At 38.0% G+C, this 103,952-nt stretch overlaps 2 protein-coding genes across 2 annotated transcripts; both read right to left on the minus strand.

The window, feature by feature from the left end:
* Positions 1-9,917: 9,917 nt before the first annotated feature.
* Positions 9,918-68,352, minus strand: MYBPC3 (myosin binding protein C3). The gene is made up of 33 exons (XM_033063925.1): positions 68,203-68,352; positions 59,173-59,439; positions 57,113-57,208; positions 56,797-56,883; positions 56,503-56,651; positions 55,471-55,588; positions 54,099-54,147; positions 52,852-52,896; positions 50,532-50,588; positions 49,906-49,908; positions 46,003-46,026; positions 45,135-45,301; positions 44,217-44,349; positions 43,980-43,982; positions 43,438-43,562; positions 42,738-42,843; positions 38,686-38,852; positions 38,145-38,310; positions 37,146-37,252; positions 36,797-36,826; positions 36,520-36,656; positions 34,943-35,020; positions 33,691-33,850; positions 31,613-31,717; positions 28,422-28,610; positions 26,354-26,488; positions 24,995-25,162; positions 23,644-23,732; positions 18,739-18,934; positions 14,183-14,322; positions 13,278-13,437; positions 12,588-12,724; positions 9,918-10,554 (listed from the first exon to the last, which is right to left on the minus strand). The coding sequence occupies exons 1-33, from the start codon at positions 68,225-68,227 to the stop codon at positions 10,315-10,317; spliced, it is 3,858 nt and encodes a 1,285-aa protein (XP_032919816.1). The 5' UTR covers positions 68,228-68,352; the 3' UTR covers positions 9,918-10,314.
* Positions 68,353-75,280: 6,928 nt separating this feature from the next.
* SPI1 (Spi-1 proto-oncogene) lies at positions 75,281-96,191 on the minus strand. The gene is made up of 5 exons (XM_033063882.2): positions 95,767-96,191; positions 89,675-89,768; positions 82,229-82,416; positions 78,328-78,475; positions 75,281-77,648 (listed from the first exon to the last, which is right to left on the minus strand). The coding sequence occupies exons 1-5, from the start codon at positions 95,809-95,811 to the stop codon at positions 77,332-77,334; spliced, it is 792 nt and encodes a 263-aa protein (XP_032919773.1). The 5' UTR covers positions 95,812-96,191; the 3' UTR covers positions 75,281-77,331.
* Between the last annotated feature and the right edge of the window lie 7,761 nt (positions 96,192-103,952).

Below are 103,952 nucleotides of genomic sequence, written 5' to 3' on the forward strand. Positions count from 1 at the left end.
GGGGAAGATTATTAAATGCATAACATAATTTACTATATACAGCTCCTTTTAAAATTACATAAGCTGCTGTCTGCTTTAGGCTGATGAGAAATGTCAGTGCAGAATGAGACTTTTAAAGGACCTGATAATAAAAATGACCCTTTGTCCATTTTGACAGAATTTGTTTTGAAGAGCAAGTGTGGCTAAATATAGTCCTTGCTGTTCTGTGGTTGGTATGAATCAGTAACAAGCACAGCAATTGCACTGACACTGGGCTCCTGCTCTTTAGGTGAGACTTGGCTTCAAAATTGAGACATTTTTGCAATATTTAAAATCTTTCACATACTTGATCCTGGGGTAGGAGCATATTCATCTGAGCCAAAGAGGTGCTGAGCATAGTTTCCACCACTAAATCCCAGTGCTGTTCTCTGGACACCAAATACAAATACAAGTTGGATTTTAAATGGGTACAAAACCATAAATCTTTTGGAATACAGTCGTCCATTCTTTCCACTACATCACTCCAAAGCACTAAGAGGTAAATAAACTTTATTTTGGTGGAAAAAAATAATTACAGTGTTTTGCAAATGTTGTTAGTTATGTCCCAATCATTTTGATATTTAGGTAACGATTCCTTGGCAATAGGAAACAATTAAGAGGCTTCTAAACCTTCCAGAACCAAAAGGAAGGCTAAATGACTAATTGGTAACTATAAATTATGCCAGAGATTTCTCAACACAAAAAGAATAATTCCTACGTTTTTACCACTAGGAGGAGCCTGTGTCTTAGTTAAGATTTCAAAATTACAACCTTTTTATTTTAACACTTATGTTATTTCCAAGGCACTTACACAAATGTGACAAAAAACATTAAACTTGCCTTAAAACTTTCTTATGGCTGAACAGGTTTCTTTATCTGCTGCAATTTCTTGTTTGTGAAAGTTGGTTTTTCAAAGTGATGGTCATTTAGTGTTCTCTTCAAGCACTGGAATTTGTCTTCCTGGTAATTTTCAAAGTGGAACCTAAGTTACTAATTTATCTGTACTCTGGTTATCAGATCTTCATTTTGATGTTCCAAAAATGTTCTTGTTTTATTTGTGAATGCAGTATCCACTTCTAATATGTGTGGGTCCACATTTTAGAGGTCAAAATTTTAACCATTAGTGGGTGTCACAACACTAGTACTTATTAAGTGATATTTGTTAAAGATATATCTGGAAAAATGGGTTTGAAGGTCTATTGAAGGAAAGAGCTCATTACTTTAAGAAACCTGTTGTAAAAATTTCCTATACCCTGATCCCTGACTTCGGATAATCCCTACCATCCTACTCGACCACTTTCAGGGTAGTGGGGTAAGATGAAACGTTCATCTGGGTATTAAAAAACTTAATTGCTAGTAAATATAAATCGTTAAGAATTGCAATTCCCACTAAAGTTCTAGCTTAGTAATCAAAGTGGATGGGAAAATTTGCTATGATTGTAAGCCTTAGGAACCTTTATGTTACAAAAATATTGAAAATATTTCTAGAATAATGCTGCTTATGCCAGAAGAGGGCTTTTGGCTCACAGAATGTGTTTCCAATAGGGACACAGTTGCCTGCCATGGTAACAAATCAGCTGCTTGCCCCAGTGTCAGACATGGGCTCCTGTTATCACTGAATTCAGAACTAGGCAGAAAATAGAAGCTAAGCTTCTCATAAAGAGCAGTATTTACATCCCAGTTCCCCTTGATTGCCAAAGTCAGATGATGTTGCCTCTGAGGCAAAATCTTCCTTCTGGGAAAAAAATGGTTTCTGCTTAACTCTGTCTCCAGTGGTATTTACAAACTCAAAGTCTGCTCTTAGATAAGCCAGGTGTGTTGAAACAAAACTTCTCAGAGCTCCAGAAGAAGTGGGAATTGGGACCAGGAAGCAGCAGCTTTGTGCAAAGGACCTTGTCATACAAAAGGCAGTGCCAAAGAGCTTCTTGCTGCTCCAGAAGTCACAATTTAGCCAGAGGCTTCTGCTTGTCATGGGTAGGACGGTCCCAGGCAGCTGAGTGGTGACTTTGCCTGTGCTGGTGGTAAAGGCTTCACACAGAGCCCTACCCTATGACACCTTGGAAGGTGTTCACTGTGAACAACAGCTTTGAGATCTTACAGCCATTCCCAGTGAGGTCATTTCACTAAAATGGTAGAAATATGATGAAGCTTTGAATAATAGTAGGTATGGGACCCTTCTCCAGCGCTGTGAAGGTTTAAAAGCTTGATGTTGGTGACAAGGGAGATTAGAGTGCAGTTGAGTACAGGCTTAGAGAGGACCTCTTTCAGGCAGGTACTGTACTCAGATAGGATAAAAATGATCTCTTTGATACCAAGGTTACTAAAATTGTAAGTTAACTTTCTGTTTACAGGTGTACATTGTTTTGAAACTTCTTCAGCATAGTAGTTCTAGCACTGATTGATTTTGTTTTAAAGCATCAGTCCAACAAAGAAGCACATGTATGTCAGCCAAGGGCAAACAGTCCTGCTTCTATTTGCAACAGTTACTATAGTGATAAACGTGGTTTAGGAACCTACATAGAAATAGAAATCCCCATCTCCCAAAATAGCTCTATATAAAAAGGAACAAATGGTGTCAGGAAAAACACCAGTAAAACTCTAAATAGTTGCTTCCTTCAAGTATGTGAAAATTCTGATTCTGTATTCTCATTCTTTCCACTCGTTTTTGCCTTTTCAGTTTCTCATGTTAACTCTAGTGAGTACAGGTCTATCCACAGTGCTCTGGGTATCAAAGAACTCTCCTTCTTCTCTCTTTACATGTCACCCTGCTTGAATTCCTTGCTGTTTCCTCACACATCCTTGGCCTACACTCTTCTCAGCCAGTCAGGCTCAGCTATGCCCCTCAGTTTCCCATCAGATGATCTCCATCTGTTTTCCTTTGTAGCCTTTTCATACATTGTTCTTGCCTCTGGCCATCATCATCTCCCAGCCTCTTTGCCCAGGCACTTCAGACTTCTGCTCTTCCCAGCCACCTGCTCAAACCGTCCCTGCCCCTTTCCAGCTTCCTGTCATAGTCTCTCATCCCTCTCTCCTGTTCTTACCAAGTGCTCTGTCATCTTTCATTCTCAGCCTTATTCCATGCTTACTCCTCTTGCATTTAAATCAAGTTATTTTTGGTGGAGTGCTGAAGAGTGCTATAGAGGGAAGGGAAAAGGTTTCCCATCTTAGTGCTGCTGTTCTGCAGCTCTTCCCTACACCGCTTGTTAGAAATGGCTCAACCATTTAATCTGACATTAAAATAAATAAATTTATCTAAACCAGATTTGTAGCCTCAACATTTTAATAAATTATTAATGTTTTTCAGTACTGTCGGAAACAAGAATCATAAAAACAAATACTATGCTTGGTAAATACACAGTCCAGTTATCCCCCTTATACCAGTGAGGAAGAACAAGTCCCATTTTCAGGTAGAAATTTTTGAGGACTTTCCTATGATCAAGATCTACTATACTTGGGGGTTTCTTTTCAAGCATCACATGCAATGAGCTAACCTACAAAGCAGAAGAGAAGCTTGGATTTTTTGGCCATTTTTTCCCTGGGTATATGAAAACTAAGTAAATAACAAAAGTGTATTTGAGAGTTATATTGATACTTAGTCCTTTTGTGATCATAATTTCCTGGAATATGTCTGGATTTCTGGGACAGTTATTAGCATTATGACAGACACCAAGGAAATGCAACCTTATTAAAGGTTAAATTGTATTCATCTGTAATTTGGGTTCATGTACTGGGTCCCACAATTTATACTTCCAAGCAAAACAATGGAAATTGTGTATTATATTGTTTATGTTTGCTAAATACATTGTATAGAACACAAAATCACATTCAGACTATTATCCATGGTTAAGAAGAAAAAGGGTGCACACGTAACACTTATTTTTGTTTTACATTTGCAATATCCACTGATGTTTTTTATATTTCAGACTAATTGTCTTTGGTACAGCTGTCCTAATGCACAGTTATTGACTGAAATGTGTTCATAACTATGACATCTGTGCTTTCAGGGCTGGTTATTGTCGTTGTTTCTGTCTGGCACAGAAAGCAGATGCTTGACTATTTTTTCCGTATCCGGATTTAATAAGTGAGGCTGTTCTTATCTGTTTCTTTTAAACTTTCACCAGTTCATGCTGTTTAGGATGAGTTGCTTGTGCAGTCTGCTGTGGGGACCTTGCCCAATGACAAGTAAAGGATATCTCTATGACAGCTTTTGTTTCCCTAAAATAGAGTTCTCTTCTTGGGAAGCACTTGAAAGGTATCAGTGGGGCTATTTTTAATGTCAGCAGACTGTTCTTATAAAATTCATTTGTAAGGAGACAGGAACAGCTTGTAGCTCTAAATCTGCTCTGAGACGACATGTTAGTGACAAACTTCTCTCCTAAATACATACGAGGATTTTGTTTCAAAGGAATTCTATGATCAAAGCAACATAAATGATTTTTCTGACTTCCAGAAAAGTCTTTTCTCTTGCTATTATCCTTTGAACGTCCATTGTATCATTCAATTAAGGAAAAAGTTCTACCAAATATTTTCTTGTGTTTTGATTCATGCTACTCAATTAAAGATCTCTCATGAAATAGCTAGAACAATAATCCTTTTTTGTAAGGAATGAAACCTGCAGGTGGGATGTACTGAGGTTATCTTTAAATGTCTGGCATGTCCTTCATTGAAAAATTTGTTAAAATAATATATAGGAATCTCTTGATCTCTCACTGTAATTTTCAACAAGTCGAACTGAATTTTTATATATAATTTGATATAGTAAGCCTAGAAAATCTGAAAAAGTTGGTAAAGATAACTGTTCCTTCTTACAGAGAGGAAAAGGAAGATAATCTCAAAACAGGTGAGGCACTTTTCATAAACATTCTCCTGGGACAATTTGAACTCAATCAATTTAATTTGCTTTTTACCTCACTATATCATATAAATGTTGTAACTTGGACAGCAAAGCTGCTTAAGAATAACAGAATAATAGAACAGTTTGGGTTGAAAGGGACCTCTGAAGGTCATCTAGATGACCTAGGTCATCATCTGTATCATCAGCTTGTGCTAAAATCAGGTCATGCATTGGCTGAAGCGGTCATCTAAACTGAAACTATCCATCAAAGACAAGGTTCAGAATTTAGAAGCAACTAAGGAAAGTGAGATTTTTCCAAACATGACACTGAGTGCAACTAGTTATCTCTGTTTTACACTGATTTCTGCCTAACAGTAGAATGATCATCCAAGCAATGGTTTATTAGCAAATATGTGAATGTATGGAAATTTAGGACTCCTTCATTTTAGAATATTTCTGTCTGCCTAGCTGCTAGTGCACTGTGAGATACAAAAAGCAACAGTCACTTTTATTCTGCAGCTGTTACCACAGATAAGCCTGCTTGTTTTAAATAATAGTCATGGACCTATGATAGCAGAATACAGAACAGGCTGCAACCTGAGAAGCTCTGCCAAACACTCACTGTCATGAATTGTGTGTGGACATAACTGTAATTTCCTTCTTTAGCTTCAACTGATCCACTTCTTATTTGTTAATAGGAAAAAAATCATTATCTCCATGGGGGACCATTCATTAACTCCCACACAGCCTTTGACAGCTTCTGTGTAAGCCTGCTGAAGAGGAAAAGGAGGAAACCCAGCAGCTTTACCTTAATCCACTATGCTCACAGCACAATTTGAAGAGATTTTCTTCAGGCCTTGCAGCCCTGAGCAATAATCTCTCAGAGCAAGAGCTGACGAGTGGGTGGGGGAGCTCCTGGCGCTGAAGCGGGGAGCTGGTGCTGCAGCATGGGAGCTCTTTGGCCCTTTTCTTTGTTATTTTAAGAAGTAATGGTCAACCATTAACTCATTTTGCTATTATTATTTGCTCACAGAATAATAGTGAGGATTTGAGGTCTGAGGCAATCTCCAGGAAATAAGGTGCTCAGATAAGGTTTGTTTGCATTTGACAGTTTAATTCCAGCTGGTGGCTTTTATAGAGACTATTACATTAAGCTTCCCATTGCCAGGAGCAAGTAAATATTGTTTACTTAGAGCATTTACACAGCAGTGCTGAAAACATGAATTTTCAAAATGAAACAAAATAATTGATACTGTGGTGTGAAACTTTGCTGTTCTACGCTAAAGTGTCACAGGGTTTGTTTGGCAGGTAATGGAGAGAGCTGGGCTAGTAGGAGTACTGGAAGTGCTTTTTCTTGTCATAATATTTTAGAGTTGATGTTTCTTACCTGAAGTGAAGCACTGGGCTTTAGTAATGCTCTGCAACACCCCTGTACTTCAAATGAGTCTTACATGTGTTAATTTAAAGCATCCAAGTGTCTCCATCAGGTTTATAGTTCATAGTCTGAAGTAAGGGCACGTACACTGAACAGGCAGCCAGCAGCCTGAATTGATAGGATTTAAATGGAAATTGTGGAAGCACCAAAACTTACATTCAGGTTCACATCCAACTGGATAGAAATAATCAGCCTGAAGGGGTTATGTTTGTCTAAGTTACATATACTTTTCACATGGAAAGGTCTTTTTACTAGAGCAGTAACAGATGTTTTCGTCTTAGTGGGGAAAATGACTGGAAGGACTTCAGTGGGACTGCTGTTTTTGAAAGCAACTACTGTCAGCTATGAAAGGCACTTAGTGTGCTGTAAGAGAATGCTGCTAGGTAGGAATTTTTAACTTTGTGATCTATGTTAATTTTTTCTTTTACTATTGAACTTACCTTGCACCCTTTTAACAGTACTAAACAACTAAAAGGTAGGAATATTTCCTGTGATGTTTAGAGATTAAGGCCATCCAATTTTATATCAGAGGAGATCTCACCCAGGAAATGAGAGTGGAAACTGTCTTTTATCAAGTAGTCTCTCAGGTGTGATGAGAGGAAAATTGGGAGATACTTTGTTGTTCTTAACCAGGTAGGTTTGGGAGAAGTTTCTCAGTATATATGGTTTTAATCAGTTTGGGATGAAGGTTATTTACTTAATAATTTATTCATTAACAGCATGGAATTAATGGGCAATTAGTGACTCTACTTTTAGGATCTCTGTCAGCCACTAAACAGATGCATGACAATAATACATGCTGGCAAAAGATCACTAAACACCTACCATTTTCTGAAGACCTTTCCAGAAATAATTACAGGAAATTGAGACTTTGTAGGTGCAGCTTCCCCCTTTTCCTCTTTGCACTGTGAGAAGGGGTTAGCTTTTGGAACTCAGAATTCTCATTTTTATGAAGACTTTTTAGAAACCTGACTGGAGTTAGTGCTTCTTTTTTTTGTAATGCTTTGGATTTGCATGTGACTCATTGTCATTGAAAGTTTCAGAAATTAAAACTAATTGTGTTTTTCAAGTGCAGTATTCTTAAAGGCCCCATGAAGGCAATTCAGTCACTGCTTTGCAATATGCATTGTCCCACACATGCTGGGATGGTCCTCTAAGTCCACAGCATTCTGGCCACAGGTTCTTTAGAATATGGATCATTTCTGTCTTTTATTTGTGGTATGAGCCTTATTTTTAAAATAATGACATTGCTCAGAAAATGTAAGCACAAAACAATGTAAACTGGCTGCATATTTTCCTTTTTGAATTTTATTAATTTGTTGAATAACAGCAGTGCACGACAGGCAAGTGTTAAGCTGGAATAAGTTTGCTTTGGTTTTAGAAGGTACCTTTTTTTGTTCTGATATCATAATTAAATAATTAAAATACACATCTCATGACCATCAGTGCTTTTATTACGAAGATACATTTGCTTATTTAATACAACTAACACACTGTGTCAGACAGGATTTGCTATCCCAAGTGGCATGTTGGAGGCAGGGGAGGAATATTACTTCAGTTCCTTTGTATAGATTCTTCCAAAAGGCAGTGCTGCCTGGATTAATATAATCTTCCTGCTGTCTCCTGTGCTGTGATCATTAAAAATTACTTCCCATCCAGAAACTACCAACTACCACAGATCTGGAAAAAACCTACCCCAAATAGTCTTCAGACTTGTAGGTGAGAAGCTAGAAATGCTGTTGTGACATTTGCTTAGACAAAATCACCTGCAAAAATGATTACATATCACTCACAGCCTTTCACAAACCTTCAGGAGGAGTTATGACAGTGACTTTATTACGTTCATTCCAAGATTCTGCTTTAAAGTTTTTTATTTGTGTGCAAATAGTCCTCCTTGCTAGAATTTTCACTGTTTCATCTGACGTGCAAAATTATCCTTGTAGATTCCTGTGGTGTCTCTGATTGGTAGCAAAAACCATCTAATAACTGGAATTCTATGCTGAGTGTCTTTTTAAAAGCTAGAAGACAAGTAGTGACTAATTATCAAAGGAATTATTTTCTGTAAAAAGCAGAACTGTAGCTCTAGCCATTGCTTCCCAAATGGTGTGTTTTGTACACAGTTCTGCTTGAGAACACAGCAGTGGATATTTCGAGCACTCACTGACAGTAAAAACAGTAGGAATGAAAGTTACATTCTGTTGTACAGAGATGAGAATAATGATTGTATACTGTAAAGATATCTTACTGCTTCATTATTCTGAGCTACTTGTTTCTCATGAAGGATGTCAGTTCTGCAAAGACAAAATGAAGTGAACTGTAGAATTGGAGGATTTATTCTTATTTCAGACATTAGAAAATGGTTTTCTCATTTTTACATAATTTTCCTATTTTTAATGCATATTTTATGTAATGGGGGAAAAATTTATCTTGATATCTTTCAATTTCTTCATGTGGAGACAAGGGCAATCTAACTATGACAGGTATGAAAAGATGAAATATTGTCTAAAAACACATTGAGTAAGCAGGACATTACAAGACACTGCTGTCTTCTTGTACATGTGTATTAAGTGACTTCTAAGATGAGCAGGACTCCTAAATGAGCAGAAATTGTGTTTCAATAATCTCTTCACTTTTCTTCTTTTCAAGTTCCCTTCTGATGCTGAGATAGAGAATGGGGAGAAGGATTTATTGTCAAATACACTACCTGATTGCTATTATATACTTCATTCTTTTAAAGTCTAAAGTGCACATTATACTTCTAAATGCATTTAAATGTTAACTGTGTTTCTTTGTTAAAGCAAAATTATTGATATTAGTTAGCCCTACTTTAATAAATGACAATCTCTTAGGAAGAGTGCTTGTAGTGAATTAAGATGACAAGCAAGTATTCTGTTATTCCTACAGATTTTTTCACTGGCACAGTGTATTAAATGTGGGGAGCCATGAAATACTGACTATTAAAAAACCAAACAGAAATCAAATAAATGCACATACCCCCCCCAGCATTATAAACATTCTAAAAAGTCTCTACCATGAATATATAATGATTGTTTATTCATATATCTGACCAAACAGCCATTGCTCCTTTAACCAGCTCAATTATTTTTATTCTTACCTTGGCTTGCAGATCAACTGAGAGTCAGAGTTTTACTGAGGTGCTGGAGAATGAAAAAAGTTTAAGATATTATCAGACATTAAAGGATGCTAATTTTAAATTGGGACTTGGTACTGAGGGTGAAATATGGATGCTCTCTAGTAGTTGCTTTTATCTGATAATTCTAAGAAGATTTAATGTTCCTAAAGCAAGTTTCTGATGATGATAAAATTAATCTTTGAGCCCTGAGGGTATTGGCACCCAGCACTGCAAGGTGTACTGTATGCACATTCCTGATTTAGCACTGAGTCAAATATTCAGCTCGGTTCTGTGTAGAAATACCTTCAGGCTTGCTGTGCTGAAAATGGATTTCCATCCATTACTGTTATGTAGGTCACTTTTGCAGCTTTTGCTGGGTTTGAGAACTTAAAGTAATGCTACATACATTTGACTTGATAAATACATGCTTTACTGGCAGCTTTGCAAAAAATATTTGTTTTTTTTTATTGTGTTATAAACATGGGACTTTTGTTCCTGGTCCTTATGACAAACAAAATAATTTGTTCATGTTCTAAAAATGTTTGTGATGTAGCATGCACTACCTTTTACATAGGTCTAATAGCCAATGACTTGATTTAAAACTTTCAGTTACGGAATAAGCACAAAGTCTAATGAAGTTATCCTCAATCCAGTGGTTGTAGATAGACCTCCCTTCCACTAATGAGTATCTGCTCTAGAAATAGAAAGTCAGGAATGCAATAATTGTACACCACCAGACCTGTATTACCTAGCAAGCAACCTAATTCTATCATAACGCTTCAGGATGAAAAACAATCTTGCTGGTGCATGTAATCATCAAACTTTTTATATACCACTCAAAAAGTCAGGGTTAACTAAAGGGGAACTATGATTTTACTTTCTTTTAACTACCCATTACTCTCTTCTCATTGCAGTGTTAGGGTTATCCATAGGATTCAGCTGCTTACCTCTGACATCCAGTCTGCACTCTATTTCAGCTTCACCACACTCATTCACAGCTTTACAGGTGTAAATGCCACCATCAAAGGGAGAGGGTTTTCGGATCTCCAGGGTCAGCACCCCCTGCTTACTGAACATGCGGTACTTGGCATCCCCAGAGAGATCCATCTTGTTTTTGAACCAGAATATCTTTGGCTGAAGAACAATAAAGAACATTTTTAAAATAAAAGGTAGAGAATGAAAGATTTACACCTGATCTTGCAGCCTCAGTGTAGCCATCAAAGGCTAAATAGTATTATGATGGCTATTTACAAAGCAGTGTTAATAATTTTTCAAGGAACATCTCATTCAGTAAAAATTCATGAAAGCAGTAATTCAAAAGTTCAGGAGTTATTTAGTTGTGCTTATTAAAATGTATTTGAATGCTACAAGTATCTTACAGAAGGGGAAATAAACATAACAGATTAGAATATAAGTGCCATAAAAGTCCACAGATGCTGGGTGGCCAAATCAGGATGCCAAAGTTTGGTCCAGGAAAGGATTTTCCAAACCCTCTAGCATATCTTTAGAAACTTCAGGAATTTAAAAAGGAGGCTCCTGTTGGCTGTTGCTATGGAATGAAGTAGCTGCTTCTATTCCAGTTCAAGCTTTTACTTTTGTTTCCAGTACCTGAAAATGTGCCTTTAATTTTTATGTGACATTTTGAAAATGAAAAATCTGATATTATTTCAAGCTCATTTGTACATACAGTGAAGAAACAGTCTTTAAAGAATATAACCAAGCTTTACATTTATCTGTTTTTCTTTCAGAATTAATGTCTTCTGTTTCTTCATCCATAAACCCCAAAATTACTGCACCGTTTTTACACAGTGCATTCAAATCTACTGAATCACTTTTGCAGAGTACTGCTGGTATTGCTGCAGGTACTGAAACATTTTATCAAGGTTAATTTGGGCAGTTGGATTACAAAAATGTATCTGGAAATGCTGCTTTAGGAGTATTAGGTGAAGGCTGAGGACTACTTGGATCGTTCAGGCTAATGTGAAGGAGGAGCTACCATCCCTGCATTCCAAAGCCTGCCATTACGGTACAGTAACAGCTGTAAAATTGAGTAGTTTTTAAAAGAATCTTCTTAAAACCATGGAAACAGCATGAAGTGGATGCAGATGCACAAAAATGTCAGCTAATCAAGAGGGAATACTGTCAGTAACACTGTCATTTATAAACTGAGGCAACTACTGGAAGGTGGATTTTGTCTATAGTTGCTGGTGTTTATTCTGTAATATTCTTTTTCTTTTGAAGCTATTTACATGGGTATGCTTCCTTTTTGAGTTTTGTCTGGAGCTCCTTCTTCATTCAATAAACTGCAGCAAATGATTTTTTAAAATTTGGGTTCTCAGTAATTGTTACATGTTTTGCTCTGTAGCAATCATGTCCTTGCCCAGGTATGAGGTAGTGAAAGAAGCTGAAAATAAGCAGCCAGACATGTAGGGATTGTACTAATTGAAATTTATGACAAGATTATGTCATAATATGGTAAATTCCTTCCCTGCAGACAAAAATCTTATTTCCCTTTTCTGTGAAGTCTAAATTTAGCTCCTAGCTGATACAGTTTTTACTGCTTGTTCCTGATAAACAAAATAGTACATCTTTATGTACTCTTTGATATGACTTTAATGAATATATTTAGAATGAGAAAATATTCTTGCAAGATTAAAAAACAAAACCAACAAAATCCCCACAAAAAAAAACTTCACATGAGATCAGGCCTTATTCTTAGTTTTGCAAAACAGCTCAGACTGTCAAAGCCTTCTGTGGATGCATTGATGTAACAAAAAGCTGCTGTTCCTCTGTATCACTTGGTTAATGGAACAGTAGATGATGTTTAGCTGCTGTTTTCTTCTAAGTGAAGAGAGCAAGGAAGACATTGTGAGCAGATAATTTTGTTGCTGTTTAGCTTCTCCAGTGAGTAGGTTTTGTGCAGATGTGTTCATTTCCAGTGGTGCGGTGTGACCACAAGCAGTGAGTGTCCTTCCCTGTGCTGCCCCCCGGTTCTGCACAGACCCACCCAAACGCTCCCTGTCTGCCGCAGCCCGGGGTGTAAGTGAGGTGGGGCATGAGCAGGGGGTGCCCTCTGCTTCTCCTTTGTGCAGCCACGCTCAGCCTCCCTGAACTGACCACAATTCTGGGCTTGCTGCAACAACCTCAGTGCCAGGGGTGATGGGTACCTTGGGGATGCCTCTGACAGCACAGCTGAGGGTGGTGTTGTACCCCGCAATCACAGAGCGGTTCACCAAAGGGTGGGTGAATTTAGGAGCTTCGGAGAAGTCGTGCTCTTTGTAACACGGGGGTTTGTAAGTGGTGCCTGTGATTCAAAGAGACAAAATAGTGAGAACCACGCTGTCGGTTCTGCTGAGTTGTGTACAAGCTATCTGTCATTTATCTGTTTGATTTGAAGAGGCTTCAAACCTTTTGGCATTTGTGATATAAAAGGTCTTTAAATACATTTCATTCTAAACTGCATCTCATGTTTGATGTGTTAGTTACGGTAAAAGGTCCTGGCACTCATGGGTTTTCAGCTTCTGTTGAAAATATGATAGCCATATGTGTGCAGGGAAAATCTTCACCACAGACATCTTCAACTTTTGACCCCAAAATAGAAATATAATGCCCCGGTTTATTATTTACTTAATATAATTTAGGAATGCATGATTAAATGTTTTTAAACTGATATTTGTATTAGTCCAGGAGATCTGCCTAGATAAGGGCTTTGATGCTAACATTCTTTATAAGTGCCAGTTACTGAATAATGAAATATCTTTACAGGTGCAGCAAGTAAAACTGCATTTTCCATTTGCCAGTGTATTACTTCTGGTACTTAGTGGCTTTTGTGATCTTTGCTTTGAAGAATATGTTACCTGTTTTTTGGATATAGGCAGGATTTTTGGTGGTTGCAGCAGTTTCACTCAATCCACACAAATTTTCACTGAAGACTCGAAAAAAATACTCATTTCCCATGATCAGGTCTGACACTATGCAGTTTGTGCGACGATAGTGATCAAACACAGTGTACCATTCCTGTAACAAGAATGTACTGTTTAGAAAGATGTTATGACAGGTCAGACATGGTGCTACTTTTGGCATGGAGAGAATTTTTTGGCTACAAGGAAAAGACAGGCAGACAGGTATTTAACACTAACTTGTGAAATGAATATTATGTTGCTTCCTGTGAAGATCAGCTGATCTATTTTCTTACTTTTATATTCTGGCAGTGTGATAGACGTATGAATACTTCCATTTTGAGACAAAAATCCCACAACTCTCTACCATATTTTAGCCATCCTCATATCTGGGGAATCTGGTACAAGATGTGCACTCAGAATGTGATACTTAATGGGGTTGTCCATGAGGAAGATATTTTCCAGTTTGACTGGCATACATTCCTCTCTCAGTATATACCCTGACATGCCTAGCATCTCACTTCAAGTCTAACTCTTCCTCACTCCCCTTCAATTTGCATTTATGAAAAATATAATTCCTCAAAAAAAAATATATTCCCACCTTCTAAGGAGAGCTGTCTATGCAGTCACCACCAGGGACTGCACAGGCTTGGTCTCTCTTCCATTTTCTAATGAGCATTTAATCTAGTCTTTCACCTTTTGAGGGTTTTTAGATTCTATTTTTCAATGTGTACTTGCCTCTGAGGTGCCATAAGACACCTTGAACACACAAATGAGTGTCATGAATTCAGTCATTTCAAGTCTCTGTGTTTCCAGAGCAGGCACTGGTTTAACAAAGCCACGGACACAGCTCAGGTTCTTACCATTGTTTTTTTGTCAGCTTTCTGAACCGTGTAACCCAAGATCTGAGCATTGCCATCGTCTTGGGGAGGTGTCCATTCCAGGGCTGCATTAAATCCCCAAACATCTACAAGCTTTATATTCTGAGGAGGACCAGGCTTGTCTGCAGAGGAGACATAAGAAAACACCTTAGCTTTTAGTTCAAGTTCCAAGAGCTTTGTCATTTTCCCATGCAGGGAAAAAAATTAGAACCTGATAGCAATTGGTAACATTCCATAACAACACACTTCATTTATGTGAAGTTAAAACTGTAAACAAGAAAGGTGGGAAATTTTCAAATACTCTCTTAATACTCTTCTGAGAGGCCTGAATTCTACTGAGAAATAACACATAAGAATTAGTAACATGGGAACCAGACAAACTCTTCTTTAAAATGTGGTAAGAAGTTTGTGGTGTTTGGATGGATGTGATTAACTCTTTAACTGCTGTTTTATTACTTGCTTTGTTACCTCAGTGCAATTTCTTGGCCATTTATCTACATTGCTATGACAGCCAGGGCAATGAGGAAGGCCAGCCATTTGGGAATACACCTTTTCCCTCTTGGCTCAGTGCTTGTTAGCTTGCCCACTAGGTGATTTCTCTGTAATAACAAGAAAAAGAGACAGAGAAATCTGTGTCCTTTTTAAGGTACATGGAAACATAGGGAAAAAAACACAGTATGAAATTATAATAATTTTCTTTTTTTCTTTTTGAGGATCATTTGTATTTATACTACATTGTTCCATATAATGCTGTAAGATTTAGATTAGATTTATTAAATAATATTTCTGTCTTTTATAATTTGAGGACATCAGTTCACCTTTTTGATGTTAGATTGTTTCTAACATGGGGACAGCTGGGTAGTTGATCTTGTTATTGAGTGAAAAATAGTTCAAGATCATTCTAGACAGCTGAAGGGAAACTGTCTCCCCATTTTGTAACTAAGCTGGAAAAATTAAGAAAATGGTAAGAATCTGATGGATGTATTTATGAGATGAGCAAAGGACAGATGAATGTAATTATAGGTGGCTTGTAATTTAATTCCATAAAGAAGGATATGCAATATCCAGCAATAAATCAGTCTTTGTTATTAGGGGAAGTGTGACTTTCTACATCAAAGCATAATGTGCTAATTCTCTTTTCACTGACAAACTTTGGAATTGAAAACTGCTTTATAATTAGGTTTGACCCCTACTGTCCTCCTTCAAAGTGGTGCCAACTAGAACACTGCATGATGTCTGATAAGGGATATGGAATGCATGGCTCTCGTTCCATTTATCATCCTCTTTCTGCCTATCTAACATTTCAGAGAAAAATGAAATTAAACTTGCTATCTTCTGTTTTTCTCAACAGCCACCAACCAGGTAAAACCTTCTTACATTTTATTCTCTGTTTCTAGAGTAGGGAATGGCAATATGTTGTCAAATGAACAACATTGCTTATGGGGATGTGGAAATGCATTTGTTGTTAGCTGGAATCACAACTTAAAAGAAAAAAAACCCTAGTTGTTTTCTTAGATGTATATCTTCATTACACAGAAATCAATTGATCTATTTTGATTTCAGAGAAGAATTCTTCATACTACATAACAGTCTGGATATCTGTGAAGAACAACCTTAAAAAAGGCAGAGATGAATAAATCTGCCCCATGGGTTTTTATATTCCTGATCTTTGTGGTTCAGTGGGATAATGGAATCTGCAAGAACATCTATTCAAAATTGCTTTTTAGAATGGTAGAATATTTCTTTCCCACTAATAACCAGTACATCTCTAGCTTGTGAAGAGAGGATGGGAAAAGCTGAACTTAGTGATGCTTTTGACCCACTGTGTCAGAGTGGGGATGTATATTCTGAGGAAGTATTCTGTGTTACTCTCAGCACAACCTCACCTAAGGAGGTTTGCAAACTAATAAAATTTATACAATGGGAAGAGATAAAGCGTGAATTATCTTTCAAAGGTAAATTATAATTTATATTTTCAAATAATGCATAATGAGAAAAATAGATAATTGCATTTAAAAAAATAAAGAACTGAGGTTTGCTTTGGTCAGTAGAAGTCATGATGAAAGATAATTTATCGATTCATGTAAAGGGTGAAAGAAGTTGAGGGAACTGTATTCTCCAGAGGTTGGAGATATTTCCATTATCTAAGAACTTTCTAAAAGTCTTTCATAAACACTGTATTCCCATAGAAAAAGTGCATATTTTTTTGATCTATAGAGTAAATGGCAGCAACTGTTTTGGCAACAAGGGAAAGTGATGGCAGTAACAGAGCTGTTTCCTTTTGTTTGGAGCTGATGTGACTCATCAGAGTCAGCAGAGTCATCAGAGCAGCAGAGCTTTTGGCCACCTGTACTCTTGCCTTACTCCGAAAAAAGATAAGGGGCTGAGGCCACAAACATTGGTTCTTCATCAAGGGGACTTTTGCCAAAGGAAATTAGCTGATGAAAATACACCCCAAAGGATCACTGACTGACTTGTGTTCTGAAAACCAGGCTGAGTTTTCAGCCTGCTGTTCTACAGCACCTAAATCCCCACCAGGAGTGTAGAAAGAATGCCAGAATCATCCATATTTCTGTCCTGCCAAGAGAATATAAAATCTGGGGGAATAAAAGCGTAGTTGACAGAATTGAGGACAGGTAGTCCTGATGACAGAGTAACAGAATCAATAATCAGAGTAGATGCCCTGATTGCAGAAGTATCTGCATATGTTACAAGTGCTTTCTCTTCTTGGTCATGAATTAAATGAAATATAAAAACTCCTCATTGTTTGACCAAACTGCCCAGGAAGTACAAAGTTAATGACTGCCCTCCAACTCTTACCTGTGTGATGACTTCTTTTTTGCAGTCACTGATTTTCTGTATGATATAACTCTCTGACAATGGTAGATGGCGGTGGTTTTCTGACTTTCTACAGTATCAAAACTGTAGAAATAGGCAGAAGATACTGGTGCTATGGCCAGAATCCAGAGTCACTAACCAGTTGTAGAAAGATAATTTGGAGTGTAGTGTGCACCATTCCCCTTTACTTGAGCCAGAGAATAGCTTGGGTTGGAAGGGACCTCTAAGATCTTTCAGTTCCAGCCCCCTGCCATGGGCAGGGAATGGGCAGGGACACCTTCCAGCAGACCAGGTTGCTCAGAGCCCCATCCAGCCTGGCTTTGAACCGCCAGGGATGGGACATCCACACCTTCTCTGGGCACTCCTGGGATTATTTTGTTTTAGCTGCCATTTACTTATTTTTCTCTTGCAGAACTGCAGCCATCCTCTTGAGCAGAAGCAGCTGCTGGTATTAAGACATATTTGCTCCAATTTTTCAAACTGCTCTTGTTTGCTGTTGGCACCATTGCATACACATTCTGCCAACATAATTAATAAAACTTTAAGCAGAGCAAAGTCAGCATTTTTAATTCCAAAACATTAGGAGTTGAGCCAAAACACATGTTCTAAAAATGTATTGATACACTGGAAGAAATTTGGGATAACAGTGTGAGAGTGTGGGGAAAGAGAAATAAAAACAGTTATTAAGAATGTTATAAAGACCGGTAATGAGAAATAGAAAAGCTCTGGCTGAACATTAATGAAATCTGAATAGGCAAGATCTCAGAATATCTCTCACATAATCCCAAGAGAAGTCATGGAAACTTTGGCAATGCATTCATTTTAAATGACATTAGAAAATAGACTGGAAATTGTATAATAGTGAATAAGCCTCAGACTAACTAGACAGTCTTAACAGAGTAAAGCATTAAATGTGAGTTTTCCAAATTCACAGGGTTGTTCCTTCTAATTTTTGGAACTGTACAGGTGTATTAAGGCAAGGATTTAATCTTCCCTATCCTTATCTAATGAAAAAAACCCCCCATGTAGGAGTACATCCATTCCAAGATTCATATTTCCTTCCTTGAGTACAATATGGCTATGCCTAAGAACACCAGAACTCTCAAATTCTCTCTCAAAGTAATAGAAGGGAGATTGATTGATAAGGGTAACCAAAAATATGGAACGGCATGTGTTTAAAAATAATCAAAATTAAGAGAGTAAAAACTTGAGAAAATTAACTGAGGTGAGTGTGACTGAAAGTCACAAGTGACATGGAAAAGCTGAATGATTATTCGTGTTTTTTTCTGATAGAAAACTGTATGGACGTCAAATGAGATTGTCAGGAGACAGACTCAAATCAACACAAATAGGTACATGTGATTAAAAGGAAATTCCTTATAAAAGGATGTTTGGATTCTCAAACTAGACCTGGATTAAAATACAGACTGGATAAAATTAGAAAAAAAGAAAGAACTATGGAACACAAAGAATATTCCTCACTCTCTGAAGGTCTCTAGGACACAGATAATTTCAAGGTGAGAAAATGTAGTAGGAAAATAAGGTCACATGCTAGCCCTGCTCTGCGCTTTGTCCTACCATCTGCAACCAACCATTGAAAGAGAAGGGATTCTGAGGCAGTTGGATCTTTGGGTTGCCTCAGTCTGGCCACTGTTTTGTTTTGCATGATCTGCTTAATTCTAATGTTGTCAGGGTCTTACCTATGATTTGTATTGTTATTGCAACTTTATCAGACATGTTTTCTATCTGAAGAGTGACTTCATATGCTCCTGAGTGATGAAGCTCTGCCTTTCTGATGAAAAGGATTGTGTCCGTGCTGCTGTTCCGAATTCCCACATCTTTGGAGTCTAGGGTTTGACCGTCTTTCAGCCAAGTGATTTTGGGTCTTGGTTTGCCCTAAAGAGGGAGGGAAAAAATAATTTTAAGGCTTTAGTATTCCCATTTTTCTCTCAGGGATCTATAAATCTAGAAAGCTTAATATAATACATGGAGTTGAGATAGTAAACTCTATAAATACTTTACACTTTCTGTTTTCTTCCAGACAAATATTTGCTACCATCTGTGTGGCAACCATGCTCTGAAGATGCCATTTAGTTAGAGACTGCAATTACAGTGAGAACAAATCCAGAAATACTATACTTGTGCTGGTCTGGTACTCTTTCCCAGGCATCAGTTGAGCCACCAGGTGATCTGATTTGTTCTGATTGTTATCAGCAGAACCCTTATACACCTGAGGGCTTTATTAGCTCTGCTCTTCTTGTTCTCCCTTTCTTGAAACGTTTAATGCTCTGTCCCCAGACCTTTACAAGATCTTTTGGAAAATCATTGTTATCTTGAAGTCTCAGGATGTGAAATTTACTGTATAATTCTTTCTGCACTGCAAGAGTGTTTTGATGCCTGTCGACTTAAGCAATCAGTGTTGCTACACCCATGGAAGATTGCGTTGTGGAATCAGTGGTGTGCTCACTCTCATCCAGCCATTTCCAGGAAAAATGGTAAGCACTATTTAGTTCTTCAAAAGTTATTGGAGTGCTACTTCCACAGTACAACTCCAAATAAGGAATCCCAAGGAAACAGAAAATGCCAGTAACATATTTATTAAGTGTATTAGTAGTTAATCCTACAGAAAATAACTCAGTGGGGGTTTGCAAAGCCAGCACCCAGCGCTGCTCAGGCTGCCCTGGAACTGGAGCCTAAGGCACTGAAACTGGAACGCTGCCTCCAGTAAACAGCAGAGAAAGCAGCTCTGGAAGCTTCCTCAATCCACTGGGTGTCTGGAACACACTCTGAAAGACTATATCTCTTCCCTTAGCCTACCGAGGGAGATTAAGATGCTCAGACTCTTGGTTTGTTGCCTAAAGGTACACAGAATAATAATGCATCATTGTGCATTGCTACACCTTTATTTTGGGTTTGTCTGGTATTTGCTCAGAAGGTCTGTGTACCATCTTTTTTTAAAGTGGTATTAGGAAAAAAAAAAATCTTTTATAAGAGTCAGGCCAAGAGCTGTCCAGAATTATACTTAAAGGATGTCTAAAGCACCTAGAAATTGCTATTTGCTCATTGATGCTCTTTTCTCTAACTCCTCAGATGTATTGTAGTTTATTTTACATCAGGGCTGATATACACCTTGAATGAGCAATGGTTTTGCATCTTCAGTTTTCTCTCTCTGGTAAATTATTTTCTTACAGCTTTTTGCCAAGGAGCATAGTTAAGAGCACCTCAGGTCTGCAGCTCTGAAATAATAGGTACAAGATAGTTTTGTCCTGATCTAATGTACCTATACCCTGGTCTCATTTCATAGAACCCTCACGAAAACCTATTAGAGCAAGAAATGGCTTCCTCTCTTCAGCTGGAATGTATGGTAGAAATTCTGAAACTAATGAAAGAGCTTGGGTTGTTTTGTGTTTTATTTTCCATATCTGTGTCTTATTATTGGTGAGCGTGCCAAGAAGTGACTCTATTTTATTTCCCACATATACATGTATTTTAAAGTGACATGAAGATCCTCCTTGAAAAATTTGGATAGGGAATGCTTTCAAAATAAAAATTATCTGCATAGATAGTATAGTTCTATGGGCATTTATTTAAAATTCTACTTTGTCAAGACAAATACTTGGCAGGTTTTCAGCCTGATTACAAGATTGCTGCTGCTGGTGTTCTAGTGTGGTTGATCAGATATGTTTGCTCACAGCTCCTCCTTTTTTGAGGTGCTGTGAGTGCCAGTGAAAGATTGCAAGTGTTCAAAGTGTTGGTTTTCATATACTCTTATATTTATAGACTGTGAAAAGCATAAACAGATAGGAAGCATGTTCCTAATACATATGTCAGAGGATTGGATTTCTGCAATGTGTAATAGATAATCTGAGAGAGAACAGTGAGTGACAGAGTGGCTAAATAGCACCAGAGAAGCTTCAGGGAGTTCACAGCCAGCAAAGAATGAATTTAAATGCTCTTAGATATTTATATTCACACATATACGATGGACAAAAAGACTGCTCAGTACTACTGTGAATTTTATCCACAGATAGCACATAATACCCCTCTAATCATGTGCCACATCATTAATATTGAAGCAAGAATGTGTTGATTCTCTTTCTTTCACCAGAACATTCAATCTCTTTAATGCACTCAACAGAAAAAAAAAGATTAGTAACAATGTTTTACTTTCTTTTTGGGACATTTTGATCTAAAGATTTAAATAGATCTACCAGTAGCATTAAACCCAGGATACCTTGACAGTATGTTTCACAGAATCAGGGACTGTAAATTGTAGAAGACACTGACTTCGACTTTCATTAGATACTAGATATTCTATCTACTTAATCTTTTTCTGCAATAGAAATTACCAGTGACTTAAAATTTTTCAAAATGTAAAGGGAAAAGTTCTTTTTGATTTGATTTTTTTGGAAAGGTCATCAGTCCTACATAGTCTAAACAACTGTAGCACCAACTCTTACACTCAAAAAAGTACTCCTTGAATTAAAGTCTCCTGGCTTTGTTCTCAGAGTAAAATCTGGTATTGATGGATAGATTTTAGCATTTTTTGTTAGCCTTACACTTTAGGAGACAAGATTTTATGCCAGCATGTGATTTGTCAGTCAGCTACTCAAATAGCTTTTCAATCAGTTGGTTTAATTTGGCCAAATTTGACAGAGTACTCGAAATCTCTAAGGTGAACTTAGTACAGTTCTGTGAAAAATTGATGACAGGGTGAAATGCCAAAACCTCAGTTAGTGTCTCCACCAAGGAAAAGTCAGGGAAAGCTCAGTCTTTTGATTATTTTGATGGGCAGCAGCTGAATGATGAGACAGGATTAAGTGAAGCTCTGGATGTGTTGCTACATGCACTTACCCTGGCCAGGGAACTGAGGATGTGTCAGGGGAGCAGGGCAAAGAACTGGCAATCTCTGGGAATATTGCAGTGAGGCTGCTCTCGGCAGAGGAGGTGGCTGGATGTGCTGGATGGAAGGTGCTGATATGGGGCTGTCATGGTTTAGCACCTCCCTTTTCCTGACAGAGTCTTGTGGGAAGCAGAAAAGTCCTTGACTCTGTTCCTGCACTGCTCTCAGCAACAGCTAAACCACCCCAAAATTATCAATGCTCTTTCCAGCACTAGTTCAAAACATGACCCCCTAGTAGCTTCCATGAAGAAAATTAACTCTGCCCAGTCAAAACCAGCACAAGGGGACATAAGACACAAACCTATAAACTTCTGAGCTTTATTCCCCTGCTTATGGGAGAGTTTGTCAATTTTGTGCAATTTTCCTTCAAATTGGACATCAAAGCAGGAAAAGTATCTATTTATTTTAGTGGGGTTTTTTTAAATTTAATGATTACATAACTCAGAAATAGCAGATGTATACAAATCTTGAATTTTGTGTGTGGCTAGACACCAGTGAAATAGTCACTTTAGCAATTTTGGAGGTAAGAAATGTGAAAGAAAAAAATATCATTGTGATGATGCTGAAATAATTCAAACATTAAATTCAAGAAAGTTACTCTATTCAAGGGCTTGCAATTGTGTACTAATCAGATATCTTTGTGAAAAAATCCTTGTTAAAATTTTACTTTTCATGTAACTCAGTAACCACTGAGTTACAGGACAAAAAGACTTATACCTTTAAGATTTTGCTCTAATAATTTTTATTTTCTTGCTGGTGCTGCTCAAACAAAAGAATACAGGTGATGTGTGCATATATGTCTCCCTTGTGGAAAAAATATTTTGCATATCTCCAGCATCTTTTATAGGAGAATTTCAAAGCTCTTCACTAATAACAGGATTCCATTTCTGTAGATGTCAATCCTGGACTGTAGAGAACTTTCAGCATGTTGAAATTTTAACTGAGGACTTGGCTAAGTGATATATCTGTTATTACTGAGGATATCTCTGTCAGAGCCAGAGTCTGTAATTCACAATTTCTTTTGCTGTTTCTCTCTTAGAAAACCGTTTCCATATACACACTAATTATTGCACTGTATTGATACTATAGTCTTGTATCTGACAAAAACCATGTGGGGTTTTAGAAATGGTCAGATAGTTGTCTGGAAAATACCAGGATGAGGTAATTAGTAAGGTTAGTCTTTGTGTATATTTTTGCAATTTTATGCATGCCTTACTGAAGTGTAGTTACATACAAGCACACACACGCCGGTTCTGCAGCCCAGGGCCAACTGGGGTCTTCTCTTTATGTGCAAACTCTGATTTTTGCAGTCAGAAATTAACATACACACTTTTGCCAAAGAAGTTGCCCAGTGACATCCTATACCTTGGTTCCAGAAGAATAATCAGTTGGGTTCTTACATTTTTGTCTACTTCTCTCTGTGGTGCCTCCTTTACTCAGTAAGCAAGAATGGGCTTGCATTTACTTACACCACTTTTTTCTTCTTCCCCAAAGGGTGGGATTAAGGAAGAAACTTTAAAAAACAATGTGACTGAAAAAAGTGATTCTCTCCCCTTCTCAAATGTATGAGAGGTTTTAATGAATCATCAGCCATACTTAGGTAATTTTGCTTAAGCAGTGAAGCAATGGGAACTTGCATTAGAGAAATTACTTTAGGTAAGCAGTCGTAAATAACCATGACAAAATAAAAGCCGATACATACCTGGAAAGGGATCACAATATTGACTGTCTCACCCACTTTCTTCACCAGAGTCTGTCTGAGGTGGCGTGGCAGCCAGAATTTGGGACGCTCTGCAGTTAAGCATTAGTACACTAAATACAAAACTTCTGATAATATGCAACATTACTTACAGCAAAAATAAGGCAATGGACAATTGTAAGCATAAGAAAATTGTGGAAATACTGTTTATACTTTTAGGGAGTAGCTCAGTCTCTCAGTAGTTTCAAATGTATTTGTCTACTGGATCAAAAGTTAATATTAAGTCTCAGTTATATATTTACATCTGAGCAGGTTTTCAGTGACAGCGGCATTTGTGAAAATGTGTTGAATCTGAAATGGCAAATTTGGGTGACTACTCTCGGATGTGAATCTTCTATATGGATTTTGTTTCTTTGGAGAAAGAGTTCAGTTCAGTAGAAAGGATGGACAAGGGATGTATTGGAGTAAAAGAGGGATTATAGATGATGATTATCTATTGGTATATTAATACTACAGCTCCTGTAAATTGCCACTTGGAGGTATTTATGGACATACTCAGAAAGAACAGCAACAGATTCCTTTATCTTGCTACAGTCATTCAGTTACAGTTCTTTTGGAGATGTAGTGAAATCTCTTTGTAGCATCTTACTTTTCACTAACAAAAAAGGACCTTACTTCATGTTTTTTTCATCTACTCTGTGCCTTCCTCTACCTCACTTGAAAGCTTTCTAGGCTCTCCTTTTATCCTTATTTTTTCCCTGTCATTTACAGAAGGAATTTCCTAACATACACTTGGAGTATCTGTCTTCATGACCATTTGGTATTGAGATGCATTAAAACTTTGTTTTATTTACATTGGCTCAATGTACTGGCAGACACTGTGTGAGCCAAGGTTGAGGAATCCACTATTAGCAGCTCTTGATGTCTTTTGGACTTCAGTCAAATAAATTTTAATCTACTGCAGTTGGGTGATACACAGGGTGGTAATTATTAATCTGTGAGAATGAAGTAAATAGATCTCTTGCCATAGCCAGCACAGTCATTTTGCAGTAATATAAACTGCTATATTTTTTCTCTATATATTTACAGAAAGGTAAATATTAAATAAATGTTTCTTAAATGCTGACAGTGCCATTGCAAGAGGCGAAATGTCCGTATTTTGAAAGTAAGAAGTAGAATTTTATTTTAAGAGCTATGCTTTGCAAATATGAGACTTGGGTGCTGTAGAGATGTTCTCAGAGTCGGAAGACACTGTGCACCTAATGGAAGTGGAAGAGCAGTTTGTGTGTTATTCTCAGATAAAGGCAGAATTTTGGCCAGGGGAAATAAATGAATTAGATTTATGGTTACTCACGCAGGATCTCTTGAACAGTGACAGGCTCTTTTATTGTTGCTGCTCCACTCTCCCCAGCCAGGTTTACAGCCTTGATGCGGAAATAAAGTTTGTCCCCCGTGACCAGGTCTTTAATCAGCGCAGAGGTGCGCTCAGTTAGGCCAGGAAGTGCAGGAATCCATTCTGTAGCTACAAGTACAGTATTTGCATATTGCAATAATACATTATTTTTCCAAACTGATGCCTTGTTTGCAATTGAAAGTAAATTTCTATTAAGATAAAATGAACTCAAGTTACAACACCACACTTAAAAGAGAATAAAATAAGTTGGAAGAAGACCTCTGGATTAAGGAGATGTGTTTACACATGGAGTTAAGCAATTTTATTACTCAAAATAGCTAAGGGTAAGGGAGTCGTCTTTTGGTAGTTTGTTTGGCATTTTGTTTTATAGAGCTTAGAGCTGTGGCGCTTCTTGACATTTATTTTTACTGATGGGAAGGGGGAGAATTTTGGAAGTAGCTTTAGCAAAAAAGTGAAGCTTTAATTAATTTTTTTTCTCTAAGTGAATATACCTTCTGTGGCTCTCCAAACAGATCAGTAAGAGCCACATATAACAATAACAGAGCACATAGATGTTGGAATTTATTGTTTAATTCTCAGTTGACACAGTATAACAGAATTCTTAGTGCTCCCTTATTATAAAGCACAGAAATATGACTGATAAAATCATTCTGCTATGACAATGACATAGAGATTCTGGTAATTCTATAGTAATGTCTCATTAAAGACTGTAATTATTTCTGCATAAATTATCTAAAAATTATAAATTATCTAGAATCTAAACCTCCTAGTTTAGATTATTTGGTAATCAAGCTTAGTGTCAGGGAAAATGCCAATATTAAAGTGATTATAAATTTGTTGTATGACTTTTATGACATAAATATTTCATTGTAGCATCACAGAACACTGAATTTTGTAGATATGGTGCTGTTATACCCTTTATTACCAGTACAAGTATTAAATGAGGCAAGGTTGCTTTAAAGTTTGATGTTGTAACAGTCATGTTATTTTATTTGCTTTAAGGAATATGCCATTCGTGAATGATACAGAGGTATAGTAGTGACTGTAGAACAGCAATGCTATTTTTGTATCATAAAATAATTATGCTTATTAAAGCTTATGATGACTCTGAAGAGGACATTATGAATGTGACCTCCATGGTTTTACAATCACATCTTAGTGAGTATGGTGATGGTTGGCAAGGATGGTAGACATAGATTAGAGTTAAAATTTGCTGGCAGTGTATTGAAGTGAACTTATTGCAGTTGTAGTACTTTTTAAATGCTCTGTTGCTTCTGCCTAGTACTCATGATTACTTACATCCATCTTTGCAGTATTCCAGCATGTAGCCATCTAATCCCCCAGCTCCAATCCGCTCAGGGGGCCTCCACTTCAAGGAAACAGTGCTGTCAGAAACATCTTCCACTGTGAAGTGGGTTGGTTCACTTGGAGGAGCTGTAAGGAAATATAGACAAGTAGATTCTGAGAAATAGCAATATAACTATGAGAATTCAAAGGCTAAACAAGGAGTGTTTAACCACTGATTTATGTACCACTGTCTATATCAATAAAATAAATCTACCTGGAGCTCAGTTGTAAAGTGTAGCACCTGTTAGATCATTTAATAAAAGCGCAGCATAAGGTTCCTATAACAGCAAGGGGAACAAGAGGTTAAGACAGTAGTTCCTATTCACAGATGCTGTCTTATGAGAAAAGCCACTGAAAAAAGATGACTTGTAGAAGGAAGTCAAATTGTCATCATAAGTCTGCAGAGAAGTTTAGAAATGAAAATATGTACCTTTTATATTCTGTACTTGCACTTCTTGTAACTGGAAAAAATTCACATGGTCAGAAGACCAAACTGACAGAAGATAAATTTCACTTCACTCACATAGTAATGAAAATGATCAAAAGTTATGACTGCATGCTTACAGAAACACTATTTCTGATTTGTGCATTTGTAACAGAGACATACTTGAGAAAAATATTTTGGGGATGAAAATTTTTGATTTAGATACAACTTTTTCATATCTCTTCTTAACAGGTGTGTTATGGCTATTTATAAACCAACAGTTCAGAAAGACCCCTAACTAAATTCAGTTTTCTGCAGCATGACTGTTATCTACTAATTTAAAAAGTATCAGGAAAAGAAACCAACTTTTTCAAAATAACATTTAGGGTGAAGGACAATAAAATTTAGTATACATACCATAAGAGCAATCATGTTAACGAAATGTATGTTTGGCATAATCAGTGTATATGTGTATTATAAACTGAACATCTTCTGAATATACATAACAGATTTTACAAGGTAAGTTAAATACAGGTTCACGAGTTATGGAACTAATTGAAATCAGTCTTAGTTCCCAAAGTTATTGTAAAAAAACCCCCAAAAATATCAACTAATTTCATTTCTGTAACTCAAAAAATTTCATATTCACTTGGTAGCAAGCACACAGGAGGCAAATGCAATTGGGAGCATACACAACCACACAGTACACGATCAAAACCCCAAACCTCTTCTCTGAAGAAGTAAGTGTGAACTTTATCCTTAATCAAGTAAAACTCTGCCTATCCCATGAAAACTTTGGACCTTTTTTTTCAGTAGCTCCACTTGATGGTTCTTGTTTGACCTCTTTTGTTGCAGACCAGTCGTTTTGTGTTTGAAATCCAGAATTAAGAGACCCTTCTTGCAGTTCAGCCTTCCCTTCTGACTCTTTCACTGCATCATCTGCTTTTACATTATCTCCGTCAGCAGGCTGTCCCCCTTCGCCGTTATTTGTAGATTTAGAAACTCTAGTCATTTTAATCTCCAGCTACTTGTATTTTTGTGTGTCTTCTCCCTAAAAGTCTTAGCAGGCAGGTTTCCTGGGGACCCCTTTAGTTTGCTCCTTGCTCAGGGACTGCAGGAGACACTGTGCTGCTGTGCTGGGAAGGATTATTTATAGAAAATCATTCCTCAAATATTTTCTTAATCATCTATCCTTTTAGCTGTGGAGAGGGCCGGGATTAAGGGAGCACTGGACGGGATACTGTGATATTTGCACCCATAAGGGAATGGGAGAAGCTGAGAGGGACAGGAAAATCTCTGTCAATTAGTTCTCCTCCTTTCCAGATCCAGCTTGGCTCTCACACTTCTAATTATAACAACTAAAAATTCATCAGCAATTTCATGAAACTGGAACCTCTGTGCTCTTCAGGAAGAGGAATGAGAGATAGAGAAGAGGAACATTACAAAGGAAAAGATTGATTAAATACAGAATATAGAGATGGGTGATAGCCTCTTCCTGACACCTTGTTTTAAGCTGTAAGAGCAGTTGAAGAGAAGAGATCAGAATTGTCCTGTCTTGGTTTTATCCTAGAAATACCACGGGGTTTCAAAACTCACCAATTGGCATGAAGGGCTGTGAGGCAGGGCTTGGCCGGGACATGCCAATAGAATTCACAGCATAAATCCGCATCTCATAAACCACTCCTTCAATCATCCGCTTGGCTTCGTAGGTTAGCTCTTTTAAAAGGTCAAAGTTCAGTCTCATCCATCGATAGCTCTTCTTCTTCTTTCTCTCTAAAATATAGCCTGGAAAGGACAGCTTTATGATGTGAAAGAACTGGAAATTGTTATCTCACATGCAGGAAAAAAGAAAATCCTTTTACGCGAAGGGGAAATTTCCTTGAAATATCTAAGTTGTCGTATAGAGTTAAAAAATTAATTTCTTCTATTCTGCTTCAATTCACTAATCTTGACTAACAGCCTAAATCCCCCACAAAGAATTAATTGAATGAACAGTTTGACAATTACTTTTTTTGTAAATGCTTTATCAAAGAATAGATGCTAGATCTCGGTGTTCTTTGCAAAGTGGTGGAAATGCAGAATGCTTCCCAGACAAGGCAGATCTTAGCTTCCTTCAGCCTACAGTGAGTGAGATATGGCCACCCAGCATTTTTCTTGCTCTGATTTCCTTGGGAGGGAAAGTAAGCCTGTATGATAACAGAGAACAAAGACAGCTGGGTGCACTGCAGAGCAAATCTGTAGTTCAGCTTAAGGTGTCATCTGTATGCCTGGAATTTATGTCTTAGCACTTCTCCACCCAGAACATCCATAGCCTTTCCAAAATACCATGCTGTTTTCCAGAATGACTAAGTGAGGCTGGATTATCAGTATAAAAGATAAACTTCTTATTTCCCTAAATTGGGGATGGAATCTGTGATTCCTGATGCTTGATATGGAGGATGGTTTTATATCACATTGGAAACACACGTCAGATATTTTCCAGTTGACCTGCTACAAAGGACTACTGAACTGTTTCTTTCCATTTAGCTATATTAAATTTCTGCTGCGTCTCTGTGTTGCAGATAATGTGACTGGATGTGATCCACACAGGCTTCTTTTAAAGAAACTTTGCTATGAAAGCTATTAATCTTTTAACTACAGAATGAATAATCAGAGAATACACTGAATAGTCATTTACACATGCCATATATTGAGTGTATTGTGTAGGGATGCTCCTACTCCCAGACTGCAGAGGTCTGTACAGAGTGTGTACCAGGGGTCAGCTACAATAGTGTAAGACCACAGCAAGGACTTATAATTGAGCCATGCAGGAGAGTGATTCAGACCCTGCTGCTCACCAAGGTCATGGCTGTCAAACTTGGAAAGGTCCCTTTGATGTACCTGGGAAGTATGATTCACACTTAAGGTGTCTCCAGGGATGAGGAGAATGACAGGCACATTTGACTTGCTGGCATGCTGTAGGCACAGGCATCATGCAGCCTTTCCTGTCAATGCTGTAATGCAAGAAGAGCATGGGAGTCTAGAGAATGTTCTGGGAGAAGAACAGTGGAGGTATCTTTAAGCTGACAGGTTGTATCATCACTTAAAATGCACTAAGATGTACTCCTGGCATGCTTGTTTGCAGTAGCTTTCAGAATTAAATGAGTTAAAGAGTAAGCAAAGAATCTATGGTTCCTTTGGTATGTCCCTGTTTTTCCTTCTCTTCAGAATCTATGAGACCGAGAGAAGTTTCATCAGCTCACTTTCTGGAGTTTTTTGCCATTATAGACAAGCAGTGTTAAGCACATAAATGTCAAAATGAAGACATTTGCAATTTAAAAAAAACAGGCAGAAAGGAGATAAAATGACAATACTGGTTACGTTGGTGACATTTGGTAAAGCAGATTATTTCCCCAAATGTGTGAGAGTTAAAGATACTGTTTTAGTAATACAAAAAGCACACAAAACCCCAGGAAAGGTGAAGATGGGGTGTGAATTTCTTTTTTATATCTATATGTATAGCTAATAAAGACTGGATCTGACTGCCTACAATGCCATCTGTAACAATATGAAGACATAAGAATGAATATGCCTTTCCCCCCACCTTTCTCACTTGCTTCTAAAGCTCTGTTTGAATGGGTAGTGCTGCACCTTGGCTTTTCCTCTCCCCCTGCTGCAGGTGTTTTATGGGAGCTTCACCAGCAGTGCAGCCCTGTGCTCACTGAAGAAACCTCCTCAGGTGGTGCTAAGCGTTCTTACTGGAAAATCAACAAAACCCTTCCTTTGACAGGGAAAACAAAGCAAAGAACTTTTCAAAATATGCACCCTGAAAACACTCCAAAACAAAATTATGGGCCCAGCAGTACCTTGTTTACTCCTGCACAGGTAAATTCTTTGATTTAAAGGAGAGAGATTGTGTGGAAATGAATGAAGTCCAACCAAAAGCATATACAAGCTCCTCTCTTCCAGATACTGTTCAGGAGATTAAAAGAATTTTAGACATTTCTAGCTCTGACATCCCTGTGGGAGTCCATATATTTTTCAACGTATTTATTTTTTTTAAGAAACTCAAGCTCCAGAGATCTTTATTAAATACACTGCTAGATATGGCCTCCAGAGTAATTTTTTTCCCCCTAAAATTGGTCAAGACCCTGCATTATTTTCTTTTTCTTTTGAGGATCACAGATATTTCTACCAAAAACTCATTATGCTCTGTGCAGAACTTAAAGTGGTGTCAGTGACTGTCTTGGGTGTTCCTGCTTATTTCCTGCATCATATAACTTTGCACTGTAGTTTTTAGTACCGATTTTAAGGTCACTACAATGATTGAAACTGTTTTATGACCCGTTGTTTTATATGAGATAAAATAATGAAGTAGTTTTCTGCTATAAGACATACATTGCATGAGTGCCTGAGATTGCAGATGTCTGGAGTTGATGACTGAGGTGGCCACAGATCTGTTTTGATATTCCTAGATAAGCACAAAGGCCTGAACACTAACTTAAAATTTCAGTCTTGAATGAGAGCAGTCAGCTTTGGGTATTTTTCATATCACCTTGTTGTGCTTTGGTAGCTTGTGTGCGGAAACACTTGTGTACTCAAATCAACTCGCACAGGCAGGGGGCACTCTCTCCTCAAAATTGGAGGCCAGAACCCAGGCTGGTTTGGAGATTCGGTGCCTCAGAGTAGCTCCTATCTGAGGGTCAGCCTTCCTCATGGCTAAACAGAGAATCCTTCTGTGCCATTTCAAAGGAGCAGCAAGAAATCTATGCAAAGCTGCAGGGGATTTTGCGTTTTTGGACTCTTACCAAGTACTGGCTGCCCGCCGTCGTATTTAGGGGGCTGCCAGTGCACAGTGCAGTAATCTTCTCCAATGTTGCTGATTGTGGGAGCTTCTGGAGGGTCAGGAACATCTGAAGAAAGTGTGAGATGAAAGAGAGTTGTCATTGTTTCAATTTCTTTATGCAAGTAAATTAAGTATTTTTAACACTTATTTTTCTGTGTGGTATTGATGTAGTGGTGTCCCCCAGGAATCAGTGTTGGGCCCAATCCTGTTCAATAGCCTCATCCAGATCATCAATTAGGATATTAAATCTATCATTAGTAAATTCAGGATGACATCAAGCTGGGCCAGGGTGTTGATTTGCTGGAGGGCAGGAGGGCTCTGCAGAGGGACCAGGACAGGCTGGGTCATGGGCCCAGGCCAGTGGTGTAAGGTTCAAGAAGATCAAGTGCTGATGCTGCACTTTGGCCACCACAAGCTCCTCCAGCACTACAGGCTGCAGGAAGAGTGGCTGGACAGTGGTCCAGTGGAAAAGGATGTGGGGGTGCTGGTCAACAGCAACTGAACATGATCCAGTGTGTGTCCAGGTGTGCAAGAAGGCCAATGGCATCCTGGCCTGTATTGGCAGTAGTGTGGTGAGCAGGACCAGGGCAGTGATCATCTGTACTCAGCACTGGTGAAGCCATGCCTTGAACACCATGCCCACTTTTGGGGCCCTCACTGCAAGAAAGGACACTGAGGGGCTGGAGCATGTCCAGAGAAGGGCAATGATGCTGGTGAAGGCTCTGGAGCACAAGTCATAAGAAGAGCAGCTGAGGGAGCTGGGGTTATCTAGCCTGGAGAAAAGCAGGCTCAGGGGAGACTTTATTGCTCTCCCCAACTCCCTGAAAGGAGGGTGGAGCCAGGTGGGTTTTGGCCTCTTCTCCCAGACAGCCAGCAACAAGATGAAAGGACACAGGCTTAAGCCGGGGTAGGTTTAGGTTAGGTATTAGGAAGAAATTCTTCACAGAAAGGGTGATTAGATTTTGGAGTGAGCCGCCCAGGGAGTCACCATCCCTGGAGGTGTTGATGTAAAGACTACATGTGGCAGTCAGTGCCTGACCTGACTGACATCGTGGGGTTGGACTTGATGAGATCATAAGTCTTTTCCAACCAAATTTATTATGTGATTCTGTGATACTGCTTTGTCAGATAACAACAGTAGGTACAACCAGAATGTATTAACTTAGCCTAAAGTGAATCCTGTTCTTTGTTAGTTTGGTTTCCTTCAAATACCACTGATTATTCAGCTCCCTTTTTCTTCCCAAACATAATAAAATTTTTGCACAAATGTAAGGCAATTCTGTTCTGTAAGATGAGGTTTGCTCCAGGGTTTCCTGTTTTCTCTAGAATAAATTTTATAAAATTCAACTGCATGTCTCACATATTATGCCACTTTGGAGATATTAATAGTGAATATCCTGATTTCATATTTATAAAAAATGAAAGAAAACTTAGTAATTACCAAGCAATTCTAAATTTTAATACTGTAGGTGAAATTAATTTTCTTTTATAATTTCTGATTTGCTTATAACTTCTCCTTTTGTTATGTGTGCCAGGGTATCAGCAAATTAAATATTATGAAAAATTTATAAAACTTACTGACTCAAAATCTTATCCCTCCCAGGTCTTTTGTGACTCATTGAAGAGTCTGTCAATCTGTTCATCTTCTATCAGTCACATTGTGTTTCTTTCTTCTGTTAACCATTTACTGCTTATAGAATGAAGTTAATCTCTGCTTGAAAACATAACCCACAACAAAATGACTAGAAACTTCTTATCTCTGACAAGCATGAAGCATGTACTTCAGAACTGAATGCCATACACAGAATAAATAGAATCACTTGGAATAGGAAATACATGGATTGCTACTGGGAGTTGTTCTCTTAACTTTTCACCTCTGAAAAATTACTTCTACCAAATTTATGATTGATAATGTTCCTCTCATTTTTCTAAACCTAAAGTCAGAAGTTGTATCAGAGAGACTTTCAGACATTTATTAGAGAAGGGTGAGTTTCAGCAGACTCGTGATTCTTGCTCTGGTTGTTTCTTTCTTTCACTTACCAATAACTTTGACTGTGATATCAGCCTTATCTTCTCCAACTGGATTCTTAAGTATAACTCTGTAAACTCCCTCATCCTCTTTTTCTGCCCCTTCAATGATGAAGACACAATGGTCTTCATGCATTTCCACACGGACTCTGCCTTCAGATTCAAACAGGAGCTGTGGGCAGTGAAAGTGCAAGATAAAATCATTGCAAGTTGTGCCAGGGACAGCCTGATGAGTGTAAGCTAGTGAAAAACTACAAATCATTGAATATTACAATAATTATTGAAAAGTTGCAAAATTTTGCGAATTCTATTTGTATGTGGAAGAGAGAAAATACAGACTGGTTGACTCACATAAATACCATTTGGGAAAATTTGTTCTGAAAGTCTGCAGGTTACACTAGTTACACAAACCCAGTTATATTTCGAAGAAGTTACTAAGTACTTCAGAAATTCCTACTTGGGACAGTAGCTAGCATCACTGTGAAGAGTTTCATGGATAGCAGTTGGTCAGTGTAAAAATTTATAAATTAAGATTCTCATAACTGTTAGTGTTACGATTTTTGCCACTCAATAATGTCATATGGGGAATCTTTCTACTTTTGGCTAAATCTAAGCAAAAGGACCACAATTTAGTTGTACATACGTAATATACTCCTTTCTTCCTTATGTGCCTATGTATCCTTAGATTTAGAACAGGAACCATTAGAAAGAATGCATGTCCAAATAGTGATTAGTGCAGCACGATCCTAACCCTGAGAATGGTTTATTGCTGTATAATTGTAAAATTTTTCTACTCTATCAAGAGAGAAGTTATTTATGTGAAAAATGAAGTTGCTGCAAAGTGAGTCCTGTTTCACTGGCTTTATAGTCCATCCACTCTCTTGACCCATTGTTATGTTTCCATGTATCCTATAGGATTTTGTCCTAGTTGTTATTGAAGCTTACAGGTTACTGAGGGGAAAAACAACCCCCACAAATAAATCTAAAAGAGTTTTGAAATAACTGCTTTGATTCCTTGTAACTCAGTCACCATGTGCTGGTGATTAGAAAGATTTTCTCAATCAGCTTCTTACTCTAAAATTGCTCACCAGATCTCTTGTGCCCAGCAGGTGCCTGGTAATTACCATTGTGGGGCAGGCTAGTGGGCCTGATGTGCTGCTCGAGTCACCATTTTTACTATCTACTGACTTAAATTTTATTTCCTTTTGAGTATGCTCTTTTACATGGAAAACACTAAGAACACTTTTGTGATAGCATAACTTACCTTATTATCAGTATTCACATCACTGCTGTTTTCGGAGGGAGTCATGGAATCATCATGGTTTCGAAGTAGTTCGTTTCTCTAGATAAGCAAAGAAACCACAGAAAGTCAGCTAAGGCTGAGCAGAGCAGTAAAGCTGTTTCTGCAAGACAGAGAAGAGTTTGTTAGGGGATTGAATATGGAAATGTGAGAAAAGTAAAGTGAGGTAGCAAGCAGACCTGGGAAGGAAATCTGCCAAAGTAAAAAGCAGAAATGGAAAAAAAAGAGTATCAGAACGTGGTGAATTAAGGGAAGGATAAGTCAGCAAACTCAGATTTGCAGCTTAGCAAAGGAAGAGGCATGGCATTCCTGCAGTATTGTTGTAACTAGTTGTGAACCTGGTTACTCTGGTACTAGTTACTCTATATGTATAAGTACAAAAATAAGGGTTGCTTCTCTTTGTAACAACGGGATAGTAAACTGATGTAAATGTTTTAACACTCAGAAATACAGTCAGCTCTGTAACACTCATTGAACAACATCCTTTGAGGCTGTGCTACTCTTTGCTTAGAATTTCTTTAGTGAATATATTTTACACAACCTTCAATCAAGACTGGGTGCTTTTCCTCATATGTTGAGACCTCACACCTCAGAAGTAACACTGTACAGTGATTGTCTGATACCCAATCGACATTTTATCAGAGAAACTTCTGTATAGAAGAGTCAATTTCTTGGCTTTTTAAAAATTTGGTCCCATACTAATTCTGCATTGCAGAAAAAAAGTTCTGAGTGCTATTGGATATGCTAACCTGAACAAGAATGTGGCATAATCAGGAAGAAAGAGAAGATGGGGGAATTAACATAATTGGCAATATTATTTTTTTCTTATATCTACACATATGGAAGTGTAATGATGCTATAGAATGTTATGCAAAATATTTCTGTTTTGTGCTAGTTATAGCTCAAGAGCCCACAGATGGTGAGGGGTGGGGATATTTTGAGACACTCAGAAAGGAAGCTCACTTAACATTTTAAGTCTAGCCTCCAATTCTTTCTCTGATGTTTTATAATTGCTTTGATCAGGTAAATGGCAAGGTTCCTCTATTTTTATTATACCAAATTGAGTTTTATGCCTCTAGTCTGCAAAGATGACATTTTTTTCACAAATGGTATATTCTTGATAAAGACTAAAAAAGGAAGCTGCCATCTCCAGAAAATGTTCATTCTATCAGGTGAAAGTGATGGGCATGACTCATAATTTATTTATTTTTCTCTGAGGTAGGAAAAGAATAAATGAATATAGTATCCTTCTATCTGCATATACATATGTCTACTCATATATAGTCAGCCCCTTCTTTTGGACAAAAAACCAGGGAACAGTTCATAAAAAGGAACAGTTCAGGATGAATCACAAAACCAGCTATGTCCCAAGCAGCTGCAGTGCAGGTATTTAATTTTTTTCCCCTTGAGGTTTAAAAGCATAAAATTGAAAGGAAGATGGAAATACTTGTAAATTACTGTAAATCAAAGTACTATTTGAGAAGGAAAAATAAATTTGCTGTTGTGACTTGCCTCAGGTGCTGTTTCAGGTTGCACATTACCTTGTTTACTTTCTGCCAGATGACAGTGGGTGTTGGATCTCCTGATACAGGAACATCCAATCTTAGTTTGTTCCCAGCCACCACGACAATAGTGTCAGGGGATTGGCCCAGACAATCAAGGTGGATTTTTGGGGGTTCTATAGTAAAGGTAGAGAAAATAAGTTTTAAATAGAGTTTGAGTAATCTGGATGGAAAAAAGCCCCCATGCATTAAATTAAAAATGAAAAAAACCAAACTGCTTATTTTCTTGCATATAAATAATGACTGCTGTTCTTACCTTCTCTTGGTACAAAATCTATCTTGACCTCTGTGGTGGCGGGGGGAAAGAAAAGAGGAGACAGAGAAGGAGAAACAGATCAGAAAACAGAATTTACATAGCATCTGCACTCACCATGTAATTTTGAAACTGGTTGAAATTTCATAAGGCATGTTAATCAGCAGATTTATACAATAAATTAAAAAAAAACCAGGCTCCGTAAACCAACGTGATAATAGTAACACAAAATAACAGGGAAAAGCATTGAGGTATCAGAAAAGAAATCTGCATTCTCTTTCCTGGTGTAACTATGATTATTGTCACCCTTTGTCCCTGTGGGATTCCCATTACATGTTCTAAGATATCTTACCCAAAAACTGAAGCTTGGCAGAAAGGTTGTAGGCAAATCCTTGTGGAATGAAGGAATAATCAGCCTCATCCTCTGGTGTTACATCCTCAATAGTGAGCTTATGGATTCTGGAAAGATGAACAGATATATTCCACTGCCTTGCCTTACCTCCCCAGGAGAAACAGGACTATCTTGAGAGACAAGGTGCAGGCTACAGGATAATAGCAGAAATTATTTCTTCTTCCCTTTCCATGAGACAAGTCAACAACCACCAGGGCTGTAGGCTGCTCTGCTTTCAGTGTTAAAGCCAATCCATATCAGCACATTGTCTATGAATGGATTTTTTCTGTCAAGGTAGATTGTTTGAAGAGAGAAAGCAGTTTCCTTGATCTTGTCCAATCCTTTACCATTACAAGGGCAATTGTTTCATTTGATTTCATTGTGAAGCTCTGTAACTCTGACTAAACAAACTAAAAAGTGATTCTCCATGCCTTATTATTTTAAATTTGAAACAGAATACAGAAAAGAGTACCAGGAAAGACTTCACCTAGTATTTAATGCTGAATCTTCTTCAACTCCATTTCCATTATTAGCTAGACTGCTATTTGAAAGGAAACTTGAGCACAGAATTAGTCAGCTGTATATGTTAATATAAACACTAATTTTTCTGTAGGGTTTACTCACCTGTACTAACTGTACTGTTAATTTTAAAGTTATCAACAATGTGTTTTCTGGATTGTTTGAATGCCAAAACACCACGTAATCCTAATGAAAACTAAGGTTTACTTTTGCTGATATACTTCTGAAGCCCATATAAAATGCACCAACTCAGAAAGACTGCACACATACTAAAACAAGTCTGTCACTAAATGTTGGTTCCATATGAAAAGCATTTAAACTTTTTACCTTTTAGCTGGAGCCAGGACACAATGCTTTATATTCTTATCCCCTGAGATGACAATTTTTATGAATTGCACTGTAATACCCAAACGTGTACCTGCTTTCTGAAAAAAGACTGACCTGCCTATATGGGAGATCTTTATCCTTTCGTCTGGGATCACCTCCTTTCCATTTTTCAGCCAGATTCCTTTCACGTTTTCATCAGAAACCTCGCACTTGAAGACTGCCTGGTCACGTGCCTTCACTGTCAGGTCTGCGATGCTCTGATACACTTCCAGCTTTTTCTCTGATATTGTGAGAATAATCAATACACACACCAAAAATCAGAATAGCTCTATAAGTCGATGGTGTGGGTTTACTAAACAGAAAAGGCAAGGGCTGAGCAAGTTGAAGGAGGAAATATGAAGGGAAACACACAGCATGCAGGGCTTTAACAGGGCTGATAGCTAAGCACCTGCTGTTATCAGAGCAGCTGTTATATCCGGCACACAGGTGTGAGTTCTCCATGGAGTCTTTACTATCAAACCCTGTGCCCCTTATTGCATCTTCTTTTTCCCTGTCAGGAGGATTATGCTACCACTCTGCATTATCTGGAGAAGGTTACCTTCACCCTGTTCTCGTTATTCAGCTTCTCTGGTTCTGGGGTATTCCCCGTGCCTACCTTGCACAATCAGTTCAGCGACTGATACCCCACCATTGGTTTTCACAGTGTAGTGTCCACTATCCTCCTTGGTTGACTCATTAATAATGAGATACTGTTTTTTTCCATCTTTCTTGAATCGGTATTTAAATGTTTCTTCTCGTGTCAATTCAATTCCATCCTTTTCCCTGAAATACCAAAGAGTGTTGAGTCATTTTTGTTGTGGTTGGAAGATGAGAGTAAGGGTCAGCTCAATGTTACTAGGGATTGGAAGACACAAGGTGAATCCAATCTTTGTGTCATTTCAAGTTAGCAAAAAGGGATTGTTGCACAAATGGACAAGTTGCACAAGTGGAACCAGAATGCCTCTATCCTGAACATTAATTTTCCCTAGGCATTTGACTTCTGGTTCAAGAGAATTCACCACAAGTAATAACTTGATTTTTTTCTATTGATATGCTATAGATAAACATGAAAGTATGTTAAATGCTGTAGAAGGTAAAGGGTTGAAAACACACTTCACCAGCAGGGAGTTTACTGTTTTAAAAACGACCATAAAATAAATGGGACCTGGGATATTATTTAAAAGTCTTAATTTTCCTGATGTGAAATATAACTGTTATAAATTCATGATTTGTGGGCACCAGCAAAAGGAGAAAATTTTAGGATGGATTCAAATGTATATTTTGTATTTGTATTTGTAGCTCTTTCCATCCAAGGATGCCACAGTATACTTAAGACTTTACTAAATTAAGCTTCACCATCCAGCCCAGGAGGAAATTTAATTATTGTAATTTCCAGTCATCATGAAGGGAAATGCACAGGGAGGACTCATGCTGTTTAATCAAGGTCATGCAAAAATACATAAGGTGTTTTAAGGGTTTCCTGTTCCTAATCCTAAATAACATAAACAGGCTACAAGAAAATACTTGTAATTTCTTCAATTTACTGATTTTGTAGCATTACATTTTTCATTATTACTTGAATATATTTCTATTGCATTACTTGAATACTGCTGCAGTAAATGAAAAAGGTTTTCTCTTTGATAGTTAGTCACATGGATAAACAAATAGAGAATATGTGTGATTTTAATAGAGTAAAAATATTCTTTCTACTTTTTTTGTCATTTCCCTTATTTGTGACTTACGATGAGTGACTCATTGACTACTCACCTTAACAAATGAGCTTACAGAATAGCAAACTGAAATGCTACTTGGGACTAATTTAAATACTATAGCTCTAATTTCTAAGTAGATGTATGCAAGAAAACCTTTTACCTCTGTCAGTTGGCTAAGGCAAATCACAAGATCAAAACTTTAAGCAGAAATAAGGACCCTACAACTTGTGACTTAGATGTCCCTGATGCATTTCAGAATACATACAGGTTACTCGCTCATAATTTTGTTACAGCAGAGCTCACTGGAACTTAAGAGCTGGTTTAGTGAAGGACTGGCCTCCGTTCCAGGTCACAGGGCAGGTGAGCAAGGGAGGAAACAGAGGATGCCTTTAGCAACCACTTGGAACACAACACTCAGTATTATTGTCAGGATAATGTTTCCTTTTCTTTCCTCTTCAGACAAGAGTCTAAGACAACATGTCAGATGATCTCCTAAGGCTGGTGTTGTGATTCATGCAAATTAGCTGTGGAACAAGTGCTACAGTGAGATACAGAAACCTTTGCTGACTTGCAGAGAGTGAACTGTAATCCCAAAATTCAGCATGCTGCTGCCACTAAATGCAAAGCCAACCATGCATACTGTGGCCAGACTTTTAATTTATTTTATTTTTCCATGGTCGGTTTTGATGGCGCATGAAAAACATTTGAACATTCTACTCACCCATTGGTAAGAAAGAGTTCTCCTGAAAGCTTGACTAAATAATGAAAATAGTCTTTTGGTAATGATTGGTGTCTTAAACCCCTCGGAGGGGAATACTGTCTTTAACTTGTGTTTGTTTTACTGACTAGCACATTGCTAATCCTGTGGATGACTAGAGAATTTGCAGAGGGGTATAATGACAAATAGAGACTGTAAACCTTGGAAAAGAACTAGTTTGGCTTAAAATAATACACTGCTGCTGTGAAAAGCAGAAAACCTCTTTAAGGTACTATTCCAGACCTTCCATTGGCAATTAGAACTATAAAATAGAGGAATCTGTTGATATTAAAGTGTAAGTGAAGCATTATATAGAATCATAGAAATGCTGGTTTACAGAACACCATAGGTCATTGGCCCAGCCTCATATTTGAAGCAGAACTAGTGCAGTAATAGGTAGGTCAGCTGTGGTTTAGTCTTTCCAAGTCCTGAACATCTGCAAGATTAAGTATCTGTTCTCAGCTTTACCACTCAATGCCTCTTTGTCAGGAAATGCTTTCCTATTTCCTGTTTGGATTCTGAGGATTAATTGGTTAATGTCTTCTGAGATATCACTGATGTAGGTACTATGTGATAATTGGGACACACAGCTTTATTGCTATAAATACTCATTACCATGGTTTGTTTTGATTTGGAGATAAGACGGTACATCCGGCATTCAGAGATGGAAAAATTAGATCAAAACCATGCACTTTATTAATCTTTTTCTATAAGTATTATCTTATTTCCAAGACCATCTGAAGTTTAGAAAAAACCTGTTCTATTGTACTGCAAGAGTTGTAATAGTGTGAAAGCTTTCTTGGTGATCAAGAGAACATTCTTTTCTGATTGCTCTGAAGAGACCCACATAATAAATTCTCCAAGCCCCAGTGTGATGGTCATGCCTTACCCTTATTTCTGTCTCATGCAAGTCACATAATTGCCTTTGTTCATGTGCTTGTGGTTTTATATCCTGGATTTGAAGATTTAAGAACTGTAATAGGTGCCCTGAGTTAGTGCCTGTTACTTGGCTTAAACTGTTGAACGTTCCCTAATGAGCCATGAAACTGGAACTCTTTCTCCACACTGTGTTTCAAGTTTTCCCTAGACACTTCTCTCTGCTGTCCAAAATGTTCCCTTTTTTTGCCAAAGAGCATTGACAGAGTTTTCCACTGCAGTGATTTGATGAGTTTCTCTGACCACTTGCTGCATTTCAAGCTGAGACAGCTGCTGGTTTGCCCTTGCCACATCAGATGCTCATCCCACAGATAACAGCTCTGAGAGATGTATGGGAGTTGTTCAAAGGCACAGGATCAAAGCGTGGCAGCTGCACTGTGTTCTGAGAGGGACAGATCTGGTTGTGCCCATCTCTTGTGACCAGGCATCTGCAGGCAGTTCCTGAACAACAGAATGCGTGTCCCTGTGCTTGTGGCTTTGTAGTGCAATGCACAGCCTGTACTAGCTCTTGGACTCCATTTAAATTCTCAGCTCCTTCCTTTGGGACAGCAGATCATTAGTTGGCACTTTCCAGGAATGTAATGGGCATTGAAGGAATGCTTGATAACCGTGTGCCTGAAGCTGTTAACAAGCACAAGGGAATTTCATCTGGTAGAGAAATGAAGTGAGAATAGTGCGCGTGCGGCACGGCACATGAGCCCTGCTTGTCATGCCTGCCCTGCAGCATGCACCTTCCAGCTTCCAGCTCAGCTGGAATGCCCAAGAAAACACGATCCATGGTCTAAATGTTTGTCATCTTAATCCCTCTTGCTGCATAAGCATAATGAGCAGCTTGGCAGGATCACCACAGCAGATGTTCCCTCTGTGTCTCAAGAGACACTCACTTTTTTACCTAAGAAAAAATACTTTAAAATCCAAATGCCTCAGTGCAGTTGAGAAGACCAGAAGATTTCAAAAAGTAGAGCAAACTCACCACAATATGGGTCTGATTAATCTGGGAAATACTTAGACATTACTGAAGTGTGTAAACACTGAGCAAGAAATTCTAGACATTGTAAAATATCTATACTTAATCTAAATTTTTGTGTCATATCTTTTCTCTCTCCTCCATGTTTACATATAGGAGGAGGAACAATCTTTTTCTGTAAACAATTATGTAGGACGCCTTCTCTCTTTTAATTCCCCACCTCCTCTATTTTCCATGGAGGATGATGGCTTCATGTTGGTTTGGTTTGCTTTGGTTTTTTTCTTCCATTCCCTTACCATTTCACAGTAGCTCCTTCCTCAGACACTTCACACTCAAACTCCACTCTCTCTCCAACCATCACCATCTGGTCCTCCAGTGGGTGAGTGATCAGGATTGGAGGTTCTGGAAATAAAGAGAATTTAATTAAAACAGTATTCTGAAAGGCTGGAGACCAGAGGTAGATTTCACCACTCTACTCCCCAGGAACTGTCCCTGGGCAAAAAAATGGTGATGATCTCTGCTGTAGAACTTAAAATTTACTGTGCCAGATCACCTTAACAGAATTTTCAAATTACTTTTTTCATGAGTAGGAATAAAAATACAGGATTAAATAATTTCATCTATGTTCTGAAATTCTAAACAGGAGGCATTGCTTTTCTGTACTATTTGTTCTGCTTGTAGAGATTGGGGCACATGTTTATCTTGACTGGAATTGAATCTTTAAAGTATGTAAGTTTCTAGTCCCATTGTTGAGATGTAAATAACTTTCTAAATGAGAATTAATTATAATATCACTGTGCTGCTTTTCTGGTTGCTGTTATGCAAAATTTTTCTCTATTTAACTGTAGAAAAATACCTACTTCAATAGATCTCAGAATGTGTTAGTATGTTTAAGAATTTCCTTTCCTGCAAGATAAATCTGAGAATAGAGAAGATTACAGTAATTCAATGTTAAATGTTAGGGGAGATCTCTTTCCTTTTGCTACCATTGCTCACCTTTTACAAATAATTCTGTGAAGCTCTTCTCATCCCCTACCACACATTCATACGCTGCATCGTCGGCCAGCGAGCAGTGGTTTATGGTCAGTATTCTCTTATTCCCAACAGACTCAAAAATATACCTGAAAAAATAATTTAAATGTAATTATCAGGGGAAAACCCTTCTGGACCCAGTTGCTGTCTTCTCCTGCCTGGAAGAGAAACAGATTCTTTCTTTATTTCTGACATCAATGGCAGGATTTGTAAGGACTCAAGCCCAATAGGCCTGTCCTGGTGCAGTGAACAGCAGCAGTGTCTGAAAAACTAGCACAAGAAATTATGGGGAATCTTCCCCAGGTGTGAGATGTACAAACTCCTGTGAAAGGTGTTGGATGCTGTTCTAAGATCTAGCATGACTACCATTAAAAATGGCTTCAGCACAAAATCACTGAAAATTGGTTTTACAAACAATTTATGCTGAAGTATGTCCTAGATCAGGAGAAAGTAAGGTTGAACCCTGGATATGCACACAAAGAGCAGAATATAATCTCAGGACTTACTTGCTAAATTGGTAGATGGAAGCATCCAGTCCAACATGCAGATATTTGGAGCAGAGGGAAGAAAAAAGAAAAAAGTTATGACAACAGCAAACTGGCCCTGAGCCATAGCACTAAGTAAATTATTTCTCAGCTCCTATTTATCTCTCTTTATTCCTGTCCCTCTAAGAAAAGCTAGGTTTTTCACTTTGTCCAAGCTGTTGCTCATTCCTTTTTGGATTTCTCACATTTCTAGTTTACCTGCCGCTCACTTGGATCTCCTGTCCATTCTTCAGCCATTTCACATCAGCATCTGGATTGGCAACTTCAACCATTAATTTAATCTTTTGCCCCTTGTCTACCTGGTAAGCTGGATCCAGTTTCTTGAGGAATGCTATGATGAAGAATGATATAAAAAAAAATCTTTATATTTTTAAACTTTTTTTTTCTTTTTTTTTCATTCTGGATCATGAAACAGACATTTATTCCCTTTCATGTAGTTTACCATCATCTTAAACCTTCCCCAGTTTCTGCATCCCTGTTTGAATTTTAACTCTTTCTGTCTGTTCTTCATCCTGTGCCACATTTTCTTAATGTAGGATGACAAGCATGTGTTACAAACCAAAACAAGCAAAGTAGAATATTCTAAATAAGATGTGAATATGTACTTCAACACATCCTGAATAGAGTTACATCTGCCCACGTAGGAAAATTATACTTGTTCTTCTCAGTACTGATGAATGGCTGTTTGCCTTCTCTGTTTCAGATTTTTTAAAAAGTCAGTTACAATTAGGCAATTAATACTTCACAGGACTAGAACAGGCTCAAGAATTCAAAATGTATCATACCAATGAAAATTAAATTGTTTAAATATATCACTGTTGCCTGACATACTGACTAACTGGGGCAGGGGGGCAAGTAGAGGATGTTGTTTGATGTTCAGGGAAATATAAGGGGCCAGGCCTGTGGAACTGGTGAAGTGAATGTTCAGTACATCCAGAGTTTCAGAGCAAGGAATGTCAGAGTATTGGGCATAGCTGCAATCTTTGGTAATCAGTATTTCATATGTGAAGGCTGGGCAATAACTGGAACAGGAAATTACTATTTCTCATGGTGTTGTATCTCACTGCTGTAAAGAAGATCTGAATGCTATATTTGGAAGAAATGCATCTCACCAACCTGTGCTTTTTTTCTCTTCCTTCTTTATGCGTTTGAGGCGTTTCAGCATCCCACGCAAATCTGTGATACCATACTGGAAAGCAATTTTCTCGTATTCCGTAGGAGGAGCTTTCCTCAGGATATCCCAGACATCAACATCAGATTGTGATTCAGATTTTCCTTCACCTCTGCAGAAAGGGATTAGAATCTGAGTGCTACTATAGGAGTATTTAAAAAAATCTATAGCATTGGCATCTTGCCTTGAAGAAACCATTTCTTAAAAAAATAATTAGCGGTCTAAGCTTTTACTATATTATTATGTAAAATAACGAAATAAAACAGGTTGCTGGTTTAAATTTTATTTATATATTTAGTGATTAAAATTGAATTCTGTCCTGAAGGGTTTTTCTAACAACCAAAATGAATAAATCTTAACTTCCTTTAATGATGGATAATGGAAACATAAGCAAACGTATTTTGTTGTTGTGGTCAACGCACAAAACATGGAATGTGGCAAAGCAAGGAACTGAATTCATATGCTTGCAACAACCTTAGAAAAAAGGCACTTGTTTTATGTAAATGAGAGACATATCCTTTTCTACTCAGATTATTAAGACTTCTATCATCTGTTGTGAAGAAAATTGTCTGTAGTAATCTATAAAACATAAAGAGACTGCTGAGTAGTGGCAAACAAGACAGAATTTACAATGAAATACCTATTTTATATTTTAACCAAAGAACCGGTGATTATGAAAGAACTAATGTTTGGTTTAGTAAAACCAAGGGAAAACTTGGCTCTCTGGCTTTGGGAGAGGTGTTCTTTTCTATCTGCCATCATATTTTTTGTTTGCAAAATCATAAACAGGAAAAGAAATGGGCATGGCCTTACCGGTTTGAAGGGCGCAGGAAGCTGCTGTACTCCAGAACGGTGCAGAGAAGTGTTTGGAAAAATGTGCAGCATCCCAATGGGCAAGAAAAAGGGCATCATGTATTAGTACAAAAGAGCCATGAATGTCATTGTCAGCCTTAGCAGAACATGCCTGTGCTTCAGTGGCAGGGGGATGAAGGAATTCCTGCAAATGCTCTGAACTGGGCTGAAGGGAAATGCTGATGCATATTGAAGTCAAACTCACTCCCACATTGCACAAAAACACTTTGTTTTTGCCTGCCATAGTTTGCATTTTGGTGAATAGAGACATGGTGGAAGAAGTAACATTTTACTAAAAAATTCTTAGGAGAAAGAACTTTCTGTGGCTGTTGTTTCTGATTTTCACCAGGACCAGGCAGATTCCAGCAGCAGAACACACCCTTATAATGAAGTAATGTTCAGTGGTAAACCCCAACAGGAAGACAAACTATGCAACAGATGATGTAGAGAAAAGTGGAATGTTATTGGATCTATTTCCATTTTTTGCCGGAAAATAACAGTCCAGTTAGTGTGTGAGAAATATTACTACTTAACAGTACTACTATAGTCAGTTCAGACAGCTGATATAACCAAACATTTCTGGTACTCCTTTCATTGCCAAGAAAGCGCTTGCTTGTAATAGGAGCACTGTGTTTATGAAAGTGCTGCAGTCCAAGCTTGGAATTACCAGCACCTTGTAGCTCTTTAACAGAAAGGAAGCAAGAGAAGAGGATTTCAGCTCAGTGAGACTGAGCTGAACTAGGGCATGCAATATCTCATATCTTTGAAGTGGTTTAGCACTCACTAAGCCCAAAGCCCTCACTAGCACTCACTCACTTGATAGGAGGAGCTGAATTTTGGAGTGCCTATGATAAGAGCAGCATACTGGGTATTTGCTTTGCCATAACACTGCACCAACATCACCCACAAATTTTACCAGGACTCCTCTTCTATATACCTATTGTTTTGTTTGAGGCTGCTACAAATAGTTTTTAGTTTTGCATAGCAGGAAACAGGAAAACTGAACTGATTTGCCACATAGATCAAGATTTTTTTGACATAAGCAGTTCTTGGGCTTGTTGCCCTGATCATATCAAAGAGTGACCTTCAAATATTTCTAAATACGTATAAATTAAAATAGATATATAAATACTAAGTACTGTATAAAACTAAGGGCATATAATGTTTTACATATGTATCTTAAAAATATAAAATCATAGGAAATAAAGATTTGAGAGATTCAAATATTATCATCTTCTTTAAGACATTAAATAAATATTGGTAATTTCTCTATCTGTCTACTTACAGGTTTGTCTGTATATACACTCTATATCTGAAAATGTGCAGATAGGACTATTCATGGAGATTTAAAAAATGTTTTATGTGAGTTATTTTTAAGTAGGTAATGAGAAAAGTTTTCCAATTTCAAAGGAGTTCCAAAGGAGTCTAATATCTCTCACTATTGAGAAGACTTCCCTAGTTTTTCCTTTAGCTTTTCCATTACTCAGTGTCATCCCATTGTTTTATCTTGCAACACTATTTGGGGTATGCAATATAAGAAATTTGAACATAAGAAAGAATATAGTCTCTTCCTTGGAAATACTAATTTTTAAAAAATTAAAATAGAAGGAGTTTGAGTTTCATGCAATATGGGACTAAAAGTTAGAGGCTGAAATTTCTGTTTAACTGAGTTCTGAAAAGAAAAAGATGTTTGCCTTCGAGCAAAGTTTTCCCCATCCTAGTACTCTTTTTCACTATTTTGCATTTGTTAAAACATTCTCTTTGATCCCAGAAAGACTCAGAGTTTGCACAGAGAAGCTGTACTCCTCCACTACCAACAGAACTAAACAGTGTATGAAAAGTAATAAAGCACTGGGACTCATGAGATTTCTCCCACTCCTCTGTTCTTCTCCCTGATGCTGGGGATCCTTATTCACAGAGATCACCTCATAGGTTAGCTATGCACTTGGGGGAATCAAGATGCAGCTCAGCAAACCTGCTGTAAATGGAATATGCAGCTGATATATTTTAAACATATGTGGAGGGGTTAAAAATAGTTTTGTACATCCCAGAAATGGTTCCTTCCTATCCAGTTACTGTCAACTGATTGGGCCCTGTCAGCTGTCGCCTCCTTCAAGGTCTCTGCTCCCTATCCCATTTAATAGTCCTGTGACAGCTGTTCCCTTCCTCTTCCCAATGACCTCTCCTTGGCCCATGACATCTGTATGTCAACACCAGTTAATTAAATTACAGTGATAGGAGATACAGTGTCAAATTAAGTTCTTTATTATAGTGAAGCTATTTATTATAGAATGATCATTACCTATGGATTGAGGGACACTTGTAAAATGGTGTAACAAAGCAGAAATGGTAAAAGAATAATTCTGGGTTCTGTTTGAATCTGCACAGCTCTTGAGAGTTCCCTAGCATGAGATCCCATTTTCTGTTCTATTCTAATGAAGAATTCCTTCATTCCATTATGAGATTTTATGCCTATCTGTTCTCATTAATGTAAGTGGTCTTCAACCTGAGGTGTGCAAAGCCTGAAGAGTCCAAAAATTACTCCTGAAGGGCCGTGAAAAACAACCAGGAGTGGTGAATTTATGTTCTTAAGTTCACTAGGCAGAGATTTGTAAATCAAGAAATGGCACAAAAATGCAGTGAAATTTATAAACTTCTTTTAATAAATTACATTTCTAGCCTAACAAATAATGAATAGTTAAATAAATTTAACATTTCTGTAAATACTGAAGATTTTTACTGCTTTTTTGAGTTTGATCATTCCTCAAATCTAATTATGAGAGCAAAAGGGAAAGGTGTGAGAAGAGGGGCTCATAGTACTCAGCACCTCATTCCAGCTGGAGAGTCTGTATGAAATTGTGCAAATATTTTCATGCTGGTTTTCATTAATTTAAAATTTTGTAAAGAACATAAGCAATTGCTCTATGCATTACATTTTCTAAGGAAACTAGAGTCTGTTTACAACAATTTGGGTTCATGTTGAAACAAGAAACTTAGATATCAATGTCAGCTCTAGAAAGTTTGATAGGTGTCTTTTCTGTCTCATCTGCGTGTCCCCCTGAAGTGTTCTGCTTTTGGTGGGACTGCAAAGCCAGGAGTCACCTGTAGGCAGGTGCCCTGCATGGAGTGTAGCACACGGTTTTGTGCAGCATGTGGCCTTGCTTGCCCCACTGAAGTTTGGGTGGGTTAACCTGAGGCTCTTGTGGCTTTGTTGCCTTCTGTAGAAAGTTACTTCATATGTCTGCATGATCCTGTACTCTTTGTGAGGATAAAACACTTTTTATAAATAGTGATACTGCTACCTGATTCACAACAACACTCATCCAAGTAGTTGATTGTGAAAACTTAAACTGAGAAAGTTTAGATTTGCAAAACACAACTCTAAGTGGCAAGTTTTTATAGTAGTTTCAGGTGCTGGAAAGACAGAGTGAGTGGCCAGGGTCAGTGAAAAGAAAGAAGCAAGCAAAACATCATCACCTATTTGATAGGCAACAATAGTATGCAAGTGATTTTTCTGATTCTAAATACTATGACAACAGGAATGCAAAGCAGTAGGTTATTGAGAAAATCTGGACATTCAAGGAAATTTTAGAACTGGTTATATGAAAGAAAGTGGTGGCAAAAGCCAAAGCACATTCAGAGAAATACATTGATCGCATCAAGTTGTCTTAACTTTAACCTTAAAACTGTTAAAAAGAATTTCTGTCTCAGAAATTAGCAGTCTATAATTTTCTTTCACACTATGTAATTTTTCTCATGTTTTACATGTAAAGAAGACAAAGATGCATGCACTATTTCAAACCAAGTGGATCTTACATTCAGTCTGACCCATGCATTTATAATACAATTAAATAGAAATCTTACTCTCTGTTGTCAACAGTGGAATCCAAAACATCCAGAATAAAAGTTTGGTAAAAAGAGAAGATAAGTAAATAGGTTATGAAAACAGATACATCAAGGAAAGATGAGAATTAAAGAAGAAATTACAGAAAAAAAAAAAAAGTGAAAGTAAAAGTAACAAATAAATAAGAATAACAATTGGAAGAGTAAAAAAAATCACCATATTTATGCAACAGAGAATATCTATGTAATGGATAATATAAAGTTGAACAGTATTTGGGTATCCAATAAAAAAGCTTGTCCTCTCAGCTGTCTGGTTCTTACTAAGGCAGCATTATAAGTAGGTATTTTAATTCCCTCCCTCACCCCCATGAAAAGGGCTGCTGGAAACATGTAATTACCTGAGGCCAGGCCTTTTCTATCTTGGGAAAAATAAATTTTTTTTCCATTTTTTTCCTCTGTATAATCCTAGCAGAAATGCAGCAAATGCTATGTATTTCAGGAAATAGCCATAATAACCTGTCATGTTTTCCCATTTAGAACTGCTTTAGGGAAACAACAAGAATTCTGAGTTTATGAAACTTTCGCTTATTCCAGTCCTGGTATTTCAGAGTTGCCTTTTATCTCTAAGCCTATGGATTTTTACTCACCTTTTTTTCAGTAGGGAGCTGAAATTAAACTCTGCCCCATCATCATGTCCCTCGGTACTGTGTAGTAATAGAAAGCCATAATTAGTTTCAGAAGGAAATGGGAATAGCTTGTGAGACTATAATATTATATAGATGACATTTTTGTAGGGGAGTAGTAGATGGGTTTATAATGAATTAGAATGTGTATTGACATGGAAGGTTACTCAAGTAGGTTCTGTGTTCATATTCATTTGTGTATTGGTTTAAAAATATATGTAACAAAATTTTATTTTTTCTGTGTTGATTGTGCATGAAGTTGTACAGGGTATTAATTTGGTAATCGTATTTATTTGGAATGTATTCATTATCATAGAGGTGTTGCAGAAGCTTCCCTCTTTCCTCTATCTTTCAGGAGTGAGAATATTGTTTACAGTTGGGGCAGTATTTAACCAAGCTTTTTGTGGAATGCCTCACCATCCAAAATCACTGTTTTTACCCCTAGTATTCTCCCAGCTGTAATTGTTTCTTGAGGCTCTCTGTGATACCAGAATTCATTACCCTGAAAAAAAAGTGTCACATCATTGGTTCTTGGGACAGTTGAAGTAGGAATTCTGCGATCTGGCTTTCAGCCTGAGATGAGGTTCAATATGCAAAATTCAATATTTGTTCAACAAGCATCATGACAAGCAATGTTGTGCTGAGATGGTCCGTGAAAACAAGAAGCACCAGACAGGAGTTTTTTTGATGTGTGGTTCTGCCTGTTACATATGGTGAACTCAGATGGAATGCACAATGTTATTTTTGGTATTCTGGATCCAGTGGGTTTTAGCTGTGCTTCTGAACAATTTTTAATACTGACTTACTCTGAAAACAGCATAAAGTCACTAGAATCCCTTCTTTAAATTTAATTCCTAAAAAAGGGTCATCTTTACATTGAGACAGGATTTAAAAAGCCCAAATGTATTTTCTTCATCTCAGTCAGTCTAGTGTCATCAGTGGCCAGCTGCTCTTTAACATCTCTGTTGTCTTGAGTACAAGAATCTGGTGCTTCCATCTCTCAGCATTCATATTCTTCCAGAATCAACACCTTACATTTAATTATGGTTTCATGAGCAGAATATTTTCTTTCCGCTTGTACCACCATTAGACCATAATGCTGCTTCTGTCAACACACAGTCCTAGTCGCTTCAGAAAAAAGTAGTCTGTGTATAGAATGTAAATCATAGTGTTGGAAAAACTCAATATTGCGGGAATAAGAATTTTCAGAAGTAAGAAAATAACCTCAACAGAAAAATGATTTTAACAGTAGTATTAAAAAATTGAAACACAAACAAATACCAAGCTTCTTGTGCTGCCGGACAATATAAGGTTAAATACAAATTTGGAGTCTGTGTAATTTGAAATATGTTGTGAGAAGAGATCTTTTCTTTAAGAAAATACTGATTTTACATCTTTGATTACTTTCAGAATAGTACAGTACTGGAAAGGACAATTTACTGGGTAAAAAGCTCAAACAGAGAAGCGTGATTTTGGCCCTACTTTCACAAGAATTTACATGTTTGCAGGCATAAAATGTACATAAAAATAACTATAATAATCCTAAATCTGGAAAGGATTTCCTGTGATCAGATAGCCAGTAAATCAGGTTTACAGCTGTGAGAATAACTATTCACCTTATTGCTTCACAAGAGGTAGTTAAAGTTTCAGGAAAGACCAGCAATCAAGGTTTAGCTTTTTTGAAGAATAAGACTCTAATAATTTCTGTAACATGCACATAGTTAAATCTAATCTCAGAACTCCTGTTTTTGCTATAGTAGAAAACATTAGGAGCAAAAGGCATAGAGTGAAAAATTTAATGATAATATGATAAGAAGTGTGCCAGGAAACAACAGATTTTCATTTGTGCTGGTACATTTCTGTGAGCAACAGCAATTTTAGTCAAAATGTGCTCAGTAGAGAGGAAAATGTAAAACAGAGAGGGCAGACATGCACATAATTTAAAGTTACTTTTTTCTTCTGACAAGGGTGAGAAGATGTCACTTGCCAAACACATGCGTTTTCTGTAGATGAATCTGCCTCTCACTGAACTACCAAGCTACTCTTTTCTTTATCTGTTTTTATCTATCCTTTTGTATTCTTATGTTTTATCTTTTTAATTTTTCTTTATTTGTCTTACATTACTTATTCATATGTATTAATCTCAAATAAATACTACACATTGTAACAGTGATTTATTTGGAATTTAAGCTGCAGCTTAATTCTGAGGGCTTGTTCTTTTCCTAAGCAGAGAGAGACAGTTCATTGTAAGATTTAAATTTGTCTGCTGACAGTCAGTGACTACCTGAGAAAGGCTGAAGTCATCCGTCTCCCCCCTCCTGCTAGGCTCCTGAGTGAGGGTACCAAAGACAAAGCTTCAGATTTAAACAGTTCGCTTCAAAATCTGGCTTCACTCTCACAGGAGAAGCTGACAATCTGAACAGACTGCAACTGCTCACACTGCACTCCCTCTGAACTGATTTTAATTGTGCTAGGAAGAAATGGAACTCTTGAAGCCTCCTTTCACTGCTGTGACATTACACAATGCAGTTATGCACTGAGTGTCCACTGTTTTACAGTGAGGCAGGTCAGCTACCTACAGATGGACTTAACTGTAGACAAGTTCTGCTTGCCTTGTTTAATTCTTTGTGACAAATGTTAGAAAAATGCTCATAAAGAAATAGGACTTATAGAGAAGTACTCAAAGAGTTGCCATAGATGATTTGTGCCCTATAGAGGAATAGATGTTGGAATGTTCTTGGTCTAGCTGCTTCTCAAAAATATGTAAAAAAACTAAAATAGAAACCTATTTATTATTGCATGAAGGAAAAAGAGAGCATATATTAATAATGTATAAAATTTTTAAAAATCCAACTGATTTTGTGAATCTTACTATTGGAAGGGAACATTATTCCATTAAGAGATACACCAGTTAAGAAAGCATTAAAGACTTGAAGAATTGGAGATTGGCCCTTTCAACACGACTCTTTAATATGTAAATCTTTAATATCTACATATACCTGAGGTTTCACACAAACACAGTATCGTTGTCTTCATTCAACTAATATAGGTATAGAACATGAAAACAGATACAATCAAAATGCTGGCAGGAATGTTATCAGTCATGCTGCTTATAGAGCTCACAACAAACCCCACTCTCCTTGTTTAGCAAATGTTTGTACTGAGGTACATGTAATTCCTCAAGCCAGACAAAATCAAGACCAGCACCCCACAGCACGTTTTCCATCTCTGTTGCTCTGTATCTGGAGTGCTCTTTACAGGCCTGAAGTTCTTGTTCCAGTTATACACATTATTGATTGCTTAATTGAAGCCAAACGTTATTATTACACTAGCACAAAGTCTAAACTCTCTTAGGTGATTTCCAGGAGTTGTATAGTATTTCAATAGTGTAAATATTTTCTTAATAGACATCTGTAGTCTTTGTATTTGTTTATACAACAGCTTTACTTTTAGCTAGTTTTATCTGGGAAAGCAGTGAATTCCACAGGGATGTGGACCTGATCTAGACAGGTTTCTGCTGTGCATACTCACGTGCGGCGGAAGGCAGCTCGAATATCCAAATCTCCACTCACAGGTGCTTCTGATATGACAAAAAGTAATGAAGAAAAATGAGAGAGCGAGTCACCAAAATGCAAAAATACACTGCTATTTCTTTCCTTTGCGGACATTTTTAGAAATAAATTCTTATCTTTTAAAGAGTGATTAATTACATACTGAATGATTAACACATCATCTTTAAACATGAAGCCTTCACTAATTAGCTCTCAACATCCAGTGGTTTTTTTGGGTAACTTATTTCTGTCTCATATTTCATAATAACCTGGAGCCTGATGGACTGTCTTATCTCTTGCTTGTCAATTCTCCTGCTGCAAAATTTTAATTTCAGTTGTGTCTTCACAGAGTATTTAAGCCCTAATGAGAATATGACTGGACATGAACTGAATACTATTATTAATAATAAATTATAATATATCCTCTGACAGCAGAGGTAAATTCCTGGAACTCTGTAGAGAGGTACAGAAACTTAATTGAGAGAATTTTATGACACTATTGGTGTGCTGCTGCTGTTGGGGGCAAAACTGTTCTCAGTTACTGCTCCTAAGTTGAGTGAGTCCAAGTCCTAGCTAGTGAAACTCCAAAAATTAACACTGCTGATCAAGTAACTTAATAAACTTTTGTCTCTACATTAGGTTCAGTGGTATCTGGACACAAGTTCATGTTGCAGCCCCTTCAACAGAATTGCTGAAATAAGAAATGGTCCAAAATTCAGCTCTTTCAGACAGTCCAAACTTACACTGTTTTACTTAAAATTTTCCACACTCCAGGCAAATTGATGTTAAAAATATACTTCCTTTTCCATTTTTATAAACTTTTTAGTACAGCACTTGTGAGGGTGGCACCATGCATTAGGTAAAATGAGTCATCTGCTCTTAGAGCAATTATATCTCATAAGGTCCTTCTGTATGAGTTGAATTTATTTATACAGGAAGGAAAAAGGAATTGACAATGTCAATTGACATGTCTAGATCTTTTTGTTTTCAAATATCCATTTGATTATTTGCCAAAATAAGAATGAACTTATCTTCTATTCTGGTGGAATTAAACATCATGACAGAATGAATCTGAAACCAGAATAAAGCCAGAGAAAAGGTGGGCAGTTTTGCATCTTTGTGTGTGCTTTCTTTAAAAGCATCACAGTTCTGACTAGAGTGACGACCAAGTGGTTCTTCTAATGATCTCAATCCCATTCTCCTCTGCGGGCCTCTCTGGGTGTACCTCTAGATCTTCAGGTCTGTGCTTGTCTAGTAACCATTATGTACCAGAAAGAATTGCTGGTAGACAGGAAAAAAAATACAGGGGCAGGAAAATGAAAAAAAAAATAGATGGGAGGAATCCACCTTACCATTGACTGTCAGGTTGAAACTAGAGCTATCAAATTTGTCCTTGGTAGACACCTCACATCTGTACCCTCCTGCAAAAGTCATATTTGCTTCTATGATTTCCATTTCAAAGGTGTACACCTAGAACAGAACCAATGATACAATAATTAAGTTAGAAAATGAAATGGTGAAGCACAGAGAGAGGGAATACATGGGGAAAAACAGACAAGGGATGAACTATGTCTTTGTGTCCTTTCAGAACTAAGAACCTCCTGAGTGTCCAACTCATTCCTGTAACAAAAAATTTGCTCTAATCCTCAATTCAGTAGAAACAGCTGAAGAGTGTGTCAGTATAGGTATTCCTGAGGATACAGTATTATATTAGCAAACTGTGCTGGGACATACACTAATTGCCTGTGCATTGGGAATAAAGCTTTCACTGAGTAGTTTTAGCCTCTCCCTAGAAGGTACAGAGCGTGCCAAAGCTCAGCAAAAGGAGTGGCTAATGTGAGTGAGTCTGTCCAGTTCCATCCAGGAGAGGGTGGTAGTGGTTCATATACCACAGATAATGCAACGTTGTGGCACAGACTCCTGTGCTCCTGCTCAGGTACCTTTGGTAAAAAATGGGTCTTACTCAGCTAGTTAAAGCAGTCTAGACAGTCCAAGAGAGCAATAAATTCCAGCACGAATAGCAGAATGATTGATCTATTAAGGCCAAGACAGACTATGCTTAAATACCTGTCTGATTATTGTTTTCTCTTAAATATACCCAGTTCCTTGAGAGGAAGATGAAGGGAATCCTGCAGTAGAAAGTGAAAAACTACTGCCCCGGTCCTCCAGATGTTTTCTCATTTCACCATAGATAAAGTATGCTAGAGTCCATATGCAGAGCTTGTCTCTTCTCTGTGTGGTCGAAATACAGACTTACTTCTATGGATAAATATAGCCTTGTGTGTTGCTTTGGTACCTTAACATCAAACCATTCCTATTTTAGTTTATATTTTCCTTAAAGGTTATTACTTAGGAGACTGAGAACCCTATTCTGCCAATGGTACCTTGGTGTTTCGATCATAACTGTCATGTAGCTGGAGATGTTGCCCCACTTTGCTTGCCAGGTCCATCCACTTTCCTTTGAACCATTTCACTGATGGCTTCTTCAGCAGGCTCTCACCTGCAACTTTGGCAGTGAATGTGATGTTTCCACCTTGTAGGAGAAGTAGATTAACGTAAGATTATGAACAATGTTTATATCACTGTTGTATCACTGCTGTCACCCCCTACTTGGAGAGCTAATAGTCAAGCAACAGGTACAGTTTACAAACTTCACTTGACTAACATTTTGCACTCACCAACAGTAACTTCTCCATCTTGTGGTCGTGCCACAAAGAGCCCAATGGGGTCCAGAGGTGGTTCTGGTTGTGTCTCAGCAGATGAAACTGAAATAAACATTATAGTTACTATTTAGAATTTTTTGCATCAAACTAGAAAGTGAATTAGTCAATTAATTTTAATATACCTCAGTAGATTTCTGCATCTGAGATTCCTTATTCCTTATGATCTGCTTTCATCTACTGTCTCTATCTCACCTTCTCTAAGGAGACCCTGTATATGTTCTTCCCTTCTCCTAATAAACCAGATTTTATGATAATGTTAATTCTATATTACCTTCTGTGTTTTGGGTGCTTTCTGCTGGTGGAGCAGGTGACTCTGAGGCAGCTGGGGCTGGAACAGCTTCTGCAGGAGTGACTGTTTCACTCTTTTCTAGGAATGAATGTAAGCCAAGATTAGAGAAAGTCATATTTCCTCTTTCTTTCTGAAGAAATTTTGCTAAAGAAGAGCCTTTAATATAGTTAGGAAATGCAAAGAAATTAGCTGTTGTTTCCTAGAGCTTAGAGGATGTACTGGAAGCAGAAGGGGCCCACTGAAGCTGGATGATGAGGCTTTTTCTTTTGCTGAGCTCAGAAAGAACTGATGCCTGGTTTTTAAAATTCTGTAGTATTGATGAGTAGAAACTTGTCAGCTGATGAATAATGCTATTATTTGTTGCAAACGTCAGTAGTCTAAGCAGAAAAAGTAATGAAAAATGACGTAATTATTATCTTTGTAAACAGTTTGCTTATTCATGAGATTTTGTTTAATGATGCTGCTGAAATGTAATGTTACAAAGGCTGTTGTTGTGTGCAGCTTGGAAAAAGCTCTAGACACTGCTAGTAAACAATATGGATAAATTATTTTATAAATCCATCTGTAATTTCTTCCCCTGGCTTATGGAAGTTTGTATCCTCTCAATTAAACCATGACCTCAGAGACAAATTCAGGCAAATGGACTTGGCACAATGAAGAAGACAGAATTGTCTGAAAATGGAGTAGGAGTGAGCAACTGGAGCAGATGGAGGGAGGTAGAATTTCTTGAAATAGATCAGTTGCAGGAAGATATTTTTTCCCTGTAGGTAGTGGAGTCACTTCCAAATAATAATGGGCAATCCAATTACTCTTTAACATTACAAATTTTACTCCACTATGCTCCATAGCATTATCTGTGAGCTATCTGCCCATAGCAGGCTCTACATGGAACTAACCTGAAAGACAATAAGGAAAATAAAATTAGTACAGTATGGATCAGTTTGCTTTCAGGATGAGACAGCAGGACCTGCTGCATATATTTCTGCATGTTCTGACAGCTGTCAGCGTTGTCCTAATCCATAGGACAAGACTTCCTCTTACACATAATCTGTCATGCCCTGTCTTTGCATATGGAAAAGGACATCTTGAATCATGTTAAACATTCCTCAGTTTCTTTCCAGTTGACCAGAAGGTCTCACAAGGTCTCATCAGGTTGCTAGAACAAGCAGTGATAGCAAAGAAAAGGAAGTGATAAGAACAACCTGAGTTTGAGGCTTTTCACCAAGTTAAAAAGCAAAAAGTCAAATACCAGAAGTGGTAAATGGATACAATTTTGGAGGGGAAAAAGGGATCTGGAAGGTCAAAATGTTTCAATAAATGAGTGATTTCATCTATCCTCCTAAGCATCTTCAATTAGTTTTTAATGAGAAAATTCCAGGGAATTTGCCTCTTTAGATTTATTCCCAGGAAAAGTTTTTGGAGATTTATTCCCTGGGGAAAGTTTTTGAACTTCCTATGTCACGGTCTCTCAATGTGTACAAAGGTAGTAATAATGGGAGGTACACAAATAATACAAAGGTTACTCTTCATATTCAAGCCCCCTCTTGATATACACATTTTTGGTAGCAGGAGATTTTGAGAGAATTTCGAGGAATGTATGAACATCTAGAAACATTAGTGTATAACTTGTAAATATTTTGTCAGTTGTTACAATTTTGTATTTGAATTAATTAATTTAAAGAAGATATGAGTCCTGAAATCAGGCATCTTAGTTTAGGTCAGGGTGAGGTTAGCTTTGGTTTGCTTTTCAATAGCTAAGTGTAAAAGCTTGGCAGAATTCTAAAGATGCATATTGACATTTCCCCTAAGATCTCCTCTCTGTGGACTTCTGACACCTGGGAAGAGGTGTCTCAGCCACAGGAAATGTATTCCTCAGCTTAATATGAATTAGTAGCTTTGAATAATTGGGCAAAACAGATGTATTTCTGGTATAGAAATTTTACACTGTTATAATAGGCTAATTTCCATGGACTTTATCCTTGAAGGTGGCATGTGGGACTGGAAATAATGATGAAACCTGAATTGCTCAGAAAATGCTGTACCTGGTTCTTTGACCTTGAGCTCAAATTTGACCTTGGAGCTTCCAGCTATTACAGCATATGTCACATCATCTTCTTTTCCTACGTTATTGATTGTCAGTGAATGCTTGTTTCCTTCTGTCTTGATGACATATTTTTCACTTTCAGTAATTTCTGTGCCAGCTCGCTGCCATTTCACCTTGATGCCAGATTTTTCTGTCTCTGCTTCAAACACAGCTGTGTTTCCGGCTGTCACCTCTGTTGTCTTTGGCTTCTTGGTAAATGCAGAAACTAAAAAAAGAGAGAGGGCTCAATAAAATCTGTTTTGCAATTGTGGCATATCTGGTGTAGTCAGCTGTTGTGGCTGCAGCAGCTGTCTCCTTTCTCTCCCATCTGCCCATGCAAGATATAAATTACAACCCTTTCCACAGAGAAGTTGTGGAATTGTCTTTGAGTTTATCAAGTTCTGTGCCTCAGTGAGATGTCATATCTCCTCCACACTGTCATGAAATCAAGTGGAATGGATAACAAAATCACCTCACTTTCTGTCTTCCTCCTTCTTTTCCCCCATACAGAGCTCTGATTTTTCATAAGTGAATGTTCTGGTCTTTGACAAGATGGCATGGTATATATTCTTACATATCTAGCTCTCTACATTAATTTGCCATGCACTTTTATCTAGAATTAATAATTTTGTCCTAACAGCTGCTTAATGCCCTGTTGCAGAGGATCAGGGTCTGGTCCTCAACAACACTGAAGTCTGTGCAGTAACCTGAGTCCTAATACACCACAATGAATTAATTGTTCATCTTTAGTCCTTCTATTTTGACAGATCAAGGCTTTAGTGGAAAAGGATTCACATTCCTATGATGACCCTTGTAATTTCATTCCAGCTAAAATGATATCAATTGTTGTTTGTATTCACAAGTTTACTTCAGCATTAAAAGTTGAAGTACTAGCCTGCATGACACTCTACAACAATTTTAGTTGTTATATTGCTGTTTAATTAGAATTTTCTAACTACTTACAAGATAGATTTAAGTATTTCCTCAATGTGTCAAGAAATGCTTAGGAAGCTTATAATGAGAATCCATGAAATTATTAATATATAGGGAGAACAAGTGTAATGATATTTTAATAAATATGCAATCAAAGTAGCACAGCAGATAGGAAATAAGCAATGTATCATGATTTTGTTCCATGACTATCCTAATCTCCCTCGATTTAGGTTTTGGTAAAACAGCTTATTTTACTAATTTCTTTAACCTGATTTATTTATATTTCTTCATCTTTCTTTTGAATCAAGTTTTTCATTTCATGCTCGTGTTTTTGTCTTAATAAAATCTGTTTTCATTTGCTAATTGCCATGAGCTATGCTCATGTGTAAAAATACCAGCGATTAGCATTCTGATTCATACATTGCAAGATTTTTTTGTGCATCATTCTGTCATCTTTCTATTGACTCACCCCTGTGTAACTACATTTTTATAAAATACTAGTAATTTCATCACATCTAATTTTATCAGTCACCTCTGTGGCAAACTGTCTGTGGCTCTACTCCTTTGGCAGCCACAATAACTCTTCCAAACAACACGACAATGGTTATAATTAGCTTTGAACTTTTAGTTCTTCTTTATAATAATGAAAGGAACATGGCATGAAAATGCTTTAAAAGAAAAAGTTTATATTCATGTTCAAACGGGTGCTTTAGTTCATGTCAATGGTATATTATTAATAATACCATCTATTCTTTTTGTAAAATTTCTATTCCTGTAGCATGTCTTCAGACTGTATAATATAGTTGACCTTAGTGGAGTTACATCTGCAAAGGTTTCATCTGATGGCGTTTGGTCTTAAGTCATAATACAATTCATGCTTATTGCATTGTTTTGCAAAGGATTTGAACCTTTTTAAGCATTAGTTAAAATATGAACTACAAACACTTTAGAATTTAGTTAATATTGAATTTTTCTTTTGTTCATTATATAAAACCCAAAATTGTATTTTTTCAACTTCTTTTTCTTCCCCCCGCCCTTTTATATTTCTGATGTAAACACAGTTTTAGTTTTCAATGAGCCTAGAAAAGCCTTGACTGACCTCCTGTTTTATTCTTCTGCATGCTTTCCTTCCCTTTTTTAAGTATAGGAAATTTCCTCTGGGAGTGAAATGTTCCTATACGCTTATAACTGAGGATTTTTTTCTGATCTGGTGCAATAGTTCATTAAAATAATAAGTGCTTTGTAGAATATAGGACCATGTGCTGTAGTGTCCTGCAGCACGCTGCCTGTCACCAGCTGTACACCTTTGGATTCCGTATTGCCCTTCCATAAATAACACAGCAGGGTGAACACTGATGCAGTGTATCCTGGATAATTGCAGGAGAGTTAGTGTGCACAGCAGGCTGGACATGCAGGATTCAAAAGACATGGAAAAGTGGCCAGGGTCCTGCACAGGGACAGGTCAGCTCTGCAGCCCACCCCACTACTGACTGGCTGGCTCCTTGCCCTACCATTCTACAGACAAAGCAAAAAAAAGGCATGGTTTTAGTCTTTGAGTGCTATTATCATCACTCTTCTATTTAAGCACAAAAGAATCTATAAATATATTAATTACCTAACAGCAAAGTGATTTGTAAAGGTTCCAGCCCACAGTGTCAGGGTTTCATGACACACATACTTGGAAGTAACTCTGTGATCTGCTGCACACCCTATAATGTGATTAGGTTTCTTACATTTGCTTTGTAGGTGACTCAACAAGAACAAAATTGTTGGCAAGAACACAGTGAGAAATCTCCACCACTACATAGCATTTCTGGCTTTAGAAAATCTAAACACATATGCAAAAGTTTATTAAGTAAGACTCCTTGTATTCCCTCCCCTCCTCCCTTTCCTGCCAAAAGACTCACTTAATTCCAACTTAAAATGATTATGAATATTTCTGGTAAGTACAGAATTGGAAAAGCCCCAGATCTCCCAGGAGAACAAAGGTCTGCAAGAACAGTTGTTTTGTGCCCACTTTTTCACTGCTAAAGGAGGATTGGGTTTTAATTGAGTCTTTTCCCTGTACTTGAGATTCAGTCAGTGCAGGGCAGTGTCCAGAGTGGCTTTTCTCTATCCAGCTGTATTCTCTTTCATCTTTCACTGCTCTTTTTGCAAAGATCTGAGGCTGGAGATTTTACAGGAAGTTACTTTGCTGCAGAAGAGAGACTTCTGAACAAGCATGTCAAGAGAATACCATAATTTTTCCTCTTGGGGGAAAAAAAAGGGGCTGCTGTTCAGTTATTCCCCACCCCTTCATTGTGGCCGCTACTTTAAGCAACATGTAAATCCCAGTGGACCAGAAGTTTTCTTTTTCTCATGCAGTTATACCAATCTAATTCAGGTACTTCCTCATTAGGAATACTCCTAAACACCGCCATCCCAAACTTCTGGTCTGTGTTGAGAACCACATTTTGCCTGCTTTTATCAGAAACACATTCCCCATCTGACAATCCCTCTCAACCTCAGTTTGACTTCTACCCAGATATACCTCTCTGAGTTCTATATATCCATCCCCTACTCTAAACACTCTTGAATATGAGGCTGTGGAATACCCAATGACTGTGACACCTCTTGTGTGATGTTGTGGAATGTGTCTGTCAGCCACTGACAGATCAGACACTGTCCTGTGTTTGTCCAGACTCCAGGTGCCCTTGCAGTCAGGAGCTGTAGGGCTGGGGCACCTGCTGCCCACCATGCTAACTCTGATTCCTGATGTGCTCCCACCCAGCCAGCACAAGGGGACAGAAAAGTGATATTAGTACTAACACACCAGGGCAGCTCTGGAGAGAGAGCAGAGACCCATGTGAGTTAGCAGTGCTGATGAAGACACAAAGTATTGAAGGTGCTCTGTGTGTGTGTTTATTGGGGGTGGGATTGGGGTTGCTGTGGGGATTTAATGGAGGGACAGAAGAGGGATGTGAAGCAAATAAAAGAAAATGACCCCAGGGCTACTTTGTACTAATCCATTTTTCAACACTTCACCTCTCATAGCCCAGGCCTTCCTAATCCCTTCAGCTTCCATAATGCGAACACATAATTTCTGAGTAATGTAAACCAGCACATTTTACCTCAGGCAAAAGAGGAAACAGCTGTTTGTGGTCTGCAGTTATCTTGCAGAAACTTTTTGGTGGTTAAGGCTGCAGCTACCAGAACTTGCGTCCTCTAAAACTCTTGAAACACCTGAAGATGTACACATCAGCATAACACTGCATATATTACATGAGTTACAGCTTAATTGGTCAGTAATAAAAACCTCTGTTTGCATCAGATAGCATTTTGAACATTTATTAGTAGGTCTTTCAATCAGGAGGATGAAAAAAAATTTAAAAAACATTTGCTTTGGGCCAAATTAAATTAGAATGAAATAATTTCAGTTCCAAAACTAATTTTCTGTAATAGTCACCTAAATAATATAATAAAACTAGTATTCTGCCTTCATTCTGCTGCCATTTATTAAATCTTCATACTAGCACCTTCATGCTTTCTTCTTTGCTTTCTGACCTGCTTTGAAGCAATGTCCTTCTAATATCCATCATCAAAAAATTTACTACTATGCTTCAAGCCTTTTTTATACTCTCCAATGCAAAACCCAAGAAATGGCTAAGCTACTACCAGGGCTGCTATCTATTGTATTAATAATTGTTTCCTTTACTCTCCTGTTGAACTATCTATTTACTGAGCTTTTATTTTATGAGTGTTTTGAGGCAGAGAGACTGTTTTCCTGCTGTCTTTGTACAGCATTAAATTGTTAGTAGGTAGCTGCTAAGTACTGCTGTATCTCTAATAAGAATAAAAACTAGTATTAGAAGCTATAAGAGCAATACTTATTTCATTATTGCTAGAAAAAGTGGAGGTAAAATCTACATTAAAATAATGTTCAAATTATCAAAATAATTTAATTTGCTAGCAACGTTCCCTAAATAATCTGGCTTAGAGTCACAAGCACCAGCTGAAACCCTATTCCTGAAATACTGGAATTTCAAAGTATGTGTGAATTATGTGAAATGAAAGTGAGCAAGAAATGTGGATTCTACAAGAATGATTTTAACTACATAGAGTGGTAGAGAAGAATGTGTGTTAGATGATATTTTCAGATGACATTTCTGCCTTTCTGAAGTAAAACCTGTTAAAGGTATAAATTCTTGAGGAGAATCTAATGTATCTGCTTGAATGCAGATGCTAGAAACTACAGCAGAAATTTGTGATGATTGAAATTAGACAAAATAATCATGGGTTTCTCCCACAAAGCTGAGTTATCTTACTGCACATTCTGTATTTGGTATTAAAATATGTGTTGGTCAATAAATTTAATTAATATTACAAAAGTACTATTAGATTTTGGAATTAATTTGTTAAGACTTCATGTTGAAAATTGGTCTTTGCTTACACTTGGCATCTAGTTTTGCTTCTGTATCCATTTGCTCTTCCATTGAGTTAAAAGCCAAACTGAGGATAAGCAGACTTCAGTAATGCAGCTTGTAAATTCCTTTCTGAGGAACTATATAAAGATGTTGCACATTCCTCAGTCAGGACCTAAGTGGCTTCTTGCAATTACAAGCTTAATCATTCCATGATCCAAAAGCTATTGAAAGACTCAATCTTATCATTCCTTGCCTACTTCAGCAGCTGAGATTGTAAATTCCTGCAACATGAGCAACAGGCGAGGAATAGTTTCACTAATCAGTCACCTCTCTCTGTGCATCCATCACACTTTCTGTAAAAGGGGGGTAGTAATGTTCAGCTTGCTTTGAATCTTTACTTACAAAAGAGGAAACGATGTCTGTATGAATTTAGGTTTTTTTCTGCATTCCTGTTGTGCACAGAAGTTTGTTGCCGTACTTTATTGTGCTAGGTGCTTGCAAATGTGAAAGAATAATCTCATATTCAAACTAAAATTCTGCAGTTTACTCTTCAATACAAAACTGTTATTATTATTAAGTCTCTGTGTACTTATAAGTTATTTGTAAATTCTTGACAAAATTTCCTAATCAGAATTGCAAAATCTAGACTCCTCAATCTATAAAATATGTGAGTAAAAGCTGACTGATTTTCAGAGAAGGTGACTAGTACAGACTTCTCCTTTTCCAGCTATAATAATGCACACACTTCCCATTAAGTCCCATTTATTTACTTAATTTGGTGTTTTAAAAATTAGTGGTATTTCCTCTTAATGTCATAAAATATTGTTAGGGAAATGGTTGGGGTTTTTTTAACATTTCTGAATTTTCAGAACACAAAATGATAAAAACTTTCCAAACAGTGAGCTTTTGAACAAAGATTAACTATGAAATGTGTAAATCAAAAGGAGAAGAACACAAAGTTTCTGCAATAGAATCCTGCAAAAAGTGGTGCTTTTCTTGAACACTGACACTAAACTCTTATAGGTCTTATAAATTCTGTTGCTCTTGTGGATGGTGTAGATTTTCTAGAATGCTAAGACAGTTCTTTTGGCATTCTTGAAATAAGTAGGGGAGTGCTTTATCCTGAAGTATTTTAGTTGGACAGTTTAAAGTGAAAGAATGTTGGAAAATTTACTTCACCACACCGTATTAAGTTTATTGGTTTATTCAATGATTTTGGGGGGGGGGGGGGGGGGTTGTGTTTTTTGATGGAATTTTGGTTATTTTTTGGTGATGTTGTTTATTTGGTTTTTTACATGCTTTTTGTTGTTTGTTTCTTTTGACATGTTAGAAGGCCTCTTAAAACATCAGATATAAGCAGAATATTTCTGATCATTCTTTGATGTGAAGAATTTTCTTTTGCCTATATACCAGATACACAGATTTCAGTAATACAGCCTTGGGACTTCCTTGGGCTCTTCAGTAACCTAACTCTATGGGGTGTGAAAGGCAGGAATTGTGATTTATCCAAGTATGAATTGCCCAATGGCAATTTGGCCCTCCTGAGATGGTGTGCAACATTATCCCATCTTGAAATGGCTTGAACTGTATAAACAACATGAAATAGAAAACCAAAGGGATTAGTGTCTCCTGGGAGACTGAGAAGATCCTCTCTAAAAGTTGTGGGGCATGTGACTGGTGGTGTCTCGGTCAGAGTGGGTAACAAGAGCTTTTCCTCCCCCTGCTGTGATAATCCCAGTGTTTGGTCTGGTTTGTTCATAAGAACTGTGTAGGACTAGTGATGTTAGACACCTGTTAGATTTCTCTGGAGAAATAAGCTGGAGTAGAATTTCTCCTCACCATTAGCCAGCGAATGTGGGCATCTTCACAAACAGAGACATTGCGTCTCATCCGTGGAGAATGAAAATGTTAATTCAAAGGCAGTGAAACGATTAGAAATCAGAAGTCATAATGCCCAAGGTGATCACACTGTCAAATTTTGCCTACTCTGTTGTATTTCCTTTTTTCTGCATTCACAACAATTAGACATTTCAGTAAAACTTAAAAAATTATGTGACTTTAAAAGCAGAATATGACTATGATTTTCTCATTTTTGGGGTGATTACTCAACCTTTGCAGCTTGTATTTTCAAGTTTCTGTCCGCAATTACAGGATCTAATATATATTTCTTTTTTAAAATATAAATCTACTTTCATTAGAAATGGTAGCCTTATGAATATGAAATGATATTATATTTGTAATACAATGGAAGGATTGCAGACACCACTGTTGCTTTGGAGTTGTCATACAGAGGGAACACAAAGAATCTTGTTGGTGTTAACCATGCTTTAGTGTTTTGCAGTTTGTAATGGGAGAGCCTTTGGGTGTGTAATGGGTCTGCCTCTGGCAGTGGCTGATTTCAAATATTTTGGTCAAACGGAAGTTCTTACCAAGTTCTTCTTTTGTTAGTGTGACCATAGGAGGTTGTCTCATTTGCCAAACTAAGAGGAGACCAATGGCTGCTCAGGCCTTTGCAAAGCACAAAGAGCATTATTAATAAGTCTCCACAGGCTAACTGTGCAAACTGCACATTGTTAAAAACATGTGCACCTTGCACTGTACACTCAGGTAGTGATGATTCTGGATGTGCACTGCATCAATGAAGTGACAACTCTAAAGTGGAGAATCCCAGATTTAGTACAAGTTTCTCCAGACCCCACTATTGAATATGTTCACACTTGACAAACAATCTTTAAGTTCAGCTTTTGTCAGCTTTTTTTCCCAAAATTGTGGACACAAAGTGCTCCTGAGGCATCTTTCTCTGCAGGTGTCCTGAAGCTAAACTGTCTCTTCCTTTTCTTCCCAGGCTCTCTTCCTTCTCATAACACCAGATTCATTGCACCTTGCACTCCATCCTAGGCCTCCTCTATGTGGGCAGCCTCTGAGTGATTCCTTATTTGAAGATTTTAAATTAAAACATTTATAAATCTGAAATATTTTCCCGGCATTTTTCTCTGTGGCTCTGTGACCTGGACTTTCTGAAAATGGCTTGCTAACTTCTGGCTCAAAGAGAAAGGATGAATCGGGGCAAGGGAAAAGAAATTGCTTATGTTCTTCACAGTACAGTGTTGCCTTCTTTTTCTAGAATTCTATTGTCAGTGTTTGAAAGAACTAGAAAGAATAAACTCTGAACCAGGTACTGTTTGCTTTCGTTTTCACAGAGATTTCATTAATAATAAATACCATCAAACTTTGCCAATAATACTTCTACAAATTGTCAAGGAAAAAAACCCCCAAACTCAAAATAAAAGCAGGAGAGGATTATACTATTTAACTGTCCAAGAGAGAGACTGCCTCTATTTATTTTTTTTCAGAGTCCTAAAGATGACCAGGAAAGGAAATGAGAAATTAAAAGCATCTGAGAGTTAAATGAGTTTCCCCTCTATTTTTTCCTCATTCAAAGTCACTTGAGAAAATTCTGTGGCTGATGGTTATCAAAGCAGTTAGTGATTTCTCTGCAAGATCACTCAATATCTCTTACATTTATAACTTAATGCAGTAAAATTTCTTTCTCCTGTCTATTTTTTCCTCTGAGGCATCTCATTTCTCTAGAACATATAATCTACTCAAATTTTTCTTGTCAAGTTATTTTGTCTATTTGTTATGATCCTTACCTGTTTTCTTTACAGGCTCTGGCATCTTGCCTTAGTTCCTGATGGAGCTCCCAGCTGTATCTGCAAAGCAGGGTATGAATTACTCAGGAATGTGGCTGCAGGGCTTTTGAGACCCCCTAGAGAACCACTGGCTGGAAGCCCCCATCCTGCTCCTCCCCCTTGATCCCCCACTGCTGTCAACCAGGGCACCTTATCAGCCGCAGGACACACTTGACAGGCTACATCAGCTGGGATAAATATAGCCAAGTTCCAGGAGCCAGGGAGCTCGGGCCACCCAAGACTGGCTACCACTGATCAGTTGGTATAAACCAGAGCACCGTGTGATGCTGCACATGCGTACAGTGCGTTTGTAGCTCCAGGCATGCATTGCATGGAGAATTCCAACACTGCCGTGTTCATAGCACATCCAGCAAACTAGATCTGATAGTTACAGCTCCACTGTGCTGGCTCCTGCTTACTCTAAGTGTGTATTTGCTTACATTCCTACTACTTATTTCAGTTTTTGTTTTTGTCAGAGCTGAACAGGCTCTTGGAAATTATTTCTCTTGTTTCTTTTTTTCAGCTCTTCTACCAAAGACTGTATTTGTAGAACTGACTGTGAACTTTAGGGAAAGAACTTTCTTTTGCAGAGACACTTACACATTACTGACATTTGCAGTCACAAGTAGAAAGCATGACACTACTTAAATAGTTTTAGTCCTCCCTCCCCATCCACCCACTTGATCCACAGCATACATTTCTTGATAACTAGCAAGACTTTTTTTTTAATTCTTTTAAATATCATTTTAAAAATAGTTCCAAGGTTCTGTTTTATACCACTTGAAGTTTCAATTTTTCTTAATCACACAGAAAAGATCTGGGGGAAGAATCTTACTAGAAAATTATTCTTGTATGGCCATTTCATGCTCCAATCATTGCTTCTTTTTTATTCATATATTTAGCATATGGCAAAATAGGAACTGTGGACAATAATTCTTTTATCATCATGATGGTTTATCAATTTTCAGTTTTAAGCTTTGCCAGAAAAACTCTGGAGGCCAAACATCTAGCACATTTTAGCTACCACTAGTATTGACAAGATAATAATAAATTTTTTAAAGTGTGGCTTTCATTCTTTCCCCCAGCTTTACTATCCTGTAAGTACCTTATTTTTAAAGGATTTCATCTTTGGCACAGAGTTCAGAATAGAGCAGTGTGCAAGCAGCTCATCAGTCACTGTACTCTGTCCTTCACGTCTGATGCTCTCGGTAGGCTGACAGGACAAATGTGAGCGTGCAAGAAACACAAACACTCATGCACCTCTCCTGATTTGGGGCCAAATACTTCCTCCCCTTCCCTTGAAGCAATTTTTTATGGATGAGTGAAGAAAACGGGTAGGATGTCACCTTTGTTTATTTTCCATTGCCTGTTTCTAGTGGAGCACAAGTTACCAGGATGTGTGCTTGACTACTGTCTTGTGCCTGATATATTTCACTGACCATTTGCTTTGACTTAAAGCCTTTCAAAGGGTTTGGGTCTCACTACTTCCCCACAATGAAACAGAGCTATGAGGATTTAATCTGATGCAGGGAAATTATCCTAATCCAATAATAACTTTGCAGATTTTGTAATTTTTAATGTTCTTTAAAGCAACATTTCAAATGTATTGCTATGTTCAAGACTGGGAAAAATGAATGCTTTGTCTGCTATTACACCCTAGGTTACCAGGTGGCAGCATTGTTGTAAAAGTAAACTTTTTTCTAGCATTTTCTATATTAATTATATTATATATCATATAATATCATAATCTTTTAATAATAAAATGGCTATGCAAATGAAATATATAATTTCAATGGCTACACTAACCTAAAATAGATGTGTAGTGGATTGTGATACCTGCTTTCTAGTTCACTGTGACACTAGATAATTCTTTAGCAAGTGTGTGAAGTTTCATCCTGTATTCAAATGAAAATGATGTACAAGAACAGTGAAGCAACATGTAATAGCCTGTGCTTAAAAAGTGAGTGAGAGGGAAAATTCTTTCTTTGTCAGAAGAATTACTCTGAATTTCTTGTTCTGTGCTTCAGACAGTGGCTTTCACCACGTAATTCAAAATCAAGTTCAAAAATTACAGAAATTGGTGACCTGCAGTGACAAGCTGTGTGATTTTGGGTAGCTGCATCTTGGCTTATGCAGAGAAAACCAAGGATTTATTATTTATAGCCAAAGTTAACAGCACCTCCTTCTAAAAACTCTATCCAACTTCTTATTAAAAGGCTATGTATTTAGGGGCTTGTGACTGCCCAAATGTAGCTATCCAGGCAGAAAGTCTATATATTACTTTTCTATTTTGGGCTTCCTTTCCTGGTAGTTTCTGTCATGCCATTTAATTTCTTATCTCTGTTTCTGTTTATTTGCTTCTCTGCCTCTTTGTTTTGTTTCATGAAAATGCCACCTCCTCGGTGGCAGCAGTTTCTGAGGACAAGGCAGTGAGATTGCCTCAGATTTTGGCTGCAGATTTACTGGTGTGAATGAAGGTGGCACAGCTGAGGTGGCAGAGCACAGGCCCAGCAGGACTCATCCACAGAAGTGCTCATAGAATCAGAGAATATCCTGAGCTGGAAGGGATCCACAGGATCATCATCCAGCTCCTGACTTTGCTCGAGATAGCCCCAATACTCCCACCAGGTGCCTGAGGGCATTGTCCAAACGCTGCTGGAACTTTGGCAGGCTCCTGCTGTGACTTTCCTGGGAGTTCGTTCTAGTGCCCACCCACCCTCTGGGTGAAGAATCTGTTCCCAATATCCAGCCCAACCCTCACTGTTTCCTTTGAGGTTTTGAATCACAGGGTGCTGGTGTGTGCACAGCAAAGCCACTTACTGACCTTGCTGACAGAACCTGAGTTTACAGTGACTTAGATTTGGGTAATGCTGGTCCTGCTTGAGCTTTCCTCTCACAACTATTTTGTATCCCTACCCTTTGCACTCCGTATTTGAGTTCTTTTTGTGTATTTGACAGCAACTTGCTTTCATTTCATGGATGTTCTTTTAACTGGCTTCATGATAAACAACCTGAGTTGCTGCGTACTGTAGACTAAGGGGAAAAAAACGCAGTCTGCATATGCTCAGTGAGAACTTTCTATACTTCATCCTCTGAAGAAGTTTTGTTTGTGTCAGTGAGTTCCAGTGCAGGGGTCAGCAGAGTTTTCTATGCGTTTATCTCTGGGCTAATGTGAGACTTGGACTTAATCCACACAGTTGAACTAAAAGCAAACAGCCTTTGTGTCGGGTGCTCCAAACATTACCTCCCTCAGGCACATCAAAATAAAGGGGAGAACCAGCAGGGTTGGGGGAAAATAGGTGGAACTTCAGTGAGGGAAGGGATCACACCAAGTTGAGTGGGAGGAGGAAATACAAATCTGTGAATGAAGGGCATGAACGAGGAGAGAAAATTGTTTTTTCTAAGTAATATGGGAGGGATTTGAAATAGATTCTCAAAGGACAAGAGTATTAGATGGGGAGCTGGGATAGAAATGGGGCAGAGGGAAGAGAACTGGTGATGAGACTGAAACTGTAAGGGGATGTGGGATGGGAAAACTATAAATGGCTGAACAAATACACTGGAACTGAGAACCATTCACATAAAGAGAAGCTGACTGGAGGCAAATGTGAGAAAAGTTGGCCTGAGAGGAAGCAATAAACTAGCTGGGCAAAAGTTGAAAACAGGCATTGAGAATAAAGCAGTTGGAATCTACTAAATATGGAGGCATCTACTGGCTGAATCTAGTCATGGAGAAAAGCTGAAAAAAGAGCTGGGAATTGATAGCTCAGGCTGGCAGAGAAGGGAAAGCACAGCATGAGTGAGTGGGGAAAAAATGGAAGAGGGCATATCTAGAGAAGAAATCTAAAATTATGTTTCTGAAAGCAGACACCCAAAACTCAGAAACTTAGGTAAATCTAAAAGACCCCAAACTCATTTGTATAGGCAAATGCCCAGCTCAGCACCCAAACATTCCTCACTTTGCATAAGGCAGAGGAATCGAAGCACTCTGCACAAAGCCACCAGTGGCCAAAGGGCTTCTTGTACCTAGAGTGCTGCTGCTGTGCTGCTGGGGAGTTAAAACAGCAGCTCAGAGGGAGCCCTTAAGGCACAGAAACTGCATTCCTTCCTACCACAAAGCCGCTTCCCCAATCCTTTGCATAACCTTGGTCTCCCCAACATCTCCTCCCACCCTTCTTTCTCCTCCACCACCTCCTGCTAACCCTTATCTGCTCCACCACATCCTCATTCCCCTCCTGTCCATAGACTGCTCTGCTCATTCTCACGTACTGCTTTGGCTCCCCAATAACAAAAAGTAACACTGTGGGGAACTAAAGGTATGAAGAAGGAGGATGTGGCTGGATGAGTGGAGAGAATGGAAAGAAAGACAGAATGGAAAGAAATTTGCCCTGAACAACATGATCTAATGGGCCTGCTTCAAGTAGGGTGTTGGATGGGGTGACCTCCTAAACTCCCTTCCAACCCAGGTTGCTCTGTGATCCTGTGTGCTGATGTGAGGTGCACAGCTAAGGCACACATGGATGACTTATGAGTGAGGAAATGAAAGAATATCTCAGCCTACTGCTGTTTTCATGGTCTTTGGAAGAAGTTCACATTCCCCAGCTCTTGGAATAGGACTCTGATTATTTGGTTTATATACAGACCTCTCCGCTGAGCCAACTGAATTGCAATGTGCAAATTTGTTAGAGAAGAAAGGTGAAACTTGGTGAAGTTTTAGCTATTTTTACAGTTTCTTTAAAGAGCAAGCTCTTCACCTACTTGACTGTAATATATTAGTGGGTTCATTATAGGAGCATTTTTATTACAAGCACTACATTTTTAGTGTTTTAAGTATATGTGTATGCAAAACTATGTAAATCTGATTTGAATATTTCTTAGAAGAAGAAAAGGTGGTGAGATAGCAGTGTAACACACAAAATAAATTAGAAATAAATGCAGATCCTTGGAATTGGTACCACAGTCTGTGTCATATCTTAGTCTTTTCTATCCCTAATCCTAAATTTTAAATACACAAGTGTGGGATTTACATTGAGAACATACTGTTCTGGGCATTCTCAAAGGAAAAATGCTTGTTGTGTTGTCATCAGTAATAAAGTCTTTGCTATGAATTTACAGTGTGCAGCTAGAGCACAAGGGAAATTTCGAACAACAGTATAAATAGATGGAATTGAACTGTCATGTGATATATGTACTAGTTATGAAGCTGGCAGTGTAGTTTGAATTGAGTTTGATGATTATGAAGTGAATTTTGTTGTGTGGAGATTTGAATGAGGGAGTTAAAAAAATAGAAAGAAATGGAAGCAAGGCAAAGAGATTAAGTGATACAAATAGAAAAATAAACTAAGGCAAAAGGCTTACAGAGGAAAAGAAACCTGGCAAGGTACAGACCCTAAGCCCTGTTGTAATCAAAAGTGAAGACACACAGATTGTAAGACTCTGTCAGTATATGAATCTTAAAATGAGGGTATAGAGATAAAATTTCTTTAAGGGGGAGATGAAAAACCTCCAGCAGATATATTGAGATGTGTGTGTATACATTTTTCAGGAAGTTTGGAGGATTCAATAAATGGGGTTTTCAGACAAAAATAAATAATAGCACCTTTAACTGCAGCCTGTTTCATGCAGGTAAGTAGCTTATGTCTAGAAATGTCTAAAACTCTCTTTGAGTAGAATTTAAAAATGCACACTACTGCTGTGTATTATTTTCAGCAGATTATCAGTATAATCAGTGCAATTTTTCTACCGTTGATGCCTCCTATGTACAGCTAGAGGGAGTCTAATATATTGTAGGTGCAGTTCAGTATTTTGAATTTAGCCCACTGATAGTTTCCTGAATAATCTTTCCACAAGAATTGATTAGGAGCCACTCAGAAGCTAATAAAGCTGATTTTTAAAGTAGGCTGCAAAGGGCCAAATAGGAGTTGAATATCCAACTATAGTACAAATACTTGCTTTGAAAGAGGATTGATGATCTGTAATGGCACTGGGCTGCAAAATGTTCCAATGGACTTGTGCTAATCATGGGTCATCTCTCCAAATAATGGCCCTCCCTGACCTTTTTCAATCACGTCTTCCTGTCTAGTACTTGCTCATCTTCAGAGAAAATGGAATGCTTGCTCCTCTGTGATTTTGCAGAACCTGTGATTTAGTCATATTCATTTTGGTATTTTTGTCTAAAATAGCTGAGGAGCTTCTGCTTGCCTGTGCAGCTGAATGGTGATAATTCAGCTTGCTCAGACAGCCCAGTGTCCCCAGCAGTTGGATTGTGTGGCAGACAAACAGAGCTCTGGCAGAGAAGAATCATCATTCGGTCTCCTTCACAGCTGCAACACATGATTATTCACTCTTTATGCCACAGATGAAAAACCTAACCAGAAACAGATGGGGAATGAATATTTTTAGAAACAGTATTTCAAAGCATTAACAAGAGGAAGAGAAAAAGTTTTCAGCTTTGGAGATAAAATTTTAAACTTTCTTGTTAAAGTATATTCAATAATACTTTAAAAATATTTTATTTATCAATAATACTGTCCACCCCAAATAATTTTCTCAGACTCTTTGATTTCCATGTTTCTTGTGGTCAAAACCAGTGTAAAATGCAAATTCTTTAATGCAAGTATAAGTAGTTGGTCTAAATTAACATTTTATAGTAATACACAGTGCTCAAATAGCTCATTTAAAGGTTCTTCTTGTTTCTGTTTGAATGCTTATTTTAATTTTGTATTATTTCTCCAGCATCTAATTGGATTTTATGCAAGACTTGCTAGGGAAATGGAAAAATAGGTGCCATAGATCTTAGAAAGCTTTTTGGTAAGCTTGAAATGAGTTTTTCGATATCCTAAGCATCTCCACAATTAACCCACCAGTTGGCTCTTTTCAGTTATCATAGTTTTCCTGCAAGAGAAAATGATCCTTCTCCTCCAAATTACAGTGTCAGAGAAGGATCAGTTCTGCTTTTGAAGCTGTGCTTGTGATAAAGATATTTTTACGAAGAGAAGAATTATTACTCTAGTTTTCTTGAATAACAAGTCTGCAAGTCTGATGAGTGCAAATGTCTTTAATCTCTTTTTAATTCCAGGCCAGAAGTGGAGAGTCCTCATCAGTACCAAGCACAGAAGTCCTGAGTTTCTAGCTCAGCAGGAAGAAATTAAATTGTGTCAGTGTTGGGTGTTCTAGTCTTCTGAGAGCTGCCTTCAACATCTTCAGCTTCCATCCTGAAACTTCAGTGCAGATGCAGATGGAATTATCCAAGTCCAATTTAGTGAGTATTACATTATTTCCTATAGGAAGAAAATCCTTCCAGTACAATTTTAGAAAAAACTCTTCTTAATTTGATTTATCCTAACCCTAAGTGAATGAAAAATATTTCACATGATCCTCAAAGCACAGTAACTAAAAGCTGAACTACAAGATCTTTAGAAGCATGAAAGATAACTGCTAATTTTTGGTACTGTCTGATGTATTTACCATGTTCATGAACTGGGAATAAGAATTGGGAAGTAGTACTTTTTTAACCAGGAGCTTTTTTCTTGTTTGGCTCCAAAGAGACACTGTAGGCTGTGATGTCACCAGACTTTTCACTTCCACAGTGAGATTGTTAATGCTCAGTGTGGCTGTGTTTAGATTTAATTTTGAGAACTCAGGTCTGTAAGAAGCTCATCACTTTCAACTATTTCTGGTTTCAGTGAGGAGCAAGCTCTGAAAAATTTTGAGTTATTTAGTGATATTTGGCATACTGTACTGCATTTCAATATTGTTGAAAAAACCCCTTCTCTTCATTCTCGTTCTGCCTCATTTCACCTCATCTATTTTGGGAAATTCATGATCATATTTCCTGACTTTTGAGTGATTGAAACAGTTGAGATATGTTAATGTTAAAACTTAAAATGCTAATTTTCTTACTGTTGCGTGAATTTTGATTTAATTTCTGTGTTTAGATGTACTGGGTAAATCTACCATGGTGTCTCAGACATTGAATTATCATTTATTTTGCATTTTGAGTGTTATCTATACAGTGCAGTTATTATTAGTTACTGTTAATTGTTTTACAGTAGGGATTAAAATCCACAGTTAAAATCTTGAAACTCTTTTGTACAGGAATTCTGCAAAGACATGATTAAACACAACTTATTTCCAAGAAAGATTCATAAGCTAGGATCAAGGTATCACTGTGGGGGAAAGAAGGACAAAAGAACAGGAGCAGGAAAATAAGTAAAACAATAGAAGAATATGGTTCATTGTTATGTTCTAAACAGGATGGGGGTATAAATGCAATTCTTGGTATACATGACCAGAAAATGTTCAACTGGCAGGGTTTTTGCACAGGAAAAAATAGTGAGAAATATATACATATATGTATTTTTAAATTTCCTTCAGTACTGTAGTCTCTTTCACAGTAATGTATTTCACCTCTTACCTTTGTTACTGAGTCTGACACCATTGATGACGTTTCTAGGTAAATTAAAAAGTAGCTACAGATGGATAAGGCCCTACAACCCAGTGCACCCTTTTTTCAGACACCACACAGGAGCTGTATATGCATGACTGAATGTGACATTTGTTTGTGAAGTAATCATTTATTATGCAAAGATCAAAACTTCATTATATCTAATTTTATTAAATATGTACATGTTATTACCATTTAAAAGAACGGGTATCATTCCAAGATCTGCAAACTTCTCTCTAGCTCTGAGAGCTGCGGCAGAGCCTGTATTAATGCTAGTTTAAAAGCTGGAAGCTAACGCAGTGTCACTGTGAGTGACACAGCACCACCTCTGGAGGCAAAACTTCATCGGCTGTATACTTTAGTTACAATCAAAAAAAAAAAAAATCTTTCCTGACAACAATATATTTATACATTGTTTAAATTTCCCAACTCTGTCCAACTTGGAGGATGGAAGCAAAAAATTCTGTCATGATTAGGATTCTCAGATGCTGAAGAAGGGAATTCGTACCAGAAACATCTGATGATAAAGGCTGTTTAAAGGCAGAGAAGGGGGCACAGGAAGCAAAGAGAAAGATGCGTCCATCTCCTCTGCTGGTATCCAGCCAGGAGCTCTCAATATTTTTCTTGCTCAGGGTCCCATGGCCTCAGTGAGGATAATGTTTCCTATCAGTGGCCCCCCTTCCCATCACCTCTCCACTAAACTGGTAGGTCAGCTTCTTCTTAACTTTCTTGACCTCCCCTGTCTTGCCATAGTTTCTCAAAGCCCGTGCCATCTTCTGGTAGGTCATTTTCTTGCGGTTGCCTTTCTGGATGCCCCAGCGGTGTGCCAATGCTTCTTTGTGTTTGGAGGAGAACTGGAAGGTACCTTTCTCCTTGTCCACCCACCAAATGCTGTCCTTCATGTCCCCGTTGCGAAGAAGGTCCAGAAGGAACTGATACAGACGTATCTTTTTCTTGCTGCCTGTGTGAGAGTCAAAGAAGAAAGCCAGTGGAGCATTAGCATTTGTGTGTAGTTCCTGGTGAAACAGCAGAAAGTATCTGAGTATTTCAGCTAGCTTGGGAGATGCATAACTTCTTCAGTTTGCAGAATTTATAACAGCAGACAATGTAACACTGTGGGGACAGAATGTGGGTTGATGTACCAAGAAGAAAAATGCAAAGAATAAGTAATTCCAAACGCTAAACTTCTGAAATTAATTTGCTAATTTGAAGCTAATTGAAAAACGTTGTTAATTCAAAACTAACCTAAACCTAATTTTGGCAGGTTATACAGAACATGACTCTCAGGTACTGAGCAAAGAGAGATAAGTATTTTTTTTAATTGGTTCTTCCTTGATTTTCTTGTCTTGGTTTTCCTGGCTGTTAATAGAAACTGGAATAGAAACGGCAAAAGCCATTTCCATTCAGGAAGCCTGAATAGACAAAGCCGAAGGAGGCAGGGGAATATATTAAGAAATGAGGTTTGAGATAGTTACCATTGTGAAAGATTCAGAGGATGGGGGATGCAAGGAGTCAAGGAAAGAAAAGCTTTGGCAGTGGCATAAAATACTAGCACAGCAGTTCTACAATTTTATTATCATCGTGGTAATATAACAGCTGCTCAGTTCATAGCTTGACAAAATCCTTCTGTTTTCACTGACCTGTTTCTCCATGCATAATTCCAGGCCCAGGGTCCACACCATCATTCTCCCCATCCGATACCTCCAAGGGGGGGCTCTGCCTCTCTATGTCCTCCTCGTCAGAGCTGGGCTGAGGTGGAGAGAAGTACATCCGGGGCAAATAGGACACCTTTTGGAGAACAGAGTAGTAGAGGGAGAAGGCAGTGATACAGAGCAGGGCATCAAGATTAAAAAAAGAAATGTAATGAAGAGAGGCACAGAGAAAAGAGGGGAGAAAGTAAGAGGTATTGGAAAATGTCTAGTGTAATATTGAGTGACTTAGTTGTTGACATTTATAATAAATGCCATCATGTTAAGAAACACTTTCAGATAACAGTCAGCACTTACACATGTACAAGATGCACCTTTACAAGAGGGAAGAATGAATAATGCTGTGAATGTCAGAACTTTCTCATATCTGATACCCTATGCAAGCAACACTGCCTCTCTTCCCCCATATCTCCCCGGAGCTTGCTTTCTCCTAATAACTTTCTGATCCTGGTTGTCTATCCCCAGGGTGAACCTGCTCTTCAGAACAACTTTTTTCCCAACACAGACCATCTGGAGCTAAATCCAAAGAGATGAACAGTTCTGCCCTATCATGGCTGGCTTTGGCTCTGTTGTCCTCTTCCTTTCTCAGGCATAGTACTTCCTGACAGCACTGATACCCTATGGGACAATATCCAAATCTGGAGATGGGATTACATCAGTCTGTCAGCTTGCTCTCTTAAACTTCCCCCATGAGGAGAGGAGTAGCCTTAACGACAAGATAAAGGATATATCATATCAGCCCATATTCTCTTTTCCCAAATAGCTCTCTGAAAATTCCCCATTAGTGGGGAATTTTTCATCTGCAAAGCTAGCAAGCCAGTTTTTGTGTTAAATTCTCTTGCCCTTATATAGAGGTGTGGAATAAGTGTGGAATATACCTCAGCTCTGTAAATTCTCAGTTGTGGTCTGGTTTGCTACGAAACATGACCAATTGCCACAAATTATTGCATCTTCTTATTTAATAATGTGAAACAGGTTAGTCTGAGGTGCAGGGAATAAGAACCCAGTCCCTACATTAAAAAAACCCAACCAACATCCCCCAAACCCAGCAGCATATCTTATATAGCTTTCATGGAATGGGACAGATGATAGTTCTTGAAAGTGAGCACCTTTTGTACTGCTCTTCTCCTTCACCAGGAAAGGATGATTTGAGCCTGGTGCCCTCCCCAGGGGCCCTCAGACACTGAAGTGGGCAGTGGGTGTTCATGAGTGACACCACTCACCCCGTGCTGGGCTTGGCCGAGTGCTGCTTTTCGGATGAGTTTTGCACCACCTTAAAATGTGCCAATAAGGCTGTGCCCAGGCTGGTGGGGCCCAGCAGCTGGCAGTTGATGAGCTGGCAGAGGGGCTGCAGGAAGGGCAGCGTTGGGCAAGAGTGCGTGTAAGCTTCCTGCCAGTGCCCAGGAGCGAAACTTCAGCCTGGCCACAGTCACCTTCAGCGTCTTACAGTTAAGAAAGCTGCAGCCCCAGGGCAGGAAGGAAGGGAGACACTGTGCCGTGGGGGAAGGGGATCAGAAGGTGGGACAGTGTCCTACAGGGGTGTCCCTGTGGAGAAAAAGGCTGTGGAAACCTGGAGTTTTTTGGGAGGTTGTGTGGGAGAAAGGAACTGCTGCTCTGGGGCTGCGGTGGGACACTGGGAGGGGACACGGTGTCTTCCAAGCAAGGGTAGCTGCAGAGGCCAGCCTGGGGTGTTGAGGAAGCTTTCCCCACGCTGCCCCCACTTTCCCTGACTGCTGTATCTGTGCTCATACTTCCTCTGCACCTGAAACCCAGCAAGGACAATGCAGTGTCACACAGTTTTGGGACAGAGTCAGAGTACTGCCCTGTGTGCCATAAAGAGCCAGATTACTAACACAGTTCTGGAGAGAGAAAACTTAAGAAACCACTACTTTCCATATTCTGATGTTTTCTCAGGGCCTGTGGCACCCACATGTGATTTTCTTCTTTTTAAAGTTCTTCTCACAGCTTTCCAACCATCTCTTTCATTCTCCCTTCAGAATAAATATTTTTTTTCTCATTTTAATATTTCTGAGGCCCCTGTTGGCGGGCTAACAAAACTTTTCGAACAAATCTTGTTCATGAACAGGTTGAACTTCAAATTTGATTTCACAAACTAATGCGATATCAACAGAAAATTAAAGAAATATCTTTGCATACTCTTCCTTTATTGCAAACAATAACTCTGATATTGCAGGACAAGCATAGCAAATTTAGAGGAGGTTTAAAACTTGCTTCCTGCTTCTCTTTCTTTGCCTGTGACTGAGAAACACCAGAAGCTGAACTTCAGAGCATGCCAAGGACTATTTGCATGAGCTATTCTAGGAATAAAAGTAAAGTAAAGTAAAAAGCCAAAGATCCCCTGCTGGTAAGGAAAAGGAGGGTGGTGGTGAATTCTGCATACTAACATCTGCAGCTTGCTAGGGTGTGGGGCAGGGAGATCACAGTGCTCTTTATCAAAAGTTGCAACAAAATTAGTTCCTGCCTTTCATACTGAAACAAAGGACCATAGCTGAGTAGTATGAACAGGGATAAGCAGAAGTGCCCTCTCTAGTTTTTTGGTTGTGTTTCCAAAGACATCCCTGAAGGGGCTCATTTTCATCCTTTGCCCCTGGCCAGGGGTAATGGCTGGTCATTAGGTATTAGCAGTTGCAATGAGCAACTGAAACAACTTGAAGCTTCCCACAGACTGCTGTTCCATGATGCATTTTTTATATTTGTAACTTTCTGTTCCTAATTCTTTGTTAGTATCTACATCTTATATTCTATTCCTGATTTTTTGATGGCTTGCAGTTTCCTGTTGTCAATGTTAACTTATTCTATTTTTTCTCTTCTTTCTTTTTGATTAATACAGTGTTAGCATACAATTTCAGTTTGCTTTGAGCAGAGAAACCCAAAATGATAAGCCCATGCATGTGGTTTTTCTCACAAAGTTTCAGCAAGGGTACTGTTATATGCAGCAGTGTCATCAGCAAATGCTCTTTTCTCCACCTTCAGCTCTACTCTGTCTTGTATTTAGGACTGTATTTATTTCATGTACATTGGGAAACTCTTTAGCACAAGATCTCCCAGCTTTCTTACTGCTCACAGTAATGACTTTGGGCATATTCTTGCAGGATCAAGAGTGATTTCCACACCTGCTGTGCTTAGTATCTTTGCAGTGTGATGGAACACCTTATACTTACAGCTCCAGTGAGAATTCACTGGTGCTTTGGTGACTACTGCATAGTGGAACATCTTTTTATTTTTACAGGGAAATGTCTGGCTTAATGCAAAACCTGAGCAAAGACAAGACAATGTGCTTTGGCTTGTGACTTCTTTACTCCCAGGCAGAAGCACAAGTAGGGTCTCCTCAGCCTGTGGTAGAATTGCCAGTGACTTGTCTTTGTTAGCATTTCTCATACGAGTCATATAAAACCGTCAGGGTTCCTTGGAAATATTTAAAACTTTACTACTACTTCAAAGCTCGGAATTGCTTCTTAATAGTCATGGGTACCCTTACTATGATGATACAAAGCTTCTCAGGTCCAGCTCATCTGCAGAATTGCAGACCAGTTGATTTTCATTCCAAATGAAACAAAAATTTGAAATTCCAAGCACCTCTGCAAAATGCAGTTCTCTTTTTAGAGGGCATGGGGAGCATGATTTCTCATTATCCAGGTAACAAGATATTTTAAATAAGTTTTTCTTGAGAATTAAGATCTTCACACACCCTAAGAACCTAAGTAACTAATTTCAGCAATCTCTTTCACTTAATAGTGTGCATTCCCTAATGTACTATTGTCTTTAGCATTATTTATCATGTGGGATTCTGAGCAGGGGCTGGTAGCCATACCTGGTGGTTGAGCCCGATGTGTGTGGTTGGGATTGCAGAATCCAAGACATGCATTTGCTCGATCTCCATGTGCCTGTAGAGCTGCTGCAGCTGGGGAGGCTGCACACTCTGCAGTTCTGTGAAATGGTTGTCTCCAAAGGTCTCAAATTCACTGTGCATGTGGTGTGGATGATACTCCCAATAATGATCTGAAGAAAGTAAAATTAGATTGTCTGTCATTGCAAGATTAAAAAACATGGCATTTACCTGGCTTTCATTGATTCTTACTCCTGTCACTGCCATTTCTGCCCTCTCCAAACCACTCCTGTTGATCTCTCTCTGTGCTGACAATCTGTATAGATCCCTGTAAAGTTTCTTTTCCTAATCTCATAAATTCCTGTGACTGGGAAGTATTACTTAGGCCACTTTAAGTAGGACAATACTCTTAGATAGTGGGATGGATTTCAATGATAATTTAACACAAGATGTTAATGCTGGCACTTTTCTCAAGAAGAGACCGTAACAAGTTTCAAAACATTGTCATTCTTGAGGCAACAAATTCTACTGATTTACATACTGTCTTATTCTTTTTACACTCTTCCTCATGGCATGGAAATGAGGAGGTGGAAAAAATGGGAAGATTATTCTGCAGCTATCTTTAGTCTTTATTTTACTGTGCTAGCAAAATTTCAGGAATGCTGCAGAAAAGGCACTTATCTAGATAGTTCCTGCTGTGTTGCTTTTCATACATTTTTAAGTACCAATACTGAAGAATAAAAGGATAAACACATTGGAAATCTGGTGTACACTCTATACAGGAAGGCTACATTCTAATTCGGACTCTTTATCTTTTTTATCTCTTTAGTATATTTGAAATTTCTGTGATAGTTTGGACTTTTTTCAAAAATATGAAGCAGTACTTAAATAACCACTATCATATTTCCTGATTCATTTATCTTTGAATTCCATATCATTCTCAGTTTTAGATTTTTGGCTTTTTAAGTTCAACATACGCCTCCAAGTTTATAGAATGTCATATTTGCTGCTCAAAATTTTAAATTTTCTGTGAGAAATATGAAGTATTGCTAATTCAATTTTCTATGAGAAATGTAAAGTATTGCGAATTCTATTATGATATATCATATGCAATAGCTGCGTACATAATTTTGCATATATTTGTGTGCAAACTGTTTTTAAAATCTGTATCAAGACAATGTCTGAGCATGGAACTAATCTTCCAGGGTTCACCTTTTTCTGCATCATTTTATGCATGGCTGAAATTTCTTCATGATATTCTATGTAAGAGTTCTAATCTGTATCTTACTATTCCATGTTCTCTTCCCTTCTTAAATTATTAAAAATCATTTCTGTCCCGCCCTTCACATGTTTTTAGGTTGCTGTCATGTACTCTTACAATCTATTTCAAATTATCACTTAACCTAGCTTCAGCTTTCAGTCTTTCAGTGTAAATCAGTATATTCACGCCTCTATTTGCACTTGTACACTTCTCCAAGCTCCCTCCCAGCTGTTGACATCCTTTCAATAACACAGTGGACAGAACTGAACACGTTCCTCTATAAATTTCTAAAGGAACAATTATCTTGTTCTGCAATATAATGTCATCGTGCACAACATTGTCTTTATACTAATGTGCTATGAATATTTATCTTAAATATCAAATTAGTTCTTTTTCTCATCTCCTATCTCCTCATCCCTCCCCATTTATGTTTCAAACAGCTAAATGTAATCACACTGAGGATTTGAAATCCAGGGGACTGACTTTGAATGTGGCTTCCTTTAAGGTGAACTCAGTGATCTGTTTATGCCAAGCACAGTTGCACCTGAGAAGCCGTAAGCTCTTTCAGCTGCCTTTGTGCTCAGGCCCTCAGAAATTTATTTTGAAATGTATTTGGAAGTTTTATCACAACGTTTATGACTTATTTTTTTGTCCTTTCCTCTTTTCTGATTCATGAATAAACCTCGTCATTGCATGTGAAAGGGGTGGAAATGTACTTATAAAAGCATCCAGGGAGCCGCTGCATTACTTTGCCATTTCTTTGTTGTGTGGCACTTTCTATGGGCTAGGTATGGATAATTACAATGCACTTCTTCATGTTGTAGTTCAGGAGAAAAATTTCAGTTTCTAGGGTAAAAAAGTGAGGTTTAGGGGTGCAAAGGACCCAGGTGTTTTTACATCCACGTCTGCTTCAATCCTGGAAACAGCAGAGTGTGCGAGTTGAAATCCATAATTTACCTGAAGCTGTGTACTGGTAGGAAGCTTCGAGCACTTTCAGTGTGAAACTTTCCATTTAGTTGGAAGGCTGGGCCACACTAACTCATGTTTTCTCTGGCTTAAATTACTGCAGATTTCTCTAAGTGGAGCCAACCATTGAGGTCCAATATACCATGGGCATCCCTGCATATTAAATTGTTAAGAATACATCACAGGAATAATCTGAACTCTTGTTCCTTAAAGTGATCTGGCTCTGCTTGCTGTGTGGAAAGTGCTCTGTCAGAGGGCAATGTATATTCCCAAAGATGTCTTGTCATTGATAATCTACAACAGCAAATGAGATCAGTGCATAATTGGGAGGATGACAAAGCCCAGAAAAAGTCTCTGAGGCTGTCAGTGGCAGGTCTTCAGATGTGGAATGTCTTACTAGCAGCAAATATGATGGCCCAGAGAGAGCAAAGAACATTTCCAACATGCATAGCCATGAGTACCTGTGCACCCTCTAGGTGGTCTACTTTTGATTTTTTTTAAATGTTTTTTTTTATCAGCAGTAATATTTTTGTACTTTGAGATACCTCTTCTTTTTAGCCTATGACAAGGTTACTATTGCTCCAGAACTGTTCTAACTTTTCCCTGGGGAGATTAATTAACCTATGGAACATTATTTATGCATATTCATGATAATAACTAATCAGTAATTATCATATAAATTACTACATTCCTTTTTGATGGAATTAGATGCTGCTGTAAAAATAAAGTAATAAAATAATACTATTGGCACAGTATATAGGATTTAAAGTAATGACATAATAGTATTACACTACAAAAAAAGTCTATGTCAGAAATTACTTCAACAGAAACCTATATCCAAATATTCAAGTTGTGATAGGCAGTAAGGTCCTTATTCTTTCTAAAATATCTATAATTTCCCAGTAATGCTTAGGAAAAACAATATTGGTTTAGTAACATTAGAAGAGAAATTACAAATCTGTCTCCACAAGCCCTTCTGTAGTTAACCATCCTGGTCAAGTTATTGAACATCAAAATAAAGAGAAAAATTTAAATATCTGTGTCTGCAGATATTTGAGTTACCAGAAACTCTTTACTTCTATGCTTTTTGTTAGTGTTATGTCAGTTACACATAGCAATTTTGTTCTTTTCTCTAAAACATGAGAGTGGAAGGAAGAAAAAAGGAGATAAAAATTCTAGAAATGGAAAGTGTCTGTTCTTTGGGTAAAGGAAAATGTCATTAAAAGCCAAGCTATACCTACAAATGGAGTCATTATGAGAAATTTCATGTGAAGTGAAAGAGGATGTGAAAAAAATTCTCTCTTACAAGACATGGAGATCATGTTTGTTTTGGTCTTGTATGTAGTGAAAGGTTAGAGGAAGGACAATCATGAATTCTGAACTCCCTCCCATGTCAGAGAGGATGTTAGCCTGTTGGGAAGCAATAGGTGACTTAAAGGCATCATGTTAATATTCACCATGGAGGTAGAGTCTCACTCCACAAGTGAGAAAACCTGACTGAACTTTTTCATGCACCTTCTCATGGCTGTAAATTGCTTTGTGCCTCTTTTAATAGATGAATAACGGTAGAACCAGCAGGCAGAATGTGAAACATGCTCAAGGAAGATATTTATAATAAGTGTGGAGCAATGGGCTAAATCTGCATGACGCAGTGCAAAACAGAGCAGAAATTCATGAGCCAGCTATTGAACCGGAAACGTGACAGCTCTGTCAGCACTGAGCTCTGCCCAGGCTGGGGACAGCTGTGGCCATGTGCTGGCAGCTCTGGCCAAGGCCTCTGGGAGGTTCTGCTCTGGCCTGGGCTGATTTTCCAACACATGAACTAGGAGTGGGTTTCTTTCAGAGCCCCACAAGCGTAGCTTACAAGTTCCCACTGTATTTTGCACATCTGAAAAAACAAGTCAAAGAAAGAACCCATAGAGAAAATAAGAAAAATATTGAAGGACACTGGAAACTCAATGTCTTGATCAGACACTACAGAATCACTTTTGAGAAGAGTGTCATGGCACTGGGCAGAGCATCAGTCTTATCTAAAACAATGTTAGACTCTTGTTAGCTCTCACTTCACAAACTTTGTGACTTTAATTATGCCAAATGTTCAAAAGCCTATGGGTCAGGCCCCATCAAATCATAAGAATAGCTTTGAAGGGAGGGGATTTTTTTAATGAAGTTTGGAATTCTTTATCATTTTCATACAGCATTTAAGACTAAGGTTCACATGTTTGGACTTTCCTCCACTTCTATGTGTGCTAATGAAATCAAAGCTGGGATTCCTAATTGGTCATGTTACTCCAGGATGTGTGACAAAAATAAAATCCCAGATCATGAAATCTAGTAAGTTCCATGAGGCTAGCAATGAAGCGAACAAGGGGCAGCACTCAGCTTCATGCAAAGAGCAATTTTTACTAAACCTATAATGTTTGGTAATAACACAGAGACAAAGCTGCAGTGGAATGTTGTAATTACTAAGATTGCATTGGTGTTACAAAATATGCTGTGTTACAGACTTACAAGCTCAGAGTAGGGTGATGGACTAATACAGGATCACCCAAAACAGCTTCTGTCCTGCATGACTGTGCCTCTGTGCTTATTGCAGTATTTAAAACATAGTCACACTGCAGTACAGAAAATAATCATACACAAGGCTTGTGGTGGTGAACATACCATGTTGTGGTTTTGCCTGTTAATTTTAGTGTTCACTTATGGAAATTATTTCCTACATGTTACTCACTAGTGGCACAGATCTACAGATTTTTTGGTGGACTTTACTACCATTTGTGAACATATGGAGTAAGGGTTTCCTTCAGTACTATATTTGAGGGAAAAGGAGAGTAATGCATGTAGGACAAATCAACAGATTAAGACATTGCCATCTCCCTTTCACAAAGTTAATTTTCTAGCAGTGAGAGAGGTAGTCTGACACCTCAGGAAATTTTCCTATTTCTTTAACAGTCCCTTGTCAGCATAATCAGAAGTATTATTCTGTCTAGTGACATCTATTTGCACTAACTGGTGGTATCAAGGTGCACAGTGCTACTGAATAGACCTGCAAAAGTATTTTTATGTATTGTCAGCGATCTCACTGAACCCCAAGCTGAAAGCCTCTCTCACAATTCTGTTCTTATTTCTTCTTTTTATCCTCCTGTCTAACCAGGTTCTTGTCTCTTTCACTGCTGTCACTGCAGCACCTTTTTATTCCTTTCTCCTTCAATTTTTCAATCATTGTGCCTTTATCCACTTTGGTCTGAACACTTAGTACATATTTCTAAATATACTTTGTGGCATCCTTTTCCTCCTCTTCTGTAAGGCTCTTCTCAAGACCCTATACTTCAGTCACGTAAACAAAATGAAAGCCAAAGTTGGGTTTTTCGATGTTTATTGGAAAGAAAGAAACTAGAATAATTTGTGGGTTTTAGTCTCCATCTGTGTTTTTTGGTTGTTCATTGCTCTTTTGGACTGTGAGCAATTTAGGACAGCACAGGGCACAGATATTTATACATAGCCGACTACATTACAGGTGCTTTCATAAATAAAAATTTGATTGAAATTTGCAGGCTGAGTTTAGGTTGCCTCTTCCATAAGCACTTACTGTAGGAGTTAAAAATATATTTTTGGGTTCTTTAGGACAAGCATAGCACAACTTTAGACAAATTTCTGTTTAAAATTCTGTTTATGTACTGCTTAGGCTTTAACCCATATACGTCACTATCCAGTTTTTGTTGTGTTCATTACGAGGAGTAAAATCATGTTAGTGTTCTGAGAAATATAGCTTAGGAACAGCCTTTCAATAGAAAAATGGGCAGTAAACCAGATGGGGTGATAAAATTATGACAGATAAAGGGATATTTTTGCTTGAGGTAGCTTAGACTTAATGACAGAAAAGTTATTTCCCAGTTCTTTTTCCTACATGGCATCTTTTATATTTATTGTTTAATTGTCCCAATTGCCTTCTGAGATAATCAATGTTATCCTGTTTTATGAGTGTGCAAACAGGTAGGGGGTATAATGTAAAAACCCTGAATTTCCACGTGGAATTTGCTGGGTTTGATTAATGAGACTTGACAGATGCCATGAGATAACTTATAAAAACTGAATTCATTCTTTGTCTTCAGGTGTTAAGAATATCATAGGTGTTTCCTGAATGAAACATAGAGAACAAATTTAGGTAGGAATCTCTTTTAGCTAAATGCTGAGTGATCTTACCCAGTAACTCACTGCTCTTTGAGATAGCTTCCGTTGCCACAGACAAAACAGTGCTGTGCTATGATTAGCTCAGACCTTAAATTTTAACAGCAATGGGTCAGTGGGAATCTTTCAGGGAAACTCCAGGATCTGCAGGGACTGCCACCAGTAATACAGCAGAACGGTGCTTTTCCTTCCTGAGTCAATATTGACTCTGGTATTTCCAGGGTGGTGTTGCTGGACCATTGTATTGCACAGCAGACAAAATTCACAAAACAAGACTCTCGCCTCTGCATTGATTTAGAGTCCAGTGCCCAGACAACATTAAAATATAGACACCAAAGCTTCGAAAGCACATACATAAATTGAAGTGAAAAATAATCATACAACATTTTTGCATTGAGTTATGTTTACATACAAACAGGTACAAGGAAGTTTTACAAAGATTTGGAGAGAGGAAGTACTTGGGTGTACTGGAGGAAGAGTGAAAGTTAAAGTTAGGTGTGGCAGCATGCAATAGAGATCAAAAGAAAGAGAAAAATATATGGAGTTGAAAAAGGCTAAATAACAAAGAAACCTAATTGAAATAAAAGCACAAATACATTATCTAGGACCTAAGTGAAATGGGAATTGGACATGAGAACACAAGAAGAGGAATACAGTGTTGCAAATCCATGTTCTCAAAAAGTTGAGAAGCAAGCTGAATGCTTTTGATCTGCAGAGGAAGATAAAAAGACAGTAGAGATAATGAAGGATAGAGATCATGAGGTCCCACTTTCCTGGAAACTCCTTGCATCATAGAGTGCTTTTTGAAATGCTCTTTCAGAGAAACCATGTTGCAGTTGTTGCGTTGGAACAAATAATATAATATTATATTATTAATAAAATACTTTTTGTTCCTGATTTAAAAATATGTTCTTATACATTATAGATCACAGCAACAAATTTGTCATTTTCTTGTATGTCCTAAATCCATTTCTTGTGGTAACTTTATGCTCCATGGAGATATTTTTTTGACTTACCACCATGACTCTCTCCATCACTGTTGAGATACTGGTAATAGTCATGGGGCTGTCGGTAGAGGTCTGACTCATAGGGTACCATATCTTCAGAGGGCTGTAAAAAGAAGAAAAATTTTTAGAACAGTAAGTTTACACAAATCTTTCCAAATTATTCATATAGTTAGTGCAGGGCTGATGCCAACCCATTTCATATTGCTTAGGGAAAGAAAGGGGAGATTTCAAGTTATTATTGAATCAGCTGGAGGGTAATAACACTGACAGAGGGCATAAACACATTTTCTTCCTCAGTTACTGTCCAAGGTGGCCTCTGACTGCTGGTTCAAATCAACTGCACAGGGCTTTTAGATACACACGGTGAAGACCTAAAAGTCCAAATGTGGAGCAAATAGTAAGTTATGACCTGCTGGATCCTTAGCTGTAGAATTGAAGTCCTCTCTATCCTCTTAAAACAGGTGACATAGGGTAATTTGCCCACTTCTCTTCCTCCTCAGGCCCAGTATTCCAATGTGAATACTGATTAAGGTCTTACATTGCTGCAATAAAAGTGGTTTGTTATTAGTTGGGCACAATTTTTTTGCTTCACTTAATGTTCCTTCTTCTTTATTTCCAGAAGGAAGAGTTAGAGAAGACAGTGTCTGTCAAGGGGTTTTGTTAAACCTTAGTCCAGTTAATTTTGTTACAGTATTTCCTTCCAATCCAAACACATTCTTGTGCTGTCAATAGCAAATGAGGACTCAACCACCATGTTGCCTTTTTTTGGAAAGGAAATGATTTCTAGTATTTGTCGGTGTTAATAGAAACATTTTAATTCTATTAATGACTCCATCATAACTAACTTGGAAGGACAAATATTTAAAACACCATAATAACTTACATGATGGGTGTGTTTCTTGTGCTTACATTTCATATGCCTATCTGTATGTCCCAAATCCTTTCTCTCCCTCCATGAACCTGTCACATTTTTGTAACATCTGCATTTTTAAAGTTTATGCCATGGTGACAGCATGACAGAAGTACAGGAGAGCTTCTCTTTTTCTTACTCCTCTAGACTGCTTGAGACATGGAACTTAAGGTAGCAGCTGCCACTAAAATCCAGATGGAGATGGTAGATAAGCAGCTAGCTAAAGAAAAAGACCTTTTTCCCTGTTTTTTTCAATTCTTCAAGTTAACTCCTTTGGTTAATTCTGTTAGAATTTGGGGATTTAAAGATTGTCCCTTTCTGAGGATTAAGATGTTAGAGAAAAACCCCAACAAAACACTTTCAGAAATTCGGAAGTTGGTAAATCCTTAGTAGGAGCCATATGCAGTATTAGTGTATCCTTAAAATGCACTGGGTAAGATTGTCTAAACCTTCATGATTTTCAGCACACACACTAGCTGGGAGTCAGATACATGGAATATCTAAAGCCTCAGGAGAAAATCCATCACCTGGCTACAAGCTCCAAATATAACTGGTAGTGGTGGATAATTGCTTTGGGGAAATCTTGAGAAGATGCTAACCCACAAGGAAGGCTACCTAAGGGAAAGGGACAAGTCATCATTTAATTGTATCCACAGCAGGAATACCAGTGGCAGGACTCTACTTTGGTCTCCAGAGCTGTACTGTAGGCCCAGTCTCCCTTTCCAAATCTATGTGATTACAAAATGATTGCCCTTTATTCACACAGAGATATAATGGGAAGTATAACCTATTTTCCAGATTTCACGGGGGTGGTCAAAGAAGGCAGTACAGCATGCATTTTCTCAATGTTTCTGGTTTTTTTACTATTTTCTTAGTGTTTTCTCTCTGATTATATGTATTTACTCATCTTCATTCCTTCAACCTTTGGTGTACTCTGATTTCTGACAAGAAAAAGTAATCAGCCTGCATTTTGCTTTCTTTAGGATAAAGTTCTGAATGGAATTTCTCCTTTTCATTATCTTTGCAAATTAATTCATCCCACTCCTTCATTTCCTTTCCCTAAATATATGCTTCATGTCAAATACATAAACTTATGCCTTCATGTTCTATAAATTAAAAACTAAATTTATAATTAGTATTATAAATTACTGTAATTCAAAGGAAAGCATTTGTGCTCTGTGAAAGGGGAAATGTCAACATCTGAACGGAAAATGCATATCACAGTAGTTGAGCAAAAGGAGGTAAAAAAGTCATAAAACAGAAAAATCTGTTTCTTCTCTAAACTAAAATACTAGAAACTGATAGAAATTATTAAGAAGTTAATACCTAAATGCATTGAAGTTTTTAACACTGATAACTATTTAGCCAAAAGTAAACTAATTTTGAAAGAAAACAGTATCCTGTCAACGTGGGCTTAATTTACTAAAATTTGCACTAATAAAACAAAGCATCTATCACTCATATCTTTAAAGAAGTATAGCTTGGCAGGGAGGCCAAGCATCAGTCCAAAAGTAGATAAACAATATATATTTTAGGCATGGAAAAGAATATTTGGCTTTTCCTAATCGTGCTTTTCCTTTGTTGTCTTTTCTCAGTTTCCAAACTTCTCCACTTCAGACCAATATACCTTAACAGGCAATAGTGTATCACAGTTTGGCAGCTGAGAATGAAGTATTTTACCATTCAAAAGCTACTTTTACAGATGCATATTCAATGACCAGAGCTAAAGGGAGGTGTGTTAAATAGACTCTTAAAACAGTGATTCCCTATATATTTACAGATCTTGACTGACTGCAGAGTGAGTTGCAGATACTCAACATCTAAAAATGTTTTTACATAGGGCATTGGGGTACTGTGAACTCTGGTTTGAAAGCCTGGGACTTAAAATCTCTTTATTATGGATTCTTGGAGTTTTTGTCCTTGGATCTGTTTCCTGTCCAGTGATTCTTTTGATAAAACATGTGTATCCTTGTTAACTCATGCAACTTGACCAGTCCATCCTCACAAAGGACTTTTAATGCCACTGCTTTCTATCTTGGTGTCTGATCCTCAAGGGCACAGTAACTAACATATGTATAACTGCAAGATGTACATTAAATCTTATATACTTATCATAAACTTAATCTAATGGTGGTTAAAGGACATAGAACAGCATGTATTCTAATTATCCTATGGGAAGGGGGGATATTTCCCTCTATTTGTTAGAGAGGCTATTTCCAATAACCTGTTCTTAATTGCTTCCTGTTTTTTGGGGGGTTGTTTTGTTGTTTTATTGGTTTGTTTTTTTAAGAAAAGTTTCTTTAGAAATGTTTTCTCTAATTAGAGAGATGTGCACTTGCCCTGTCCTTCTCTGGAACCTCCCCACCCACACCCATTTCAACATCTTACTGACAGCACTTCCATGACACTGAACTGTTTTGTGACTCCTGACAAAAAGCAAAGAATAGCTCATGTTTAATATTAAACTCATGTCAATGGCCATTTGTTCTATCGGTTGTTTCCACGTAAAAGAGTGATTGAAAGCTTTGTTAGGATCCCATAGTTGTGGTCTAAAGTTGGTATCTCCTTTCATGCATGCCATGAGGGGCAGTACACTATCTAAGACAGTATCCTACCCTCCAGTGAGAGGTCAACAAACAATACTTTCTGTCACAGACTTTGATAAATGAAGAGTGGCCTCAGTCTTGCATCTTTGCCCTGAAACTTAAGGGAAAAGCCACAAAACCAGTCAGGAAAAGCTCAGTTGGCATTGGTTAAGAGAGACACATTGGACTCAACTGAATAGCAGTCTGAAAATCTTGTTACTCCCCAAGACTTTGTCAGATGATTCCAGGAAATTGTAAAATCACTAAATGCTGATATTTTTATTATCTTGATATAACTATTCACTGGCATGTGATTCAAAAATATTTCAGACAATTTCCAGTGATGTGCTGCTGAGACAAGCTTTAAGGCCAAGATTAACTGTATTTCCTTGGAAAAAAGTTACAGTATAACTATTTTAGAAAAGATGAGTAAAAATATTAGCATGATTACTCATTGGGCCAGCCTCACTGGACCGTGTTGACAATGCAGTTATGTGGAACAGAGTACTTCTGTGGGGCATTTTTGCTCTCATGCAAAAATACTTCATTCAAAGCTGTGATTTCTACAGGTGGCTACTTAAGTATTCATATATAACTGGAACCCTCTTCAGGCAAAGGTGCTTGACTTAATAATTTTTTGACCCATAACACGACTGATTTCTGTCATACATTGAAAGACACAGACCCAGTCTGCAGAATTTTTTCCCCACAAAATTCCTAATCTTCACAGGAAGATGCAGTACTCCCAAAGCATTTAAACAGTGTTTTTCAGCTGAAGGATAAGAATTTCCTAGCACAGGCAAGAGAAAGCAGTTACTGACCCACCCTCAACTGAATGGGGAGGGGTGAGGGAGGGAAGTGTTGCTGCAACCCCTGCCTAGAAACAGGCTCATGTCTCCCCGCTGAAAAAGTCCCAGGAGACACAGACATGCAAGGCTCTGGCTCAAAGTGCACTTAAAGGAAAGTACAAAACCATGAAATTATTGATTTTTCTTCAGTTTAATCACAAAAATAAAAATCCAATTGCCTTGTTAAGTGCTTCAGTAAGATGCAATTGTATTTTCACTGCCAGTTGTATCACTCATCTGAACACAGTTCAGACAGAATATTAAATGCAACACAAATTAGAATATGGGCCAAACTGTGTTAGATTTTCACTCAATTTATTCAACATATGCCCTGGAATTCAACGCTAGGAAAAAGACAGAAAACTTGGCTATGAGTAAAGGAATGGACAGAAAATTTTTTTGAATGGAGATGCCGTTTTCAGGGGAGGATAAGGACAAGGTGTGTTTTTCTTTTTAATTTTATATTTTTAAAGCCCAACAAGTAACATACTGAGAAATCTCTATATACATTTTTATTTTCTTGGTTTCTATTCTGATTTCTATTCTGTTGCACTTACAGCAGACCCATTGGGAAAGTCTTTGTATTTAAGATAAAAATAAAATATTTTTAGGGTCTTCTCACCCTTTGGGTAGATAGCTGATTTCAGGGGCAGTGAAGATAAACTGCAGAAATAAAGGGTCTCCCCGAAAAATAAGATAGATACTTTCAGTCATCATGAATTCTGAACACGAGAGGAATTCAAAGGGCCATCTTTCTGGATGGAAGATAAGAAATGTCTTTAGTCTTCCTTAAATGGGACAAGGCAACACCAAAAGTTGATACCAGTTTTTGTTAAAAAGCCCTTGGATCTGCATTGTCTCTTTCTGTTCTCTGACACATGTATTGCAATTACTGTAAGCCATCCACCACATAAAAAGCCAAGTGAACCACCTTATCTGACACCTCTTCAGCTTCTACAAACTTACTGAAATCTAATTAAGGCCTCTTGTACCCATTCTGCTGAGAGATTTCCCATTAAGGCTGGTTTCTGAACAACAGGTTAGCGACATTATTTTCTTCATAAATAATTTTTTAACTCATCATACGATAAATTACAGCAGTGCAACATGCTTCAGAGTTAATGAAAGGATAGACCTGTCCCATAAGCACACAGAAAAATTTATATCTCGGAGAAAACACTGAAGGACCCAAATAAGGACCATAGGTTTTTTCCCCCATTCGCCAATTGCTTTTTCATAGTCAGTGAATTCAAGAGAATTTAGTTCAAGAAAAGATTGAGTTAAAAACTAAAATGCCACCCTTGCAAAGGACACACAGAGTCCTAAAATCTGCAATATGTAAATCAACATTCAACAACTCTTCTCTCACAGATTAGTAGACATTCAAATACATAACTATGTCAGAGCCTTCAGATGATTAAGAATTACAATCTGAAGAAAGACGGCTTTTATATCACGTAGGTGGCACTGAAGAAAAGAGATTTACTGACTTGCTATAAACGTCCTGTACAAAAATACCAAACGTCTAATCTATGAAAACAAATGGAGATCAAAATCAGATACAAGTTTGGGGAGGAAATGTTAATTTCCCTTTCATTGCAGTGTTGTCACTAGTTTTATATATTGACCTAAGCCAAACTTCCTGGCATTACAAATACAGAACAAGACAGAAATATTTGTAAATAACAAAACCTGGTTTACTTTGTCCTTTGCTTCTGAGCCCAATGGTCCATATTACAAATAAATCCATATACTCACAGGGGGAATAAGGGGAAATCCTTCCATCTTGCAAGCTTGCAACATTCAGCCAAATTCTGAGTGAATTTTTCTTAATTCAGTTTTCAAACATCCAGAATAACTGACTTGCAAAAAATCATATTTAAAAAAAAAAAAAGGAGGGGGAAAGAAAAAAATTTTAAAAAAGGAATATTAAAAAAAAAAGAAAGGAAAAAAGGGACTCTGTGAAGTCCCTTAGCAATGGTGGATCTCAGGATAGGAGGACTTTAGCAAGTTTTCATGGTTTGCCCCAGTAGGTTCTGAGGTGAACTTCTTTCCTGAGTTGTTGTATGCGAAGTTCCTGATTTTATCAAATGTCTGTAGAAGGCAGATAGCCCTTGGGTCTATCAGCGTGCTGTGACATCACACTTCAGCCAGTTTGCATAAATCTCATTTCAGGGAGCTGTGGCGCTGCAGCAGGAAGTCTGCCCCAGCCATGGACAGGTGCTCTGCTGTATAATCAGCAGCCCAGAGCCTGGGCCTGCTATCAACAAACGAGTGTGTGGCTGCAGCACCCTGTGTGCTTCCCACTGTGCATGAACCATAACCATGGCGCTGCCCTCCTGTTTAAGCGTCTATCATAAAGACATGGTCCTGACAGCTTCTGTGAGGCCACAGCAGTGGCACAGACTTGCTAGGTAATAATAGTCCTGGGTTGAAATTACGTGGCAACACTTAGCAGGTAGGAAAAAAAGAGTATGCAGTTTCAAATACACAGCCTTAGGTTTATACAAAACACTGAAGCTATGCCCAGGAGACTTTTGTCATCAGCTTTGCGCGAGAGTAAATTCAGTGAAAAGTACTTTGTCCTCTTAGTTGTTTCTTGTGAACTCTTTTCTTTTATAATTCTTGCAAGGAGAAAGTATTACATGTCCCTCACGATGACTTCCCTCCGGTCCTGAGTGCCTTTAACAGCGAATAGAGTACAAGATTTACAGATTCCTGCCCAAAGAGTCAGGTGCAGAAATACCTTGTAGAGATTTTGTGCTAGTTCTGCTCACTTGATTTTCTCCCCTCTCTTCATCCCAGTCTTCTGCTTGCATTTGGCTGTGCTGAGCAAATGCCCTTCATATGCAGGTTCTGGCAGTGGCAGAGGTGAGTGAGGCAGGGGGCAGGATGTAGGGGATGGGGCCTGGCTACAAGCGGAGAGAGTTCTCATTCTGCAAAATGCCTTCTTGCTTTGCAGTTAGTTACTAATGTCTTGGAAAAGTGAAGTTTCTTTGTCTGGTTTGTTCCCCTTCAGTCTATGCCCATGTGCCACAGGTTCTGCTTTTGAAAGCAGCCTGTTCACCACTCACCTGGATCTGTGTGCAAGGGGGAATTTCAGCCTCTCCAGACTTCCTCCCTTGTACACTGGTAAAACCAGAGGCCACTCACAAGTTCCTCTCATTCCCCACCCTCAGGAACTCAATGAGCAAACCATATTAGCAATGGGATAAAATCAAGAACATGATGGGATATTAACTCTTGAAGCCTCAGGCTGAAATTTATCAGCATTAGTTGATACATAAGCATTTAATTCTTACTTAATTCATACCATGAACTCTTGACTTCAGCCTGGAAATAAGCAAGCTGCTTAACAGTCCACTTCTATCCCTGAGATGGTTCTCAAGTCTCCCCCTGGATACCAGCCTGGAAGTAATCAAACCACCTGGGGGAAAAGGCGAGAAGCAAACTGCCACCCTGATGATAAAACTCAGTGCAAACAGAGGAGAAGGGAGTGAACACACAAATCTTACAGTGGGTAATTGAATAATAGGTGATAAAGCAGATGTGGAAATTGTGTGTCTATTAACAAGGCTATTCAGAGCAAGGAAGATATGCTATCTGATTCACTGCACTGGAAGATAGCTTAGGCAGCTTCTGCAAGTATTAAGAACGTGTTTTATACAGAGAAGCTTCTATTAAAGTGGAATGAAACTATATTTCATAAACTGTATGATATTTCTGTACTGTCTTTTAGCACAGGAAATTGCCTAATAAGGACACATATTTTGCACCAGCCTTACTGCACTTGCGGAATGTTAGATTGCCAACAATATCGACCAGGTCCAAACATACAGTAATCATAAGTGCACCAAGGCAATCGATATAAATAATTAAATTAAATTCTCTGCATTCTGAATCAAAACTAAATTATATGCCATAAGGTTTCAGGGCCAGTAGAAAGTCCAGCAATTGAATAAACTTCCCAGGAAAGACAGTATCTTCATAAATGGAAATACTAAAAGTGAAATAAAACACTTGTTTATCATATTTTTAGGAACATCACTAGTAACAACTTTGCTGAAGTTCAACACAGACTAGTTTCTCACAATCGCATTTAACTGGTATTTTATCCTATGTTTGTAAACACAGAATCTTCTCACCTCTAAAGCAGGGCCTACTAGAGGTGATACTTTTGCCCCAGATCCTCGCAGTTGCCTTACTAGATGACTTACATGCAGAAAATAGATGAAGTTACAAAACAATTGTGTAGAAGGGAATTGATTTCCAGAGGTATGTGATGTGAACTGCTACTCACAGAATGCATTTTGACCTTCAAAAAGGCTTTTGAAGTAGGGTAAGAGTCCTTCTCCATGATGTAATTTTGAGAACTAGAGAAAAAATGATGAGTTGAAGGATTAAGTTTTCAAAATATGATTTCTGATAACATTTAGCATTCATATGAATCTTTTCCTTCTAAGCATCATCTCACTATGGGCAGTTTTTTGAAACATTTCTTCCTGTACCTCTAGCTATTTGTTCTTTAAGCTATGTCTAACCACAGACTACCAAAGCAAAAGGGTTTCATCTAGCAGCCACATCACAGAGAGGTCTCGTCACCTCAAACCTTCTTTGGTGCTTGGAAGGCAATTTTTCCCCCTATTAAACCACAGGCAGCATCACTCATTCTGTAGCCCTTTAATCAGAAACAGGTGTTACACAGATTCTGCTACTGAGTTTTCTTGTAACAGAAAGACAATACCTCTAAGCAAGGGATTCCCCTATGTGTTCCATATTCTTCCCAGTACTATGTTTTAACATGGAACTTGTTTTTATCTCGACCTAATATGGCTTGTAGGTCTTGTACACCATCCTTTAACACTTACTATCCATTGAGATGACATGGGTCTCTGACTGTGGAACCTGTGGGGTCTGGGCGACAATCCTCTCTATGCAACTGCCTGTTGCATGCTCTGCTACCGAGCTGAGGATGAGTTGAAATATCCTCGTTGCATATGTTGATATGAAAGAGTAGGGGGCAGAAAATGGCTACTGCAAATTCTGTCTGGAAAGAATTTGTTACCTCTTTTTCTCACGTGGACCTGCACTTTAGGAACTTGAACAGTCTGACTATAGACTCTCCTGAAATATGTGCTCCCAGTTCTACTGTGGCAGTATCACTCACTGATGTTCCCTGTGATACCCACAGGTTTGCAGTTCATACTTGCAAAAAAGTGCTTTTTACAGTTCAGCTTTCATGAGTTCCTGATTTTTGTGTAACAACATCTGTACAAAGGCTTTTGCTAGTGGGAAATGTTATAAAAATGTCGTTAAAACATCAGCTTTAACTAACTTCAATGTATTGGCAAAGATTTTCAAGCATTGACTAGACTGCATCCATATCAGAATGGAGAAAACCACTTCCATTTGGAGGAAGATAAAACTTCATGGACATTTTAAGAACTATTATAATGTGCAATAACCTACAGAAATGGAAAGCATTTATTTTTGCATTTGATTAGTAGCTTTTAAACTCTTCATAAAACAGAATTCAGCAAAGAAGAAAATCTCTCTTTGGCAATTTATATGGCTTTAAGATTTGTTTACATGTTAGCTGCATTTTATTATTTACTGTATTTGGGAAAATTTGTTTGGGTTTTAAGGCATTTGAAAATAACTCTAAGATTTTATGTGTTTTTTAATGACCTGCATTCTGTGGGCAACAGATTTTCAATTTACACATTTCTGCTTGCCTATGTTATCCAATTTCTCAAAATATCTGTATCATTTCAAGCAATTACTATGTAAGAGTGCTTTAACATTATCTACTTTTGAAGTCTACATTCAGTGTACATCCTACCAGCAGTCAGCAGCACCAGTAAGGTGAAGGTAATATTATTTATCATCCCTTCATAAAGAGCCTACAGTCCAATAGAGGTTACCTTCCCTCTCAGCTCCACATTGCCTTCCTCCACTTCCCCAAAAAATCAGATACTTCAGTGGTAAAAATTAAGTTATAAGGTTAAGGTGAATCTGTGATTCACTTTCAGGAGAATATATTTGTAGAGAAAAATTCCTGCTGCTGATGGAGGCTCAACACACCCCATATTTCTTTTGACAAGGTGTCTCTTTAGACTGATTCTGGTCTGATGCCATGGAATTCCCATTTGCAGCCGGAGACCTGAGCTACATCTTCAATTTAATCTGAAAAGAATTCAGTTTATGCATTCTAATACTGCTGTGTGGTGCAAAGTGTAGTAAGTGGGAAGGATCAGGATATTGATTTCAGAAGTGGTCTTATTATTTGAACTGTGTTGTTGATCTGTATTCATTATTGGAGAGGATTTTTACCCTGAATCTGTAGTGACCTCTGCCAAGCTGTTTCAGAGATATCTTTGCTGTGTGGAGTTTGATTTGGATATTTAGGCAGCAACTCTTTCTTGAGAGCTCAGCTGCATCCAGTCTTGCTCTCCTAATGTAAATAACACTTTCCAGACGCTTGCATAACCCTTGCATCTTATTAGGATTATACGTTTTAGCAATCTCTCAGAATTCTAAAGAGAACAACACTATACACAAATAAACGTGCTTAGGTAGCTGGTGGGTTTGTAGGTGTTCTTCTGGCTCTTGGCCACTAATTTGACAAGGACTTTTTGTTTGGAATGTTGCACAGACAGAGGAACTAAAGCACTGGGAGACAGTGCTCTTACATCCTCCCCGTGGATATTTGGCTGCATCAGAGCTGAAGCAAGCCCTAGGTCACAGCTTTTTGTGTGTGACTAGGCAGGTGTGTATGACACACTCAGGAGTATGTTATCTGTAGAAACTTTTTACCAATTAGAACAATTTAGTTTTAATTAATTACAACTCATTCTTTTGTAACCTCAGACCATCTTTACTAAATAAGTCACAGGCAGTTAGATTATTCAGTCTTCAGTTTTACTTTTTTTGCCTGTTATTTTTTTTTCAGGTGTCTTGAAATCTGCAGGGTTTGATAGAAAGCTAAAATCCTTACCTAATCTGGTTGAAAAATTAACTGCCTAGAGATAAACAGCTCCATCTTAAGCTCTACCTTTCTTTAGGGGGAAAGTGTGCTTACTGCTTTGACAAATCCTATGTCAGCCAGGTAAAGCCTACAGGCCATTGAAGGTGGTGATTAATTTTTGTTCAATTGCAGTTGTTTTCTTCTATTGTTTTGGTACTGTGTTTTTTGCAAAGCTGTTCTGCTAACAATAAGTGGGTTGATACTTTATTTCCTCCCTTCTCTTGTTTGCATGGCTGTGGCTACTGGTCCTCTAATGTTGCAATCTTTTCATTTTAATGCAATCAATTTGCTGTACCTACGGTACAGTAGGTACTGTACTGAACTCTATTTCATTTTTTTTTCTTGTGCCAGAAGTATTACATCAAACATTAAACAATTACATTACATATTGCACATTAAAGAAACAGATATTGGGGGTAATAGTTGCATGAACGGTCTTGAAAGGACATAAATAATTGGTTTTGATGTGATAGTTTAAAGGAAAATAGTGGAGAAATACAACAGAAAGTTTTTGAACAGTGATTTGATCTGCCCCTTAAAACGGAGAAAGGAGAGAAAGCAAGAAGAGAGTCTGAAGCCAGGAACTCCAGAGAGAAGGAGACTGTTGTTGTTCAGGTCATTGGTGGGCAAGAGTTTAAGCAATGAAAGGCAAGTGAGAAATTGTGTTCTTACAGGTGTTCTGCAAGAGGAAGCTGCACATCCTTGATACAGCCTGGTTGTGTAGATTGGCACAATGTCAGAGACAGCCCTCAAGGACAGCAAGCCTTACAATAGATTTGCTCATAGAAGGAAAACTGAGAGGTTTTGTTTTGGCCATATTATGTTAGTGGCAGTATTTTAAAGAATGTTACAGAAGAATAAGCTAAGAGGTGTGTATCTTGGAAAATGAGAAAAATGAAATTATCTTCCTGTTTTAGGAGAAGAAACAGACACAAATCTGAAGAAATTAGCCATGTTGAGACCTTAAGGTTTTATGATGAGGATTTCAATGCAGTGGCAGTGGGGTGCAGAGGAGCAGAATGCTTTGAATCCAAAGTGCTTGTAAAAGGGGGGAAAAGGGAAGGAGGAACTTGGGGTATCTTCATTTGTAGGACTGGATCAATTCACAATAATTACCAGAAGGAGTTAAACATTTTCTGGGGTTAAAGTGAATCAGAATCTGCACACCATGTGCTGGAAATTCCCTAAATGATTTCAGTGGTCATTAAGAAAAGGGAAATGGTTCTTTTCTGAGTAGGAGATGATAGGAGACAGAGGATTAGACACCAAAACAGAGCCATGGCTGAGTATTTATAACTCAGATTGCAGGACTCCTGCCAACTGAGAAGGGGACAGACTTTTTCAATGGCTTTTTCTGTGGAGTGGGGGTCTTGCTGGTAACCACTGTGACCCTCTGTGACTGATAACACAAGGACTTACAGTTCTGCTAGAAATGCTACATGCAGTTATGTACAGCATGGGCAAATACAGGTAAAGCTGCTGATAAAATATGCTCTCCTGATAAATGAAACTTCAACTCTTCTGCAGTGACCTTATTCCCACTCCCACACCCCTGGACTTACTCAAGTTTCTTGTCTCTTCAGTCACAGACTTCACCTATATATAAAACCTTTAAGATTTAATTAAAGTACTAGATTGTGTATTTTAAACAGTGACGAAATTTAACATATATTACAGCTGCAGCATACTGTTACCAAAGTTGTTGTTTTCCTTTAAATCAGTTATAAACTCAGTTTAATCAGTAAAAAAAGTATTATGTTTAGACCTATGTTTTCCAGTCAGTATTCAGGGATTTTTCAGCTCAATGTCTGTAGGCCTTTGCAAGTTAGTGAAGCATTTCTGAGAAATCTGAGACAAATAATAAAAAAATAACCCTCTTATCAGCAGGCTTAAGCTGGCCATATAAAATGCATGCATGTTTGCACCTACATAGATGAATTTTAGAGATCAACAAGTAAAAATATTCTTTAACTCTGAGACCTTGAGACCTCTTTATTTTATTTTCTTTGTATACCTTTTCTTCTGAGTACCATTTGTCTCCAGCCAAGATTTTGCCATCATCCCCCAGTCCATAACAGGCTGTAGGAACTCTGCTGTGGTGAGAAAAACTAGAACATGTCTGTTCTCAATGGCTTCTCCAGTAAACCAATGGCAAAATTTGTCTCTGGAATAGCAGGCAGAGTACAAAGACATCAGGAGTGCTGCTGCTGTTTATCTCACTACTCCAATCCACTGTGTTTCCTCAGTCCTGCTCCTTCCCCTTGCTTCTGCCTGCCTTGCTAGGAATCTCTCCTTGATGCCATGACTAAACATAGCTTCTTCACTGTTTCATTCCTAATCATTCCTGTAATCATAATCTTTCTGAACAGCTCTCTACTCACCTATCCACCCTGTCTCTGGTGGAGACTGAGGTGTTTGCTGTCTGAGGAATTTTAAAGATTCCTCAAAAAAGAAAATCTTCATATTGCAATTTGTTCCACAGCTGTTGTTCTGGTCATGACACCACTTTGCATGCTCAGTGCAGATTCCTGTTAACCTAGAATCACCCAGCACTACTGCCCACCCTGTCACAGTTTAACCTTACAGAGGCTGTCACTCTGTGCAGAAGTTTTTTGCTACGCATTTAGGAGATTGCATTTCCACTTTTAGCTTTAGCTGTGTACATTTAGTGGAAAATTCTGCTTTGAACTGGAGATTTTTTTTTCAATACACAGAGCATTTTGAGTGTTTTGGAATCAAAATTATGGTGGTGGGTACAGAATTCAGAGCAAATCCGGCCTGCAATCAAACACAAACCCACAGCAGTAGCTGCGGGACTGAGCTCACCATGTAGTTTCCAAACAAGCTGACAGCAGTAGGAATCGTGGTTTATAAAAAGCTGCCAGCAGTGCTGAGCTGGTGAAGAGAAAGAGGAAGC

This window comes from Catharus ustulatus, chromosome 6 (genome assembly GCF_009819885.2).
Source record: "Catharus ustulatus isolate bCatUst1 chromosome 6, bCatUst1.pri.v2, whole genome shotgun sequence".
In the NCBI taxonomy this organism is placed as follows: domain Eukaryota; kingdom Metazoa; phylum Chordata; class Aves; order Passeriformes; family Turdidae; genus Catharus; species Catharus ustulatus.

Excerpts from the sequence above, each read along its gene's own strand:
- MYBPC3 (XM_033063925.1), bottom strand. The coding sequence starts at position 68,227 with ATGCCAGAGCCTGTAAAGAAAACAG. Across the intron at positions 28,611-31,612 it reads CGGCGGGCAGCCAGTACTTG|GCTATATTTTAGAGAGAAAG; the intron begins GTAAGAGTCCAA and ends TGTCCTTTCCAG. Across the intron at positions 10,555-12,587 it reads CTGTCAGAGGCATCCCCAAG|CCAAAGATATTCTGGTTCAA; the intron begins GTACCCATCACC and ends ATTGTTCTTCAG.
- SPI1 (XM_033063882.2), bottom strand. The coding sequence starts at position 95,811 with ATGTTGCAAGCTTGCAAGATGGAAGGATTTCCCCTTATTCCCCCT. Across the intron at positions 78,476-82,228 it reads ACATCGGGCTCAACCACCAG|GTGTCCTATTTGCCCCGGAT; the intron begins GTATGGCTACCA and ends GTTCTCCAAAAG. Across the intron at positions 77,649-78,327 it reads AATTATGCATGGAGAAACAG|GCAGCAAGAAAAAGATACGT; the intron begins GTCAGTGAAAAC and ends ACTCTCACACAG.